The following is a 144,179-nucleotide window of genomic DNA, read 5'->3' on the forward strand; positions in this document are numbered from 1 at the left end:
GGGCCCTCTCTCTCTCTCTGTGCTCACGCTCCCAGTCACTCTTCTGCCACAGGATCATGTTATCCCTAAGCTTGGACTGGGTGTCTGACTCACTCACTGGGATGTCTCTCTCCTTACATAACCGTACCAACTCATGCACACTGTACTTAAACAGGCCACAAAGGTTAAAAGGAGATTCCATCTTGACAGGATGCTCACAGACACGTGCAACACAAGGGACCTTGCAATCTGAAGTAGGAGTACACAATTCCAAAACTTCCACACTCTCCTTAAAAAAGAACTCACTCATGCGTCCAGAAAAACACACCATTCATCCACACACACCCTCCCCTCGGATCGGTAAGGCAGTTTCTACCACCCCTGACTTCTCAACCTGACCAAAGTGACACAGGTACCAAACTCTGGAAGCAGGGCGGGGGACAAATGTACAGGACACAATTATAAAATGACACTCTTCAGGAGAAGAACAATGGAATTTCACCAAAAACAATAATCCCCAAAATGTGGTTATCTCAAAATGTAGAGCTTTGAAGTGTGGCAAGCCGCTACTGTGGTACAACGCAAACACAAATCCTTATCCTCACCGCTTGCCGCCAATGTTGGAAATGGGATCCCCGGCTGGCCAAGGCTTTCGCCAAAGTCAGTCAGAGACCACCACACCCAAGTCAGGGCAAGGGAGTTACACGCCAAGATAACCCCTACTCACCCTCTAGGTAACGTGGCGCGAGCAGCAAGGCTAAACTTGGAGGTGATGTAAGTTAAGTATTTGCGCACGCACCCCAGCAACAACAACCAAAGGCCCACCACAAAGGAAACTCCACACAAGGTTATGTAAAAATAGCCTTTGTATTATAATAAATATACATCAGATAAAACACACATCTTGTTACACTGTGCCAACAGGCACGGGCGGAATTTACAAGGGATATTGCACAGGACAGGGCCACTTGGACCACTGTCAGGGGTATCAGCACTTTTAGAACTTGTAGAAAGTAAAAATCACTGTAGCACACAATATAAAAATAGAGCACACAACCAGTAATCACTGGTAACAGGACCTCACTAGCACCACCTGTACTAGGGAGAAAAACAACCACCTACACATCTTAATTCCTGTAGGGGTGTAAAAACATAACACATGATGCATTAACATTCAGAGGTGTAGCAATAACATTGCGCAAAACTTAGATCAGTCACCACCTGTGACAGTCCCTGTGTCCCAATGTCAGGGGCCTAAACGTAGCAGTTGCCCACAAAGTGCTGGGCAACTGGTGCAGGGAAAGTTAGGGCAACGTTGGAGCCTCTCTGGGCTCAAGAACCACCACTGTGGCACTGCGGAGCCTCACTGGACTCTCAAAGCGAATGACCCTCTCAGAGCCTCTCTGGCTCGTAACAAGAATGGGCAATGAGCCTCTCTGGGCTCACAAAGCAATCTGCCACCTCGAGCCTCTCAGGGCTCACAAAACGAAAATGGGCACCAGAGCCTCTCTGGGCTCTACAACAACAAAGGCCGCCGTTGGAGTCCCCCTCCTGGGGACTCTAAGCACAATTAGGGCACCTGGAGCCTCTCTGGCTCTCAAACACGACTGTGCACTCGAGCCTCTCTGGGCTCGCAGAATGAAGGAAATGGCACCCCCAGAGCCTCGCAGGCTCGTAAATTAGCTGTGGGCGGGAGCCTCTCTGGGCTTGCAACATAAGCAAATGCCCTGAGCCTCTCTGGGCTCGTCACGGCGGTGGGCGTTGGTGGAGCCCCTCACGGGGGACTCAGAGCAGGGGCAACAGCCCCAAGAGCCTCAACCGGCTCTACACACGAAATGCTCTCTTGAAGCCCTCGTGGCTTCACTTCGCACTTTAGCGCTATCTCGCGCTACCAGAAAGGGAGGGGGGGCGGACACCGACAATGTGTCCCGGCGCCCCTCCCTCCAGCACTGCCACACTCACCGGCTTTAGCGCTGGGTCCCAGACGAGTCTGGGGCTCCTCTTGGGCGGCGGGGCTCTCCTCACGGCAATGGAGCCCCGCCTGCACCTTTTCGCCGCCTCTCCTCTCGTCCCGGGGCTCCCCTCTCCACTCGGGGAGCCTCGGGGACCCGGCTGGCAGCTTCTCTGCTGCGAGGGGCGGGACTTCCGGGTTGCCTGTCTCGGGCCGCGCTGCAATTGGTCAGCCGGCCCAGTGCTTCCGGGTCGCCGCGGGCAGCGCGGCGGCTCGCTTCTTAGGCAGGCAGGCGGGCTCCCAGGATCCGAGGAGTGGGCTCCCTCGTGAATCCAATAAATCACGGGCACAACAAAGCGGCAATGAGCGGGGTGGCACCCGCGCCGCCAAAGCAAATATAAAGCGAGGTAGGCACTCGCTAGGCACCGCAATTTCGGGCTGATGCCGGGTGGGCACCGGCTGGCTCTCAAAGCGCTAGCAGCGCTAGCCTCTAAGAAAAGGCGCTCCCAAGCGCCACCGGGCCAAATAAAGCGCTCTCAAGCGCTAAGCAAGGGATTCCAGCACTGAAGGGTAGAGAGCAGCGCTCTCAGTGCTGCAGGCACAGCACCAGCTCCTGCAGGGGCTGGAGGCAGGCAGGGGGGCAAGGCTGGGCCAGAGCCAGCACACTGGGTCTCCAGGCAGGGAGACACCCCAAGTGGCGGTCCTCCTGGCCCCAGCAGCAGCAACAGCCCCCTCTGGCAGGATCCAAAAGCAGAACATATTCCAAGGGGACACAGCCCCTTCTTATAGTAACAAATCCTTTGTTTCAAGGTGCAGGGTGGGGGGGAAAACCAGTTTCCGCTGGCTTTGGAGCACTCTTAATGGCCCAACCACCCATTTCATTCACTGGGGAGGCTAGGGTCGTTAGACACACCACAGGGGGGCGGAGCCAGCATTGTGTGGGGAAAACCCAGCCCATCCAGGACACAGGTACACTCCTCCCACACATCACTCATGCTAATCTCCCACTCACCACCGGGCAGACCCATCCAGACTTCCTGGAGCCTGGCATGCCAGCCAGCTCCAGCCAATCACGTTCCAGCACCCTCACTGCACACATATCTCCATGTCCAGAAGTAGCACTTCCCTTCTAGACACATACATGCCGCAGACACCATCTCGCAGCATTCACTCTCACGAGTTTACACATACTAAACTCGAGCCTGCACTCCCCACGCATCAGGAACGACCAGGGACACACACATTCCCCATGCATTCCTATGGGAGGGCAGGCCAGCCATGCTACACGCACGCACTTTCACTCTGGGACCCAGGGAAAAGTGCGCAGAGACCCAAAAATCACTGACACATGGTCACAAATAAGGCAAAAAGTTCAGGGGTGAACCAGCCCTGCGGGCCAAGTCCAACACCGCACACACAATGGTGGCCGCACAATTTATCTTATTTTTACTAACGTTTCCATGCGGGAAGAAATGATGTGCTTCACTCCCCTAGATCCGTAGCACGAGCAGGAGGCAGGGCACACGAGTACATGGAGGACACGGTTTCAGATTTATGTTTGATCTCGAGCAGTGGTGGGGGCAGGCAAACACGTAGCAAGACTTAAGGAGACGGATAGTAAACAGAACCGCAAGAGAGAGAGAGCAGGAAAGTGTCAAGAGAGCGAAGCGAACCTCGCTTGTGCAACTAATTAAATAAATGAACAAGCGCATCCAAAGAGGACCGCACTTGTGCAACTAATCAAATAAATAAATAAATAAACAAGCGCATCCGAAGCAGACCGTGCTTGTGCAATTTAGTAAATAAATAAATAAACAAGCACGAAACATATGCACTTTGAAAAAAAAAGAGCACAAGCCCCACGCGCCTCGAGCCACGGTAAACCTGAACAAAAGAAGGGAATGCATCCCACACGCAAGGTGCAGGCATGCAATAGTAACAAAAAAAAGTGCTGAAACTTAATATAAAACCCACTGTCTCACGCCGCCAGTAAAACATCCAGTACAGGTGGGTGTGGCCTAAAGTGGACAGGATGGCAACCAGGAGAGGCTAAAGAAACTGTGGTGCAATCAAAAAACTGGGATTAACATGAACATTGACGACAAACAATGCTCGCCAATCAAAATTACAGGCGGATTCCAAGAGGCCCGTGCATGGCGAGACCAGAGCAAGCGCGCTACTAACGCCAGGGGAGACCTAAACAGGGGTCCAAAAAAAAAAAAATGACCTTCAGCAGTCTGGTTTTCAAAATTTCTGCAGCTTGAAAAATTTAAATATAATCAACTGGAGCGAGCATGGAGACGTGCTTACAGCTTCGAAGACAAATTATAAAACAGTACTAAAATGTTTTCGGAAAAATATTAAGAGGACAAAGGCAGAGTATTTTACCAAACAAATTTCAGAAGCAGAAAACTCTTCTAGAGCCTTTTTTCAGATTGTTGAAATGTTTTTAAAGCCAAAAGCAACAAAGCAAAAGATTAGAGCGTCTCAAACTCTGGTGGACAATCTCTCTTTATTTTTCCATGAAAAGGTTGGAAAACGTTTACTCTAGTTTAAATGGACGAAGAAATAATATTCAACTAGCATCACCTTATGACTCCACCATGGAGCACACTAAATCTCAACTTACCGCCTTTGAACACATTTCTCTTGAAGGCTCAGAACAGACAGGGCTAAAACTTAAGTCAGTCTCCCCTTGTGATGTGTGCCCTCCCTACATCTTTAAATGGGCAGGAACCTCATTAAAGACCTTGCTTAATGTATTGTTTATTGTGTCACTCAGTCAAGCAAAATTCTCAGTTGTATGGAAAAAGGCTCTCATTTGATCAATGCGACAAAAGTTAAATGCAGACCCTTCAATTCTGAATAATTATAGACACAGATCACTACTTCCTGCAATAAGAAAAAAGTTATAGTCTCTGAGGAATGTCAAAATCACCAGGTATATAGAAAAGAACAGCATTCTTCATGTGTCCCAATCTGGTTTCCGGGCAGGATTTAGTACTGAATTAGCTCTTCTCTGTATAGAATACATCAAAAGTAACCTAAACGTGGACAAAAAAACAGTGGTTGTCCTTGATCTATCGGCCGCATTCGAAACTGTGTCCCACGACATCCTATTGCAAAGATTGGAGAAAGTGGGCATCGTGGAAAAAGCCGGACAGTGGATAAAATCGTTTTTAACAAATAGACAACAAGCGGTGTCCTTACCACCATACACTTTTTTTGTTTTAGAGAAATAACACATGAAGACCCACAGGGATCGGCCCTTAGTCCCACCTGTTTAATGTGTATATATGGCTCTCTTGGCCTTAGATGTGGTGCCGTGGGGTTTTAATATTGTCTCTTACGATACCAAGTAGATGCTAGCATTTTAACAGCTTCACAATACTACAATTGCAAACTTTCAGGGATGTCTTTCGGCAGGAGCAATTTGGATGGGAAATAGTTGCCTACAGAACTCAGGCAAATCAGAGATCATCATTTTTGACAACGTATCCCCACTGGACATACAGTGACTATGGCCAGTAGAGCTTGAATATTCACCAATTCCAGTCTACACGCAAAGATATTGTACATCCCTAATCACATCCAGGCTAGATTATGCAAATGTAGTAGATCTGGGGGCAACAAATAAACTGATGAACAGACTGCAAAGAGTGCAGAATAAGGCTCAAGACTGATTCTGAATATCCCTACGAGACAGTCGGTGCGAAATGGCCTGGCGTGCTTACATTGGCTATCCAGGCAAAGAATTGAATTCAACACCCTAATGGTTACCTACAGAGTGTTGCAGAAAAAGAGCCATTGTATTTCCATAAGAGAATAAATAAATATTTACCTCTCAGAACATTGCCCTCGGCTAGTCAGAATCTCCTTTGGGTCCCGAGGATACACAAGGCGAGAGTAGGTGAAAGGTGTTGTGTCTTTCAGGCGGCTACTCTTTGGGTCTCCCTGCCCGAGCATCTTCGAGGCATAGCTTCTGCATCTGTTTTCAAATCATTTCTAAAAATGTGTTTAATCAAAGAAGTGTAGAGATTGTTTTTGAAGAGAGAAATTGTGGTCATCCTTATATTGTTTGTCTGCTTTAGCGCCAGGACGCTTTCTTCGGAAGCAGATGTTCGCGGGCTTCAAACGTTTTAATTGAGGACTGTTTATGCTACAGTGTACAACATACATCCACTGTTTGAAAAGTTTTAAAGTATGTCTGAGCATGGTATTTTGTACTGGAAGGCTAGCTACCCTTCCGAAACCTATGCTAGACATCACTCACACACCTTTGCGCTATGGTGCAAAGATGTGTGCGCAGCGCTAGGCAGGCTTGAAGAGCACCAGCACTGGGAAAGAGAGCAGTTCTTTGTAAATATGGTGCTAAGATGCTTTCTCTCCCTAGCACATAGTTGTGCGCAGTGGTCAAAGTGGGCGGGATCTGATGGGCCAGACGTGTCCATACTTCTTTAATGTAAGAAAAACAGTTCCACTACTTATTGTGAAAACATAACCGTCCAGGGTGGTTAATGCAAACAGTTAAAATCCTTTAGCTGAAGCATAAGGCATGGAGACTCCCTTGCTACTAAACAGGCCTTATTGCCAGGGTGCCTGCTTGCCTGAAAGAAATGTAAATGTGCACAACTTGTTAATCTGCAAATGTAAAGGGTGCTTGGAAGCCAGTATTTGGTTTAATTGATGGAATTACTTGAAGCTTCTTGATAACAGATTTATTCGTTTTGAGAGGTGTTGCAAGGGAGTTACCAGCTGAGCTTCGAAGTGTGTGCTTTTAAAGGACAGTTATGAAAAGAAAACCCACTACATACTGTCTGGATATAACTAAAATCTACAGTTTAGAAGGTCTTTTTTTCATCTCAAACGATTGTTGCACATTTTGTTACAGCCTATTTTAGGCTGTGGGTAATGGAAGTTTAAAATAATTACTTACATATTCACAGTGCTTTCTATCACAGACTCGGTGCCTCATAGCACTAAACATACACAAGTCACAATTTTCCACGGCACCAGCCAGGATTCAACTCGTTGGCTCTCCAGTTGCAGACAAAGGCCTCTGCAGTGCATTAAATAATAGAGGTTTCATAATGCAAGATTAGTGCATTTCCCGCTGATTAGCCCCTTGTGCGCGGCTGCGATTCTGCGCGGCACATTCCGATCGCGGGTGCGGTCATGACGGCCGGGAGCCGTCATCAGCACACGAGCACTGTGTGCCATGACGGCTCCCGGCCGTCATCAGCATGGAAGGAGTTAACTTACCTTGCATTTATTTTTCATTTAGGGTGTGTGTTATTTTATATGTAGTTACAGAAAATATTTTTTAGTCATGCCTTGACCCCGCCCTCATGCTCACTCACTCCAACCCAATTGCACGCAGCATTACAGTTCCCATACTTTTTTTTAAACATACTTCGAATACTGATTGTGTGCCGTGTTGCACTATAAAATAGTACCTCTCCCCCATGGTGTTGTCGAAACTGACTGGACTTTCAAGTTCCCATAAATGCTCGCTGGCAGCTACAATTCCCCACAATGCTGAGTGGGATTATGTTACAGAATATCAATGGTTACCACATGTCATGCTTTGTAGAGAGTCCGGGTTGTCACATCTGGCCTACTAATTACGCAAGGCTTTTAAATGAATAAGCAAACAAGAGGAGACCATGTATGATTTTTTTTATACACAATATGCACATAAGGACCTCTGCTCCTATCTGAGCTGCCTAGCAGCAACACTGTGATATTAATTCATCTCTGCACTAGAGTTTCTACCATATGTCTGTCCCATATACATGTTTGCATTTTGTATTTCAGCCGGTGATTACAGATCACACCGAGTCCGATGGCGTGCCAGGCAGGGGCGTCAACAGGCGCGTGCCAGCACGCGCTGGTATGCTCACGTGATTATTGTGCAAGTTCAAAACATCCAGGCCTTGCATGCCGCGCCAAGTGCTTCTGGCCCGCTTCCATGCGCGAGGAGACGACGGCGGCTCGGCAGACTGAAGCGTTTCAGATCCATTGCTTCCAGCGCGATCCCGAGTTACCTCGAGCAGCGTCTGACGTCAGCATGGAAATAAACTGCTGAAAAGAGGCATTTAAAGGGAAAGAGAACGGGTTCTGTTCACACGGTTGAATAATGCGCAGTTTAGCAGGCTGCTGTGAGGTGAACGTATAACTGATAAGCACGGCCACTCAGTTGATTCTGCGCCAACGGAGTTTTCCGCATAATAGATTAATGAGATTGTCCAGACAGTTGCTGTGAAATGATCAAAAAGATGAGAAAAGGTTCCGAATGGTAACAGGCATCGTGAGCAGTACCCATGCACCGTTTTATTTTATTTTATTTATTTTTAGAGTTCACAGTAGCTAGAGCTTGTGGCGCCCGGGGCTACCCCTCAGATTGCCGCCCCTGGGCAGGGGAAAAAGGATGGTGAGCACTTAAAAGATGTCCGAGTCTCCGAGGAGAGACACGTAGTATTGCTGCTAACAGTTACCTCGATCATGCAAGTTACATTTATTTATTCATAAAGTTTTATATAGCGCGAAGTTGATCCCGAAGGATATCAGAGCGCTTTACAGTTTGAGGCAAAGGGAACAAATCAGAACATTAGTCTAACATGGGGAATCTAATGGGCATTGAGATGTTTACTCCTCTCAAAATCGGAATGGTTGTTTGTTAGAAATGGGGGTCTCTAGTTGGCAATGGCTGGCCACTGTCCAAGTGAGGACCCTTCTTCCTAAGTCAGAGTAAGGGGGCTACACCCTTTGATAACCCCTGCTCAACCCTGTGGTAACGTAGCACGAGCAGCTAGGCTTATCTCAGAGGCAGTGTGTAAAGCATTTATGATCATATACAGTAACACAGTGAAGAACACTACAAAGGGACACCACATAAGTAGTTATAAAAAATAGGCCACAATGTTACACCCCCAGGTCATGTACTGAGATGTTTAGCAGCCTGGTAATGTGGGGACTCCTTGACCAAATTTGCCTGGATCCTTCAGGAAAAGCCTGTCCGAGGTACCCTCTCAATTTATATCAACTAATACTAATGTTGTGTGCAGGGCCGGAGTAAACCCCCAGGGCTGATTGTGGGTAAATTATTTCCTGATGTAACCTAGGCCACAATTAGTTCAGCTTTTGCTTAAGCGTGAAGCCGAAGGCCTTAAACAGGATACACTCTTTATGACATAGATGTCCCTCTGTTTCTTCTGTGAGGAGTATTGCTGTGATAAAGACAGTGATTTTAGTATGCATGCATTGCTTTCAGCTTCCGAAGTCGCGGGATTGCTGTAGGTTATTTTAATACTTCCCATGCTTGGAACACGGAGCGCTGCACACAGCCACATGCTGGTACATTGAGGCTCGGACGTCACTATATAATTTTGATATGCATATCGGAATGGTTGTTTGTTAGAAATGGGGGTCTCTAGTTGGCAATGGCTGGCCACTGTCCAAGTGAGGACCCTTCTTCCTAAGTCAGAGTAAGGGGGCTACACCCTTTGATAACCCCTGCTCAACCCTGTGGTAACGTAGCACGAGCAGCTAGGCTTACCACGTGGAGTGGTGTGGCTCACTGGTTAGAGGCGGCAGACCCGGGAGCAGAAGTCGGCCCGGGACCAGGGTTCAATTCCCGACGCGGCTGGGTCGTGGACCAGGGTCAGCGGACTCGACAATTCTCGCCTCGGTGCCTACTCTAACCTGGGGACCCACTCGGCAACTCTGGGCATTAGCTTGCCTAATCTCCACAACGGCCCCACCAACGCCGGGGATGTCTGGCTCCACCTTGGGGATTCCCAGTAGGGACCATCCCACAGGGAAAGCCAGGACGGGTTCCCCAGCGGTATACAGCGCCGGGACGCCCCTTTGCTGGGGCAGCTGTGCGCTTTACAAGTATACAACATTTAACATAAGATCTGTTGTTACGAAGGCACACCTCACCCCACTTTTCCTTTCCCCCAGTGGCATAGCTGGGGGAGATGGGGGAAGGTCGAGCACTGCTTTTGGTGGTGGCGGAGGTGAGCAAGTCATGTCTGTCGACTACCACCAGCCCCCCCTGCCCACGGAATAAGTCGCCAATCGGCCGGCTCTCCCCTTACCTGCACCAGGCAGCAAACTTAGGGTATGCCCTGGGTGGCATTAGGTCTAGCTACGCCACTTGCACGAGTTGTACCCATTCTCTGAGGAAGGGAAGCTCACAATTTTTCTACCAGTGTTGTCCTTCCTCTATGTCGGTGATGGAATCGTGTGCAGCTGGGTCTGATGCTACTATTTGTACGGTATCATTTCTGTCTTTTAGGACAGTCTGAATAGCTACAGTCCATGTTGGGACTGTGTGGTGTGTTAGTGATGCAAGGCATACACTTTTCATATAAAATGATTCATGTTTTCGAAATGGACTAAATCACTTTGTAAAATCATAACTTCATCCATTTCAGATTTTTTAGCCCATGTTGAGATTGTGTTAAAAGCAAAACTGCAATCCCCATAAGGCAAGATCATATTGAGTGGAAAGTCAAGACTGGTCAATGGCATCACATGTCACTGAGACTCTTGACAGCCTTGTGCAAAACAATATTTGGTTTGGTTGGTGATTTTCCTTTTTTTCTTGAAGCAATTAAGAGTGAAAAGTACAGTGTGAGGGAGAGTGAAGAGGATATTCTGGTGCAGATGCAACAATTGCAGGGTCTATGGCCTAACTTTATTCCTGCTTAAAAGCAAAGGAAGTCGCTGAAGACTTTGGTGCAGTTACCCAGAACAGGGAGGTTACCCGGTGTTTGGGCACTCCAGCATAACAGGAGCTGCAGTTTCTTTTGACGGTAAAGCACACGCAGATTATTGTGCCTGAACAAGCATGAAAAAAAAACAATGTCTTGTCGCCTCGAGGACTGGTTCATCCACCCGTTTGAAGTCCCTCTATTAAACACTGCAGTCCTCTTAGCCTCCGGTGTGACAGTGACCTGGGCCCATCATAGCATCATGCAAGTTAGTCGAAAAGAGGCTAGTCAATCCTTATTTTTAACAATCGTCCTAGGACTGTATTTTACCTCTCTTCAAGCCATAGAATACTACGAGGCCCCTTTTATAATTGCAGACGGAGTCTACGGCTCGACTTTTTTTGTTGCAACAGGGTTTCACGGTCTGCACGTGATCATTGGCTCCCTTTTCCTATCTGTGTGTTTATCACGACAAATTGAATTTCACTTTACATCAAACCTTTAACCACCATTTCGGCTTTCGAAGCAGCAGCCTGATATTGACACTTCGTCGACCTAGTGTGATTATTCCTCTACGTCTCAATCTATAGATGAGGATCTTGTCTTTTTATTACAACCAGTATAAATGACTTCCAACTATTAGAGCTTAGTTAAAAATCTAAGAAAAGACAATGAACCTGATCACACTCATGATTTTTATGGCAGCCCTGTCTACAATTCTCATCACCATCGGGTTTTGATTACCACTAAACAACCCAGACACAGAGAAACGGTCACATTATGAGTGCGGATTCGACGCCCCCTTGGCTCAGCCCGACTACCATTTTCAATCAGATTTCGATTTTTTTTAATCACTATTCTATTCTTACTCTTTGACCTAGAAATTGCCCTTTTACTGCCTACCCCCTGAGCATCTCAGATATCCCCAACAGGTACACTACTTTGATGATGATCAGGCCAGAAATCATCCTAGTCAGTCTTACATTAGGCCTAGTGTATGCTGATCCAACGGAGATAGAATTGCTAACACCGGGGAGGGGAGATGGAGGGGGATATGGGGGAATATCATCAGAACTCAACGTGCACCTGCTGGTGTTAAAGGCCCTATTACTTTAAGCACAATGCTTCGGGAAAGAATAGCCATTCACAGCAGCTGCCGACACATTACTCTGGACCGCACCAGCAGTGCTATGAGCAGGTCTGGAAAGTGGGGACAACGCTGTGGTTACCGCAGACGGCTGTAGCCTGCGTTTTAACCTGTGTGTAGACCCCCCAAACGCACTAAGCATGCATGCTCCCCCATCGCCCAATGAGAATTTCCCCTGAAAGACGCCAGAGATAAACACCAGCAGATCAACAGCCGGGGGTGATTGTGGGGTGGAGGGGGCAGCCTTAGGATGACATACCAGGAGGAGTAATCCACCCAATGGTGATGCGACCGAGCTACCTCTGAGCAGTGCTGCTGCCAACATTTTCGTAAAGGCGACAAGCAGTGCTGGCGTTCCCCAAGGAAATAGAGCTTCACTGGGGCACCAATTCTCCATCATAACAGGGGGTGTGCGCAAGAAAACCGAAAGGCCGCGCATGACAGATTGACTGAATACAAGGAGGCCAGGCCTAGAATGAGATCTAACGCGGTCACGGGCCGCGGCCGGCAGAGTGCAAAACGAGTCTGGGTGCGTGCATGCTTGTTGTTGGAATTTATTTAGGAAATAAAGACTAAAAATGTAATTTGGTGCCGTCGTGCAATCATTGTAATTGGGCCACCACGGATGGATTCTTTCTTTCAGTCTGTCTCACCTTGAATTAAGCTCCACAGCAGGTCACAGAATGGTGGTCTCCACGCACTCCTGACTCCGGCGAGGGGCGAGCGAGCCGAGTGTAGGGGGCAGTGAGCGCGTAACGTGTCACACTGTTACGGTGCGGCGAGGGGGCTGGCCAAAAATGTCCTACAGTCAGGGCCGTCATTGGTTGCGCTCGCGCGCGCCGCGCACGCTACCACTGATTGACGGCCCTGGACTAGTGTGTGTGAGCGAGGCGCCTCAGGAAAGGTGCCGCCTCAATAAAGGGGCCGCCTGGGGCGGACCGCCCCCCCCCCGCACCCTCCTAGCTACGCGGGTGATCTGTATTCCTTTGGCCTCCTAGAAGCTACAGATATTATATTATGACAATCACATTATAAAACAACTAAAGCAGGAGAGCAGTGTTCATTCTAGAGGGTGGATGCGGAGTGCACTTCAGACATCAGTCTGTGTGCTATGATGCCCCGTTGCGGTCCCCGGCATCTCCCAGTGTCAGCTCTTGGCCTGAGTTGCCTCTCTGCCCATGCCTTCATCTGGCTCCCTGTATTTGTGTCTTCTCCTGCCGCCCCTTGCTTGTGGTTTCCCCATGTTAATTATGAAGGATACATTAACGAGGATAACACAAGGGGGGTTGGGGGGGTGCCGACCACCGGGAAGTCACCCCCCCCCGGGCTGTTTGGGAGGGCCTTGGGGCGGGGGGGGGGGGTCCATATTTCTTCCAGAACTCTCTGGTAGTTTCGTTTGGGCTGTTATTTAGTAGGATTTTGGTCGCCCTATCCCATAAGCCTCTTTGATTTCCCTCCTCCGCCACCATTTTGGGTTTGGTGACCTGGTGGCTGGAGGCTCAAAATTTTTTTGTCTCTGTGAGGAAACAATTTGTTAGTAGTCTCTTAAATTTATTATTACATTTAGTAATTTTGTCAGTTAATTTGTTAGTTATGGAGGATCATCGCGTGCTAGAAGCTCTTCGTCTTCTATCTGAGGCTGGCCGCATGGATCTGGTGATCGGGGGGCCCCCGGCGCGTCCTTCGCGCCAGGCCTCGGCTGGTGTGGCGGCGGTAGTGGCGGCCTGCTCGTCGCCAAAGAAGCGGCGTTCTTCTGGGGTAAGTGAGCAGGGCCGCTCCCGGACTCGGAAGACGGCCCCGGCGTCTAAGGCTGGGGAGGGGATTTCAGAATTGTCGGCGGTGTCGCGCGACCCCCCGGGTGCAGGAGCGGGGGTCGCGCCTGTATTTCAGGTGACCGGGAGCTCGTCTGGGAAAGCTGGGGGCCAGGCGGGCCCGGCCACGATGGAGGTTTTCCCGGCGGCGGTTGGCGGCCAGGGGGGGGGCGTAAGAGGAGCGCGAAGCGCTCTTCATCTGCGACGGTTGGGGATCGGCGGGAGGGACTGTTTGAAGAGGCTCCACTGCGCAGTGCGCGTAGGGGCTCTATGCAATTAGGTGAAGGGAGGAAGAATTTAGGTGTAGGCGGGGAGACTGTTTCTTCCAAGCATTTGGCACCTGGGGGCTTAATTTTGGATCAGGCTTTAGTGGACGCGGTGAATGTGGCAGTTTATGAGGTACCTAATGATGAGTCAGGCCAGGCTCTTGTTAATATTGATGTTCATCATGAGGAAGGGGCATTTGGGGGGGCGCGTTGGGTGCATAACCCCTTGTTGTTTTCTGGTCCCTCCTCGGAGCATGAGGAGGCAGTGTCTGTGTTGGGGAGCTCGAGAGGGGAGGGGGAGTGGGCTCAAGTTGGGGAGGGGAGTGGTAGTGTGGGGGAAGTTGTAGAGGTGGGGGTTGATAGGTCAGGGGCGGGTGGACAGGTTGTTGGTTTTTATGAGAATGTGGCATCACGTGAATTGGAAGGTGAGGTTGTGCAAGGGGCGTCTTGCGCCATTTTTCGGGTTGACTTTCCTGTGGGGCACAGTGAGGCTTTTCATGGGAGAGTTTTAAGTAGTGGTAGGGGTGTGAGGGAAGGCTTTCTAGTTGGAGACAGGGGATCTTCTAGGCCTGGGTTTTATCAGAGGGGTATGAGACAGGTGTCTAGTGGGGAATCTACAGCAGCAAATTTTTCTGAGGCTTGGCATACTGTTTCTCATGTTGGTGCTCGGAATGTGGTTCCCGATTCATTTTCACAGCATGGTAGTGGTTTTGGGTGGGGGGGTGGTTTTCCAGTTCGGGCGTCTTCAGAGGCTGTTGCTGGTGTTGCTGTTGGTATGGTGGGCTCCCAATTGGAGTGTCAGCCTGGTGGTGGAGAGCGTGTTGGAAGGGGGCACCTTATTGGGAGTGGGATGCAGAGAGAGAGTGGGGAACGGGGTTTGACTGGGAGTTATGCAGGTAGAGGGTTTTCGTTGGAGGTGGCGCTTACAGGAATGGTTTTGAGTGATGATGAGGATGTGGTGCGGGATTCCCCTGTGAAGAGGGCACCTTTGAGGAGTGTAGGTAGGGTTTTGTCTCTTGACAGGTCGCAGGCTAGGTCGGTTGATCCAATTTTGCAGCACACTAGGGCTGGCACGGGTTTTGTTATGAGGGGCCCCAGCACACCAGTCCAAACCTTTTCTTTTCAGGTAGTCGATCAATTCGGTGGTCCAGACTCGGTAGGGCGCGGTCCAGTCCAATTGCGCCGAGGTGAAGTGAGGAGGCAGCCTAGCGCGGCGATCTCTATTCCACCGAGGGAGCCAGTCACGATCAGCACACGAAGGGACTGCGCACCCTCGCTGGCCCCAACGAATAGCAGGTATAGGTGGTCGGCCTTGCCGTCTACTATGGAGCTGCAGAGTCAGCATGGGGGAAGGTACAGGCGTATACAGTCTGCTCCCCCTCCAGGAAGCCGTTCTAGTCATTCTGAGGTTAATGTTTCTAATGACGGGTTAGGTAAGACCCGAGGTGTTGTGGCACACGAAAATTTGGGGCTTCTGGAGATGGAGCCGGTGGTATTGGATTATGACGAGGATACTCCTGAGGAAGGAGAGCTTTGTGAAGGGGCGGAGGGGGAGTCCTCTCATGTGTCCCGCAGTGTTTTACAGGTGTCGTCATTTGCAGAAAAATCAAGGGAGAGACAAGACCATGGCACATCCAGTAGGGTTCCTCGAGGAAGAACCAGGGTAGAATTCTCTGCGCCACGGAAGGAGGTGTCGGCGGCGATCCATTTAGAGCCAGGTGAGAGAACACTTACACAGGCCAAACCAAATATGGTGTCTGTGGGGACGGGAGTGGAGAAGGTCGGGGGGGAGGGGAGATTGTTGAAAGGGAGATATGTAAAGGATGCAGGTGTGGGTACAGAGGCCAGTTTTGGTTCAGTTGAAGGTAAGACTGAAAGTGGTACCAATACGGATGTTATAGAGGGAGTTAAAGACCCTCTGCACAGTAAGGAGTTGAAAATTAAAAAACTGCCATATATGGGAGTGACGAAGCCATTGGGTGCTCACCTTATGTTGACAACGAAAGAGCGTATTTGGAAGGGTGAGTATGTGGAGATTCTGAAGCTCCTCCACAGGGAAGTTAGGTCTAAAGAGGGCTAAAAGGAGGAGGAATATGAGCTAGCAAAACGTCCCAAAGTACCCCAGACAATTTAGAATTGGACTGCGGCTTTTCTCATTTACGCAGGCGTTTATTGTGAGAAATTTCCTGAGCGCAGCATATCTATATTTAAATACATGGATGTGATTCGGAAAGCGCAGCTAACTGGTGGTGGATATGCTTGGGCCCAGTATGATGAGGAATTCAGGGCTAGGATGGCATGGGACTCGGAAGCAAAGTGGGGCGAACTGGATACTGATTTATGGCAACATACGATGGGGGCCACCTCTGTGGGCAAGACCATTTTCACGGCCAGTGGTCTTCCTTTAATTTATCAGCCCTTTCCAGGGAAGCCCACCCGGGGAGGGGTGGGGAGTGGTTCAGGCTCACACTCAGGAAATGGGGCTTGCTGGGATTTCAATAAAGGATTGTGCACTAGAGAGTATTGCAAATATAGGCATGAGTGCTCGGGCTGTGGAAGGCGACACCCTTTGTCTAAGTGCTGGGGGCCCAGGACGGGAGGGGTCCAACAGGGTAATCAAGCAGTTCCAGGTACAGCAGGGTCGTCCCAACAGTTTAGAGGGGGACGGGGAGGTAGGGGTGCGCAGGGTGCTGGGCCAAAGGGCTCATACACCAGTTAGGCTTCCTCAGTTACAACGGGCCCTTCAGGAGTATGAGAACGCAGCGGTTAAGCAGAAGTTATTGGAGGGCTTTCAATTTGGTTTTCGTTTAGGTTACTTAGGGCCAAGGGAGAAGCGATGGGCGGACAATTTAAAGTCAGCTTTCGAACATAAGGCAGTGGTGCGAGATAAATTGCTTGAAGAAGTGCGTGAAGGTCGGATGGCAGGCCCTTTTCATGATTGGCCGATCCAGAATTTGATTGTGTCACCAATTGGTGTGGTCCCTAAAAAGGAGCAGGGACAGTTCAGACTTATCCAGCATTTATCATGGCCGGAGGGCTCCTCTGTGAATGATTTCATTGATGAGGAAGCTGCTTCGCTGTCATATTCGTCAGTTGACTAGGCATGTCACTTGTTGTGACCGCGGGCGCAGCTGCAGAAATGGCTAAGTGTGATATTAAGTCTGCATTCCGGCTGCTTCCAGTCCATCCAGATGATTGGTGTCTTCTGGGTATCCATTTTGAAGGTAAATGGTACGTGGACAAAGCATTGCCGATGGGCTGTTCCATGTCCTGTGCGCTTTTTGAATGTTTCAGCACTTTTTTACAGTGGCATTTCACACACCATTCCGGTCACTCCTTGGTTACACACTACCTAGATGATTTCTTTTTTGTGGGTTCCCCGGGCTCCGCGGAGTGCCAGGCAGCTCTGGACACGTTTCATGGGCTCATGGAGGAACTAGGTGTGCCCTTGGCTCCTGAGAAGACTGTGGGCCCTGCCACAGTATTATCATTTCTAGGCATTGAAATCGATTCTGTCACAATGCAGGCTCGCCTGCCGGAAGATAAGAAGGCGAAAATGCTGGAACTGCTGAATGGTATGTTGTTGAAACAGAAGGTACAGGTGAAAGAGATTCAAGTGTTGTTGGGGCACCTTAATTTTGCATGCAGAGTGGTGAGAGCGGGACGGACTTTTTGTCGGAGGTTGGGCAGGGCTCTAGCTGGCAGACACTTGCCTCACCATCGTGTGCGGCTGTCGGCAGGGGTCAAAGAAGATCTGAGAATGTGGAAAGTTTTCCTTGATTCTTTTCATGGTGTGACTTTGGTTAGAGACATGGATTTTCAGTGGGATGTCCAGATGTTTTCTGATGCTGCGGGCAGTGAAGGTTTTGGCCTTTATTGGAATGGGAGATGGTGTGCAGAAAGATGGCCAGAAGAATGGTTGAATGGTGGCAGGAGTATAACATTTCTAGAGCTTTTCCCTCTGCTGGTGGCTTTGTCTTTGTGGGGTGCGGATTTGGCACACGAGAAAGTACTTTTCCGTGTGGACAACATGGCAGTAGTGGACATTGTCAACCGGCAGTCAGCCAGAGATGAACATGTTCTGAAGCTAATGCGGGTCTTTGTGTTGGGTTGTTTGAAACATGATATTGCATTTCGAGCCCTGCACATTCCTGGTGTGGACAATGACATAGCGGATGCTTTGTCTCGTTCACAGTGGGGGAGATTCCGTGGATTGGCCAGGGAGGCGGACAGATCACCGACCCCGATGCCGACTCATCTGTGGCAAGTAGGCAACAGCGGGTATTACAACTGGCTGTAGGTTCTTTGTCTCTGTTTACGCGTTCGGCTTATTCATTGGCCTGGAAGGAATTTTTGGAGTCAGGGGCGTCTAGGCTTGAGGAGTTGTGGCGCCGTTCAGAGGATGTGATCCAATTTATTTTACACCTTATGGATAAAGGCTTGTCTAGAGTAACCATTGCAGGCAAGCTAGCTGGGATATCCTTCATGGGTAAACTTTTTTGGGGATATTCCCCTTCAGCTGGTGAGATTGGCAAGAGAATGCTGGAGGGTTGGGTCAGAGAACGGGGAGGTTCCACAATGTCTAGAGCTGCTTTGTCCTGGCAGACATTGGCACGGGTATTAGCTGCCTTACCTTCTGTTTGTAGCGAGGATTTTGAATCTTGTTTGTTTTCCATGTTGATGGCATTCACGTTTTTTGGAGCTTTTCGTGTTTCAGAATTGTTGGGGTCTAAGGTTAAACGGGGCATCTGTTGGAGAGATGTTTTTTGCTCTGAAGAGGGTGTCCATGTGTGGCTTTCGTCTTCCAAGACTGATCAACGGAAGGTGGGCAAAGGGGTGTGGTTGGAAGCTCGTTATCCTAAGATTACATGTCCATTGCGATTGGCTCGGCGCTGGCGCACTTTATCAAGGGGTTCTGAAGGTGATCTGTTTTTTCAGCACATTAATAAAGCTCCGGTTACGGCATACCAACTGCGCATGGTTTTGCGTAAAGCGCTGAAGCATATTGGTTTGGATGGGGACAGCTTTGGAACTCACTCTTTTCGTATTGGTGCGGCAACAGAGGCGCATAATAGGGGATGGTCTGATGGGGACATCATGAAGTTGGGCCGTTGGTCATCTAAGTGCTTTCAGCCTTATGTGCGGGGATCTGCGGGGCAGGCGCATGCGTCATCCTCTTTTCCTTGAGCATTCACTTTTTTCTTTTTTGCAGGTTCTGTGGCGGGGCCTCGATCCCAAGCGATGACGGTGTGGATTGTGGGCCATTCTTTCGTCAAGTGGGCCCGCGTACAGGCTGCCCAAAGTTATTTCGGAGAAATGTTGGGATTTAACGATAAAATGTTTAATATTGTTTGGAAGGGAAAGGGGGGGATGCTGTGGAAGGAATTACTTCCGTGCCTGAATAGGAGTTTGGTTGGGAATTGTTGCCCGGATATTTTGGTGATCCACTTAGGCGAAAATGATCTTTGTGCAACGAAGGGGGTTGTGTTGTTGTGGGCCATGAAGAAGAATTTACTCGCCATTAAGGAACTTTGGGCTGGTTGCCATGTTTTTTGGACCGAATTGATACCCCGCAGAATTTGGCGTGGGGCGGTGAATCCGAGAGCAGTGGACAGGGCTAGAAAGAAGGTGAATTCCGAGGTCTCTCGTTTTTGACGACAGCTGGGTTTTGGGAGACTTTCCCACAGAGAGATTCACTTTGAGTCTGTGGAGTTTTTTAGGGGCGACGGAGTCCATCTTTCTAGAATAGGCATGGATTTGTATTTGTTAGAATTACGTGAGGTTTTGGCGAGGTCTTTGGCTATGCAGAGTTGAAGGTTTCTTGTATCCTTATTTTAATTTTTTCCTATTGGGGGGCAGAAAGGGGGGAAGGGGGGGCTGGTAGCACCCCTCCCCCTCCCCTCCTTCCTGGGTGGCGGGGTCTAGTTGTTTCTGGGCAGTTGGTGTCTGAATTTGGTTGATTGCTGTTTAGGTTTGTGTTAGCACTGGGAAAGGATAAGTTGGTCATTGATTGGATGATCATAGTTTTGAGGGTTTGACAGAGATGAAGGGGCAGGCAGGTGATTGGTTGAGGTTGGGTCTGGTATGGGTAAGTTCGGGATTGATATGATGACGTTATGTTTATTAATGATGATGTAATTTTGTATAATTTTGTTATAATGTTTTAAATGTTGTATTGCATGGGTGGGGGTGGGACAATAAAGATTTTAGGGGAGGGGGTGGCAGCGGGAGTCAGGTTTATTTATTTATTTAGCGAGGTTTAGTTTTGGAAGGCGTTGCCGAGGTTTATGATTTTGTAATGTGCACCTGTTCCTAATAAAGCGGCCTTTTCCACATCTCAGTTTCTGGTCTTCTTGACCCCCCCCCCGACCTCCCTCCCAAATATATCTTTTTCACGGACATCAGTTACACCATCTGAACAGCCGAAATCAGAGCGAACCATGTGTCAGGAGTTTAGATGGACGAAGGTAAATATTTTCTGTGCTAAGCCTGACTAAGGTGGAAAACATTGCATGGTGACGTTTACAACGTCAATGATGCATGATAGTAAATATCATCAAAGAGGGGATTGATGGAGCAAGGATTCGCATATTACGCGACTTGCTTGAATTCATGAACCTCGAATTATATGTAACAAAGTAATCCAACCTGTTTGTTTTACTAATTTCCCTGTTATTCTGACATTTTGGGTGTCCCAGTGAAGCTTGCCTATGTGTTTACTAACATTAATACGCTTGCCACTGAAAATGGCAGCTGCTTGGCGGGGTTTCTGTTGCGCATGCGTTAGTCACACTCACGTGACGTGACGTACTCGCAGTTCTGGTGGGAAATGTTTGCTCATGCGCAATACAGCTAAAATGGCCGCTTTGTCTCCTCATATGCTCCGTGCTTGCAAAGCTGCTTTTGCAAAGTTGCTTGTTCCGCATTTACCCATACGCTATAGATATTACAAAGTAAGGGGTATAGAGTAGCAATTCATGGTATACAGTGTATTCATTTATTTCTGTGTTTTAATTTGTTTACGCTTACTTTTCATGTACCGCGTTCTTGAGGGTCTGAGAGACACACGTGCATCCATATTGAAGTTACCGTACTGCGCATGACAGTCTTCTGCCGGTGGCATTGACAGTTTGCCAACTGAAGGTCCCTGCCAATATGTGCCTGGGAAGATGCACCCTCACCTAGCAGAAGAAGCTGAAATGTTCTGCAAATGTTACAAATGTATTTTATTCATTGTATTCGGTAGAGTAGGTCATGGGAACCCCAAATTCACTAGGCGGTCCCAGACCATGTAAATGTAGGCTTGTAGAAGTAAAATGTGATTGGTGTGTTGACCTATCCTACTTGAGGACCAATCGAAATTGGGGATTCTGACACTTACAACATTTGGGGGGTGGTATACTGACCCGAAAACAGTATAACTAGCCTAGGTTTAGCTAGAGAATTTGTCTGACTTGTCCGAATAGCTGACCTGTCACTGACCCAACGCACTCAATAGGTGACTTGATACAGAGGGCTGCGGAGCACTCTGTCCGAACTTTCCATAGACTCTAGAGGTTTTAAACCTTAAGTGCTGGCGGAGCACTTTGCTGGGAAAATCGATAACCCAATCAGGGTTCTGGCCGATAACTGCAGAGAGGGTGGAGCGCAGGCGTTGCTTCCAAACTGCGGGTGCTGGTCTTATCCTGGTGGTCCTGTCCTGATCCTAATCTGGGTTTCCTGTCCTGTCCTGGGGTGTCCATTCTGCACCTGCTGTCCTACTGATGACGGGTTTCCTTTGGGGTCCCTCCTGTTCTTAACTGACCTGTGGCCAGGGTTGGTCTTCACACCATTCTAGGTAAATATAGTGCTGAAACTCTATACTGCACCTTTCTATTTTTCTGTCTTTTGCTTCAATAAAGACATATCTTTGCATATAATGAATTTCCATGCTTTTTCCGCAAACCACTGAATGAAAGCTCGTATGTTATTATCGTTATTCTAGCATGTTCCATTTTTCTTACCCATCCTTAGTAAAATCCTTTTCAAGTTTATGATACATAGATGTTCTTTGTCTTTTCCATTATTTAGCCGATTCAAGTAATTGCACCAGTTTATTAGTATGGTCTGTTTGCATTTTATCTATAGTTCCTCTTTATGGGGAAAGATTTCACTGTGACCTTCTAGTATGCTCTTTATTCTTCCTCGTCTTTAGTCTCTCCAAACTAAGTTTAAATTCTGAAACTGCTGCCTAGCCTGTTCCTTGTTCTTACCTCCCTTTAGATTCATAAATGATCAGCTTAATATATTTCCTTTATGGATACGTGCTCTTTGTAATTTTGGTAATCGATTGTTTGCTTGTTGTGAATCTCATGTTTTCTGAGCTTGATGAAATTTAGATAAAGGTTTTCAAAACTTCTTGAGTTTGTGGTTACTATAGTACAAATAGAATATAGAAAAAACATAAGTATTGTTTTGGTATCTGCCTTTTCTTCACAGCTAGCTCTCTGATTCATCGTGGTCATTAGGTACCCGTGACGGTGGATTGGTAAGTCGGGTACAATAGAAATATATAGGAAGGAACTGGGTTACTGGTAGTAGAGTGTATGGTCATCCGATTAATAAAATGGTGAATTGAAATATATGGGGCCTGATACGTGTATGGTAAAACTGTTGGTTGGGTGACCTGCGCGGTCTATCAGTATATTTTCTGGTAGCCAGAGGATGGTTAGGGACTAGTTGAAGAAATGGTTAGGGACTAGTTAAAGTTGGGTAGGACTAGTTAAGATAGGTAGGTAGGTCGGATGCTGCTAAAAAGTTATTGCTGCTAATTGTAAAAATGTTGCTGCTAAAAACGTTCGAACGTATTTACAAATGTGTTATTGCTTTGAAAATTATGAAATGTTTTAAATTGTTTTTCTTGCTGTGGTATTGATAAATGTACTAATATTACTTGTTAAGTTGATGTTACATGTTGTCTAGAATCCCCGGGGAATTGAATAGCGAGTGGTGAAGAGAATCCACTTCGCTTTGAGGTCACTGGCTCAAGGAAAATTGGTGCAGGTTAGGCAGAACTGGAAGCACTAATTAGGGTTTTTTGTTTCTGAATGTATGTTTGAATAAATGATAGCAACGAGTCCGCTAATGAAACTTCAGATGTGATATAACCTAGTAAGGGTCACACTAGAAAGGAGTAGTAGGTTCATCGGAGCTTGAGTGACAGCAAAAGGGTTCGCTAGTGAAACTTTAGACTCAATATATATCCCGAAAAGAAGTGGATGAGTCGAAGAAGTAGCAGGTTCTCTAATGCTTGAGTGAAGGGTAGGCAGAAGAGATCTACTCATAGTATTTGAAAAGTAGACAGAAGGAGTTTACTTGCTGTGAAACAAATCTTTCTTGTCTAGACACTCGAGTACAGTGGCGAATGTGTTCACGTTGTTAAATAACTAAAGCACTTGCACTTTAAGAAAGAAATAAAAATTTTCCGTTACCTTGAGAGGGAGGGAGTCAGTTGCGGAGCTGCTCTGACGTCACTCTGTGCCGTGCTGGTATTGGTCGAAACCGCGGGTGTGTAGCGGAGCTGGAATTGTAAAGGAGGGGTGAGTGCCGAAGCGTGAGAACCTGTCTCGCGAAAAGGCCGCGCACCCATTGGTCGAAATATTTGAAATTGTGCATTTTACTGGTTGCACGAAAATAAAAGCCGCATTTGGATTGGGAGTGATTTTGTAAACAAAGTCGCTCACAGGAAAATTGTATGTGGCACACGTATATGCCAGAGACCAGACCTGATCCAAGATATCTAGGGTTTGGAAAGGATCATTGGAAAGGGTATAACACTAGCATTATGTAAGGAAATAAGAGAAAATTGTCCATTGTAAATAAAGTGAAGAATTATTTCAAAAGGGACAAACCTATCAAAACCAGAAAAGGTGTTGTCATACCGCCACCTAATACCCCCGCATCTTTCATGATGTTTGATAAAGGGTACCACTTGTGTGTATGGTTGGAAAATTGGGCGGAGTACACAAAGGATGACGGAATTTTGGCTTTTCCATTAGAAGGTACATTTAATGGAAGAATTATGTTTAATTGGAGAACACAAATGAATGATTTACATCCCGACCTAGATTAACGCAGTACGAAGCATTAGAAGAATGGGAGATCGAGGCTTTTGAGAGAGATAAGCCCCGAATGGATAAAGGGTTAACAAAATTTTACCCGAAATTAAAGCAAGAGACCCGAGATAAAAAGATGAAACAGTGGAGACAGAACATGATTGTGGAAGGACTATATCCAATGATGGCAATGGGTGGTCCTGCGGCAGAGAAAAAGACAGAAAAGACCAGGCATTGGGTGTCCAGTGGGGATTCAGATGATGATTTATTGGATGACATGTTTATGAAAAATCCGCCTCCTTATAATGAAGGACCCAGATCGTCTAGTGTAGAGGATACTTCCCAACGACCCCCATGCCAGGAAGGGAATAGATCTGTAAACGCAAGAGATAGCTGTCAAATACCTTCCTATAGCGAGGGCCTAGGACTCATAGGTGCTGGAGACACCTGTCTAAGACCACCATTTAGTGGAGAATCAAGATATTCAGGTGAAAGAGACTTTTGTCCAAGACCTCCTTATGAGGAAGGACCGAGATCCGTAAACACAGGAAGCTTGTTTCCAAAACTTAATTATGGTGAAGGTCCAAGTATGACGCATCCAACTGCCCCAACATTAAGTCCACAAATAGTACCTGAAATAAGCCTGGAAAGAATGCTGCAGGAAAAAGAGCGAGAGGCTCTAGCCAATCAAAGAACCAAAATAATTCAGAAACTCTCCCAGTTAAATACAAGCCCCGAAGCCCTGACAATCCCAGTAACTATTGGACCAGTTGTTCCTTTGTATGGGGATAGACAAGGGAGTCCAAGAGCCCCAATTATTACCCCAACTGTAGTGCAGCCAAGAAAAGAGCCCTTAATTGTAGATGATCAGACGAGTGAGTGTGAATCTGAAGCTTCTTTAATGGATTTGCCGATTAGGAACTCAGGAAGGAGTTTGCAGAAGAGATATAATCCTTTCAATACGAGAGAGATTCAAATGAGGTACCAAGAGTGTCACATTGGTGACTCCTGAAGAGATTGAGAGATGGAGTTGAGAACTAGAGAAACAAACTCCTCAGACCAAACCATTAGATATTTACAAATTAAGAATTGAAATGGAAGAACTGACGGCCGGAAATGTGGGGTTAGACAGATTAAATACCTATTCCGAGGAAGAGCTGCTGTTTATTGGCAAGAGTCTTACCTGTAATACCAGAGTGCTACGTGAGAAATTAACAGACACTGCAGCTAGTATGGGTTCAGATATTTCAAAATCAAAGCCATTACAAAAACCCTATAGAGATGACTTCTCAGACAAAGATCTGGAAAATATGAATGTGTCGGGGAAAAAAGGTGCAGATCAAAGAATTGTTGACCGTGTTGCAAAAATGGGGAGACGTAGAAAAGTGGAAAGCCAGGTGGGCAAAGAAGAAGGAAGAAGTTAGGTCCAAACAAACGACTTCTGAGTTTGCTTTAAGGGAAGTAGACAAGCCAGAACAGTTATACCCCATGCGAGAAGTACCTGGTGGGAAGTATGTGCACGTTCCATGGTCCCGACAGGATATTGTGTCCTTTACCAATGATTTCCCTAAATTGCGAGAGAAGCCTGTAGATTGGTATCGACAGGTTGAGAGGTTCGTGAAAGTACAAAAATGCCTGTGGAAAGATCTGGATGGGTTCTTTGACATAGTTGTTCCAGTAGATTTGTGGACAGATTGTAAAATTGACATTGGTTGGCCTAGTGAGGAATACCCGAGGGATCCTATTTCAGGAGCACCTTCCGATGAGGTAATGAAAAAATACCAGCAAGTAATGTTACACTTGAAGGGAAAGGTGCCTGCAAAGGAAACTGATTGGACCAGAATAGATAGAACTACACAGGAAAGAGATGAGACTGTGCATTCCTTTTATGAAAGACTGTTACAGGTGTTTAAAACATACAGCGGTATAGATAATATCAAGATGAAGGATATGACCCACTTAATTTACAGGTTTGTAAACGGTTTAAGACCTGAAATTTGCCAGTGGATCAAAGACAATAAAATTTGTTGGCAGTCGAAGAAGATTGATGAGGTCTTACGGTACGCAAAGTACTGTGAAGACGAGATGGCTGATAAGCGAAAGGCTCTGAAAGACAAGGTCATGTGGGCACAAGTGAAACTAGCGGAACAGCAGGAAAAGCAATTGGGTAAAATGAATAAGAATTTTCAAAATCAAGGTTCTGGGGGTGGAGGGAAGCCCAGAGTGAAAATGAATCGAGAAGAAGCCAAAAAGAAGTTCCCCTGTCACCAGTGCGGAGAAATAGGGCACTGGAGAGACAAGTGTCCATATGCACAAGATAATAACCCCCAAACCCCTGATTTAAATCCACAGACACAGAATGAAAAACCAAGAAAGACCCAGCAACAGGTAAAGGCAAGTCAGTTGCCTCGTGCACCTAAACCGAATTATAAGGGAAAGACACCGCAAGGTGAAGACATAGAAATCTGGGGAGGAAAGGAGGATAGAAATGCAGCAACTTCGCAATTTTTATTGAATGATACTTTCCTCTGTGATGACCAATACTGACGGGGCCTGAGGGGGGAGGACGAGGAGTGCGTACTTGGCGCCTCCGTGCCGTTAGACCAGTCAGGGCCATACATCGAAGGAAAGGTTGAAGGCAATGATGTCACCTTTCTGTTGGACACTGGTGCTACCCGTTCTACTGTGAGAACAGCAGACGTTCCAAACCTACCCCTCTCGGGAGAAGCAATCCAAGTAGTGGGTGTATCTAATCAATTGATTAGTACCCCAGTTACTGAGCCCATGGAGATTACGATAGGGAATTTCAAAGAAATGCATAGATTTGTAGTTTGTGACACCAGTCCTGTAAACTTACTGGGACGTGACTTGTTGTGCAAAATGAATTGTACCATCTTTTGCACACCAAAGGGCGTCGAAATACAAACCCCAGACGAAGATGGAATATACAAATTAATGTTAATCAGACCTGACTCAGAAATGAAACCACTGACTATACAGGACTTACCTGAAGAACTCCAACAGACAGTGAAGCCAGAAGTTTGGGACTTTACTGGAAAAGATGTAGGACTAATGGCAAATGTTGATCCAATTAAAATAGCAATGAAAGAAAATGCAGTTTACCCCAATACTAAGCCATACAAAATGAGTGCAGAAGTGAGAGCAGGAGTAGCCATTGAAATAAAAAGATTACTAGAAGCCAACATCATACAAGAAGTGATGAGTAGCCCATGTAACTCACCCATAATTGGAATCAAGAAGCCTAGCGGCAAATACCGGGTAGTACAGGACCTGAGAAAGGTAAACAAAACTGTTGTTCCCTGCTGCCCTATTGTTCTGAACCCAGCAGTGATTCTGTATCAGATTGCCTGGGATGCTGAGTGGTTCACTGTGATTGACCTATGCCATGCATTCTTCTCGATCCCATTGCATCCAGAGAGCAAATTTCTTTTCTCATTTGCCTTCGACAGTCACGTGTTCGTTTGGAATCGAGTCCCTCAGGGGTACACAGAAAGCCCCTCAATATTTAATCAGATTCTGAAAAAGTGCCTTGAATCTTTAGTCTTACGTGGAAACTCAGTTTTGGTGCAATATATAGACGACCTCTTGGTGGCGTCTAAAAGTCAGAAAGACTGTGTTGTTGACACCATTGCCTTACTGAACCATCTAGGTGAAGGAGGACATAAAGTATCACCTGACAAACTACAGTTCTGTACCAAATCAGTAAAATATCTGGGGCACCAGTTAGAGAAAGGTATCAGGAAAGTTACTTCAGAAAGAATTAGAATAATTCAAAACATGCAGTTACCCAATACTCAGAAAGAAGTCAGAATGTTCCTTGGAGTCATAGGTTATTGTAGGCAATGGATTGTGGGATTTGCAGTCCTAGCAAAACCATTAATCAAAATGACAAAAAAAGGAGCAAAGGATCCAGTGGAATGGGATGAGGAGAGCTTGACAGCCTTTACAAAATTACGAGAATGTCTGCACAGCACCTGCATTGGGAATGCCAGATTATTCAAAGGAGTTTGCACTGTTTTGTGATACACGAGATAATTGTGCACTGTCTGTCCTAACCCAAGAGCATGGTCTGACTAGACGTCCAGTAGCATATTTTTCTGCCACCTTGGATCCAGTAGCTGTTGGATTACCTGGATGTCTGAAAGCAGTAGCCGCAACTTGCATGAGTCTAGAACAGAGTGAATCCATCGTTATGGGACATCCTGTAACTGTGTATGTTCCACATGCAGTTGTAATTTTACTGACCAGAACTAAAACTCAGTATCTTACCCCTAGTCGGCTGACTAAATATGAAAGAATTCTTGTAGGTGCTGCGAATGTGGTCATTACTAGGTTTAACATATTCAATCCAGCTACCCTATTACCAGACTCACTGATTACAGAAGCAAAGGGAGAGGTCGAGCATGATTGCATTGACCTAACTGAGTTCAGTACTAAACCACGACCAGATATCAAGGAAATGCCCCTGCCTGTAGAAGATTATGAATTGTTTGTGGATGGCTCATGTCTGAGACATGAAACTGCAGGCCTAAGTGCTGCTTATGCTGTAGTCACGGTATCACGCACTATAGGAGCATCTTGTCTATTTGGAGTAAAGTCTGCACAAGTAGCCGAATTGGTTGCATTGGCAAGAGCACGTAAAATTGGGAAAAATAAAAGAGTAACCGTATATACTTTCAGTCAGTACGGTTATGGAGTTGTGCATGACTTCGGCCAATCGTGGCTGCAAAGGGAGTTTCTGACATCTTCAGGTACTCCTATCAGAAATGGAAAAGTTGTACAAGAATTGCTGGATGCAATCCAGTTACCAAAAGAATTGGCAGTGGTTAAGTGTGCTGCTCACAAATCTGGCAATGACCATGTGACAGTAGGTAACCGATACGCTGACGAAGTAGCCCAACATTGTGCCAGACATAGAATGTCTGTTAATATCAAATTGGGGGGATACGGAAACAGCTGCCAACTTATGGTGTTTGAGGATGTGCCTACTGCGACACCTAAGGAAAAGGGAAAATGGAGAAAGCTTGGTTGTTACCAAAGAAGCAAGGATGGTGTCATTGTTGGCCCTGATGGTATGCCTGTGTTGCCTAATCGCTTGCTTGCTTCTATGGCCAGACTCATACACGGAGATGCACACGTTGGTAGGGACGCCATGGTTCGTGTTTTCCAACAGACATGGTACAGCACGAAGTTCAGGAAGGTGGCGGAGTCACTCTGCCAGAGGTGCTTGACATGTCAGCAGTTCAACGCTGGGAAGAAGACAGTAGTTGAAATGGGTAAAATTGGGAAGTCAGGAGGTCCTTTTGTAAGATTGCAGATTGACTTAATTCAGTTGCCCCTTTGTAAAGGAATGAGATATGTCCTTGTTATTGTCTGCCTATTTTCCAAATGGGTAGAAGCTTACCCGGCTAAAAAGAATGATGCCATCACTGTAGCCAAGTTGTTACTGCGAGAACTAATACCTAGGTACGGGGTTCCGGTCACAATTGAATCAGATAGAGGTGGGCATTTCCAGAATGAAGTAATTGATCAGCTCTGTAAAGCTTTCAAAATTACACAAAAGCTGCACTGTGCATATCGTCCAGAGGCTTCTGGAGTGGTGGAACAGATGAATGGCTGTTGGACCCGTCTGCTTCTGAGAGTCCCCTCACCACTATAATTTCTTTCGTTCCCCTGTACCTCCCAAAATTTGTCGCTTTTTATTTGTCTACCAGGACCTTTTTGTGTGTTGTTTCATGGGGCTAGGTGTTCCTTGACACCCAGTTGCTCACAAGGTTTCTGGCACCTATGTACAAGGCGCCTGGCGAAACCTGTGGCCATTAAAACTGAGGTTGGCAACCTGTGTGTGTTTAACCTTAAAATGGTGGACACATATTTTCCTCATGAGAGTGACTCCCATTGGAGCCTCCTTGAACCCTGACCTTCTGAGGTTTTGGCGCCCTTTTTGGTTGGCGCGCTTTCCTGACAGGAATTCTTAAGATTTCTTCAGGTACACAAAATGGCCGCTCCAGAGCCCCAGTACGGTGGCTGTGAGTGACCATAAGACACCTCAGAATGTGTTAACCCATTGACACAGCCAGGGAAGGTTCTAGAACCTTCTGGCTGGTGCCAGTACCTCAGGGTTCTGGCTATATAAAGCCCAGACCCTGGCGGCCATTTTATTGAAGAGAGAGGGGAGTTGATTAGACTACTACACCTAGATGCTGATAGCTGCTGAAGAGGTGTGACCCCTATTCCTGACTTGACACCAGAGAAGACACCTGCCCTGCTTACCCTTGAGGTGGCTGAGAGTACAGGCAGTAGTGTGGCAAGGGTTAATATTGTGGATACTGACTGGCGTTCCAGTCAGGTGTAATTTTGAGCCCTTGCGCCTACAGCGCCTGCCCAGCTAGCGCCTCTGTGCCCCAGAAGACTGTGGCCGAGTTTGTGTGCCTCCCCGCCCCCCCCCCGGTGGCGTCAGACTGAGGAAGAAGTCGGGTCGCTAGGCGTGTGCCCGATCGCCGTGACCGCGACCTCATCCTGTGCCCCCTTCACGTGTAGCGCCAAGCGCGGGGGACTCGGACGTCTCCGAGCCCCACCGGCGTTGCGCGCTTCCTGGTTGGTGCCCAAAGTGAGAAGGTGAGGTGGTGCGCCGGGGCGGGGAGAGGCCGGCCTTTACGGGGCGGGATCTGCGTCCCTGCCCTTTCCGAGACCCGGGAAACTGTTGCCGTGGGCGGGACCAGCATTGAGCTAAGTGAGCGCTGAAGGCAAGAACCCCTGTGTGCGGCCGTTCGTCCGTCCAGCGACGTCGAACTGAGCCGCCTAGGAGCCCGCAGTAGCACTGCAGGCTCGAGTCAACCCCCACCGGCAGCAGACATCCTTCCCCGGTGGCCGCATAGGGCCGAATGAAGGACTTACTGGGTTTCCTTGTCTTTCCAGTCATACGCGCATAGTTCCCGAGTGAACTAAAAGGAGTCCCCGCTCACCGTGTGACCGCAGGCAGTCCTCAGAACTCCACAAGTACTGTAAACAACCATTTACTAAAAGTGTGTTACTTACCAGAGTCAACTGCATGACTTTCTCTAATTGGTGGCAGCGTTATTAAAATGGAAATGTGGTTTTGAAGACTAAATGAACTAGAAAGTAATGCGCTATGTACAAGTGGTATTTAATTCATGTAATGGTGACAGTTGAGCCTGCTATTTAATCTAATTATTGAACAGAGCTATTCTCAATATTTATGCAATACCAGTATTCCTGAATTCCTATGTATTGTATTTAATCCCTGTATTTATTCTTAACCTGAATCCCAGAGTTTTGTGAAAAGTTAAATGTAACTGTGCTTTCCAATTGATCCCTATTCACAAGCAGAGAACTTTTACATAAAGGAATCGTATTTTTCTACAGCAGTGGTGTGGTGTCCTTCTTTTTAGTGTGACTGTGCAGGGGGTTATTATTGGGTCAGAGCCGGCTTAGCACTACAGCCTTCACTGCCTTGACACTTGAGCCAAGCTACCCCCCTTTGTGCTGGGCTTGCCCATCGCAGGTCCAACATAAAATTGGTGGCAGCGGTGGGATTGCGAGCCGTGCTTGTTCTGTACCCCATAATAATTCAGTGTGCGTCACATGTACACACCCAGAGTTTTCTCCCAGCGGCCCTCTGATTTAACATTTTGTTTTTTTCAAATTCTCTTCTGGAGGTGGGTGGAGGTGACCCTCAGAGTCTCATATCCTTATAACCTACTTCGGGGTGGTTGTCCACACTTTTCACTGACAAGATGGAATTCGAAATGTCAGAGCTGGAGACCTATACTGTGGCACAGCTCAAGGATTTCTGTCAGGAAAGGGGAGTGTTCGTTAGGCGAGGGGCCAAAAGAGAGGAGCTCCGTACTATTCTGTGAGCCTGGGTGGAAGCACATCCGGAGGGAACGGTAGAGGAGGAGGAGTCAGACAGAGGTACTGTCATTGAGGTAACTGCAGAATGTCCCCTGGGGATGGGTGAGATGTCAATCAGCCCCAAGGTAGCCTCACGGGAGGGCAGCAGTGTATCCTCAAGAGGGTTGTCAGAGACCGAGTTAGCCGACAGGAGAGAGGAGAGACAGTTCAGATGGGAGTTGGCCAAGCTGGAGATGGAGGATAGGAGAGAGAGAGAAGGGAGGAGGATGGAACATGAGCTCAAGCTACGAGATCACGACCTCCAAGCCCGTAACATCACTCCGCGGGGTGTCGAGTCAAAGGAATTTGTCAGGGAGCCCAGGCCTCATTTACCCAAGGACGTGGTCGCCAGTTATACCGCTGGAGACGACATAGCCAAGTGGCTGACAGCCTATGAGGTCTCCTTAAGAGCCCATGGGATCCATTAGAAGCATTGGGGTGGTGGATTGTACCGCTACATGCCTCCAACAGGTAGGGATGCCCTATTGGCCCTAGACCGGGAGGAGCAGGTAGATTACCCCTCCATGAAGGTGGCGCTCATCAGGAAGTTTGGGTTGACCCCAGAGAAATACCGGCAGAGGTTTAGGGGCAGCCACAAACTGAGCTCACAGAATTGGGTTGACTTCCTGGATTATGCCAAGAAAGCCCTAGATGGGTGGGTCCAAGGTAGTGAGGTGAAAGACTATCGAGGGTTGTATGACCTAATACTCAAGGAACATCTACTCGAGAAATGTCTTCCCGAGCTGAGGCAACACCTGGTAGACAGCAAACTTACTTGCCCCCGTAAGCTTGCTGAGGAGGCAGACATTTGGACAAGTACCCGAGTGTCCACCAGGGGGACGGGAGGAGATTCTCAGAAGTCCGGACAGGGCGCTCCCCAGAAGAAAGAGGGGGGAGATAATAAGAAAAAGGCCCCCAAAATAACTTTAAGGGGAAAAGTTCCTTCTCCAACTTTAAGGCTAACCCGCAGAAGCACCCTAATCCTGGCCAGAGTCAGCAGCCAAGGGTTGTCCATTGCTTTGAGTGCGGTGGTGTTGGACATTATAAGGGAGACGTGAAATGCCCAAAGAGACCACCCCCTCCCACTGGAGGAAAGGCCCCGGGAGTTGCTAGTGTAGTGCTCGGGGAGGAGATGCCCTTAGTTAAGGGGAGGGAGTGGGCGGGAGTCACCTTAGTGTCCCTGGGTGATCGGGAGATGGTTCCAAAGATCCAGGTGCCCTCAAATACTACCAAGTATGGGCAGTGGGTCACCATCAATGGCCATAGAGGGGAAGCTCTGAGAGATACAGGAGCCAGTATGACTATGGTAAGGAGTCATCTGGTGTCCTCAGAGCAGGTAATTCCAGGCGTACTTCATCCAGCCGCGATGGCTGACGGCAGAATGGGCCACTATCCTGTGGCCGAGGTTCCCTTTGAGTGGGGAGGGGTTGCAGGTTCACTTCGAGTTGCCGTAAGCCCCGCCGTGCCAGTTGATTGTCTGCTGGGCAATGATATGGAGCACAATGCTTGGAAGGAGGTGGAATACCAGACTCATTCTGAGATGCTGGGTACACCTGATTGGGCCTGTGTGAGTACCAGGTCTGCGGCTGCTCGGGAGGAGAAGTCGCATGGGTTGGAGCCTGGAACAATGGCCCGCCCAGCTGCTGATGAGGGAGCATCTCGAGGACAGGAGGAGCCTGCCTCGATGTCCGTGCCCCGTGAGACGGATAGGCCACCTGTGGAGGTGGACCTGGAGTCCGCGGAGGAGGACATGGTTCTGATGGAGGACCTACCTATCCCCGCTGAGTGGCGAGTGGAGGGAGGACCGTCCAGGGAGGAACTAAGCAGGGGACAGAGGAAATGTCCCACCCTCGAGGGTCTAAGGCAACAGGCTGAAGCCCAGGCAGCAGGTAACGAGTCTGGGAACTATCGTGTTTACTGGGAGGAAGGTCTCCTCTACAGTGAACCCAGGGCGCCAGTGCACGGACTGTCACGGGCCCTGGTAGTCCCACAGTGTTACCGAGCCTTCCTATTAGAGTTGGCTCATGAGATTCCCTCGGCAGGACACTTGGGTCAGGACAAGACCTTTGCCCGGCTTGTCCCCCACTTTTATTGGCCTCGAATGAGGGTGGCATCCGACACATACTGTCGGTCGTGCGTGTCATGCCAAGCCAGTGGGAAAACAGGGATGAAGCTGAAGGCTTCCCTGGAACCACTTCCCGTCGTTGGCACCCCATTTGAAAGGGTGGGCATCGACATTGCTGGGCCCCTAGATCCACCAACATCATCCGGTCACAGGTTTATCCTGGTACTGGTGGATCACGCCACAAGGTATCCAGAGGCAGTTCCTCTGAGAACCATTACTGCACCGGTAGTGGCGAAGGCCCTGATGGGGATCTTTACCCGAGTGGGATTCCCCAAAGAAGTTGTGTCTGACAGGGGGACCAACTTCATGTCAGCGTATATGTGGGCAATGTGGAAGAAGTGTGGAGTGACCTACCGGTTCACCACTCCTTATCACCCACAGGCCAATGGCATCGTGGAGAGGTTCAACCAAACCTTAAAGGGTATGATCAGAAGTCTACCCGAAAGCCTGCGGAGGAAATGGGACGTCCTCCTACCCTGTTTGCTCTTTTCCTACAGGGAAGTGCCACAGAAGGGAGTGGGCTTCAGCCCCTTTGAGCTTTTGTACGGGCACCCTGTACGTGGACCTCTCAGCCTGGTGAGGGACTCCTGGGAAAAGTCTCCCCGGAAAGTTCCCCAGGATGTGGTGAGCTACATGCTGCCCTTCCGGAGCCAAATGGCTAAGTTGTGGAAGCAAGCTTCTGACAACTTGGAAGCCAGTCAAGCAGTCATGAAAGCGTGGTATGACCGCAATGCTCACCCAGTGGAGTTGGAGCCTGGACAGAAGGTGTGGGGGATGGAGCCGGGGGAGCTGAGTGCTCTCCAGGACCGTTGGACAGGCCCCTATTAGGTATTGGAGAAGATGGGCAAGTCTACCTATCTGGTGGACGTAAGGACCCCTCGGCATCCGCATCGGGTGTTACATGCCAATCGCCTCAAGCCCCACTATGAGAGGCCCGAAGTCATGTTGGTGATGGTGACTGACGGATCGGAGGAAGAGGACACTGAGCCTCTCCCCGACCTATTTGCGTCTCAAGAAAAGGATGGGTCAGTGGAGGGAGTAAAACTCTCACCATCCCTGACTCCTGAGCATCAGGGGGAATGTCGCCAGGTCCTGGGGACATTCGCTCCGCTGTTCTCCCTTGTCCCGGGTAAGACCCATCTGTGTACCCATGATGTGGACACAGGAGACAGCCCACCTGTGAAGTCAAAGTCTTAGTGGCTGTCTGATAAGGTGAAGGCCAGTATCCGAAGCGAGGTAGCTAAGATGCTGGAGCTAGGAGTCATTGAACCTTCAAGCAGCCCTTGGTCCAGCCCGGTGGTTTTGGTACCCAAAGCTGCCCCACCTGGCACCACACCAGAATTACGATTCTGTGTGGATTACCGAGGACTCAATTCGGTAACGAAAATCGATGCTCATCCGATCCCTCGGGCGGATGAATTGATTGACCGGTTGGGAGCTGCCCAATATCTCAGTACCATTGACCTCACTGCAGGGTACTGGCAGATTCCCATGACTGATGGAGCCAAGGAAAGGTCAGCCTTCTCCACATCTGATGGACACTTCCAGTTCTGTGTTATGCCTTTCGGGCTCAAGAACGCTCCTGCCACTTTCCAGCGGCTGGTGAACACGATCCTCACCGGGATGGAGTCATTCTCTGCTGCTTACTTGGATGACATAGCTGTCTTCAGTAGCAGTTGGGAGGATCACTTGCAGCACTTGCAAGCCGTTCTCCAGGCCCTGGAACGGGCTGGCTTGACAATCAAGGCCAGCAAATGTCAGATTGGACAGGGGTCGGTAGTGTACTTAGGTCACTTGGTGGGCCGGGGAACGGTGCAGCCCCTTCAGGCGAAGATTGAGGCAATCATGGCCTGGAAACCCCCCAAGACCCAGACTGAGGTCCGAGCCTTCCTGGGCCTCACAGGTTACTACAGAGGGTTTGTGAAGGGGTATGGCACTATCGTGGCACCCCTTACAGAACTCACGGCCAAAAAGCAACCCAGGAGAGTCATCTGGACGGAGGCTTGCCAGCGAGCCTTCGACACTCTGAAACAAGCATTGTGTAAAGCTCCAGTCCTGAAGGCTCCAGATTTTTCGAAAGAGTTCATTGTCCAGACAGATGCATCCGATATTGGCATTGGGGCGGTGCTATCGCAACTCAATGAAGAGGGTCTGGATCAACCCGTGGTCTTTCTGTCACGGAGACTGCTTCCCCGGGAACAGAGGTGGAGTACCATTGAGCGGGAAGCCTTTGCGGTGGTCTGGGCACTGAAGAAGCTGCGACCATACCTGTTTGGTTCACACTTCCTTGTTCAGACGGACCACCGACCCCTTCGCTGGCTCATGCAGATGAAGGGGGAAAACCCCAAACTGTTGAGGTGGTCTATCTCCCTACAGGGAATGGACTTTCGGGTGGAACATCGGCCCAGAGTTGACCACGCCAATGCAGACGGTCTCTCCAGGTATTTCCGCCTTAGTGTTGAGAACTCCCAAGGGGTTGGGTAGCTCTCCCTACTTTCAGCTGGGGGGGACGCGTGTTGGACCCGTCTGCTTCTGAGAGTCCCCTCACCACTATAATTTCTTTTGTTCCCCTGTACCTCCCAAAATTTGTTGCTTTTTATTTGTCTACCAGGACCTTTTTGTGTGTTGTTTCATGGGGCTAGGTGTTCCTTGACACCCAGTTGCTCACAAGGTTTCTGGCACCTATGTACAAGGCGCCTGGCGAAACCTGTGGCCATTAAAATTGAGGTTGGCAACCTGTGTGTGTTTAACCTTAAAATGGTGGACACATATTTTCCGCATGAGAGTGACTCCCATTGGAGCCTCCTTGAACCCTGACCTTCTGAGGTTTTGGCGCCCTTTTTGGTTGGCGCGCTTTCCTGACAGGAATTCTTAAGATTTCTTCAGGTATACAAAATGGCCGCTCCAGAGCCCCAGTACGGTGGCTGTGAGTGACCATAAGACACCTCAGAATGTGTCAACCCATTGACACAGCCAGGGAAGGTTCTAGAACCTTCTGGCTGGTGCCAGTACCTCAGGGCTCTGGCTAAATAAAGCCCAGACCCTGGCGGCCATTTTATTGAAGAGAGAGGGGAGTTGATTAGACTACTACACCTAGATGCTGATAGCTGCTGAAGAGGTGTGACCCCTATTCCTGACTTGACACCAGAGAAGACACCTGCCCTGCTTACCCTTGAGGTGGCTGAGAGTACAGGCAGTAGTGTGGCAAGGGTTAATATTGTGGATACTGACTGGCGTTCCAGTCAGGCGTAATTTTGAACCCTTGCGCCTACAGCGCCTGCCCAGCTAGCGCCTCTGTGCCCCAGAAGACTGTGGCCGAGTTTGTGTGCCTCCCCGCCCCCCCCGGTGGCGTCAGACTGAGGAAGAAGTCGGGTCGCTAGGCGTGTGCCCGATCGCCGTGACCTCATCCTGTGCCCCCTTCACGTGTAGCGCCAAGCGCGGGGGACTCGGACGTCTCCGAGCCCCACCGGCGTTGCGCGCTTCCTGGTTGGTGCCCAAAGTGAGAAGGTGAGGTGGTGCGCCGGGGCGGGGAGAGGCCGGCCTTTACTGGGCGGGATCTGCGTCCCTGCCCTTTCCGAGACCCGGGAAACTGTTGCCGTGGGCGGGACCAGCCCCCGTGTGAGGAAGTTGGAGGGAGGTCCCGGGAGCCCGTGAGTTCCCTGATGCTGGCGTAGGAGAATACTGTGCCCGACTGAATCGCTAATCGATCCAGCCGTTGTGAGGAAGTCTGATTCCCCTGTTGGTGCGCCGCGGTAAAGTGGAACTGTGCCCGACATTGAGTTAAGTGAGCGCTGAAGGTAAGAACCCCTGTGTGCGGCCGTTTGTCCGTCCAGCGACGTCGAACTGAGCCGCCTAGGAGCCCGCAGTAGCACTGCAGGCTCGAGTCAACCCCCACCGGCAGCGGACATCCTTCCCCGGTGGCCGCGTAGGGCCGAATGAAGGACTTACTGGGTTTCCTTGTCTTTCCAGTCATACGCGCATAGTTCCCGAGTGAACTAAAAGGAGTCCCCGCTCACCGTGTGACCGCAGGCAGTCCTCAGAACTCCACAAGTACTGTAAACAACCATTTACTAAAAGTGTGTTACTTACCAGAGTCAACTGCATGACTTTCTCTAATTGGTGGCAGCGTTATTAAAATGGAAATGTGGTTTTGAAGACTAAATGAACTAGAAAGTAATGCGCTATGTACAAGTGGTATTTAATTCATGTAATGGTGACAGTTGAGCCTGCTATTTAATCTATTTATTGAACAGAGCTATTCTCAATATTTATGCAATACCAGTATTCCTGAATTCCTATGTATTGTATTTATTCCCTGTATTTATTCTTAACCTGAATCCCAGAGTTTTGTGAAAAGTGAAATGTAACTGTGCTTTCCAATTGATCCCTATTCACAAGCAGAGAACTTTTACATAAAGGAATCGTATTTTTCTACAGCAGTGGTGTGGTGTCCTTCTTTTTAGTGTGACTGTGCAGGGGGTTATTATTGGGTCAGAGCCGGCTTAGCACTACAGCCTTCACTGCCTTGACACTTGAGCCAAGCTACCCCCCTTTGTGCTGGGCTTGCCCATCGCAGGTACAACAATGGCACTATCAAGTCGAGACTAGGAAAGATGTGTGAGTCTACTAACATGAATTGGATAGAGGCTTTACCTCTTGTTCTGATGGGAATCCGAAGTATTCCAGACCGAAATACAGGCCTGAGTCCCCTTGAGATCCTGATGGGAAGAGTGATGAGACAAGCATGGGTACCAGGACATAAACTGATAAGCATTTCTGATGATTTGGTACTTGAGTACTGCAAGCAACTGGGTGACCAAGTGCGTTCTATCTCTCGCCAGATTGTGGAAGACGCCGTCGCCAGTCCAGCAACTCCAGTCCATAAATTGATTCCAGGTGACTGGGTGGTACTCAAGAAGCACACCCGTTCGAATTGCCTTGCACCGAAGTGGGGAAAGCCAAGACAGGTGATCCTGGTGACCACGACAGCGGTGAAGTGTGCCGGTGTGCCGAAGTGGATCCATGCCAGCCACACCAAGAGAGTGACAGAAGACGAAAAGAAGACTGACACTGAAGGTTGCCCAGCTGAGGGGTCTCCAGACGTGAATCCCGAAGTAGCTGATGACGAACAACCGAGCACCAGTCAAGATGAGTGGATACCCATAATCGACCTGACTGATGACCCAAACAGAACAAGAAGTCAGACCTACACAGACAGAGAGTGGAATAGTGAGGATGAGACAGGAATAGAAGACAATCAGATTATCGAAATCCAAGTAAAATCTGAAGAAGAAGAAGATCAGATAGGGACAGAACAGGTGATTGACACACCTCCAAGAACACCTGAAATCGAAAAGGGACAGACAGATATTAGGGCGAAAGTTCAAGCGGAAGAAAATCAAAAGTTCGAAGTGCTTGAACAGGATCAGATAGAAATAGACGAATGTGTTCAGGATACTGAAAGTGAAACACCCAAAAGTCAAACTCCGTTTACACCTGAACAAGGCCCGCTTAGTGACCAGGCAGAAGAAAAAGAAGTAAGACCTGGGACTAGTCAGACAGGAAGGGAAGAAGCAGAAGCAGAAGTGCCGCAACTGAACAAAAATAAAAGAGAATTAGACGAAAGCCCAATCACAGTGCCAGTTAAAGACTCAAGAAGAAAAATACAGAACCAAGGTACATTAAGAGACTGAGACTGAGACTGAAAGCAGTAGAAGAAAAGCTTGAGCAAAGGAAACAAGCTTTAAGTAAAACAGAGCCAACTGGAGAAAACACTAAGCGAAAAAGTGCCCGAGTAAAAAGGCAGAACGAAAAGTACCAGGATCCTGAATGGACTTTCCTGGTGTTGGAGGAATTTGAGGATCTTGATATAACTGACGAAAGTGACGAAGAACAGACAACTGACCAGTCTGCCGAAGAAGGTGAGCCCACCTGAAATTGCTCAGTGTAAGCTACCTGTGCAAAGTTGCAAAGAGGGGTTGAGAAAAGCTTCTTGTTAAGCAGAAATGTCTGATTCAAATGTGAATGGAAGACCTAGACGTAATTGCTGTAAAACATGCTGTAAAGTATGTATGTGTAGTGTAGCCTTAGTGTTAATATTATGGATAGGACTAACAATTACTATTCCTTATATGATGAGCAAAAGTACTATTACTGACACCACAGAGACTGTGACGAAAAATGCAAGAGAAACGACATCACAAAACGTATAAGGACATGAGAAAGCGCTTAGCATTAGACAAACTAAACAAGACTTAGAAGCATCAGATGAGGAAGGACTGCATTATCATGGAGTAAAGAACCAGACTCATTTAAATGTATTCGCTAACCTTTTCGTGCATTATGTAGAGACCATGGAAATAGAGGACTGTTATGTGTGCATGAAGCTACCTACTTCTGTAGCTGAGGGAGTGACATACCATCACTTGCCACTAACATATGGAATTTCCTGTAGTATTTTAGCTAGTTTATTTTACAAAAGAGAACCGTTACAGTACTATTACTTTAACTCTGACGTGATATTTTCTGAACTTCCTATACGTGGAAATCTGAACCCTGTACATACAAAAAGTGACGTGACACGTTATATGGGAGAATACTTCCTGACTATAGGTACTATAGATTTAGGTGAAGCACATAGAGATAACTTAACTTGTTCATTACATGAACAAGAGAAAATGTTTCTAAACATGGCAGAGAAAAGAAGAGAAAGTTTCCAAAGAAAGGCGAATGCAAAAAGCAGAGAATTCCTAAGTGGGCTGAAAACATGGGAAGCACCTCAAATGGTGGGGTTAGTCCTGCTTTGTTGCTGGATTTCGAGAGAAAAGGGAAGCTTTGTCTTCACCGAGAAAAGACTTGTTATTATAATAACATTTTCATTGGTTCCAGTCAATGTGAACACAATTACAAGGTAATTGGAGGTTGGGGTTTCATAAATGGGTCAGAACCTGTGTTTCCCGGAATTTATTACATATGTGGAAACAAGGCTTATTTCAAATTGCCGCATCACTGGTATGGAAGCTGCTATATTGGCATTGTCTTCCCGAAAATATACCATGTGAATGAAATTGCTGGAAGCAATGAAAACACTAACAGTTTAATGCGTAGTAAAAGGGAAAGTGTAGGTGAAATAATGGGTAGTATTTTTAGTGCATTGATATCTGCAGTGGGAGTGGTTCTGAACACACATAGAATTTGCAAATTGTCCACTATAGTGGATCGGTTGTCTACTGACACGGCAAGTGGATTTCTGATGGTCAATACCGAAATGGTTGCGATCAGATCTATGGTTTTGCAGTACAGACTTGCTCTTGATACCTTATTAGCAAAGGAGGGCGGAGTCTGCCGGATGTTGAAAGCGCAACATTGTTGCACTTACATACCGGATAAAAGTGTACAAATCAAAAAGTATGTGAGGAACATCACAAATTTGGAAAAGGAACTCAAACCACTGGAGGTTGATAGTGCCTGGAAGAGACTCACTGATGGTCTCTCCTCTGTAGGTCATTGGTTTTCTAATTTAAGTAAAGGTTTGTTGTACAAGGTACTGATGCCAATTGCAGTAGTAGGTTTTATCATATTCCTTATATTTGTCTGTTGCAAATGTCGCAAACACCAAAAGAAGTATACTGTGAATAAAAGAGGTGTGAAACGAAGTGTGGATGAACTTGAATTGGAGGAACTGAATAATCAGATTTATAAAAGGGTGAAGAATTCTCACCCTAACAAAGAAGTTAAAGAAAAGTTGAATCGAATGTTAGAAGAAATTGAAATGAACAAAGTGTGAGAAAAAAGTTGGCATCTGATTCCATTGGTTTTGTGATGATAGTAAATATCATCAAAGAGGGGATTGATGGAGCAAGGATTCGCATATTACGCGACTTGCTTGAATTCATGAACCTCGAATTATATGTAACAAAGTAATCCAACCTGTTTGTCTTACTAATTTCCCTGTTATTCTGACATTTTGGGTGTCCCAGTGAAGCTTGCCTATGTGTTTACTAACATTAATATGCTTGCCACTGAAAATGGTCGCTGCTTGGCGGGGTTTCTGTTGCGCATGCGTTAGTCACACTCACGTGACGTGACGTACTCGCAGTTCTGGTGGGAAATGTTTGCTCATGCGCAATACAGCTAAAATGGCCGCTTTGTCTCCTCATATGCTCCGTGCTTGCAAAGCTGCTTTTGCAAAGTTGCTTGTTCCGCATTTACCCTAACGCTATAGATATTACAAAGTAAGGGGTATAGAGTAGCAATTCATGGTATACAGTGTATTCATTTATTTCTGTGTTTTAATTTGTTTACGCTTACTTTTCATGTACCGCGTTCTTGAGGGTCTGAGAGACACACGTGCATCCATATTGAAGTTACCGTACTGCGCATGACAGTCTTCTGCCGGTGGCATTGACAGTTTGCCAACTGAAGGTCCCTGCCAAGATGTGCCTGGGAAGATGCACCCTCACCTAGCAGAAGAAGCTGAAATGTTCTGCAAATGTTACAAATGTATTTTATTCATTGTATTCGGTAGAGTAGGTCATGGGAACCCCAAATTCACTAGGCGGTCCCAGACCATGTAAATGTAGGCTTGTAGAAGTAAAATGTGATTGGTGTGTTGACCTATCCTACTTGAGGACCAATCGAAATTGGGGATTCTGACACTTGCAACATTTGGGGGGTGGTACACTGACCCGAAAACAGTATAACTAGCCTAGGTTTAGCTAGAGAATTTGTCCGACTTGTCCGAATAGCTGACCTGTCACTGACCCAACGCACTCAATAGGTGACTTGATACAGAGGGCTGCGGAGCACTCTGTCCGAACTTTCCATAGACTCTAGAGGTTTTAAACCTTAAGTGCTGGCGGAGCACTTTGCTGGGAAAATCGATAACCCAATCGGGGTTCTGGCCGATAACTGCAGAGAGGGTGGAGCTCAGGCGTTGCTTCCAAACTGCGGGTGCTGGTCTTATCCTGGTGGTCCTGTCCTGATCCTAATCTGGGTTTCCTGTCCTGTCCTGGGGTGTCCATTCTGCACCTGCTGTCCTACTGATGACGGGTTTCCTTTGGGGTTCCTCCTGTTCTTAACTGACCTGTGGCCAGGGTTAGTCTTCACACCATTCTAGGTAAATATAGTGCTGAAACTCTATACGGCACCTTTCTATTTTTCTGTCTTTTGCTTCAATAAAGACATATCTTTGCATATATTGAATTTCCATGCTTTTTCCGCAAACCACTGAATGAAAGCTCATATGTTATTATCGTTATTCTAGCATGTTCCATTTTTCTTACCCATCCTTAGTAAAATCCTTTTCAAGTTTATGATACATAGATGTTCTTTGTCTTTTCCATTATTTAGCCGATTCAAGTAATTGCACCAGTTTATTAGTATGGTCTGTTTGCATTTTATCTATAGTTCCTCTTTATGGGGAAAGGTTTCACTGTGACCTTCTAGTATGCTCTTTATTCTTCCTCGTCTTTAGTCTCTCCAAACTAAGTTTAAATTCTGAAACTGCTGCCTAGCCTGTTCCTTGTTCTTACCTCCCTTTAGATTCATAAATGATCAGCTTAATATATTTCCTTTATGGATACGTGCTCTTTGTAATTCTGGTAATCGATTGTTTGCTTGTTGTGAATCTCATGTTTTCTGAGCTTGATGAAATTTAGATAAAGGTTTTCAAAACTTCTTGAGTTTGTGGTTATTATAGTACAAATAGAATATAGAAAAAGCATAAGTATTGTTTTGGTATCTGCCTTTTCTTCACAGCTAGCTCCCTGATTCATCGTGGTCATTAGGTACCTGTGACGGTGGATTGGTAAGTCGGGTACAATAGAAATATATAGGAAAGAACTGGGTTACTGGTAGTAGAGTGTATGGTCATCCGATTAATAAAATGGTGAATTGAAATATATGGGGCCCGATACGTGTATGGTAAAACTGTTGGTTGGGTGACCTGCGCGCTCTATCACTACCAGCTGCACGGTGACTCACCCAACACCAGAGAGACATCTTGTGGTGGAGAAACCGCTCTAAGGATATTCCTTGGAAGGTGGGGATGTGGAAGGAGATGGGGTGTAGGGAGGTGAGGGGTGTCTGAAGCCTTGAGACACTGTGCAGGGGAGAAAGTGGAAAAGGCACCAGGCCTGGGATGCGCTGGTGGTGTAGGCACTAACTGGGCACTGCCACCTAGTGAATGGTTTCCAAACGGCTGCTAAGGATTCCCCTCTTTCATTGTAAATTTACACTTTGAGAAACTAGAATTGTTTTTTTTTTTCTTCAATTGTCACTCCTAGTCACTGATCATGAGTGATGTATTACCTAAACTGTTTTTTTCAGACTTTTATTGCCGGCATCACCAACACCATCAGGTGGTATGTCACAATATCAATAACAAAAATATTGTCATATTGTCTGGCTGCTGGCATAATTATTGTTTCCTAGGTTTCGCTTGCAAAAATTCCATTCAAATTGAAGTAATTTACAATTATTTGGTCTGATGGCGCAATATTTTGTTCACGATTTTTTGGACACTATATTTTTGTCAGACAATATTAGGTTGCTATTTCCTGGTACCATACCCATTATTGTGACACACTTTTTGCAACTACCAGGGCACTGGCATTAGTGGTATGCTTTTCTGCGAGTGTTCTGATTGGTTGAAACTGATGGTGAGCTCTGTGGCCGTGCTAAACTTTGCACTAAAACATAATGCAACAGTGTTGTGGGATTGCCACATATTAAACTACTTATTGTGCTGCACTGTTTAAAATTGTTCCAGTCTTTAGAGCCATTATCACGTGTAATGGTTTGCATTTCAGTACTTCTATTTTTTTCTACAGAAATAGCGACGTTATCTTCTGAACAGATCTAGGCTAGTGGTATTTGAATATGGTGATGGTGCAATCATGAAATGGTTATTATATTCTGTCGAGCAAAACTTTAGTGTATTGAAAACTAGTAACAAAAATTGCAATTAATTCACATGGTGCAAGATGGGGTAAGATCAGCACTGCACAAGTTAGTGCTTAGAAATTTAAATATTGCACACAACTTTTACAGCTTAAAGTTTAAAATACCGCAAACTAATCAAATCAATTATTACCGAGCTATGTTTGGATAAATATATTATATAACGTTGGAATGTTCATTGTGGTTCTTGTAATCTAAATGTACAATTGTACGGGTAAAACTTGCTTGCTGGAGAAATTAAAGTAAAACCACTTTAAAAAGGCATCTCAGGGCCTAGAAGTCATGAAACCAGGATGCCAGGAATATGCCCCAGAGAAATGGGTTCCATTTAGTTGAAACATAAATCTAGTGAGTTAAACGACTCGGCCATATTATTGCGGCTGACGTTCACCAATCCTTTTTTATGTAGAACCCAAACACACGCCTTGTGGCTTTGCAAATCTATACGCGGAGGTGAAAATGATATTTTACGACAACCCTTGGAATGTCACACAGTCACCTCTTTCCCCCAAACTGTTACTCATTCTATTTAAACTCATCACCATGCTGTTCTGGGAACGAGTTGTGTTACAACTACAGTTCCCTACTGTTTGGAGAAGCAAGGAATAAAATGCAACAATTAATACTCTCTTCCAACTTTTCATGACAGCTGGTTTGGTGTCAAATTCACCATCTGGGCAACTGGACCTGAAGAAATGTCCAGTAAAAACTGTTAATTCCGAAAAGGTACAATTCGGTAGGTAGAACGTGTCACAGAAGTATCCAATAATATTATTTAAAAGTCGTTAATTTGTGGGAAAACATCCACAAAACGTATAGATATGTTATAGTCTGAGACCAGAAGATCGATCACAGACAATGGTACAGGAGAACACTGTCACAAGGGGAGAATGGAACCCTAAAACAAGGTTACACAAAGGAAACCAACAAAACGACCCATTGACATGGAAGGTCGGTGACTGGCCTGGTGCAGTGTCTCACATTTCACCCACCATCTGTGGCATCCCAGGAGGATGATCCAGGGCATTCCCTCACTCTAGAAGGAGCCCAAAGGTTGCAGTCAAGCTCATGTATAATAATAGCTGTGCAACCCACAGTAGCAAGAGGGCATCAAATGGAAAGTCCAATCACTTAAACAGAATAACGCCAAGTGAAAGGGGCATGGCTTTGGACGAGCTATCCAGAGGCACGTTGAAGATGATAATTTGAGACACTGGCTCTCGTTTGGAGGCATATTTTCAAGTGAATGGTGAAGCGTGGAGTTGAGCAAAAATTGCTAACGCCACGCTCAGCCGTTCTGAAAATGCAGAGTTGCACCGATTTACAATGGAACGGCACATCCCTGCATTTTCCCTAGCGCTGGTGCTAAACTCAGCTGCCTAGCTCCAACGCAGGCACACATGCACCATAGTGCAAGGGTGCTTTCGTTGCAGAGAATGATTGTTCCTGTGCAGAAAAGTGTCCCTTCCTGCACATAAACAATCACTAATTGTGATTTGTAACTCCTTTTGTTTTTAATTTTGTTTTTATAATTATGTATAATTTTGTTTTTATTAAATCTATGTATTGTAATTGAACAATGTATTGATCCACTGTGAAATTCATGATTACAATCTGATTAGGTAGGCATATGTATATATGTTTTTAATTTGTTTATGCATTTATTATGAACAATTATTTTAATAAAAACTACTGAGACAAATACTATTTTAAGCTGTTATTGCCAAAAATTCATCTTTTTGTTACATAAGAGGGATGTGGTTAGTTTTAACAAATGTTAGCAATATAAGTTCATGTGATAATATCTGAATACACAGAAAGGAATTTCTTTGTTTATTTGTGATACTTCCCGGTCCTTTCTGGGTTGATTTGGGAAAACTCTCTCTTTTTAGAGTTGTAACTCCTATGCACACATAGAAGCTGCATACCGTCATTTTGTTAATGGTAGTTTAGGTGCAGGAAGGTGTACCTTGGCGATTTGCTGTTTCTATGTGTGCTGTAAAATGCAGCACATATAGAAACAGCAAAAACAAGGAGAAATTAAAATTTTCTCCTCGTTTCGCCTTGTTAAGACCAGTTTTCCCTGATCTTAATTTTGGTGCTGCCCCATATTTACACCACCCTTATAAGTAGGGGGCAGTGTCAAAATTAAAAGTGTAGCATGAAAGGGCACCTTATTTTCAAGGCGGCGTTAAGCCATGTTAAGTGACTTAACGTCGCCTTGTAATAAAACAAAGGGATTATCACCACAGGAACGTCACAAACAGTGACGTTCCTGTGGCGATAAGTCCTTGTAAATATGGCTTATAAACATGCCCCTTAGACGCCATCTGCCAGAGTGCCAGAGGTCATTATCTACACCACCCTGGCAGACTACTGCCTGCCATATTTAGAGATCCGAGCAGGCCTAGAGGAGTTCTGTGTGCCTTCGAAGGAGCGACCGCCATGGCGGTTCTTCTGAAAGGACAAAACTTTTTTGTTTTACATAAACTCCCAAAACAGGAGTTTGTTTTTTGGGCAAATAGAAAATTCTAATGACCATGACACCTTGGAAGTTTTCTCCCGGGACATGGGGGTAATTTTTCTTTTTTTCTACTTGGACCCACCAGGCTTTTCCCTAGTGGTCCCGAGCAGAAAAGAAAGTACAAACGATCATCAGCATTAAATAGGTACAATTTCCATCAAACTGATGTGTATGGTTTCTGCTGGCAAAACCATGGTAATCCGCTTCACTGTAATATAGAGTGGACAGACCATCAGTTTGGTGGACAGGGTACACCACCACATACGAATGTACCCTGTCCACCAAACTCTAAGTAACCCCCTTTGTTTTGAACCAGATGAGAGTAAAGGAGAAGAAGTGCATATCATTTCATTGCCCACGGATGGGGCTGAACTGCAGTGGTCACAGCCAAAGGGTGACTTGAAAATACAAGGCCAGACATCACTCTCTCATCGACACTGTGTGACGGTGAACAGGATGTGCAATGAGCAATATTGACAGCCTTATCTGGGGTCACGTGTAGTTGAAATAAGGTAAAAAATCTCTGTATATGTGGACACCACTCCCATGCTACTGAAATGCTACCTGAGGAGTTTACTACAATATGGCCACCAACTAGCATGCCCCCGAACGTTTGTGGTGGAAATGGGGATGGCCACACTACAATTTGCTGCACGGCAGAGGAGTCCACATTGATACCATAACTGTTTATAAGTGCAAAATCTGAAGTATCCTCACAGCATTTGAGTCACTGTTTATAAGCATGTGATACCCCTGAAATCAAACTGTACATTGATCTCACTGTTCTGGCACCAGTGCAAACCATTCCTCATGCTCAAACAAGTAGAAAAAAATCATGCTTGGCCTCTGCTATAAACCACGTGCAAGCGCCTGCAAGAGTGTTGCCCATACTGCATAAACACAAATACGAGTTTCTCAGAATCAAAATGTAATTCCTTGGATATGTCCTTAGTAATGTTTTATCCTCACCCAGGCATAATTCAGAGCTCTGGGAGATACAGGTCGTGATGACAGTACACTTTCTAACACCCTTTATTCCAACCTACCACAGTGACTGAACCTCCCTGGAAACACTTTAAAAGTAACGCACAGTAAATTTGGAACCTGCTACGAAGGGAATTTTTCAAGTCACTAATAACTAAGGGCCCCATTAGGATGGCGGGCGGACTTTGCCCGCCCGCCATCCTCGCGGTACTAGGGACCGGCCGCCATGAGGGCGGGGGTCCCGTTGGCAGCATTAGGATGCGCCCGCCACAGTGGCGGGCGCATCCTGTATTCCCATCATTGTGGCGGGCGGTGCACTCTACACCGCCCGCCACAATGCTGAAAATGCTTTGCAGCATTTGCATGACGAAAGCGGCAGGCACCGCGCGGTGCCTGCCGCTTTCATTATGCAAATGCAGGGGGGTACCATAGGTACCCCCCTGTGTGCACCCCCCTACTGTGCTGCACTCTGGGGGCCCGCAGGGGGCCCCCAGAGTGAAGTCCGCCTGCCTTTCCGTGGCGGCATTGCCGCCACGGAAAGGCATTGTCAGATGCCTATTCTAATATGGCTGGCGGTGTCTGATAGACACCGCCACCATGTTATCACTTATCCGCCCCGGCCGCCAGGCGACCGGGGCGGAAAACAGGCGGGCGGTGTTTCCCACCGCTGCGGTCCCCTCCGCCATCGTAATATGGCGGGGGGGAATGCAGGGAAGGATGTCGGGCGGATTGCCTCCGCCAGGGTGGCGGTGGCCACCGCCACCCTGGTGGAGGCAATCCGCCCGACATCCTAATGGGGCCCTAAATCTTTGAAAAGACAGTAATGGCTTACTTTGATCCCACCTGAAAACCGAGCAAATGGTTGATTACAGTTTGAGAATTGCATGTCATCCTGATAAAATGAGACTCTGGATTAATGCCAACTATGAATTTAGGAAGGGCAGACAAATCTCTTATAGCTACCCAGTTATTAAATCCGATGTAGCCAGCATTGTTTATCCTGTATCGACTAGCGCGGTGATAGATTGCATATTATACTGTGCAGGCATTCTCTCCATCACCACCTCAGAATAATTCCTGCCCACCTTCAGGTTAGGAAATAATTAGTAAATCTTTTAAGACCTTTTTGTTCTCAGCCTATACTTCAAGTGGATCAAACACAGAGGTAACTCATTCGTGGCTTTCTAGATGATGTGGGTATTGAAGAAAATGTATCTGAGTAATTTGGCATTTTAAGCAAGTGGCAGAATGAAGTTGTCTAATCTCATGTTGCCAAGCCATGTGTGTATTTGGACTTTCTTGGTGCCATAGGCAATGAGAAGGAATTTTGTTTTAATTGACTTTGATATCAAGCATGAGTCTGGCATCCATGCTTGGAAGAGTGAAAGTGAATATTTTGAATTAGTGAATATCACTCATAGTGGACACTTTAAGACATCTTGGTATAAATTGATCTCTTGATCGAAGATTAGGCCACAGTGTGTCTTCATGGAGAGGCTGAAGAAGACACAGGAAAAGCTGGAACATTGAAAAACACCACATTTGGCTCAGTTCGGATCTGGGTGGTATGGCAGTGGCCAAGAGCAACCTTTGAAGAACTGTCATGCTGATTTGGTTTTTCCGGTAGAATTTCCGTCTGTAATTGTGACGGCTATATGTCCGTCCCCCCACCACTGCTTGTGTTAGAGATTCAACCACATTTGCGCTTCCCCGCAGCAGTGGAAGAGGTTTCTCTCTCAAAGCGTCTGCCTCTGCCACTGGATGAGCCGGTTTGGTGGTAATCTCTGGGTTAAGATCCACCAACATTCATTTAACGTAGTGAACTAACATTTTAAGTGAAATTTTCAGACAACGCCTTAATTCTGCTGTGTCTACATTTAGTGCTTCCTCAAGACATTGTGGGATTTTCATTTATCCCTAAATTCTAAATGAGCTTGAGTGGAATGCCTCTCTGCCTGGTCACACCTTCGTTACACTCAAATGTACATATATATTTTTTTTTTCTCTGAAACCAAAGGTTATTGTGATGTTATAGTTAGGTATGATAATAGGATCTTATCTTATGTCTAAAAAAACAGAAACTCACTGAAACAGGAATAGCTTGATGTGATGATATAGTTAAGTGTTGAAATACCTAATGTTCAGAACTTACATTCAACAAGGTGCTTTGTACCCCCAAAATCGGAGTATGCAGGTTGTGCCATTGCAGCAGTCTCACTAATATGCTGGTGATGATTTCCTATGTGTTAGGAACACAATGCCCACCTTTCCAAGAGAGACCACTGCATTATTTATGAGGCTACTTTGGTCCAGTAAAGAAACCGTTACATGTGCCTCTCTTTTACGTGGAATGGGTCAGATAAGAGCCCAAGGGGAAGTCAGTGAATGCTTAGAGTTGACTCTAGGCTGTTGAAGTTGAAAAACATTAACAGAAGTTACAACGAGGAAAAATAAAATGACTGAATAAATCTGGGATTTTGTACTGTGTGCCATTGAATGCCACAAGCAAGGTGGTGTCTGATAATTTCACTTAAAATACAATGAAAAAGGCAAAAGCAAATTATAAAAGAAGTAAATATGAAAGAATGTAGGATTCTTAGATCCTTTAATAGCAGAGACCCATATTGTAGCACCATATCCAGTACTTTAGTCGAGATTAGGGCCATTATTGGTGAAGGCAGGCTTGAGGGAGGCAATAGCAAATGTTTAGAAACATTTGTAGTGACTTGGGTTTGAAATAAATCTTTCCCCATTAAAATGCTGCAAATTGTGAAAATTGTGAAAGAGGGGGTTGTTAAACTTGGGGTGGGAGTTTCTGTTTTTCATTGCTGTTTGCAGTTTTTTCTCATTGGCATCAACTGGTCTGCAGTGTCCACTGGGTATCTGTAAAACTCTCAAAAATGGTTGTAGGAAGGTAGGATTCTTCTAGCATGGTTACCCCCACTTTTTGCCTGCTGTCAGTGTGTTTGTGACTATTCTGACTGGGATCCTGCTAATCAGGACCCCAGTCATTGTGTTTCCTCCCTAAATTGACCATGGTGAGTACTATGTACATCCACAAATGGCTCCTGGTGTACCTTTGTTAGTCCCTAGTATAAGGTGCTGGGGTACCCAGGGCTCAGGTACCCCAGGGATCTCCCATGGACTACAGCATGTATTGTGCCACCCATGAAAGACCACTCAAACTGTGACTACAGGCCTGCCATTGCATCCTGTGTTAGTTGGCGTGTGCACCTTTCATGACAGATACATGTTTCCTTATAGCTGTGGTCACTACATTTAAAACCTACAAGTCCCCCCAATGGCAGGCCTTGCAGTCCTGAAGGCAGTGTGCTTGGTTGCAAGTGTGAGGGTGCCCCTGCATGAGCAGGATACCCCTACAAACCCCGGAGCTGATTCCCCAGATTTTTTAAGTGTGGCCAACAATTTTGATACATACAGTGGCCCTCCCTCATAACACGATGGCTAACTATGTAGTGGCTGTACCGAACCAGGGCATGTTTGGTATCAAACATGTTAGAATCATACCTCAACACCATTACCGGTGTTGGAGGTATGATTCCATGCACTGCGGGGCTCCTCCAGAAATCTCCCAGTACTCCCGGTAATAGCCTTTCTGGGTCTGCCAGCAACCCAGTGCTGCTGCCGACCACTGACACAATTCTGCTCTCCTGCTGCTGCGCTGAGTTTGAGCAGGGAAATGTAGAACAATAGGTTTCCTGTCACAGGACTTAGTGTATTAGGCTGGGGGTGCTTGCCAGCGCCACCAGACTGCTTTGAAGGCAGATTTGGTGCCCTCCTTGCATACTCCAGTTTGAACTAGTACAGAGGAGCCTTTGGCTCCCGCTCTGGCACAAAACTCAACAAAGGACATTGGAGTATTCTCCCCTCGGTCCAGCCCCTCATCTGTGTTGGACCCTGGAGTTCCAACTCTTCCCTTAGGGTACTTAAGGACTTACTTGTGGGTGGGTCCTTAGATACGTTGTGGGACAAGACTCAAGACTGAAACCATGTCACTTTTGGAATTCATTTGGAACCGAGACTGCATCACGGAAGACTTCTGCTGCTCCTAGTCTGGCTGTTCTGCAAGTCTTCTTTGTCGTCTGCGTGTGTGCTTAATCCACGATCTTCAACAGACCCGTGGGCATCATGGACATGTGAAGTAATCTCCCTTGGAGTGCTGGAGTCACTCCCCTGCATCTGCAGGCACCGCAACAAAGCTGACTGGTCTGCTGCTCCTGACGTCCCATGGACTTCGAAAGGCTCAGCAATACAGGTGGTGGTCTTGCAATACCCTCGAGGTTGACCTGTCCTCTCTACAATTTTGAGGCCAGTATCCCTCATCAGAACCTCTGGGACCAAACCCGTGTGCACTGCATCGACTTGCTGTTGCCAAGGCTTGTTGTCTCTGCACTCCAGCAATCATCGGGCTACAAGAAGCTCCAGCATCCAGCATCTCTTCCTACCAAGTACAGCCTCCTCACCACATCCTCTGCACCATGGGTAATCCTTGTTGGTGAGCTGCTCGAGGTCATCTTGCGACTCCTGTACCTTCGACCTGTGGTTCCTTTTGAGGATCTTATTCTGCTTCAGTGGGCGCCCACACTTGCTCAGGGTCTGCTCAGACTTTCCTGCTTGTGGTGACTCCCTCGGACCTTGCTGGTCCCAACATTGCTCCTTCTTCACTTTCCACGCCTTTTCCAGCTGCCAAGGCTTGTTGGTGCTCCTCCTCGACACCGACTCCCTGGTTCTCAACTCCCGACTTGGGACAGCTTGTGCACACCTCCTGGTCTTCCTCAGTTTTGCCTGGTCCTCCCAGCTTCAGCGACAAGGTCACCGCCAACACTTCTGAACCGTCTGACATCAGTGGGCATTGGCTTCTGTGCCTCCTGGTCACTCTCCAACGACATATTTTCTGAAGTCCTCCATTGCGGTCTCCGGCTGTTTCCAATGTCACTTCGCACTTATGCACCCGGCTTCCCTGGTGTAGCTATCCTAGTGCCTGGGGTGTCCACGGGTGGGGTGACTCTCGAGCCTTCTGTCTACCACGGAGGTATTCAAGGTCTACTGGGAAGGTCCTGAAAACTGCAACTGCGACTTCTATTGACCACGCGGCTGGGTTTCCACTCTGCACACATCCTTCGTGGGATTTCTGGGTACTTACCTTGGGTAGTTCCTTGTGTCCCCAGCTCCTCTGAGTCTCCTGGTCCAAGTCCCGACTTAGGCCACAGTTCGCACACCACTTGCTTAATATATGATTTGGTCTCCCCCTGGAGACCACTGTATGCTTACTTACCTGTTTACAATTGAAGTATTATTGTGTATTTGTGTTGATATCTCTAAGTAGGAGATATACCAATGTGCTAGTGAGTGCTGTGTAATAAATAGACATCTTTTTATATATACACTTTTTTTTGTTTAACCCACATTAAATGATTAGAGCTATTAAAACAAGCTGCTTAACACTCCTTCAAGATAAGTCTGAACGCTGCTCTCCACAGCTACCACTATAAGAGCTTTCTATGGTTATCAAAGACCACTAAAAGCACTATAATGGTTGCCTGGATTAGTGCTAGGTGCTTCACTTAACCGCATGCGTGCGGCGGCTTTTTTCGCGCTGTGCGGCGTTTTAAAAAAAAACGCATTACATGACGAGCTGAGCTCATCATGAGCATGCGAGCGGCGCAACTCATGACGAGCTCAGCTCGTCATGAGCATGGAAGGGGTTAAATAAGTGTTCACCATATACTATGCCAGCGCCCTACAGTGTTCAAGTCACATGAGCTGAGAATAGTTTGTCCCTTCAACTGTATCCCAGAATTAACTTGGGTGTAAATATTGTAGTGTGCATGAAACATTGGTTAATCGACTAGCGATAAACATTAAGGAATGTACGTGCTATCAGAATCAGATAGTTTGTGGCAGTAGTGTTTAAAAAGACCAGTCAGTCACCATTTCCTTTGCCCAATATAGAACGCAGATAATTCAGACCCCCTGGGAAAGTACAATTGCATTGTACAGGAAGCAAGTTGGTCGGTTAGTCACAGCCGCTTTATTGTATTTTTCAGCTAGTACAGAACACTCACAAGTACTCCAATCAGAATACATGTGCATGAGTAAAAATAGCTATGTAAAAATGCACGACGTGCATAACAAAACTATGAGAAGTTAATACAACTAAAGTGCTCTTCGATTGGTAGCTTGCCCTTTTCCCTAACTGCACCCTTTCTTTTGATGCCAAGAGCAGATACATGGTCACTTATGTCACTTATTGCACAAGGCAAATATTAGATACCTTCCAACAGGAAGGGGAGCTAACTAGGTTGACCTTTGGGTAAGAGGGAGGGCAATTATTACAAGGATAAATAAATCCTGCATTCCTGAACATTCCAGAATATTTCAACACTGTCCTTCGTTTAGAGTTTCAAGCGAACTTAAAATCCTCCCTCTTCTGTAGGAAAATCTAAATGTTAAGTATGATCCACGGCTTAATGTTCGCCACCATTTTTGTGGAGGAAATTCCGCGGTGTATTCATCTCTACATTTAGAACTTCCTCCAGACATTGCGGGATTTTCATTTTCCCCCCAAATTCTAAATGAGACTCATTGCCTGTGCTTAAGTGGAATGCCCATCTGCCTAGTCACACTTTCTCTACACTCAAATGTACATATATATATATATATATATATATTTTTTTATTGAAACCAAAGGTGAATGTGATGTTAAAGTTAGGTATGGAAATAAGATCATATCTTACGCCTAAAAAAACACACTCACTGAAACAACCAAAGTTTAATGTGATAGTTAGGTATTGAAATACCTAATGTTCAGAACCCCAAAAAATAGTAACATTCACCAGCAATAATTTAATGAGCCAACTATAATGCATACCCTCACCATGCACTGCTTAAGACCTCACCTATAGCACAACCAACAAAATGTAAATAACATAATTGTTGACATCACAAACAGCCTCCAGACCTGGCCTAAGCCCCAACTCCCGGAAGGTGCCCAACCCTCTCCCCCTCAGGCAGCCAACTTGCATGTTCTTATTTTATTTTTCAGGTCCTGCTGTACTGCTGTTGTATCCCTCACACAAGACTAGCACCTATGGTACAGCAACAAAGCACAAGGGGCCTCATTTATGAGGCCTTGCGTGAGTTTTGCGCTTCCGATGCGTCACATTTTGTGACGCATCGGCGGCGTACAACTTGCCTCCTGATGCGCACTATTTACAAAGTGACGCATCTAAGCAGATGCGTCACTTTGTAAACCCCTGCGCTACATTATACCTGCGTCAGGTATAATGTATGCAGAGGGGGCGTTCACCCGCAAAAAGCCTCGTAATAGTGACGCAGTGAAATCTATGAGATTTCACTGCGTCACTTTTAGGACGCTGTTGCGTCAAAATCTTGCGCCTGCCTCACAGCAGGCGTAAGACTGACGCAAGCCCTTTCACATGGGGCTTTCCCCATGTGAAAGGAAGCATTGCTGGAGTTGCGTCACTTTTGTGACACACTACAGCAATGCGTCACTTTTGCGCCTAGAGATACGTCAGAAATACTGACGTATCTGTAACTCCTTGCGACATGATGCGTCATATTATAAATATGACGCATCAATCATGTCGCAGGGAGAGCGCAGTGAAAAGTGACGCATCGCTGTTTTCACGCAGCGATGCGTCACTTTTCATAAATGAGGCCCAAGCTTCCTCTGGGAAGCTTGCGCAGTACCGTGGTACAGTCGGAGTGAAGCTTGAGTGGCTGCTCCTGAAAGCATGCTTCGTGGGAAGGCCGCGCTGGGTCCTGCAAGAGTACTGTGATATTCAGAGTACAATTTTTTACGTTTTATTTTGGCCCTAGAGGAAATCCTGCTAGGTCCTCCCCCAAAAAAGTCAGGGGGTGAGGGTGTCTCTACCCAGCCCCCTTATACTATATTTTTTTTAACGTTTCAAGACATAAGAGTTAATCTGCTGAATCTGAGAAATTGATGAGCTGAGTACAGGAAATGGTTTCTGTTGTATGATTGTTTGAAAGTCAACCTCCTGAATCCTTCGGGCCATCACACTTAGAAATTTTAATGTTGCCTTTTCTCCAGTACTTGCTGGTGTGTTCTCCATCCTCAGACACCAAAATAATTCGAAGTGGACAGTTTTTCATCCAATAAGCTGGACATATGTGCTTTATCGAATCTCATCAATTCTTCGTAGTTCAGGTAAAGCAAGAAAGTGAACATCTTTTAAATTAGTTTAATTAGTTTAATACATTACTGCAAAAGAGACACTAAGAAAATTATTCACGCCGACCAAGCCAAGGTGTGGCAAACTACAGGGTTCACAATTTACCAATGAGAAGCTATAATTTCTGCTTTCGAAGCCTCCTTCTGCATGCTGTGGTAAATAAATAAATAATACCTCTATTTTTGACTAGATATACAATAACAGATAGCTCAATAAATAAGAGTCAAGATTCGAGGTAGCTGGAGTTTGCAGGTTTTAATACAGGCATAAAGGACAGCAACAGGACAACCTGCACGGGAATAGGATGGCAGGGCCTGGCAGGGGGGCCCCGACAGCTGTCGGGCAGGATCTGGAATGAGCGCGCTAACTTTTAATAACAGAACACAAGTATATATAGTTAAAACAATTGCATTACAGTACATACAGTAGGCGTAGCAGTGGGTGGGGTTTGTAGCAGTCGCGAAAGATAAGGCAGAAAGTAGGTGTAACAAGAGGCGTGAACAGGGCGTATACATAGACATGTGATGTAAACGTAACAGAATATGTCATAAATGGGGCGGAAACATGGAGGGGGCTACCTAAGGAGCCGGGACCTCTGACCTAGTGGTGCGCGCAAGCTGGCAATGACGTGTTACTAGGAGAAGCTGGGGGCTATGACTTCTGCGCTAGAAGAAGAGACGAAAGTCTGGAGTGTCAGAGCGACATGTACCTAAACACTATCTAGTATCTGATGTTTAGAGAACATGTTGATAGAATCCAAAAGTTATCAGGGCAAAGGCTAACAGACGCTAAAGACTGGTGCATGCATTATTCTACATGTAGTGCGTGTTGAGGAATATTAAATGACCATTAATACAGTATTTCTCTTACATGGAGACGTAAAGGCTAGACGATGACTGAAACTATTGATGCGATTCAGTAGCTTAGGAATGCAGAGAAGGAGAGCGGGACTGATAACTAGAATCATAACATACTCTTGGCAGACTGGCAGGCAGAGCCAGGCCGAGCCGGGCACTGTGAGGCAGGAAGTAAGTGAAGGGTCAGGGATACAGGTGGGGGCTGTATCGCTCCTCAGCGAGGGTTCAGGAGACAGGAGCTGAATCTGGTGTCCGGGCCCTTTTGAGGCCTAGAAACGGGGACTTTTACTGAATTAACGTGCACACTGTGAAATGTGGCAACATAGCTTTACATAGGCCTAATACTCGTAGCCTTCACGAGAACTGGAAACTAGCATACTAGAGTTGGACACAACTAGAATTGCGTCTTTAATCGGTCATAAGGGAATACATATGCATATTAATCATGCACATATAACATAAGATGGGGAACACGTAGGGACACAGAACATGGCAAAATTTACTTTTCCACATTCCCTCCTTGTCACTACGTTTCCATCAGGAAACATCAATATTCATGATACCATCTATCATTTCATACAGTATCATTTGCTCGTCTCGAATTGTCTTGGAATGGGACTTAGGACTAGGACTAAGACTAGGAATACAGGATGTAGCACAAATGCCGCAAATCGCAGGGCCACATTGTAAACAGAGGCAGCAACTGAAAATGATCATTACTGCTATACCTAGGAATGACAATACTTTCCATCCCCAGGCAGAAATTATACTCCAGAGCCAACCGGACCATGTCCAGGTGCCTGGATTCTGGTGTAACTGATGGGCAATTTTATGAAGTCTGGTTATAGCTGAATAAACAGACGGCGCGTTATTAGGAATGAAAATGCAGCAACTAGATCCGATGACTCTACATGCTCCTCCTCTATCGGCCAGTATGACGTCAAGAACGAGACGATTTTGGAGCACGACAAATCTCATAGCAGATTGCTCTTCGGTTAAGTTACCTAGAGCAGAAGTAGTCTCATTCACTACTGCTTCAAGGGTTCTGGTTAACCTACGGATTAGCTTACTATTCTGGACAGGGCCTATAAAGAAGAAGAATCCTTTATTAAAATCTTGATACTGTTCTAGAGTAGTTTCAGTTTGATCGACAATCGGGGACTCGATCTCCCTTCTATGTCTAATGTGTACTAGATGTGTGTTTCTATGATAATCAGATGGGGCTAGGAAAACTGGTGGCAGTAGGAAGGCAATGTAACATGTTCCATCCCAATCGAGGGGCAGACGAACATATGCGGTCTGACCACAAACAAAATATGAATGACGTGAGGCTTTGAAAATAGATTTCCCACTGTCACTATACTTGACAGTAGTAGTACAATCACTATGTCCTACATGTGCGGAACCATTCTTTCGGACACATAATTGGCCTTTGACTGTTAGTACTGAAATAGCAGGCAAATCTGGAGTAGTATCAGACTGAACATTCAGGAGGTATACACCCGTTACGACGCAACTTTTACTCCGCACTACCATTACAACGCGGGCATTACAACGCATGGCATTACAACGCATTGCGCTGGGGGGCGCTCTAGGATAAGAGGTAAGTTTAATTTACTATCCAACACCTTCCCTAGGGTCCACGGGGACTGGAGTTAGAATAGTAAATTATACTTACCACTATCCAGCACCCCAAAGCGCTATGCGTTGTAACGGTATTCGTTGTAAATACCGCGTTGTAATGGTACGCGGAGTAAAAGTATGCGTTGTAACGTCATACATCCCATTCAGGACCATGAAATTCGAAGAATAATTACCTAAATTATAAACTTCATTTTCTAGATCTAACCCGGTTCTATGGGATAAACCTTGCCTGTCTGGAAAACATGTACTGTTCAGAAGGGACATATCAGTTGAGGATGACGTTAACGTGGACCATGCTCCACACAAACCATTATGTGAAAACGGATAAGGAAAGAGTGGCAGAACTCCCTTCGGTGTCTGGAAAGGGGGGAGTCGACCACACACCCAACAATTAGTGGCATTGCTGGTCTGGTGTGAATAGTGTAGCATTCTGATAAATGTATTATTGCGCATAGCAAGACGATAGGATAGCTCGTGAGGAGGCAGATCACTAAATGTGTGCTCTACTGTAGCATTAGAAAACTTATTTACATGAGAAATACACCTTACGATCACACGAAGGTCCTAGGTAGTCTTTGATTATTAACTAATTATTCTCTGGCGCTCAGAAACATATGTGTTTAATATTCATGCAATGCTAGTTCTCCTATTATAATAAATAATTCCAAGAGTTTTGTGACGTGAGTCTTGCATTAAATATGAGCCAACATTTTGATCCAAGTAGTCAAAAGACTTCAACATTTCCAGTTGCACCTGGTCAATTGTGTACTTATGTTTACACACAACACATCATAGACTTAACTATTTGACTCAACTATAATTACAGTAGTGCACTATAGATGGAAAGTCACAGCAAGGACATTCAAGCAGTAATCAGTCAAGATCTCAAGTAGGAAGCATTCACTGCTCCTCAGCTGATACATTTGGAGTCAACCTCTTTACTTTTAAGCAGATAGGAAGCCATCAGGTACTCTAGCTTATCCATGTACACCAGCTTATCCATTGGCAAAATGGAAAACTTTTTAGTTTACAGCTTTTCTTTGCTGGATCTCGTTTTTGCAAAACGAGCTTGTGTGAAAAGTGGGTGCTCAGCTGAATCATGATCCCTCTCAACCAACTGCAGGAAACAAGTCAAGCAGAATTGTACATCATCATCTCTAGATTTTGACTGCTTACTTTTATGTCCAACGCTGGGATTAAGGTGTAATGTCGAGGAAAGAAAGAATATGCTTATATATTTACGTAGTTATATATGTATTTATCTATTGATTGATGGTATTTAAATTCTGCAGGGTAAATCCAATGCCTAGCAGGAGGCTTAATGTGCCTACCCATAAAACAACAGGCCACACTCTAAAACAATAGCGCAATCAACAAAAAGGGAAGGAGGCAAGTTGCAGCACCAAGGAGAGAAAGGGGAAAACAACAAGATATATATTTATTCATTAAAGTAATACCTGAGCAAGACAGTTTTGCGTTTTTCCTGAAGAAGAGGGTCAGACCCAGGCAGATGTCAATCTGAAGTCTGTATGCCTGAGCAGGTGTTTGATTTTCTGGAGCATATGCAATTAGAAGGTTGGAGTTTGAGAGATGCTAGATCAGTGGTCTTCAAACATTTTAATGCCACGCCCCCGTGCAAAAAAAAAAAGCATTGGACACCCCTCAGAAATGTTCCCAATTCTATTAAATTGGCAATGTTTAAATATGTTTATACATATTTAAACATCGCTGAAACGTTCTGATTTAAAAATGAAATCATATACATGATTGCCAAACATACTATTCTGGTCAGGCAGGCCTTACTAACACATAAAAGCATCCACTGTGTGAATATTAGACGTGGGGGTTGGGGTCTGAAGAATATTTGGACACTTTCTCCTAGCTAGTATATAGATAGCAAAAGATGTTAGTGATGGCCCATTACAGAGACTCTATGCGGCGTATATTTTTTTCAGCTTAATACAAAGCACTGTTATCAGCACAATGCTTTTTGGTCAGAAACTCACGCCCCCCCCCCCACCCCCCACCCCCCTCCACCCCCTAAACCCCCCTCCACCCCCTAAACCCCCCCACCCGGGATCACTTGAGGCCCCCCAGTTTGAAGACCCCTGTGTTATATATATACACCTGCAGCAGGACGGCTAGGTATTTTGTGTATCCTACTGATTTCTGTGTGTACAGTCAACACTGAGGGAGATCCTGTATGAGGAAGACAGTTCTCAATATTCTTTGGGAATTATTTTGGGACCATTAGAGGAGGAAATCTATTTTTAAGGCTTCAGTTGTTCTGACAAACACAATATGATGTCAGCTTTCTAAGTCCACCAACCCGTTAGTCTTGATGCTTGCAGGAGCGATGAGGGACTCCACCAACCCTCTGCTGAACAACAACTACCCCCGGAGTTCAACCTGAGAGCCATTGTTGCCAAACAGAGATAAGGGCTTGATATGAGAGAGAAGAGAAACACGGAGACTGTTGAGGCTTCGGTTTCTTCTAGAGTATCAGAACGGGAATGCGCTCGCTGGTTTAGAGATGTTTTCTATGGTTGGTCATTCAAGGCCCTCAATGAAAGAATGGCACAATATTAGTTACAACACTGCCTTTGTAGACTTATGTAATTTATATACTCCATTTAATCATCCCTTTGTGCCACGCTTCTTTACTGGCCTTTTTCAATGTGGCAACTGTCTCTCTGCACTTTAAGGCATTAGAACTTGATTTAATTTCGCTGTGATTAATTAAATAATAACTTAATAATAAATTGAGATTAGACTTAGAAGATAGAGCCACCAGTTTGCCTGGTTACTTTGGGTCAAGCACGTCCAGTAGGCAGATCAAGGTGCCAAAAACGAGGTAAGCGAGTGAAACGTAATAAAGATTGTTCAATGCAGAAGAAGACCAGCAGCCAACAACTAATACTGAACAGAAGGACAAAATAAGGTCCAGGGTTAGACCTGCCTGGTTTGTGGGGCCTCCCACTAGCTGATAAGACCTAATGTCGAAAAGTAAATCTATAAATCTAGGAACGAGTTGACTTTCAGACAGATATGGTCGTCAGCCAACAGATTGAAGTATCCAAGGAGCAGGAACTTTGACGCCTGAAGAACCTCAACCACCCACATTTTAGTAAGAACGGAAGCCACACCTGTTGAAGATCACATTGAACAGTACAGTGGCCACCATGTAATGGTCTGTGAGCCATTAACAGAAAGCTTCACTGAAAGGAATTCTGAAATGTGAAAAGCTGGAACTGGAAGTAATCCGACATCCTTGTCATTTTTAGGTCTCGCCTGTCAATGCGCTTGCGCATTGAGCTTGCGAGAGATATTGGGGCTTAACCAGAGCTTAACCATCGGGCGATTCCATGCAGTGCCCGGGAAACGCGCGTGCACATCAAAGCCATCTGCCTCCCTGCCACAGGCATCCCCCAGCGTGCGCTCTGCCTCAGGCATTTCTCCTCCCCTAGTTATTCACTGCCCACGGCCAGCCGGCCGTACTTTCACTTTCACGGCCGCCAGGTCGTGCGACAAAGACGCTCTTATCAAAATGTAACTTAAGTTCGGCATCCTGCTGCTACTGAGCTCCTTCATTCCTGCAGCACTCCAGGCTTGTTTAATAGGAGTCCTTTTGTTTCTAACCATCCCCAGTTTTTCACCGGAGTTTAATTAGACATTGTTCGGCTTTTTATAGTACGTTGTTCCTGGTTTCCGTGGAGCCATGAGGCATCTCAGCCCCTCCCACTCCCCCTTGTGCCCAGTGCTCCTTCCCTGTTCCTCACCCCTCCCGCCTCATTACTTGCTTGGTGGGAGCCCCCCGAGCTGGATTCAGGAGTGTGCAGCCACTCACATGCGTACAATAAACATAAAGCAAACATGTTTGCTCATTTTTACAGCGTGCAGCACAGTAGTACTTCTGCTAGTGAACAGACACACAAAGCAAACTCTTTCACTTTCATGGCCGCCAGGCCGTGCGACAGAGACGCTCTTATCAAAATGTAACTTAAGTTCGGCATCCTGCTGCTACTGCGCTCCTTCAATCCCGCAGCACTCCAGGCTTGTTTAATAGGATTCCTTTTGTTTCTAACCATCCCCATTTTTTCACCGGAGTTTAATTAGACATTGTTTGGATTTTTATAGTACGTTGTTCCTGGTTTCCATGGAGCCATGAGGCATCTCAGCCCCTCCCACTCCCCCTTGTGCCCGGTGCTTCTGCCCTGTTCCTCGCCTTCCCGCCACATTACTTGCTTGGTGGGAGCCCCCCGAGCTGGATTCAGGAGTGTGCAGCCACTCACATGTGAACAATAAACATTTTTACACATTTTTACATTTTTACAGCGTCCAGCACAGTAGTACTTCTGCTAGTGAACAGACACACAAAGCAAACTCGTGCTGTCTTGGCGCCTTACACAATTCCCCACGGCAGCGCTTGCAGCCATGTCTGCTTCATGGGTTACAACCAGCGGCCTGCGGGTTTACTACAGATCTCTGCAGTAATGCCCGCTTCCTGTGACCGCTGTAACAGAGCGTCCCATGCAGCTTCAGTGCAGCCAAGTAGTTTATTCCTGTGTGCCTTTGTGCCTCTGTGTTTTGCATGTGTTGAGACTGTGAGCCTGCCGCTTTTGTCCCCAAGTACTTGGAGAAGGTCTTCAGAAATGCACACTCCTTCACCTGGTATTTGCCCTATGCTTACGTGACTATCTGTGAAAACTCACTAGAACTTTTCGCTATACAAACGCCAGGCTTGTACATCTTCCTCCCGGGTGATGATCTGACATGTCAGCAGCATAGATGTCTAATCCTTAATGGAGTTTCCTAACGGAAGAGGTGAGAGTTCCTGCGGCCAGTTCCTGTGGTGAAGCCAGCGCAAGAGCCTGCTACAACAGCAGTGATGGGTTTTCTGGGCTTCGGTTTAAGCTATCTTGGTGACGTCTTAGGATTTGATGACGCTGAAGCTACACTAATTATAGGTCACTTAGATATTTCAGGATAGAGGTCAATCGAGACTACATCTGTCATGTTAGTTGAAGGCACATTTTGTGGTTTGGTCTGATGGTTGAGTTTTTTTTAAATCAAAGACTCGTTTTTTGTGCCTTTGTGCCCTCTGTTGGACTCGGTTTTTGTGCCTTTCTGCCCTCTGTTAGACTCGTTTTTTGTGCCTTTCTGCCCTCTGTTAGACTCGTTTTTTGTGCCTTTCTGCCCCCTGTTAGACTCGTTTTTTGTGCCCTTCTGCCCTCTGTTAGACTCGTTTTTCGCTTGTTTTTCTGCCCTTCTGCCCTCTGTTAGACTCGTTTTTTGTGCCTTTCTGCCCTCTGCATCACCACATCATCACTCAGCACTACCCCAGCATCACTCAGCACCACCACATTATCACTCAGCACCACCACATTATCACTCAGCACCACCACATTATCACTCAGCACCACCACATTATCACTCAGCACTACCAGAGCACCACCCAGCGCCACCACAGCACCACCCAGCGCCACCACAGCACCACCCAGCACCACCCAGCGCCACCCCAGCATCACCCAGCGCCACCCCAGCATCACCCAGCGCCACCCCAGCATCACCCCGCGCCACCCCAGCATCACTCAGCGCCACCACAGCATCACTCAGCAACACCACAGCATCACTCAGCAACACCACAGCATCACTCAGCACCACCACAGCATCACTCATCACCACCACATTATCACTCAGCACCACCACAGCACCACTCAGCACCACCACAGCACCACTCAGCACCACCACATCACCACTCAGCACCACCTCAGCATCACTCGGCACCACCACAGCACCACTCAGCGCTACCCCAGCATCACTCAGCACCAGCACATTATCACTCAGCACCACCACATTATCACTCAGCACCACCACATTATCACTCAGCACCACTACAGCACCACTCAGCACCACCACAGCACCACTGAGCACCAACACAGCACCACTCAGCACCACCACAGCACCACTCAGCACCACCACATTATCACTCAGCACCACCACATTATCACTCAGCACCACCAGAGCACCACTCAGCACCACCACAGCATCACTCGGCGCAACCCCAGGTTATAGGTGTCACATTTGCAAAAGTTATAACTATCGGCATTGTAAATGACAAAGCTATTAATTTAGCTATTTTCAAAACCAACACATAAATGAAAAAATTGTCATTTACAAGAAAAGCACAAACCTTCCTAATGCAAGACCTATTGCATTGCAAATGCTTGTTTTTTTCTCCCACTAATGCCCGACTTTCACCCGGCTGTGGTGGGTAATTTGATGTTCCAACAGGATCACTAAGTTTACATTTGGGAGTGAAGAGACACTAAAGCCTTGTTCAATTGAGGACCAGAAGTCCTAATCTTCTTCTAAAATGAAGTTTTGAACAGGAATCTTGTTTTTTTACAAGTGATCGAATATTAAATAGTATTAATCTAACAGAGGATTAAGCTTTAGTTATCCCATGGATAAAAGAGCTAGACTTCCAGAACCTACTTAGGATGCGAAGAATGGGTGAATGACTGGAGAGTGCATTCTGGCTTCGACAGTACACTCTTCAAAAATAAGTCCCTCCCTACTTATTAAGCGGGGTAACAATGCAGGGCCCCATGCTCCCGGCTGGAGCACGGGTGGGCACAGACGGGCTTTACTCAATGGTTCACACACCCCGGTGTGCACGTGGTTAGGAGAGGCAGGGCTCTATCCAGAAGCACTGGTACACGCCGTGCATTGACTATTCACTGGCTAAAATTAAATAAGCCAATCCCGAATGGTCTAGATGGGCTAATTTTAAGCGTCCGCAGAGTAGGGTGGATAGGCCAAGGAAAAAAAATACAGGAGGGGGATTGTGTAATTATAAACTTCCAAGATCCCAGAGTGGTGAGTTCCATCTGTGGCCCTATAAAAAATATGGACGAGGTAGGGGTTAAACTAGTGGATCTAACCTTTTTCTATCCCAGGACAATTGTAATACCATCCCGGGAGGGCCCTAGTATAATTGGCTCTGGCCAAAACTGGGACCCATGTGTGGTTGGGGGTCCTGGATATAACGGGTTGAATCCTCTGTGGGGGCCAAGGAGATGCTGACTGGAGGAGGGTGACACGAGGGTGATTGTAGTGTCTGATATGGTAACTACCAATAGAATGGGCTTAATGACAGTACTACCACCCCGAATATTCTCTCCTATAAGTACAGGCGACAGTGGCTTGGTAGACTCTCTGCCCATTCCCTTGGACAGTAATTTGCTTGTTCCCCCTGTGAGGCCTATGGACAGGAGTGTTCTCGCGGTCTGTGACGCACCTGCTGTGACGGACCGTATTCTTAAGGTTTTCAGTTGGAATGTCGCAGGGATCGCAAGAAAACTGGCCCTTCCAGACTGGAATGCTTTGGTTGATGACCACGCCATATGCATTTTCCAGGAGACCTGGAGTTTGGACCCACTACACAGGGTGGGATTTTCCTCCTACTATGTGCCCGCACAAATTTCAGAATCGGGGAGAGGACGCCCCTCGGGAGGTTTGCTTATATGGGTGGCAGCTTCCCTAGACTGTAGAATAGAGGACCTTCAGACAGGATGTCCAGATATCCAAAATATTATTTTAAGAGACTCTAGGGGTCGCACAATATTGAACATCTATAATGTATATGCCAGAGGGACTAAGGGCGGGAGGAAGTCGACTGTATTATCTCTCCTGGAAAGCCACCTTAGTACAACTTCACACAAGTCGTGTACCCTGGTAGAGGGCGACATGAACTGTACGTTCGAGCCCTTGGGCTCGGATGTTGCCTTAGAGCAAGATGAGGAGGACGCGAAAATAGGGATCCCAACCTTGGAGATTCCTCCCATTAGGAGATGGTCACAGGTGGCATTACAGTTATACACCCTGAGCACTGAATTTAATTTAAGGGCAGTGAATGGGAGGACGATTTCAGATAGGGGGGGGGCACATACTTATAACAGACCAGGACATACTTCTAGAATTTATTATATTCTATTAGATATATGTCTGTGGAGCCAGGTGAGGGATATGGTTGTGGTACCCACGGTCGAAAGCGATCACAACCCGCTTTCCTTGACCATGGTTCAGTGGTGGTGTCATTCTATGAAGGGTTATAATATCCCCATATTAACTCCCCCAGATGAGTCGTTAGTCTCACTATGTGGAAGGCGCCTAAAATGGGCCAAATTGGTCATGTCGGAGGAAAAAGTTGGAGAAATATCAACCCTTTTAGATCATGCACTGACAAACTTGGGGACCATCCCGGAAGGGGTGGGTAGGGCTTGCGAGGTCTTTGCCTCCCTAACAGAGGCGCTGACTAATGTGCTTTCTATCCCCTCGAGTAAGCTAGGGAGGAAAGGATGTGTAAAGAAAGCTAGCGGCTGGTACACACAACTGTGCAGGCTAAACAAATCAAGACTTGTAGAGGCAGTGAAATCCAAATCCCTGACATATTGGAAGCAAGGAAGGCATATAACAGATCCCTTAAATTTGCTAAAAAGGAGTGGGAAGAGAAATTTTGGGAGGACCTACTTGTCGCTAGTAAAAGCAAAGACCCAAGGGGTTTTTGGAACCTTGTAGGCTCCCGGAATAGGCCTGATGAAGTTATGAGACCCTGTAATATCCCCCCACAAAGCTGGGTCAAACACTTTGGGGCTTTATACCTTCCGGCGGATGGGGCACTAAATGTTAGGATGCTCCCCCCACTAGTATCTGAACCCCATGGCTACAATCTCTTTTCAGCTCTAGAGATTGAAAAGGTGATTGGGTGTGTAGCCCCCCGGAAGGCAGCAGGCCCAGATGGCTTACCGGGGGACCTTATGCGGGCATATCCAGTGGCCTGGGGAGGGGTTATTGCGGCACTCCTTAATGATATTATGAAGGGGGGGCCAGTGCCCGATTCCTGGAAAGGGGCGGTGGTGGTCCCAATCTATAAAAAAGGTTCTAGAGAAATCCCAGGGAACTACCGCCCCATAAGCCTCATTGACTCCACCCAAAAGATAGCAGGTAAAGCTATCCTTGGTAGGATTCTTCATTGGGTGGAGGAAAACAAAATACTAACAGACTTCCAGGCAGGGTTCCGGGCAGGTACAGGGACGATTGAGCAGGTGTTTAGGTTGGCACTCCTTGGTTGGAAGGTGGTGGAACTAGGCAAGGGCAGTCTATACTTGGCATTTATAGATCTAAGGACTGCTTTTGATCTAGTTCCTCGGGAGGAGCTATGGAGGGTGCTCTATGGGTTGGGGTTACCTCCCTACATTTTGTCCCTCCTTATTAGTCTACACGAACATACCTTTGCTCAGGTTCGTTGGGGGAGAAATGGAGAGATAACTGAGAAGATCCCAGTGTCTCGGGGTGTGAGACAGGGATGCGTCCTAGCGCCCACCCTCTTTTCGTTATATGTCAATGGGGTGGTGGATTATCTCCAGCAAGATCCAGCCGATGCTCCTTGTCTAGGGGGAGTGCGGATCCCAACTTTACTTTTTGCGGACGATACGCTTCTGATTTCTAAGACTCCGCAAGGCCTCCAGAAGTTGCTCGCCCGCTTCCAGAACTTTTGTGCTTTAAGGGGCTTGGTAATCAACGTAGATAAAACCAAGTTCCTTATTCTAAACCCTCCAAGGAAACTGGGCCGCCCACCCACTCTTAACTCTGTTCCTTTGGAAAAAGAATCCGAATTCGACTATCTCGGAATACGGATTTCGGACACCATGAATTGGTCACCCCATATTGCTAAGATGGTCTTGAATCACAAGAGAGTGGGAGGGGCCCTCCTGAGGGAATTTCGGGCTTCACCAAGGAGGTCGCTTGCCCCAGCAATTGACATCTACAAGGCCAAGGGAGTAACATCAGCCCTATATGGGGCAGAGCTGTGGGGGCATTGCTGCCTGGATTCCTTGGTAACATCAGAGAGCAAGCTCTTGAAATCTCTAATCGCCCTGCCTCCAAGCACCCCTACAGTGCCTGTGCTGCTGGACACTGGGTGTAAGAATATCAAAGATCAAGCCCGGCTTCGTCCACTTCTTCTATGGGCACGTATTTGGAGGGGTGAAGAGTTAAAATCATATGCTGAAGGGCTGGCAGAGATAATGAGCTTGGGCGGTTGGGCAAAGATCAAGTGGTTGAGAGACACAAAAAAACTTTTGGAGGATATTGGGCTAGGGGACTGCTGGTCATCAAGAACGGCTCCACCAAAAGATGTTTTGAAAAGACTCTACTGGAAATGGGTTGCAGACCAGCTAGTGACAAATTCTAGACATTGTAAATCTACAGCTGCCTTTTTAACAATCAAAGATGCTGTAGTCTACGAACAATATCTGGACCTAATTACCCTGGCAGCTGATCGAGCATTGTATTTTAAATTCAGAGTGGGCTCCCTTCCAATTGGTGCCCTGGTGTCAAAGTGGAAATCGGGTGTCCACACGTCCCCCTTTTGCGCCCGTTGCACCATGAGGACAGAGTCTATATCGCACATATTGTTTGAATGCCCGGACTATGCTAAACCCAGGGGCTTTTGGCTCAAACCCCTTTGTCGCAATATGGGCACGCGTAGTCATCTGGTAGCTCTTCGCATCCTTATGACGGACACTTCCCCTCCTATTGTTTGTGGTGTAGCCAAATTTTTAAAACATTTTTGGTTGATTCGCTGCAAGAGATTATCAATAGCGGTTTAACCTCTAGGCTGCGGGCGGAATTCAGCTGGCACGCTGAGAATTTGTAAATCCCTTTATTCATGACGAGCTGGGCTCGTCATGAGCGTGCGAGGAGGCTACCTCATGACGAGCCCAGCTCGTCATGAGCGTCGAAGGGGTTAATTCGTTTTTTAGTTAATTTATTCTGACATCACATGTCTTTTTATCTGTTTTAAAATGTACATTCAATACTGCTCTTAACATGTCTTTTTTAAGTTTTTGCTAAATGCTGTATTTGTGTACGCTTTCAAGATATCTTGCATATCGAATAAAAGCTTCAACCACAACCATTGACTATGATAGAGGTAGGTGAGTTAGAGACATCAACCAGTGCTACTACATTGAGAGCGACTGAGGTTTTCAATTTTGTACAGGAGTTTGGGTCTTAACAGAATACTGCGGTAGACTGTGGCTGGGTGGTGGATTGAGAACAGCACTTAAATTGTAAATAAGAATAAGTGCAGGGACCCAAGGGCTTCCTTAGGAGACCATCGCCGGAGCTGCCAATTGGCAGAGTTGCTGAATAGCAAGACTGTCCTCTTTTGATTCCATCTTGTATCTCTTTCTTCTACCATCTTCCACTTCCAGTCTCTTTATGCCACTCATGCAGGTTCTTTTCATCCCTGCTTTCCCCTTTGTCCATGTCTTTCCAGCTTTCTCTTCCACCTTATTTCTCCCTATTTTGCCTTTTACTCTCTTGCCGTTGTTCAAATTCTGATGATGAAAAATAAGTCCCGGTCCCCAAAAAAGGGTGTCAGTGCCCGCCACTTACAACTGCTGGCACAACTGGAGCACTGATTGAGAGGGACACTGATATTTTCTGGAGATGTAAAGATAACTTGAAAGTGCTTATTTTGTATTGAAACAATTTGGAGAAGTGCTGCAATTAGTTCGGGAGAAGGTTGCATAGGTGCAGCGGCAGTTTTATTCACACAGTGTCTGATGGCAGTGAAGAGAGTTCTTGGATGAGAAAGACATACATTCATCCTGTCTTTAAAATAAGAGGTGTTGAATTTAACATTCGTGTTTTGTGTGTTCCTCGTGGCCTTTATAGTGTGTAGGCCTTAAAGTGATTGGGAGTGGCACCTGCGCTCCCCAGCATGTGTACTGATTGTCTTCATTTATTTCTTGTGATGACCAGCAACTGGTTTTTTGTTAGTTTTCATTTAAAGAGAGACGCCGTATCAATGAAAAATGGGTGTTTTTTTATATGAAGAAAACTTTAGTATTGCATATAACTGGTGGGGAGATCATATCCCACTTTATAGAGATTTTGTTGTTCTTTAAATCTTAAATTCACACAGGCATCAGTAGCTTGCATGTCTCTATCCAGTTATCGTGTTGTGCTCCCCCATTTTCGAGAGTCAAATGGCCAGACTTGTGACGGTTCAATAGTAGGCCTATTCAAAGGGGCATTGAGTTCACAAGCGCAGTGACGTCTGGCACTAGTGCGCACGCACGTCTACATGACGCATCACGCTCTCTGGCTCCTATCTCGAGACTCATGTCCCAGTCACAATTGAAGACAATGGTGTTTACCTCTCAATGCTGGTGTTAAACCGACGCAAATGGAGGAGATGGAATCCCTTATTTTAGAATGTATTTGTTCTCTGTGTCGATTCATATCTTCTAAAAACAAGCCTCCTTGGTCGTTTCCTGAGGAATGTGCCACTATTTTGAAACATGGCAGCAATAGTGAATGTACTCTCGGCGACCCAATTTGCACGGAAACAATGAGAACCACGAAGAGGGGAAATCCTGGGAGGATGTGAGAAACCATTTCTAAGAATGTGCAGCAACTCTAGGCGGCTTGCGTAAGCAGAACGAACCCTTTGATGAGCGGTACAGACAGCGAGGAAGTAGTTCATTCATAACAAAGGTTTTTGCGGCTCTTTCTGAGTCCTTTCGAAAAGCTTGACTATTCATCGCATACTGTTACTGACGTGAGCGGGTGAAATGCTTCCTGGTGACATCTAGAGCAACTCGCACTTAAATCCCTCTTGCACGCATCTACTTTGTGCTTTACGTCAGTCTGAGCAGCTCAGGCACCCTCTGGTTCATCTAGAGATCCAGTATATTGTTAGGGGCCTAGTAAGGCAGTGTGGGCAGCTGGCCACCGAATGAATTGTTTTGTATTGTAATTGCATTTATATAGCGCCTACTACCCCATACGAGGCTTTGAAGAGCTTTTTCGCCGAGGAGCACGATCCTCCGGAACCCATAAAGGATTAGTAGTGAATTAGTATAGTGAAATATGAAAGCAATTAAAGTGGTGGATAGGTTAGTCAGTTATAGGAAAGCAGAGGGATAGAAGAGGGAAAAGGTTTGCATTTATATAGTGCTTGCTACCCTTGATGAGGTGTTGAATCGCTTTTTCAGCTAGTAGCACGCTACTCCAGACCCATAAAGGGTTAGCGGTGAACTAGTGTAGTGAAATATGCAATTAATTTGAGTGGTGGGTATGTTAGTCAGTTATTTCGATTGAATAGGATAGTGGAGGGATGTTTTAGATCTCATATCGGTAGGAGGAGGCTTGGGATGAGTGAAAGGGAGGTGGAGGGGGAAGAGTCAGAGGGAAGGGAAGGGTTTAGAAAAGCTTGTTTTGGGGGATCTGAATATGTGGAAGCCTAGTGTGGGATGAGCTGTGGTTCCAGAATACCATTAGCAGAATACCGCCTGACATAAATATTGTGTCCTAAACATAGTCTCCTAAAATGTCACCATTGGAGTTGATAATAGGAAGTCTACACCCAATGGGGCTATCGTTTTACAAATTATATTTAGGACATGGAATTAATGTCAAGTGACATTTCTGGTTGTCACATTCTCCCATTTGTGCACATCTACACAGTTGTTGGCTACTTCGGCAACTCAAGGGGGCCTGCTCGTTTCCTTACAGGGAGATTCCTCAGGACATTAATGGCTGCCAGCAACTTATTTCTAAATATTTATGTTGGAATTCTTGGAATTCTACAAAGTACTCCAGCCAGACAGGGGTGTACAAATAAAAACTGTGCAACAGCGAACATCTGCTGCCTGATGAATGCATGCTGCACTGAGGGGCACAGGCAAGGGGAGGCCAGAATAGACACTTGTGTATGTGCTTTCTAATTTCACTTCGGGCAGGTCTTATTCATTGACAATAGTAATAAATGGATGTAGATTACCTCACAGACTCTCCCACACATGTGCTGAGAATAGGTACGAATGTGGAGCTTCTGTACAAGTACGGAGGCACTTTGTGAATCGACCCCACACTGTTTTGGGAGATACAAAGATCCTGTTCACTGTGGCTATGAGAAAGCATTTTTGATACTGTGCCTGAGGTTAAGCTGGTAATTATTTTTGCCTGCATATATTAGCGATGAATTTATGAAATTAGATGTTTTTAAATATGAGTTGTGTTTTATTATATGTGTGTATGATCATTCTATTGCTCGAATAAAATAAAATAAAATCAAAAGATTTAATGTTGCCTTAAAGTGACCATTATTGCATTTTATTGAATTTTGGACCCTTGTTTTGCTGAAAATGTGGCGAAGTGCAGCTCTTCATTGCCGTTAGTTCTTTACTGAGCCTACAAATATAGTATGTATCGAAATATTGCATCTTTGACGTCTTAGCCTTTGAAAATTCCTCTGAGTAACATTCAATTCCATCATTTTATGCCTCTTTGTGCCAGTAGAGAAATTGAAGTATTGTGTACCAAACAGGCTTGTCCCCATCCAAAAAGGAGCCAACCATATCGAGTCACTGGCCCATGTGCCCTCTGTAGGAACACCACTGATGCTTTTTAACCTCATTGACCCTGCTTTGTGGACCGAGGCACTAGTTGCTACAAGCTCAGGATGCACCCTGGGCATGCTCCTGCTACCAAGAGAGACACATTGAGGTAAAAAAATGTGATGGGATGAAATGTACCTGCCAACATTTCTTACCAGTTGTTATCTCCTCAGATGGCACTCCATTCCATCATTTGTAGCTTCTCGGTGTTACCAGCGAAGGCACTGAAACTCGTTTTTTTTGTTAGCTTAGAAACACAAGATTTTGCTATTGCAGAATATTGCTGCAAGTGCCTTATTCATCTCACTTCAAGGTAGATAATCACAGGCTCTTCCTGCAACAACAAATACATCTCTTTATTCAAAGTACACATTGGAAGCATTTGAGTTTGCATTATAACTGAACTCCATGATCTTTCACTTTCACTCTGAATGAAAAGTTTATTCATGCTTGTGCTTAGGAGGGAATTCCTGCACTATTCCCAATATGGGGTGCCAGCAAGTCCATCATTGTGTGGGTACCCTTTGCAGAAGAAAATACACATTGCTGCTTTTGTAGACATCAAGTAAAATATTCTCTGTTGGCAATGTAACTCCGGTAAAATGAGTACTAAGTACGAGTTATAAACATAGATGTGCTGCCTATAGATCTGGCGTTGGCCACCAGCTGTTTTTAACTTTATCAATGCTTGTTTTATCTTCGTTTTGCAAACCTTTACTGTTGGGGAAGCTGCCCGGCCATCAGCAATCCAAAATAAATCGTTGGCTAGCAGGAAAAAGATATTTTTTAAGACTAAGCCATAGTATTCCCTGGCACTTGAGGGAATTACATTCGATGTGGCTGTGGTCTTGTGAAGTTAGCTAGTGTTTATCGCTTCTCGGCCTTTTGGCTAAGATCAAGTGTAGTCAACATAGCCAGTGTTTGAAGTGGGCTGACCCCCTGCCCCATGCTGTATGTTGTACAGGCCGTAAGAAAACGTGAATGACACAATGAGAGAACAGTTGATAACGAAAGCCTATATCAGTAAGTATTTTTAACATTTTATCCTAGTATAATCAAACGTGTCTGGCTAAGGTCAGACCTAACGAGAATCTTTAATGTATTTTTAATTTAGAAAAAGGAACCGAAATGTAGAATATGTGGTAGTGTGATGGAAAAACAAATCGCAGATGGAAATCAGCAGTTAAGCAAATTTATCACTGAAAAAGGAGGAAGTAACCCAAAAGTGCAATGGTTTCACAGAATCCACCATGCATAAACAAAAAGTGAAACTCTTGCATGTCATGATATTATTGTGGCCAAAGAAACCAAGCAACAGTGTAAACTAAAGACTATGCCTACGTGCAGGCACGTCCAGTGCTTAATTTGAGTCGGTCATTTCCGGTGCTTGGCACTGGCACTTATGATAGTTTACACATGGTGGCACTGTCAGTCGAATTTAGAGATAATGACAACAGCTGTTTATTAATTAATACACAACAAACAAGCATTTACAATGCAATGGTCTCGGCATTATTAAAGCTAGAGCTATTGGCATTGCTCATGACTTTTTTTTTTTTTAAATCGTAAATAAATGGCATTGTCATTTACATTGCCGGGGCCGGGGATAAACATTAAAAATGAGCAAGCGCACGGACCTGTGTATTATACTTGGCTGTAAAAGAAAAATATGAGCGGACCCGTGACAGGAGGTAAGACAGGGTGATAAATAATATTTGCGCATGGAGCATTCCGCACACATGTGTACTTGAGCAGGAGCGACGCGTTTACATTAAAGCGCAGTTGAATGAAACAAGTTTTATAGGAGGAAATGAAAGTGCAAAATAGAGAAAGCTGTTAATAAGGAGAGGTTTAAGGGGCCTAGGAACCACGCGAACGAACCGAGCACGAGTGGGTGCAGTTCACGTCGTGTGATTTAGCAAACCACGTTTTGCTTCCAAAATGGACCCTGGACGGATTTCACGGGGAAAAAAAATAGTTTTAAATGCCAATTTGGTATTTTGCAGAATTACCGGAAGGGAATGACAGACATTTTGCACAGACTTAATGTGCGCGTACGTACGTATGTATGTCTAAGTGTTTTCTTTCCATACACACCTAGCTGACAGCCACAGGGGTGCAAGGGCTAGGGGGGTGCAAGGGCTAGGGGGGTGGCCCTCAGGTGGGCTAGGGGGGTGGCCCTCAGGTGTCCTAGGGGCGAGGCTGGTGGGTATTATTAGCTGAGTAGAATAGATGCTTCTGAACTGCAGGAGTGATAAACCGCACCCTTGCAGCAGCAGAGTGGTAAGTGTGTGGTATAAGCCGAGGGTGCATTTTAGAGCATACATTTGCACATATATCACTTGGGCATGGCGTGGAAGCGCACTGAATTTACAAACAGCACAATTGCTTTGAAATGCCCAATAACTTTGCACAACATACAGCTTTACTGAAATATCTATACGTTTATCAACTTTCAGGGAATATTTCTCATTTTCGCACCTATCAGAAACGTTGTTTCCGTCACACTTTAGAATTAAAAACGTGCCTCCTGTGCGCTTTCCTTCATACGGACATATTTTTAATTATGTGTACAGTTTATTTCCAGGTGTTCAAATGTTGCTATGTGTTAGAAAACAAAGCCCAACCTACTACCCTTTCTTTCACACTCCCTGACCCCACATAGGTCACTTTACAAAATCCTCTCTTTGCAGTCACAGAACGAAAAGTTAACAGCAATATCTCTTTGCCAGAAGCCGTTTGACCCCTGACCTTGAATGCCTTGCAAACGCACAAGATCACATCAAACTGTAAAGCCCTCTTGCCTGCTCATTCTTGTCCTGAACTGCAGCTTGGCAATCCTGGGGGTCGGCGGCAGTCTTCGCACCCCTACTGCCAGCGCCTATACTGTCCCATGCAGGTCAGTGGGGCTGGGGCGGAGTCCGTCACACTCGGTCCGAGTTGGCCAAACAATGAGAGAATAAACGGCCCTTGTCCTATCTGTGAAGGGTCAGTGGAACCGGTCTTTCTAAGTACAAATGACTCTGCACCAGCCCCGCCATACTTGTATCCATCCCCCCGCCACATACCGATTATGCATTCTGTAGGAGCTCGGCTTTTCATCAAAGCACCCTTTAACCCTTTCACGCCCACTTTTAACACCCCTGCTACAAAGCTGCGCTCTCATTGGCTGAGGGCGAGTTGGTTCAATAAAATAAAATATGCCGATAATGAGCCGGCTGAACGGCTACAAGCATTCACCAAAAGAACAGAACAGCTAGCTGTATATAATCTAACACTGATAAGACATGTTACCTCTTCATTCGCAAATAGAAACACGCATTGTGTAATAAGATTCTTCTACAAACGAAATCACCAAAGTTGGTCATTTCTGGTACTAAATTGTGACATTTCGGGGTAGTATGGGGGGACGAGGGCATCTCGGGTAGTATGTGGGGGCGAGGGCATCTCAGGGTAGTATGGGGGGCGAGGGCATCTCGGGGTAGTATGGGGGCGAGGGCATCTCGAGGTAGTATGGGAGGGCGAGGGCATCTCGGGGTAGTATGGGGGCGAGGGCATCTCGGGGTAGTATGGGGGGCGAGGGCATCTCAGGGCAGTATGGTGGGGAGGGGGGCAGTAGAAAAGGTTCATTGTGCCATTTGTTCGGATTGACTGCTAGGAGCTGCCCCTTGAATAACACGAGCAAATGTACATTTTGGGCCTTTTGTCGCCTCTGGTGGAGAGCGAGCTGCTTTGCAATTAAGCGCGGTTTTATGGAAGCAGAAACGCTCCTTTAATTAAGCAGACCGGGATTCCATTACACCCTTCGAGAAGATGGCGTTTCTTGTTTGCCATTTCAAGGGAGGCCCATTGGAATGAACAAGTAACAGGGCAAAGAGTAGCGCCTCCGCCTCTAGGGATACTTGTGCGTGCTAGGGGACACCACCACCCACTAGAGCACACCTGGACTCGGAAGTCCTCCGAGGTGCATGCCACAACCTGGACCTTTTCTCCCCATTTAGTGTCCACAACTGAAGCTGCCTATTGTCTTTCAGGAACATACTACTGTGTTTTTAATATGTACAGACTCCTCTCGCATAGCGCCTTGTTTTTTTCCAACAGCTGGTGCGTGCGTGGGAGCAGCGAATGAAAATAATAATAGAAGGTGCCAACATATTTCTTAAACCCAAACATTGAGGAAATGCTCTTATGGCGAGAAGCATTTTATTTGCAGGCAAAATATAAAACACCTTGATACACTGAAACCCAAGAGTGAACCAGCTCACCGCCTGCGGAGTATCAACCTAGGACTGTAAACTCAGCCACCCTACTACACAATACCTGTGACACTCCACCTTACACTCACCCAGCCTACACCGCCTACCCTGCCCCCCAGCTGGAGGCAGAGCAGAACGAAGGAGAGCTGCGGGCGGAGGGAAGGGGGGGCCAGAGCAGGACTAAGCAGAGCTGCGGGCGGAGGGAAGGGGGGGCCAGAGCGGGACGAAGGAGAGCTCCGGGTGGAGGGAAGGGGGGACGAGCAGAGCAGCTCTGGAAACCACCACCGTCTTTCTCCGAGGCAAAGCAGAAATGCCTCGGAGAAAGCATGGTAATTTTCGCATTCGGGGCGTGTGTCTTTAGGTTTGAGTGACGGATGACGTCACAGGTAGAAAGAACCTAAAAAAACACGCCCCCAAATCAGAAAAAGACTGGGCTTAAGGGGAGTGACGCCCGTCTCCTCCAATGGCTGGCCAGCATTTACGAGGCCAGCCAATGGAGAAGAGGGGCGGGTTCCAAGCCCCCTAACTCCAAAACATAAAATCTTCAGGACTCCGCCCACACTGCTTCGCAGTGCGACGGTCCCTCGACCTAACAAGCATTGAAAATGCAATAGGTCTCGCAATAGAAGAGTTTGACCTTTTTTGTTTTGCAAATGGATGAGTGGCGTTGCGTGGGTGAGTGGCGTTGCGTGGGTGAGTGGCATTGCGTGGGTGAGTGGCGTTGCGTGGGTGAGTGGCGTTGCGTGGGTGAGTGGCGTTGCGTGGGTGAGTGGCGTTGCGTGTGTGTGAGTGGCGTTGCGTGTGTGTGAGTGGCATTGCGTGTGTGTGAGTGGCGTTGCGTGTGTGAGTGGCGTTGCGTGTGTGAGTGGCGTTGCGTGTGTGAGTGGCGTTGCGTGTGTGAGTGGCGTTGCGTGTGTGAGTGGCGTTGCGTGTGTGGCATTGCGTGAGTGGCATTGCGTGAGTGAGTGGCGTTGCGTGTGTGAGTGGCGTTGCGTGTGTGAGTGGCGTTGCGTGTGTGAGTGGCGTTGCGTGTGTGAGTGGCGTACAGTGCATAGAGTGGTGGATAGGGTGGTGGCACATAGAGTGGTGGCGGATAGAGTGGTAGAGTGATGGTGGAGAGAGTGGTAGAGTGGTGGCGGTAGAAGGCTGTACTGTGTGTGAGAGAGAGTGTGTGTGTGTGTGAGAGAGAGTGTGTGTGTATGTGAGAGTGTGTGAGAGAGAGAGTGTGTGTGTGAGAGAGAGAGTGTGTGTGAGAGAGAGAGTGTGTGTGAGAGAGAGAGTGTGTGTGTGAGAGAGTGTGTGTGTGAGAGAGAGTGGGTGTGTGAGAGAGTGTGTGTGTGTGTGAGAGAGAGTGTGTGTGTGTGAGAGAGAGAGAGAGTGTGTGTGTGAGAGAGAGTGTGTGTGAGAGAGAGTGTGTGTGACATAGAGTGTGTGTGAGAGAGTGTGTGTGAGAGAGAGATAGAAAGAGAGAGAGTGAGGTAGTGAGAGAGAGAGAGAGAGAGAGATAGTGAGGTAGTGAGGGAGAGTGAGGTTGTGAGAGAGAGTGAGTTAGTGAGGTAGATAGAGAGAGTGAGGTAGTGCGATGGCAGTTAATGCCCATTGCTCGTAGGACCTCAGCTTTGTGCGGATACAGTGAGTTACTTAGACATGGAGAACCGCACTGGATAATTAATGTTTCTGCTGACAGAAGGCAAAGTGTTGTCGAATATATTCCGTTTCTTGTTTGGATTGTTTCTTGAATCTGCAGCTATAAACTGGAAAAGCTTTATGATGAGTCCTGTGTTAACAGTGGAAGAAGGAGAAGTGAGGCCACTGCATCTTTGTTATATTCATAAGATCAGTTCAAAAAAGATTTATTGTTTTCTCTGTATGTAACACACCTGCGCATGGATGTCAGTTTTCAGGACCTGGTCTTACTCAATATTCACGCATATGTTTGAAGTAAACTGTTTAGCCTCCTTTTGCCAAGATTTGCAGAAATTACACAAAGTGGGGCATATTTAAAACTGTTTTCACATAATCCAATGTAGCATTTCAGTTGTCTGGCATTACATGTTATATGGCCATTGACACAAATCGTGGAAAATTTGCTGGTGACATGCAACACCAGAGAATTCCATGGACACCAGCTGAAGCCGATACAACAAGGACATTAATATGGGATTTTCCTATTTAGGGTCAACAATAGGGTTATAAAGACCCAGATTTAAAAGTAGCGCAATAGAAAACCGACACAGACTGCGTGTCACTTTTTCTGTAACCATTTTGTAGCAAGTAATGCTCCATTTCTCAGTGAAAACTCTCCAAGCTCTAAGGATAAACGTTTAAAAATTAGCGAGGGGGACGACAAAGGCTGCTATAATTAAGCAGGTGAACTGACCGCCAGTATTGATTAAATTACTCAATTGAACTCATGAGATAATGCAAATATGGGTGCTGTGTAAAGATAAATTGCCTGAAAGTAATTATATATTAGAAAATGTATCTGGCCCCAAACTTAACGATTCTTTGGACGGACTGTTTCTCTGTTTGCGTTTTTGCAATGTGAAACGCTGTTTATCTTAGAGTGTTTAAATTTACATTTACCGTACTCAAATAACATTTAGAAATAATTATTGCAGCCTGCAAGAGGGAAAAAAAATCAAACCTTAGGAAAGGGTCCCAGGAAGCACGGCGTGTCTGTCTGACTGTAGAGCAGGGAGGAAGTGTTTTTAAAAGAGGAAATATCTACAGATGCTGGAAACAAGAAACACGAGGGAGGAATGTTGGGGTAATTAAAGCAAGACAAAAAGTGGAGTGGTGTGCCAGGGGGTGGTAAAGCAATCAGAAACAGCTGGGAGGAGGCAGGGGAGGAATGAAACCAACACGAGAAGGAGCAGCAATGGCAGGGGTGAATTAGGAACTGCTGTGTTTGGTTGCCGATAGAGTAAACCAGGCTAGAGGGGCTGGGGGGAGGGCCGAGGATAGGCTGAAAACAAGCTGCAAGCGGTTGGGATTTCAGATGATCCTCATTAGTTTAAAGCAGTTAACGCCGATCCGCTGAGAACACAAGCGCTAATTAAGCAAACACACACGTTTTAAAGCCTTCTACAGTTATTAAAATAGGGACTGATTTCCTCACCCGAGCCACAGGGATGTTAACAGTGACGGATCCTTCCTTTCCCTCCTCATGGCCGGGGTACTATGTGAAAGAGGCGAAAGCAGCTGCCGGGAGCAGCTGATGGATGCTTCCGCTTTGATATGGCGCACTCGCACATTTCTTTTGTTGTGTACTCGGCACGCAAACTTTGACGGCGCCTGTGTTGTCAATTTCAATAAGAAAACATGTTTGTGCGCCGAGTAGGTGAAGGAAGAGGCACAGAACAAAAGAAAAGACAATGTGAACTAGAAGGGATATAAAATGTGAGACGGGTCACAGGCATAAAGAAGGGCACAGTAACAAAGACGGGCGTTGAGAAAAAAAAACAAGAAATCTTTAAGTCCTGTGGTTGAAAGAAAACCGCCAAATAAAAGCGTGGCTGGTGCATCCAGTTCAGAAGCTTACAAGAGCACAAGCCTCACTCGTTGCAGACTGGCAGTCTGGGCCAAAGCGCGCACTCTGCAAGTTCAACCCTTCTGAACTCTACGGTCCAAACAGCTCAACAAGAAGCCCATGCCCCCTTTCGGGTTATGTGGTAAACAAAGGCTAAACGATTTAAACGAAGCCTGCAGAACAGGCAACTGAGGAAGGGCTTCAAGGCTGTGGTGAGAGCCTCAGAAACATAAATTAATGAGACGACCCGCAAGCAAAGGAAAGCGGCCCGAATCAATACCAAGCAGCAGGGAGGAGCTGCAATGTTGCACTACAGGGACAATGCTTATCAACAAGCAGCAGCCACAATGTAAAGGACCCAGCAAATTCAAAACCGACGGCAAGCTCTTGAAAGGTTGCAATAGAGGGAGCCTCTTAGCTGCTCATGTCCCCGAAGAGACTGCTGCGTGCAGGATCTTTATAATGGTAGTCGATAAACACTACATATGCGAGGCTTGTAATGGACGGGGATTAGGACCCGAGAGAGAAAAGGAAACAAGCAGAAACACAAGAGACGGCCTGCGGCCGTCAAAGTGAAGCGGACACGGCGGGCAGGGGAGGGGGCGGAGCGGGGAGAGCGGCATGAGGGTGTGAAGAAGCCGGGGCCTTTGAAGTGAAGCTAAGCTTCACTTCAAAAGGTGTCGGAGGAATGCGGCTGAGGGAACAGACGGCGATTGCGGCTGAGGGAACTGATGTGCACGCGCTTTTAAGCTCAATGCACATGCGCATTGAGCTTAAAAGTCACGGGCACTGCAAGGAATCGCCACGATTCCTTGCAACTTGGTTAAAGACTGTTTAAGCCGCAATAGGCTCGCAAGCTCGATGCGCATGCGCATCGACAGGCGAGACCTAAAAATGACTAATACGTACGACACAGGACATTTTTATAGTGTTGGGTGCCTGCAATTGTCACACTTTTAAGAGTGTGATGATTAGTAGTGTGTTGATGCTGTGATTGCCAGCTCTGGCAAATTAAGCACTGTCCACGTCATCACATCCTCTCAGCTGAATGTATAGGAACAGTAGCTTGCATGTGTTTAATGATATTTCTATAGCATAGGGGATCTGAACTGGGAAGAGAGCAGTGTCAAACCTAATGAATATCCCCATAGAGTTTACCAGCAAAAAGGGCAAGAGATAGCCTCAGGAGGGCCTCATGCATTGACAAGCCTGTAGATTTGTTAATTGTCTGCCATGCTTATGCAAAGAAAGAAGAAAAATAAGGCAGCAATGCACCCCAGTGTAGTACAGGGCATCCCTGTGAGCCGTACGCTATCGTGCAAATGATGGATTCTGTGAATAAAGCGGAGACACCTTATGGAGCTTTTGTGACTGTGTGCTACACCTGTGGGACTTCATGTTGACAGTCATAGTCATTCCTTTTTTAGAAACTACTGTAATTTTGTGATTTAATCCAATTAAAGAGGCCTTTCTGTGAGTGATGCCACGTTACACTTCAAAGGACAGGCAGACCTCATCAAGCAAAGCGGCATTCCAGAAGGACTAATTGTTACAGATGCGGGACTGGATAAAGACAGCTGGTTTTTCTCTACTCAGGATTGCCCTTTTGAAGTAAACTAAAGTACAACTCCCAGAAAGCATTAGTTTGTTAAATGAAGGCCTAACTGGAAACATGCTGTCCTTGCGACAAGGAGTCATGAGTGATCTAACTTATGACCTGACATACACTGCATATGTCTCGATAGCTCAGTGAGATGTATGGTTATTGATGACATATGAAGCAAGGGCAGAGCATCCATTTTAGGACATCCTCATTACTCACTCTCATCCCTGCTTCCCATAGCTATTTCCCCCTGCTTCTCATCCCTACTTCCCTCCCATCACCCCTGCTTCTCACCCCTTCTTTTCATCCATCATCACTACTTATCATCCATCATCCCTACTTCTCACCTCTCGCCCCTGCTTCTCATCCCTACTTTTCATCCGTCATCCCTACTTCTCATCCCTGCTTTTCATCCATCATTCCAACTTCTCATCCATCATCCTTACTTCTCAACCCTCACACCTGATTCTCATCCCTACTTTTCATACATAATCCCTATTTGTCATCCATCATCCCTACTTCTCATCCCTCATCCCTGCTTCTCATCCTTATTTTTCATCCATCATCCCTATGGCTCATCCATCACCTACTTCACATTCCTACTTCTCATCCATCATCCCTACTTCTCATCCCTTATCCCTGCTTCTCATACTAACTTCTCGGCCATCATCATTCTCATCCCTCATCCTTACTTCTCATCCCTCATCCTTACTTCTCATCCCTCATCCTTGGTTCTCATCCTTACTTCTCATCCCTCATCCCTGCTTTTCATCCTTACTTCTCATTCCTGCTTCTGATCTATCCCTCCTTCTCATCCATTTCTCATCCATCATCTTTCCTTCTCATCCATCACATCTATTACTCATGCATCATTCCTACTTCTGATCCATATCATTTCAGTTTATTTGAGTGTTTTTATATTTACACAGGCCTCTACAGAAAGCTCTGATGGTGCACCACCCTCCTCATTAGACCCAACATCAAATTAGGAGAGTAGCTAGGACCACTCAATAACTCAGTTCTAGACAAGAGAAAAGTTAAAGGGTTTTATGACAAAATCTCAAAAATGAGGTGCAACAGAAATAAAGTTAAATGCTATGAAGACATAAATGCAGAGTACATAGTCAAAAATCAGAATAATTCAAAGACCCAGATGGACCGCAAATCATAAGAGGTTCTTACAATAGGAAAAGTCTCTAATAAATAAAAACTGTCTGGATCACAAAGGAAACCAACAGCATATCTCTAGTGGAAAAGGAAAAGTGTCTTGCTCACCCCTAAAACTAGGAGTTTTAAAACATGTTTGAAGCATACAAATTAACAAAAACGACTGACTCAGCGTGACATGATCACAAAAAGTACATTAACCAATTACAAATTAACATGTTACAAATTCTAAGACAATACCTCTAACCCCATTCTACATAAAACCAGAGTAGTTTCTGTGTTGTTGGTGTCCAGAGATGCCGAACGTTATGAGAGATTGTTAAAACAATTGATACATACGCCTGTGAATTCTGTTAAGCATACAGCGGAACTACATCGAATAGAAACATTAAGAACATGATCGCTCTATTAGAACATTTGAACGCGTGGAAGCTCCATTATTATTATTATTATTATAATTGCATTTATCAAGCGCACAGCTACCCGGAGGTTTCCCGGCGCTAAGCAAACTGAGCAAAATGAGCAGAATAAGAGAACGGGAAAAGTCAGACCAGGAGGGTTAAAGATTAAAAAGCCAAGTTTTAATTCCTTTCCGGAATTTCAAAAAACAAAGTTCAGAGCGCAGAGATTGGGGTAGGGAGTTCCACAGCGAGGGTGCCAACAGGGAAAACGAGCGTCCTCCCATTTTGGCTCTGGTGACACGAGGAATCCTACATTTGTTCTGAGTAGAGGACCTAAGTGTACGGGGGGGGATGTATTGCTGAACTAGAGCAGAAAGATAATGGGGAGCTCTACCTGTCATGATCTTGTGCATATAGCAGAGTGCTTTAAATTTAATTCTACTCTCGACGCATAACCAGTGCAGTTTACGCCTATGCTGTGAGACCGAGGATCTTGCAGGGAGGTGACAGATGAGGCGAACTGCCATATTCTGTACCACCTGAAACCTCCTGGTCACCTCCCTGCAGGCACCGAGGAGTAGGAAAACAATAATGGCTGGCATAAGCCTGGAGCTCCAACATTCCAATACTTCTTTGTGGCTGTGAACAAAGGCTTCAGGGAGCCTTAGGGGATTTCAATCCCCTCGCGCTCCCTGAAGCCTTTGTTTAATTTGTTAGAACATTCTGCCCTCTAGTGGCAGAATGTTCGAACAGCCTTAGAGCCCTTCGTAGCAGGGCTATAACGGCTATTAAAGTTCCGCTGCGTGGTTAAAGTCCCTCGCCTTCGGCTCAGGCCTTTAACGCTGCAGCGGGCTTTTAATAGCCAGTATTGCCCGCTACGGCAGGCTATAAGGCTATATTCATAAATGCACAAACACTAAGGAAAATAACCGGCTAACCAGCTATGTCACAGTGTCCATAGTTCCGCAGAAACTTACAGAGACTGTAGGGAGAGATGACATTGAAGGGAACATTGATTGGGAGGGGGAATGAGCAGGAGCAGGATTAATAGTACATCTGAAAAGCAACCATATTAATTTAAATGAAGAGTCTAAGAAAATGCCTCACATCTATAATACATTAGTAAACACACTTCTAATTGTCTAACAAATGTTGTTTCAAGTGCAATATTGTCAGCTCAGCATTTGCAACTAAAATTCATCATAAAAGTCATCATTACTAAGAATTATTTGTCGCCCAAAATTGTTCAGTCCAAAAAACTTTTACAATAATGACTTCTTTTGAGAGCTTCAAAATGGCAAAAGAATACAATGAAACTAGGATAAACAGAGAAAGGGGGGATCAAGGGCAAATTATGGTCCAGCACACATGCCCTAACACTCGAACTAGTCAATACCAAGGTGTGCTGTTCTTAGCTGAAGGAATGGGATCACTACAGAAGGGGGAGGAAGAAAAATGCTCCAGTAAGGAACAAGGGCACTCACATACCCCGGAAGGTGTCATGCTTCATCTTAGGTCAGCTCCTTGTTGGGTCCAACAGGCCCAAGTGGGGGCTCTTTGCCGGAGATCTTTTAACCTGCCGGTTCTGCCGTTTGATGAAGTGGGGGTGTGTGGGATCTCTAGTGTATATACAAGGGTAAGTAGAGTGTAAGGTGAATAAAGTTAAAAATACCTATAGGAACTCACCAAGGTTGCTTTATTTTGCGAGTTCCCTGTTATAATTAAAAACCTGTGATGCTTGTTACTGGAGATATGTCAATGGTCTCTACAAGCGTTGTGAATCAGGGTAGTGGTCAACATTTTTCATGCCTATTTCGTCATGTCAATTGTGGCATTTCGTCAGGACCTAAATACCTTCTACTCAATGAGGGGTGGTGAGTATAGATGTGTATAAACTTAAATCCATACCCTCACCAACAGAATGTTCTTCATAAGTAAGACTCTGGACTCTTGGAGGGTAGGCCCACGGAGCTGCACGATCTCCATTACTGAGTTACCAGTGACGCCAGTGAGCGTCGCTTGACTCCGGAGCGCCGGCCCCCTCTGGCTTCTACTGTGGTCCCCAGTGTAGAAAGGTAGATCCCTGACTATGGTTGCCCCCAACTTTTTGCCTGGTGTTTTGCTGGTTTTCTGACTTAGTTGACCTGGGGCCCTGCTATTCAGGACCCCAGGCCTACTGCTCTCTCTGTAAAATGGATTCCATGTACCTTAGGTACATATCTAATTGGATACTGAGTCACCTTATCAGTCCCTGTACAGTGTACCTTAGGTACCCAGGGCATAGGTGTACCCAGGGACTACCAGGGGCTGCAGCATGTATTATGCCACCCCTGGCTGGCCATCCAAATCTGACACAACTGGCTGCTTGACAGCTGGGGCAGAGTGGTGTACTCACCCTCTGCTGTAGATATAGTATTCCTATATCTAAACCTAAATGGACACACAGATCTCCTATCAGTCACTCCTATGGCAGGCCTTGACAATCCTGAAGGCAGAGTGCTTGGAATCGTGTGAGATGGTGCTCTGGCATGAGCTGAGCCTGTCTGCGGCTTTCGGGATCCACCCCTTAGCCGTTTCCATGATATCGCATACCATATACTCTTAAGTGCATTATAATCCTCGCGGTTATATGCCAACTCTGGTATCGCTTTATCAAAACATGTCGAGTAAGGTGTCATACGAATTGGAATACTAACCCCTCGCCAATTCTGGCGACGGGGTTAGCATTCCACCCTTCTAGAGGGACACGACATGTATGTAACCTGTAACCCCGGTTAAAGTCAGACAGAGCCTTAGCTCCACAAAATGGATGCTGCCACCGAGACACAAGTCTGCCCTCCTGCTGCTGGGAGTCCTCCCAGCCCAGGAGGCAAGGACAAAGGGTTTCCTGCCAGGGGCGGTGCCAGCACCGTCCCAGACAGGATTTTGTGTATCCTAGGTAGGCAGGGCTTTAGAGGAAGGTGACTGCAAGTGGGACCCCGGTGCTCACTGTGCATAGGTGGGCTGAAACCAGTTCCAGGGGCACTCCAGCCCCTGGCCTGGGGAAAGCCCGCCAAAGGAGAGGGGTGTAACCACCCCCCTCCTGGTTCCACCCATAGGGCAGGACTTAGTCGCGTGCCAGCCCCTTTTTGCAGGATAAAGGTAGGACCTGGCCCCCTTCCAAATCAGATCATCTTTGAATCCTGAAACTACTTTCTGCAAGAAGGAACTCAAGACTCTTCTCAAGATTTCTCCCTTGTGACTAAGGAGTAGTCACCCTGCAGCAGCAGGCACCAACCAAGTATCGCGGTTTGTTGCCAGTCTCTCCTTCGGATCAAGACTGCTCCAGCACGACGAGAACCGGCTTCCCTGGCACCTCTGACCTCAACCTACATCATCAGCCCAGCTGTGATCCGTGGGTGCGACGAGACCTCGAGGGACCGGCCATCTTCAGAACTGCACGACGCTTGTCCAGCACGACTCCCGAGTGACCCTCGACTGAGTGCTTTGGGGTAAGAGAAGCCCCGATCCTGAGCAGCTCCAGCACCGAAGTTCAGCCCCCCTGCATCCACGAGATCTGCGTGGGGCCCTTCTGCTCTTTGCTGCTCACCGCGTTGTCCAGGTCACTTGCCCGTTGGCTAGTGACCCCCTCACGACGCTCCACGACAACTAACACTGCTGGTCTGGTTGCTCCAGACTAGCCCATGCTCCCCTCCAACAGAGGAGCACCCTGGACCCTCCTGGTCCACTCAAGACGCCATTTTAGGTCCACCGCGTGGGCCTTGCATTTTCCAAGACTTGTTGCCCAATCCTGGGTCCAGCGACGTCGACAGCAGAGACCTTCGTGGGACAGCTCGCACCTCCATCCTGGTCGCCGACAACGCCTCCTGGTCCGAGAGACTGCAGAGCCCAGCAGCGCCCACTCACCTGGTCGAGGTGACTTCGCCCGGTGCCACTCTGGTGCCCATCTAATCACTGGCTAGTGATTCAGAACTTGGTCCCCTCTGCTTTCAGGTCTTCTTCTTCCCTGATCCAGGCTTGGATCACCACTAACTTTTCTTCACTGGCCGCCTGCCAGCAACTCTTTCTTCAGGCTCCTGGTTCTTCAACGTGGGTTTCCGACGCAACTTCAACCCTATGCAGCCGCAGCCCCTGGGCTAGGTAAACCAAGTACTCCGGTGCTTCAGCATAGTCCAACACCTTAAGTGTTCGGATCCACCCCTGTTTTCGACCCACCTAGTCGGGTTCGCCCGAGAACAGTAACTTTGCAACTGCTAGCCTCCATAGACTTTTTCCCGCCTTACGCGTGAGAGTTCCCACTCTGCACACGACGTCCACAGGCCTCCTGCATCTAATCCCAGTGTTTAGAATTGTAGGCCTAGCGATTCCTGAGTCTAGAAAAGTATTACTTACCTGCTAGCAAGTTCGCATTCCACTTACTGTGTATATGGTTTTTCGTGCCCCTAGGGCATCTGTGTAAATTGTGCAACTTAAAGTATTTTCTTAAGAGTTTTGTTATGTGCTTAGCTCCCTGACTCATAAAGAATTCAGGGTAGTCTTGTTATAAATAAATATCTGTTTATTTTCATAACAACTTGTGTGGTGTCCTTTCACTTGGTGATCAAGGGGTAATGTGGTGGTAAAACAGCTGGCTTAACACGCCCTCTAGAGTCTTAGCCTTAAACTGCTCGTATCCATGCTACTAGGATAGCTGGTCTATAAGGTTGACTTACAACCAATCATCAATAAGGGTTGTTTGGACTGATACATAGTGATCACTAGAATAGTGAGCACTGCATATCAGGCCAACTTCTCACATTGGTGAGCAGCGGTTGGGATTTGAGCTTGCTGTTGTTTTACCACACATATCCTAAGAATATCATTTGAAAGATCACATAAGTACTAAAGGTACATATAACTTAGCTTAGAATACTCTGAGTTCTACTGAACCAGCTGTTGTAGCTCCTAGGGCCTAGCACACCCTAAACTACAACTCTAGCAAGGGATCAGTAGGCAAACAAATAGTGTAGGTAAGTGCACCACTTACACCTCACTAGAAAAGCATGTCTACCCAGGGAGAGTCTTCAGAGACTCCCCTTGTGGTTATTGACCCTCCACAGGTCACTTCAAGATATGCAGCTCTCAGTTTCCAGGAGATGAGACAAGTGTGTACCTCCAGGAAACTGAAACAGGGGTCTAACCCCACCATTCCCTTTCTGATAGGTCTCTTAGAGACATATGATGCGAGAAAGATTTCTCAGCTAGATGGGAATATGCCAGCCTTAGAGGGTACCACTGGGGATCCAGACCTCCACAACACTGTAAATGCAGTTGAGGAGGAGAATCCTGAGGAACTCTCTGGGGATGAGGCAGACAAAGGTCTCGAGGTAGTCAGAAGGCTAACTAGGGCCAACATAGACTTGCTTGGGCTAGGATCTGGGGGACCCCCAGTACTGACCCTAAGTAGGCCTAACCTTGGAGTTAGGAGAGATAGATCTCTTTCTAGGGACTCAAATAGATCTCTGCACTCTAATGCCTCTTCTCAGAGGAGAAGGAACTCTCCCCAGAGGAGATTGACTTCCCCTCAGAGAATAGAGCATGAAGCCAGAATGAGACAGGCTGCTCTGAGGATTGAAAGGGAAGAACTTGCCCTGGCCAAAGAAAAGCTTGCATTTGCTAGAGAGCAGCAGATGAGTGGGTTAGCTCCCACTGGTGGCAGCAATCTCCCAAGAGAAAAAGAGAAGGGTTTAGATACTAAACACCTGACAAAGATAGTGCCCCCCTTTAAACAAGGAGATGACATCCAGAAATGGATGGCTGCTTTGGAGAGGGCCTGCACTGTACAGTGCATCCCCCAAAGTCAGTGGGCAGCTATACTGTGGCTCTCCTTTGATGGCAAAGGTAGAGATAAGCTCCTCACTACTAGAGTTGAGGATGCTAACAATTACCAGGTCCTGAAAAATGCACTGGTTGATGGGTTTGGCTTAACCACTGAGCAGTACAGGTTGCTGTTCAGAGACACCCAGAAAACTCAGTCTCAGGACTGGTCTGACTTTGTTGATTGTGCCACTAAGGCTTTGGAAGGCTGGCTACTGGGTAGCAAGGTTACTGACTTCACAGGATTATATAATCTTATTATGAGAGAGCAAGTCTTAAATAATTGTCAGAACCAGTTATTACACCAGCACCTGGTAGACTCTGATCTGACCTCTCCACAAGAATTGGGTAAGAGGGCAGACAAATGGGTCAGAACCAGGATTAGGCCCAAGAACCAAGGTGGTGACCAGAAAAAGGAATCAACCAAGCCTCAAGAGAAGGGTGGGAATAAATCTCCAGATCAAACCACATCAGGGCCCCAAAAATCCTCTGAGGGGGGTGGGTCCCAGAATCCTTCTAATAACCAGAAGAAACCTTATTGTTATCCCTGTAAACAGGTGGGTCATTTGAAAACTGACAGCAGTTGCCCAAAGAATAACAATAAGGAGAACATACCCCCAAGTAACATTCCCAAACCTCCTGTTACTACTAGTAGTAATCCCCCAGGTGGTGGGAGTGCCCCCAAGAATTTGGGTGCATTTACTTTGGGAGTTCCTGGGGACTCTGGCCTAACCAGGTCCCCAAACTTAGATACTCTTGTCTGTGAGACTGGCATGGGGTTTGCCAACTTCACAACTTGTCCCAACACTTTGGGCAAGTACAGACAGGAGCCCCTCATCAATGGTATAAAAGTTGAGGCCTATAGAGACACAGGGGCTAGCATCACTATGGTGACTGAGAGTCTAGTCCCCTCAAGGCAACTTTTACCTGGTGCCACATACCAGGTGACCAATATTGATGGAGTACAGAGAGATCATCCCATGGCAGTGGTCAATCTCAGCTGGGGAGGTGTCACTGGCCACAAGAGAGTGGCAGTGTCACCAAACTTGCCTGTAGATTGCCTACTGGGGAATGATTTAGAGCTCTCAGCCTGGGCTGAAGTAGAGCAAGAAACCCATTCTAAAATGGTAAACTTCCATGGTAAGGTTAGTGGGGCAGTGGTAGCCACAGCCCAAGTCCAAGATGTCCTCCCTGAACAGATCAGGAGGGCTGTGCCAGTCACAGCCCAAACTCAGACAACTTCCTTCCCAGAACAGGTTGTAAAGGCTGTGATGGTCACAGCCCACACCCAAACTGAGCCCCCTCCTGAAAAGGTTGGGAGAGTTGTGATGGCCACAGCTCAAACTCAGACAGATGATAGTGTTGTGAAGCCTGAAACTATGGATCACTCCACTCAGACAGAGAGCATTGAGGAGGAAGAGAAATCTCCCTCCCACCAGACTTTAGAAAAGGGTCAGCCTCCCCAGGGAACTGATCTGACCCCTTGTGAAGAAACTGCCACAGAGGTAGTCAGGCCTAGCCTGGCAGAACCCCTGATGTCAGTGGACCCTTCCAAGGTGGGACCCAGTCTGGAGCAGGTAACCTGCCCCTCTCTACCCTGCCTCAGTCAGCCCAGGGCTGTAGAGGTCAAGGAGGCCAGTGTTGGACCCCAAAGGGCCCCCTGTCCAAAAGAATCCCCCAATCAGCAGATTAAGGGCACTGAAGCTAGAAGTCCTAGCCAAGTGAAAATAAAACAAACTCCTGAGGGATCCCCCTTAAATTTAGTTAGGGACCTCCCACAGATGGACACTGTTGGGCACAGCCAGACCTGGGACCTAAGGGCCCCAAACCTGACCTGTCCCTCCAGTAAGCCAAACAGAGGGACCCAACCTCCAGCTGTAGGTAGCCAGAGGTTGACCCTGAGAGCCCAAAACAACTCAGTCTTGGAAAGAAAGGCCTCTATGGTGGAAAATGATTGGAGGAAGCTGAGCCCAAAATTAGTGGAGCCTCACTTCAGTACTCCATTTCAGCACCAGCCTTTTCCTTTGCCAAAACACACCACAGGTAGAGATTCCCTATGGTGGAGACCCTCAGATACCCTTAGGGTGAGGGATTGCTTAGTGGACCATGAGATAGGGGGTAACCATGCCAGCGCTGGTACTTCCTTATATGGCCACTCAGGCAATATAGGCTTACCTGGCAAGGATAGCCTTATCTCCTTTCGTTTGGGGGGGGTTATGTAGGAAGGTAGATCCCTGACTATGGTTGCCCCCAACTTTTTGCCTGGTGTTTTGCTGGTTTTCTGACTTAGTTGACCTGGGGCCCTGCTATTCAGGACCCCAGGCCTACTGCTCTCTCTGTAAAATGGATTCCATGTACCTTAGGTACATATCTAATTGGATACTGAGTCACCTTATCAGTCCCTGTACAGTGTACCTTAGGTACCCAGGGCATAGGTGTACCCAGGGCCTACCAGGGACTGCAGCATGTATTATGCCACCCCTGGCTGGCCATCCAAATCTGACACAACTGGCTGCTTGACAGCTGGGGCAGAGTGGTGTACTCACCCTCTGCTGTAGATATAGTATTCCTATATCTAAACCTAAATGGACACACAGATCTCCTATCAGTCACTCCTATGGCAGGCCTTGACAATCCTGAAGGCAGAGTGCTTGGAATCGTGTGAGATGGTGCTCTGGCATGAGCTGAGCATGTCTGCGGCTTTCGGGATCCGTCCCTTAGCCGTTTCCATGATATCGCATACCATATACTCTTAAGTGCATTATAATCCTCGCGGTTATATGCCAACTCTGGTATCGCTTTATCAAAACATGTCGAGGAAGGTGTCATACGAATTGGAATACTAACTCCTCGCCAATTCTGGCGACGGGGTTAGCATTCCACCCTTCTAGAGGGACACGACATGTATGTAACCTGTAACCCCGGTTAAAGTCAGACAGAGCCTTAGCTCCACAAAATGGATGCTGCCACCGAGACACAAGTCTGCCCTCCTGCTGCTGGGAGTCCTCCCAGCCCAGGAGGCAAGGACAAAGGGTTTCCTGCCAGGAGCGGTGCCAGCACCGTCCCAGACAGGATTTTGTGTATCCTAGGTAGGCAGGGCTTTAGAGGAAGGTGACTGCAAGTGGCATAGGCCGGCTGAAACCAGTTCCAGGGGCACTCCAGCCCCTGGCCTGGGGAAAGCCCGCCAAAGGAGAGGGGTGTAACCACCCCCCTCCTGGTTCCACCCATAGGGCAGGACTTAGTCGCGTGCCAGCCCCTTTTTGCAGGATAAAGGTAGGACCTAGCCCCCTTCCAAATCAGATCATCTTTGAATCCTGAAACTACTTTCTGCAAGAAGGAACTCAAGACTCTTCTCAAGATTTCTCCCTTGTGACTAAGAAGTAGTCACCCTGCAGCAGCAGGCACCAACCAAGTATCGCGGTTTGTTGCCAGCCTCTCCTTCGGATCAAGACTGCTCCAGCATGACGAGAACCGGCTTCCCTGGCACCTCTGACCTCAACCTACATCATCAGCCCAGCTGTGATCCGTGGGTGCGACGAGACCTCGAGGGACCGGCCATCTTCAGAACTGCACGACGCTTGTCCAGCACGACTCCCGAGTGACCCTCGACTGAGTGCTTTGGGGTAAGAGAAGCCCCGACCCTGAGCAGCTCCAGCACCGAAGTTCAGCCCCCCTGCATCCACGAGATCTGCGTGGGGCCCTTCTGCTCTTTGCTGCTCACCGCGTTGTCCAGGTCACTTGCCCGTTGGCTAGTGACCCCCTCACGACGCTCCACGACAACTAACACTGCTGGTCTGGTTGCTCCAGACTAGCCCGTGCTCCCCTCCAACAGAGGAGCACCCTGGACCCTCCTGGTCCACTCAAGACGCCATTTTAGGTCCACCGCGTGGGCCTTGCATTTGCCAAGACTTGTTGCCCAATCCTGGGTCCAGCGATGTCGACAGCAGAGACCTTCGTGGGACAGCTCGCACCTCCATCCTGGTCGCCGACAACGCCTCCTGGTCCGAGAGACTGCAGAGCCCAGCAGCGCCCACTCACCTGGTCGAGGTGACTTCGCCCGGTGCCACTCTGGTGCCCATCTAATCATTGGCTAGTGATTCAGAACTTGGTCCCCTCTGCTTTCAGGTCTTCTTCTTCCCTGATCCAGGCTTGGATCACCACTAACTTTTCTTCACTGGCCGCCTGCCAGCAACTCTTTCTTCAGGCTCCTGGTTCTTCAACGTGGGTTTCCGACGCAACTTCAACCCTATGCAGCCGCAGCCCCTGGGCTAGGTAAACCAAGTACTCCGGTGCTTCAGCATAGTCCAACACCCTAAGTGTTCGGATCCACCCCTGTTTTCGACCCACCTAGTCGGGTTCGCCCGAGAACAGTAACTTTGCAACTGCTAGCCTCCATAGACTTTTTCCCGCCTTACGCGTGAGAGTTCCCACTCTGCACACGACGTCCACAGGCCTCCTGCATCTAATCCCAGTGTTTAGAATTGTAGGCCTAGCGATTCCTGAGTCTAGAAAAGTATTACTTACCTGCTAGCAAGTTCGCATTCCACTTACTGTGTATATGGTTTTTCGTGCCCCTAGGGCATCTGTGTAAATTGTGCGACTTAAAGTATTTTCTTAAGAGTTTTGTTATGTGCTTAGCTCCCTGACTCATAAAGAATTCAGGGTAGTCTTGTTATAAATAAATATCTGTTTATTTTCATAACAACTTGTGTGGTGTCCTTTCACTTGGTGATCAAGGGGTAATGTGGTGGTAAAACAGCTGGCTTAACACGCCCTCTAGAGTCTTAGCCTTAGACTGCTCGTATCCATGCTACTAGGATAGCTGGTCTATAAGGTTGACTTACAACCAATCATCAATAAGGGTTGTTTGGACTGATACATAGTGATCACTAGAATAGTGAGCACTGCATATCAGGCCAACTTCTCACACCCAGCTCCACTGACCTCACTGCAGCATCTTCCTCCTTTTGTCTTCCTACAGCTAGACCTCGCACTGCCTTAACCACCCATATGTGTGGTTAAGGCATATGCGTGGTTAAGGCAAGTGTGGTAGAGATTGCAAAGTCGGAACACGTGTGGTTCAGACCGCGGTGTTCCGACTGTTTCCCTATCAAGTTATAGAGCGATGCCATTCCTTTTGTGTCAAAGAATAGATCTATACTTTTGACTGTAAGAGATCTGGTGAAAAATGAACTTGATAAAATGTGTGCCAAGGAGAGGGTTGAGCATGTAGACAGTATGAAATGTTTGGCACCTATAATTGTGGCACCTAAGGCGACGGGCAATGTGGAACTTCACATAGATCTACACAGTTTGAATAAGAACATCACTGTGGACAAGTTTCTATTGTCTGACATTTTCTGTGTTATTTCTTAGGTCTGGCTGCCAGCTGATAAGACTGCATAAATATTATTGTGATTTGACTTCTTTTGTCACTCTTTCTGTGATTTAGAGGTGCATGAGGATGCCTTTTGGGCTTACTTCTGCAGCCTCAATTTTCGAATGTGTCATGACTGATATGTTTGAAGGGCTTGACGGTTTTAAATTCTTCCAAGATGACATTTTAATTTTTGGAGGTAATGTAGAAGAACATGATAATAAAGTGAGGCAAATGTTCCGTATCATAGAGGATAAAGGAAGGACACTTAATTAAAATAAATGCAGGTTTGGCCTTTCTAATATAGAATTTCTCTGACACTGTATTTCCGACAAAGGAGTCAGCCCAGAGGAGGATTTGGTTTAAAAAATCACAGATCTCGAATCATCCATGAAGATCTTACTCTAGGCACTGTAGAATACTATGCTAAATTCATTAATGAAGTAGATAACAAAACATTTAACATGAGAAGGCTACTTAAAACTGGGAAATATTCCTCAATAGATGAAGCGTGTGAGACAGAGAGCCTGATTTAGATTTTGGAGGACAGGTTACTCGGTCACAACGGTGACGGACATCCTTTCCCCCGAAATATAAATCCCATAGGGCGTAACCATCTGCCGAAATCTAAATCAGGCACATAATTTGTCACTGTTAAGCAAAACTTGCATGAAACCAGCATTTTACAGTAGTTCAAAGTTCAAAAGACCTTTATTCGAATTTCATAAAATTCATAAAAGTACCGCAGTTGAAAACAACAATAATTACAATATACATTCATACAGAGAATTTTATATAATTTAAAAATATCATGGCTTAAAATTCCATACAATTTAGCTCCAGTAAAACTAATTTCTAATTTCAGGGATTTTCCATCATTTTGCGCACTCGTGTAATCAGTCTCAAAAAAGTGCTGGTGCGGAAAATTAATTCATCAGAATCCAGGGAAACCAACATTCTGTAGGACTCATTAAGTAAGAGTGGTCTATGTTTCTTAAAATAGGGAGTTAAAAACCATTTAATATATCTAAGATAAAATTTACAAAAGAATAGGAAGTGCAAATCATCCTGTGAACTGACACCATCACAGGGGCACGGATTAAAATCAGTACTGTGTCGATGCCCCAATGGAAAAGACAACAAAAATTTCACTGTACCCGCTCTTAGACGAAACAAAAGTGATCTCTCCCAACTAGTCATAGGTAGGGAGAGATAGGGCGGGAGAGGTTGTCTACACAGTTCATTCCCTAGATATTTTACAACAGTTGATTTCTGGGATTCTCTTCCTATCCGTTCAGTATTATAAAGTACATACAGTGCATTTTTAACCTCAGCATTGTCCTTAGGTTCAATTATAGAAGGATCAGTAAATAAATTGCCTCTATCGACTGCACTCAGTGTTTTGCGAACTTCTGAGAGCCATGGAATCGCCATCCCATGATCACAGTTTAAACAGTCTTTTATAATGTTTTGTGTAAGGACGGCAGCGTTATTCCTCCAGACTCTAATCCAGAAGAGTGCTGGTCTGGCTCTAATGAAGTCACTTATATATGGAAGATTTAATTCGCTATGGCAAATATAATCAGAGGATGAGATCGGAGCGCCCAATATTTTCCTACAGAAACGGCTTTTCTCCCGTTGAATGCAGTGGCTGCTTCTCGACCCCCAAACCTCCGCTCCATATGAGGCAACAGGTGAGCACTGTAATCTAAAAAAATTTAAAATTGTTTTAGTGGCACCAATTTTCTTTGGGCGGGGAAGACTCAAAACAGAATTGGTGGCTTTCGAGAACTTGCTCGTGGCGTGGGCCAAATGCCCACTCCACGAGCCGTTCGCAGCGAAAACCAACCCTAAGTAAGGAAATATGGGAACAGATTCAAGTTTGTCTGTACCTATCTGTATGGTGTTGAGCTTCCTTTTGCCGGGACCGCAAGACATAATAAAAGATTTTTTTAAATTGACCCGCAAATCTAGACCCTCCATGAAATGACCAAAGCTATGTACAAGTAGACGAAGAGCATTTGGTGTGCGGGCCATAAGCACCGCATCGTCTGCATATAAAAGCACTGGTAATGGTTTCCCTAAGATTATCGGAACATCCGTAGTGACTTTTTTCAGGCAATTGGATAGGCCGTTGATATAAATAATGAACAACAGGGGTGCTAAAACGCACCCCTGTCTCACCCCCCTGCCTATGTCAATGGCTCCTGAGACTTCGCCACCCATCCCGATTCTGACCCGTGCTTTCAGGTCAGTGTGGAGATAGGCAAGGAACCTGACAAGAGTTTCGTCTAAACCATTATTTAATAGGATTGTCCAGAGTTTGGATCTGTTCACTAAATCAAAGGCGGATGAAAGATCCATAAAAGCAAGGTAGGTAGGGGATAATCGAGCAATGCTATACTTATCAATTGTTAGTTTCAAATTCAAGCATTGCTCCACTGTTCCTACCCCACTCCGGAACCCCATCTGACATGGATCCAAGAAGTCTGTGTCTTCAGTCCATTCAAGTACTCTATTATAAATTATACGTCCCAAAATCTTTAGGGTATTATCCAAAAGGGAGATCGGACGGTAGTTAGCTGGTTCTGTCCTATCTCCCTTTTTAAAAATTGGGACGATAATACTGGTTGCCCATGTGGCCGGCATAGCCGCTGTTGGCAAGCTATTAAAAACATTAAGGAGAATTGGCGCCCATAAATCAGAATTATATTTAATGATGTCTATGGGCAGACCATCAGGACCAGGGGCCTTGTTTCCAGTGCTCTCTTTTATAGCTAATTCAACTTCATGGGCTTTGATCTGTAGGCCGCCCAATGATCCTAAATTAGAAGTGAACGGCTCCTCTGGTGGGGCTGCGTAAATTTTAGAGAAGTGGGTTTCCCATACACTGCTGGTTATATTGCAGCTAATTGAAGTAAGCTTCTTACCCATTTCTCTTGTTTTCCTAACAGCGGCCCAAAAAGGACCGCTGCCGCCCAAATTTGCGCTAATCACCAGGGATTCCCACTGTTCAGAGAGCAGTATTGCCTTTCTTTCTGCTATTTTAGTTTTATATTGTTTCCTGGCTATTTGGATGGTCATTTTGCACCTAGGTTTAGTGTTGAGTGCCTGTCTTAGTTCCTTATTAGCCAATGAACAGGCTGAGTCGAACCACCGTGGATCTTTACCTTCCTTAGGTAGTGGAACTGACAAAAGAGTTTTAATAGTAGAACACAGTACTTCAAAATGTATGATTAACTTATCATGGTTACCATCCATAAACAAGCAAGACTTAATCAAGTGCGGGTGTGAAGTTTGTACACTATCCAGGATTACCCCACAGTCAACCCCCCTCCATTTTAATCGTAAACCATCAATTGAGGGTGTGATGTCCCTTGCACCATTCAGATTCATAAAAACAGGGCTAGGTGCAAGGTTCAAGGTTACTATCAAGGGATTATGATCACTAAGTGATGACACCGTCACTGTGGTCTTTACTATACAATCTATTAAATGGGGTGACATGAATATATAGTCGATAGTGGAGCTGCTATCCCTACTTATAAACGTGGGGGCATGGGGGGCACTAGGACTATGACCTATTCTCATAGCGTCGTCAAGGGCAAAATCAGTTAATATATTAGCTAGTTCAGTGCCCCTGCGTTCCGCTTGATCTTGGTAAGTCCTATCCTCAGTCCCATGACTCTTTGTTAGTTTGGCATTGAAATCACCCCCAATTAAAATTCCAGACTCTGTATCAAATGATAAACTACATTCCAATTTACTTAGAACCTTTGATAGTGCCAAAAAATTCTTATTCGGTACATGATAAAAATCATTGTTATAAAAATTAATTAAATAAATACTGGTCTTTGATTTTAACTTATATTCAAGGATTTGAATATTCGGATTATCACTGGACAAGTCTCTAATTGAACCACCGGCCAAGATCTTAATCCCAATGAACAAGCCACCCACAGCTCGACCAAAACTAGGTTTGGATGATGTTAAACTAATACAGTGGTAACCCTCTATATATAAATTCCCAACAGCCCATGTCTCCTGGAACATAAGAATATCCATGCCGTCAATTATCTCAGCCCATGCGGGGTCTGAAAGCCTATATTCCAGCCCCTCCACATTCCAGCTGAGGATTGATAACCCATGGATACTACGGTGATTAATGGGCTTACTCCCAACACTTCTCGGTGTATCCTTATTAGTATTAACAACTACTAGTGGGGCGCTATTGACATTCATATAATTCGCTGGATTATTCTGATTTATACATTCATCAGCTGATGATAAGTGTCTCTCGTATCTATTATTTGTAACTTGACTACTTGTAACTTGACTACTGGTATTACTATCAGCCGTTTTATCCAGTCAGTCCTGCTCATCTAAATTAGAAAAGTAATCAAACCGATTATGAGTGGGAATGTTAAATAGTGGCCTAGCTTCATTCATCGGTGTGTATTGATTAGGGGTAAATACTGGATATGACCTTTCCCTGTGGTCATAATGAGGCATAGTTGGGAATTGCGGATAATACAGAGGATGTGTTGGCATAAGGGCTTGGTTACGCCAGGTAGGGCCATTCAGATGGTTAAAGTCTTGGTTCTGCGAAAAAAGTGGTGATTTAATCCTAGCTCCAAAATTCAAATCCTGATGCGGAATGGCGAAATTATTCGCCATAGTTTGTTTAGGGGAAATCAGATGTCTATAAAAATAGCCCAATGGAAGGAGGGTAGTATTAAATTTCCTTGGTGAGGGTAATGGGGCACTAGCCAATGTTTTTTCCGCCCATTGGGGGTTTTTAAAGTTAATTGTTATGCAATCCCCCTCAAACTTTTTTCTCAGTGAGCCTATCCAGCCTACTCTCTGGGTGTGGATGATCTCCCTTGCTTCTTCTATAGGAAAATTGCAATTTGCAATTAGCCAATGTAAAGTTTTGTTTTTAAGGGATATAGGGGTTTCTTCTTGATCCTTCCTTAGTTTTGAAACATTGACTAGAACCAGCACGTATGCCCCACACTCAGGTGGTAAGTTAATGCGTGATGGAATCTGCCTAATAATTTTTTGGGGAGGCTGAACCATAAGGGAATCATTTGATGGGTTATGGGATTGACTCAATGAGATCCCCATCAGTTGTGCAGTATTTTTGTCCTTCCTTGGCTCTGATGCTACGTTGGTAGTGCTGGGGTTAGCTGCTGACTGATTGACAGTAGTCCCTTTATCTAAGGCCTGCGGGGGTTTAGGTATTATATTTATAGTTGACACTTGGGGGTTTTTAGATTTGGTGCATACAGATTTTAAGGAACTTGATTTAGCTCCTACACCACTGGGGGCACCTTCTCCGGAGATATTCTTGATAGGGATACTTAATTCAGCTATTTGTTTTTCTATACGAGTAAGCCTGCTTTCTATAGGTGACAAATAGATGCTAAAAATTTCGCCCATTCTTTCCAGCAAGCGGTCGTTTGCAGTGTTGGTATCAAGTTTGCCATCAGTGCCTATCATCCCCCCATGGTGCTTCTCACTGTCTACCTCAATAGTCTCCTTTGTCCTGCTCGTGCTTGAGTAGGGGTTAGGAATAACGCCTTTCCTAGTCTTTTGCTTAAGCAAACTAGGTTTCCTAACCTTAGACGTACAGGGCTTTGATGCATGTTGTACTTGTTTTTGAATAGCACCCTCCCGCCTACCTCTTAATTGCCTCGTGCTGTCTACAGATATTACTTCTGGGGTAGGATTGATAGATAAGTTGGGAGTTTTCTCCAAATCCGTGCTTATATCTGTCTCAGAATCTATCAATGGAATTGATGCTGATAGATTTACCTCATTTGGTATAGTGTGGATATCAGCACGTACATCAATTAAGGGTCTAATATTACTAGGTCTAGCCTGGGTGGGTGTAGTTGCCGAAGCAATAAGACCAAGAGATGATCTTTTAGCTTGGGCTAGATCTTGCGAGACCCTGCGTTCCAAGAGTAAAATGCCCTGGTCTATGGCATCGTTAGCTCTAGTTATAAAATTGTCTATAGGGCCAATCACTGGGGCTCCTCCGGCTGCGATTTTACTGCGACTGCCCATTGAAGACATAGTAAAGGAATACTAAGATACTAATCAATGCACAAAGTAGGTTCCAATAACAGTTCTATTCAGGCAGGACAGGTGACAACTGAGGCAGAGTAATGGGCGGTGCACCATATAGTCCAATGAAGGTCAAGAAAAACAAGTCAATTGGATAATAGTCAAAGGGGGTATAAATATGCCTCAGTGCATCCACAGATGTCAAACAGTCAAAGGAAAATAAAGTACCTTAATTAATGATGTTAGAGGGGTGCCCCCGCCCCGACCTCCGAGGGCCACAGAGGGCCCGCCCTTTGCGTGGGCTTAGCCCGGTGTCCCGCCCGCGTCCCGCGAAACGGGGACTCCGTCGTCTTTATGCGCCTCCTGGCACTCCAATTAGGTCGCTGGTAGCGCGCCGCCGCAGAGGCTGCCGGGATTAGCAGTCCTGGGGCGGCAGCGCCGATGGCGATGGTGTGGCTGTGCTCCTTTTGCTCCTTTTGCACTCCGGCGCACTTATCCCGCTCGACGTGACTCTCGGCGGTGGACTCGGCAAGCAGAGTGTCCCCCAGCAGTCCAGGTGAGTTTTACAGTATTTTGATCTACATCTAGAAACCTTCAAAACATGTGAGGCCTGCAATAAACATTGAGTGTGTAGCTCTAGCTGTATTTTGGGCACCAATCAAAATCAGGACATGTGTCAGTGCAAGATTTCAAGTGTTTTCTGATCACAAAACCCTTTAGAAAGTGGTTAATATCAAAGAATTGGAAAATATATCTAATCACATTAGTAGATGGATTATGGGGCTACAGGATTTCAATTTTGAAGTATAATACTCACTTGAGGTTTGCAAGAAAGCTGCAAATTGTCCAAATTAATTCTGTTAAGTGGTAAAGGTATTGCAGAAAAACCAGAAGGAGAGGGGATGCGCTGCAGCGGAAGACTGGGTGTGTGCATGGTGTTTGGAGTAATTTCAAGGAAAGTTGGTTAGAAGAGATCAGCAAAGATGAGGTGTTGCAAAAGTAAAAGTATAGGTTAAAGAAGGTTTAAAAAAAATGTAGATAAGTCTAAAGGATTTTAGATGGTGACAGATGAATTTGCTAAGGAGTAAGGTTTGTTATTTTGTAGATTTAAATGATAACACTTTTTTACTTAGCCCGTGTGGGTCATCATGTTATCAGCAAAATCAAAAGTTGCATTTGGCAAGATTATTGGTGGCCTTGTTTAGATTTGTCTGTAGAAAAGAAGCTGTTTGACTATGCAGATTGTTAAAATAGTGCAAAAGCAAAGTAGTGAGCTACATGATCTGACTAATTTACTAGCACAATCCATCTATATGGCAGTCACTTACTCAAACCCTTAAGCCATAAGCCATAGTGACACTGGACGCCGCCAAGGCATTTGACAGGGTTAACTGGTTTTACTTATGGGATGTCCTGGTACCATTCGTTCATAATTAATTAATGCCTTAAAACTATGAAACTCTCCCTGTGCTCAGATTGTGGCAACTGTTGACATAACATGAACGCTCAACATCATCAAAGGGATAAGGCAGGCATGCCCATTTTCCCCGTTACTATTTGACCTTTATGTTAAACCCCTGTCTCAGCTCATCGGATCCAACCAGAACATTATTGTCTGTGACTCTAAGGGCTACACATACACTATCATCTAATATTCTGATGATACAGTGCTGTATACTGTAGACTTGTAGATTCTAGCATGATAATTTCATACATAGACAAGTTAGTGGAGAAATTGGGAACATTTTCATGATAACAGATCAACAAAACTAAAACCGAGATAATGTTTTGGATCTAAAATATGCTGAAAAGAAAGCCTGTTACTGCCATCCCCAGGTCCACCGGGAGCTTCCCAAATGCCACTTCACCTCACAGACACATTTGATCACACCTCCAGAGTTCCAGAAAATCCTTCATCAAGGAAACCTTAGACCTCATCGCCACTTCAACAATATCTTCCCTTGAGATCTCAACACTCTCAACATTGTCTTTACCTTGTCAGACGCTCTTCTGCTGCTGTCCTCATTGCCACTGAACTAACGTGACTAGATGTACAGTGATATGAGTGCCTTCTCACTATCATCTTCAAGCTTTTCGTGTGGACTTTCTGACAACTTTTGTCAAACCATATATTAAAAATCCACCATTTACATGTGTGATGCACAGCCCTGTTTGACATTCTCTTAAAGACTAACACACACTCAAGCAAAACTGGATATACAGTTCCGAACCAAACACTCACCACCAAGGCAGAGCTCATACTCATTTCCTACTGTTCCAACCAGGTCCAAACCCTGGAAGGGCTCATGGATTTGAACCTGAGTGGAAGGATTCATGCCACACCATCAACAGCAACTTGTGTTTTAGAAACCACATTAGTAAGGGAACATAGAAACTTGGTACCAGCTAAACAAAATGAAATCCATTTTCCCAAAGTGCATCTCAGTTACACTGCTCAAGCTTTGAATTTTTCCACCTAGTGGCAATGCACTGCTTGCCTGCAAGACAGACTCCAGCTTGGTTCACTCAAACCACCTCTAGACTCAAAGGCACGAAGAAAAGATCTGATTCATCTTTAATATCTTCTGCACCACTGCGCCTTTATCGGCCTGGTCGCCCCCACGCTGTTCGTGTCTCCCGCTCCTGTGCCTCACCTGCTGCCTGTGCCTGCCTGATCGCCGATGCTGCCTGCTCCCTCTTCCAGCGCCCCAGCCGCCGCAGGGCCGCCCGCCAAGCCCGCAATCGTTTTTTTTTCCCGCCGCTGCCTGCCTGCGGCCCACCCCCCGCCAGCCGATAGGCTACCACGCTCCCGCCTCCCAGCAGACCCTCCCTCCCGGCTCCCTTCTTATGACTCCCCCAGAGCGACCGCGCAGTGGACACGCGCAGCGGGAGCGCCGACTGAGCGCCGAAGGTGCGCCAAAGGCAAGCCCGTCTGCGCCCGTCCGCGCCTGGACCGCGCCCAGTGCCAGGACCCCTGGCCCCCACCGACGGAAGACCCGACTGTACTACGACGCCACCGAACTCATCGCACTCAACGCCGGTAGAATCCCGGGCTGCTATCGAGCCGCCCCGAGACGCACCCACGGACCCTTCTGCTGCCACTCCTGCAAGTTCACCTGCATTCGGACCTGCACCACACCAGCACCGACCAAGCTGAACTCCAGCAGCAACCACCTCAAGTGCATCCTGCTCAACACCCGCTCCGTCCACAGACACGCCGTCGAGCTCTGGAACCTGCTCGACACCACAGCCCCAGACGTCGCCTTCCTCACGGAAACCTGGATGAACGCCTCCTCAGCGCCCGACATCGCCATCACCATCCCGGACGGCTACAAGATCATCCGGAGGGACCGCGTCAACCAGACAGGAGGAGGCATCGCCATCATCCACAGGAACTCCATCCGCATCACGACCAACACCGACGACACCCTCGCACCCGCCGAACACCTGCACTTCCAGATCCACATCAACCCCAAGACCACCCTCAGAGGCACCCTCATCTACAGACCCCCGGGACCACGCACACAATTCAGCGAAGACATCGCCGACTTCATCAGCCTGCACGCCCTCCCCTCCGCTGACTACATCCTCCTCGGGGACCTCAACTTCCACCTGGAAAACAACAAAGACCGCAACACCACCACCCTGATGGACAACCTCGCCAACCTCGGCCTCAAGCAGCTGGTAACCAACCCCACCCACTACGCCGGACACACACTCGACCCCGTCTTCTCATCCAGCAAGGACATCGCCTTCAGCCACGCCACCGGACTCCACTGGACGGACCACAGCTGCGTCTACTTCAACTTCAGAAGGACCACGATCCACCACCACCAGCAACAGGTTGCACGCAGAAGCTGGAACAAGATCACAGCCGACCAGCTCGCGACTTCCCTAAGCATGAACCCTCCCACCAGCGCAACGAACCCAAGCCAGGCGGCCACCAACCTCGCGAAGTGGATCAGCAACTGCGCAGACGACCTCGCCCCTCTGAAGACCGCGCCTAGCAGACCCGGCAGCAAGAAAGCCCCATGGTTCACCGACGAACTCAAGAGCTCCAAGAAGAACTGCCGAGCCCTCGAGAAAGCCTGGCGCAGAGACCCAACACCGAGCAACATGACTGCCCTCAAGCTCGCCACCCGAAAACACCACCAACTGATCCACGCCACCAAGAAAACTGCATTCAAGGAACGACTGGACAACAACGCCCACAACAGCAAGGAACTCTTCAACATCGTTAAAGAGCTCTCCAACCCCAACGCCGGAAACAACAACATCACCCCTTCGCAAGACCTCTGCAACTCCCTCGCCTCCTACTTCCACAACAAGATCGCGGACATACACAACAGCTTCAGCTCCCAACCAACGCATGCCACGACCGAACCACCGCCCCCCACCACCACCCTCCGCGCCTGGACCCCGATCAGCACCGAAGACACCATCCGCACGATGAACTCCATCCACTCCGGATCTCCGACCGACCCCTGCCCTCACCACGTCTTCAACAAGGCCGACGCCGTCATCGCACCCCACCTGCGGGACATCATCAACACCTCCTTCGACACCGCTACCTTCCCGGAGAGCTGGATGCACGCCGAACTCAGCGCTCTACTAAAGAAGCCATCAGCCGACCCCACCGACCTCAAGAACTACCGCCCCATTTCGCTGCTCCCGTTTCCTGCAAAAGTCATCGAGAAGACCGTCAACAAGCAGCTGGCCGCCTTCCTCGAGACGAACGGATCCCTCGACCTCTCGCAGTCTGGCTTCCGGGCCAACCACAGCACCGAGACCGGCCTGATCGCAGCTACCGATGACATCCGAGCCCTGCTCGACAACGGAGAAACAGTGGCCCTCATCCTCCTAGACCTCTCCGCGGCCTTTGACACTGTCTGCCACCATACCCTAGTGCAGCGCCTCAGCAACGTCGGAATCCAGGAGAAGGCACTGGAATGGATCACCTCGTTCCTCGCCGGAAGGACACAGAGAGTCCGCCTCCCCCCGTTCAGATCAGAAGCCACCGAAGTCATCTGCGGCGTTCCTCAAGGCTCCTCGCTCAGCCCAACCCTCTTCAACGTCTACATGAGCCCCCTCGCAGCCATCGCACGCCAACACAACCTCAACATCATCTCCTACGCCGACGACACCCAGCTGATCCTCTCCCTCACCAACGACCCCGCCACCGCCAGAGCCAACCTACACGAAGGGATGACAGACGTAGCCAAGTGGATGATGAGCAGCCGCCTGAAACTGAACTCGGACAAGACGGAAGTCCTCATCCTGGGATCCTCACCCTCCGCCTGGGACGACTCCTGGTGGCCCCCCGCCCTGGGCAGCGCACCCAAACCTACAGACCACGCACGCAACCTGGGCTTCATCCTGGACTCCTCCCTCTCCATGACCAGACAAGTCAACGCCGTCTCCTCGTCATGCTTCAACATCCTGCGCATGCTACGTAAGATCTTCCGGTGGATCCCCACCGAGACCAGGAAGACGGTCACCCAGGCCCTCGTCACCAGCCGCCTACGGCAACTCCCTCTACGCCGGAACCACCGCCAAACTCCAGAAGAGACTCCAGCGGATCCAGAAAGCCTCAGCACGACTCATCCTGGACATCTCCCGTGTCAGCCACATCTCCGGACACCTGAGAGATCTGCACTGGCTACCGGTCACCAAGAGAATCACCTTCCGTCTCCTCACCCACGCACACAAGGCCCTACACAACCAAGGCCCAGGATACCTCAACAGCCGCCTCAACTTCTACGCTCCCACACACCAACTTCGATCGACCGGCCACGCCCTCGCCGCCGTCCCCCGCATCCGAAGAGCCACCACAGGAGGAAGGTCCTTCTCCTACCTGGCCGCCAAGACTTGGAACTCCCTCCCGAACCACCTCCGCCTGACCCAGGACCACCTCGCCTTCAGGAAACAGCTCAAGACCTGGCTGTTCGAACAGTAGCGGACCCCCCCTCCCCTAGCGCCTTGAGACCCTCCGGGTGAGTAGTGCGCTATATAAATGCTGTGATTGATTGATTGATTGATTGATTGATTGATTGATTGATTGATCATCTACAAGGCAGCAAAAATCAACATTGCACCTACCGGTCCGAATGAAAACAAGCATTTACAATGCAATGGTCTCGGCATTGTTAAAGTTAGAGCTATTGGCATTGCTCATGACAAGGACGGGTCAATAGATACTTCTATAGATACAGCAAGGCCCACATTTACTAAAGGTTTGTACAAGAGATCTTGTGACACAAGTAGCAGAGTAAATCAATTTTTGCATGAAAAACGCCAATGCAGTCAGGCACAGGCAATCGGTATTATGGTATATTGCCTGAAGTACCTATTTGTACTGGGGGTTTTTCCCTGAATCACGCATCTTCCATGTCTGATGTCTGTGCTGCTGTCCAAAAATAGGAATGTGTACTGGAGGATGTACAGCGAGTATACGCTAGGCATGGCTGGCTCACTTAGTGTGTGTGCAAAATGGAGTGAGGAATAGGAAGCGGCGTCACCGAGGCTGCTTACTTTCACTCTGTATAACCTGTCATTTTTAGTTGTTCCTTGTTTTAGGTTGCCTTAAAATGCGAGACTTGCCAAGATAATTTCACTCTTGCACAATCCAAGAAGTGATCCACCTTCCCACGAGGATTTCAAATGTGAAAAGCCAACAAACACAAAAAGACTTGGCCGGCCACTGTCGTGCCGTTTTCCTCTTGTTTTTTCGGAGCATGCGTCCAGGGTGCAGCGTTTCCACGGAGTTTACATCTTTAAGGATGCTGTGTGATGCTAAATACAGCACCGCTCTCTACTAACCTGAGAGTTAAATGTAGGCCGCAGCCAGCTGGTCGGAATGTTTTTCTTGCATCTGCTACTGTTATTCACAAAGGAGCCTGGAAGGAAGACTTTCAGGTTTTAAAAGCACAGTTGTGAATATTTCCCTTGGCACACTTGGTTCCCCGTTATCAGCTGCTTGGTGCCAGAAGGCTGCACTACTTTATTCAGGAACGTCTGTCAAAGTAAAATGGCGCATATCGTTCTGTCTGGAATTTAATTTGAGAACTTCTGCACGCGCTAGAAAACAAACGACTTTATCAAATCTCGATAGTTTGCTCGTGTACCCCCATTTAATGAGGGGAACACTCGATGCGCGTCATCTAAAAATAGCTAGCACATGGCGGAATTTCAGTTGGAGGTTGTCATCCCAGGAAGTGCTCCCCTCGTTCCATGGCGGGAGCGGAGAGGGTTGCTTGTTAGTTATCTGATGCGGCTGATAATCTCGGTATTTATGTTGGCAGTTGCGCTGGGACAAGGCTGCAGTGAGACAGTTTGATAGATTGTGTCTGGCGTCCTATTTTTGTCGATTAAACCTTTTAGCCAGCAATTTTATGGAAAATATCTACACTTGATCTAAAACTTAAGCTTGTCAGAAAAACTTCATTTTTAAGTACAGACAGTGGAAATATACTGATAGTTATTGTGCTTATCAACTCCTGTCACACATTTATTCCTGTTAACTAAAGCGAAAGGGTTGTTCAAAATTCTGTGATGTACTCCGTGCGTCTGTAAGCCTGCCTCCGCCTCTCCCGCACTCAGTCTCCTCTTTAGCAGCGCCGCGCGCTGGTATGCAGACTCCCCCTGCATTCCAGCAGGCGCGCGTCGCGATCCGGCCTGCATTAGCACTGTGGAGACAAGACCTGGCCGCGCGCACAACGTTATCCTATGGGTGAAAAGCTGCGCTCGGCCAGGTCTTGTCTCACTTCGGTGTTCTCAGACTGCTGAGACGCCGACAATAGTTCTCTGGCGAGAACACGCTTTCAGCGCGTAATAGCCAAGACCTAAAAATCACCATATCTGAAGGCGAATACAAAATAGTTGAGTTAGTTACAAAAGATTTTTAAGATAGAGGTACTTTCAAGCCAGACCTAAAAATGAAAGAGAGGGGTGTTGCTCCCTAAGGGTAATGTCAACTTTGACCTCTAATCTTAAAACAGAGTGCTGCAGAGGGGTAAATACAATTTTAAAGGTCAGGTGAAGAGTGTAATGCAGTTATTTCAAAATTATTTGGTCTGCATGTTCATTGCTTTGAAATATGAGTAAGTAACCACATCGTTGTAGAGATTATTAGCTCCTTATAATAGTGAAGGTGGAATCTGCCACTTACTTTCTGAGGAGGCCCAGTATCGGTTTAAATTACTGTTAAAAAACTTTGTATGAGTTTAGCTTAGGCCAGTGATAGTGCATATGGATGGAAAAGTGTAACTAGGTGGCTAGATAGGTGGATGAGTGCATGGATAGCTAAACGTACATGGGAAATTCGTAGGGGCCATGGTAGAGAAGTCAGGATGAGACAAACAGGGGATATGGGTCAGTGTATAGAATAGAGCTACTGAATGGGTGAGCAAGTGCCTGAATGGCTGGGTGAATGGGCGAGTGTAGACATTGGATCAAGCCAAGTTAGTTTCAATAAAAGCATTGGATCAGAGATAAGCTGGGACTGGCCCATTATAAGCAAGGAGATTATTTTTATCAACATCCATCAAACCCCACTTCCAGCCCTGGTGTGTCACCAAAACTAGCAGGGGCAATGTGCAGTAAGGACAGGTATGGCAGTCAAGTATCTGCTACCTACAGAAAAGTATAAATAAACAAAAAAGCTGCACATCATCTTAGAGCGTTAGCCTTGTTAAAACAAACTTTGTTTAGTATTCAACATCATAGCTTATATTGTAAGAAAGAAAATGTGTAGTTCTTTATCTTCATGGAAAATTCATAGATATATGAAATATACATTTCATAATATAAAGTGTGTGTTTCATTCATTCGCCTACCCCATATTTGTTTCTACAGATACACATCTGTAATCACCTTCAATCGTACATGGTCGTTTCCCTGTCTGAGCATGGTTGCATCAGATCTTCATTGATTCTTTTCTTACAATCCGATGACATTGGTACTGTTCATTGTGCAGTTATTGCCCACATACTGTTTTGGCTGTCCAGGATTTCCTATAGCCTCCATCAGGACAAACACTCTTCTTGCATTTACATATGCTTGGTCAGGAAGTTCCCAAAGTACACTACCACATAAAAATGATTTTACAGTTCAAAACACAATTGTTATAGATGCCATGTAATCACTTTTTTAAGTTTTCAATTGAAAGGTCGATATCTCCATACATTGACATCATTAGGCCTTTGACACACTAACATTACTAATACGCTTATCATATGTTGGAAGAAAAAGGAGGTTTCAGAAAATGTATATATAGAATAGTATAAGTATGCCTGAATTGTAAATTATCAAACCAATATTATTAAACATGCAATGCTCATAATTAGGCTACTCTCCCCAAAGGTGAAGAGTTTGCCATATTTGAGCTATATGAACCTTACTATGGGGCTGATTACGACTTTGGCGCAGTTGCACCGGCTCCCAAACGGTTCGGCTGCGCCAAAGCTGCACAAGGACCGCCCGCCATATTACTCATGTAAGCTAGATGGTCCTTTCCCTTTCCTATGGTGGTGCCAGAAAAACAAGCACCGCAATGGGAGCAGCAAAAATGTTCCAGCATGGCATGAACTGTGACGTCCATGACATGCTGGAACTTGGGGTGCAAGCATAGAGGGGGCACATGTTGTGCACCTCTGAATGCATCCACATGGGGGCCCTATAGGGCCCCCTTTGTACCTGCACCGCCAGCCTTTTATTGGAGGGGCTCCCGAGTTTGTGACAAAGTGTTCCCCTCTGCCGACTTCTAAATCAGCTTTTTTGCTGTGCTACCCTGCTGCCTGCTACCCTCTGCCCCTGCTGGGGAAGAACTGGACACTTGCTTCAACCCAGGGTGATCTCCAAGGTCATGCTGGCTTGTCTCCTGTTTTGCGACTCAGGGATATCAAAGTCTGACCTCCGGCTCCTGTGCATGGTCCATTGGAAGTGGATTCAATTGCTTGCCACATTGGTACCAACGCATTCTCTGTTGCAGGAACTGACCCAGTGCATCACATTCAGAACCAGTGCATCGCCTCAAGAACCAACACTACGGAACCGCCAAATTGCTGCTGCTGCATTGTGAGAAGATCAACGCGTCCAGTTGACTGCATGGAGAAGCGCTTCGGAACCAATGCATCTTGGATCTTTATCTTCGGAGCCATAGGCGCTTATTGCTTCTAAGCGCTATTTTCACTTTTATTCTTCCAATATTCATATCTCGACTTCTACTTTTTGGGTTTTTATTATTTTTGTCTTGTTTTATTTATAAAATCATAAACTATTCTTCTAAACTGGAGTGGAGTCTTTTTGGGGTGTTTTCTGATTATTACTGTTTGAAGTGTTGCATAAATACTTTACACATTGCCTCTTAAGCAATGCCTGCCTGCTCTGTTCCAAGCTACCAAACGGTGAGCACAGGTTAATTTATTGTATGTATCAGACTTACCCTGACTAGCATTTTGGTTCCTGCTTGGACAGGGTACTTACCTCTGCCCACCAGATACCCAATTTCTAACAGGAGGCTAAGGAGTGGTATACAGAATGTAACAACACTCCAAAGGAGAGGTGGGGCAGCCAGGATGGCTGGGGGTGGAGCTGTACCATGTTCCACTTACCCTTCAAATGGCTTTGCCTACAGCACACACAAATTAACTTGACAGCAGCCTTTTGTCACCCCACCTGTGTAGAGCCTTGGCAGGGGAAGAGTTTTCCAGAACCAGATGTGGAGGTAGGACCAGAGTGTCCCGGCACACGCAAAGGCTGGCACCAGTTATGAATATTGCTCCCCCCACCACTCTTCAGATTACTTTTGGACCTGTGGAAGACTCAGAGGAAGGACTGCTCTGCTGCTGGAGGGACTGCACTGTTGTCTGAGGAATGAAGTCTAGACCGGCTTCTTGAACCCAGGACTCCCAGAGTGATCCAAGAACTAACGGGCTGGCCTCCTATGTGAGCTACATGGATACCAGTTCCAGAAACCTTGCAACTTACCTGCTTGCTGATGCTGGTCCCTGCTGGAGTGAGTGCGGCAGGTGTTGTCCCCCAAGCCCTGGTCTACTGGTGTGGTGTTAAAGTGGCCTCCTCCAACAATAATCCAAAACCTGGGACATAGAAAGTTTTTCAGAAAAACCTTTCTGAGAACTGACAGGAGACTCTGACGTACCTGCAAGCCAATCCAGCAAAGGGATTGATTTAGCTGCAGCACCCACCACATTCTTCTCTGCAGCAGAAAATCCTCTTCAGCTGGACCTCCTCGCAATGGTATCCGGCCTAGTGGAGCCCTCATCGACAACAGCCTGCAGCATCATTCCACTGGGAGAATCGGCGCTCCAGAAAAACTTCTAAGTCCGAAGGTAGAAATCTTCACTGGGCTTGTCAACGACCAGCACCCCATCAATGACGACAACCTCCTCTGCCTGAAAATCATCTAACTTTTCCCACTCTGAGCTTTTACTGCCTTCGTCAGCAGCTTCACGAGACCTCATCCAGTGGATCTGCATTGTCTATGACTTGTCCTCAGATGCATCCTTCTGCCTTGCCCTACAGAGACTCTACCTACTCAAGAACATTTTCAAGAATTGTTCTAAGTTCAAAGGTTAACCGAGACCTGGCCCCAATCGACCCCTTTTATCCGACCTGTGGTCCACTGTGATCAGCACTCATTTTTTACTCTGACCCGCTCTCGGGCAACCATATATCTACCGTTAGTGCTTTGATCACTCAGCCTCTAGATTTCACTAAAACGTTACAAATTCATACCTCTGGTTCTACTGATTGGTTTTAATTTTGGGGTCATTTTATTTATTAAAATATACTCTATTTGTCTAAATTGCTGTGGGATTTTTCTGTGTTATGTTTTCATCTTATTACTGTTTATGATGCACAAATACTTTACACATTGCCTCTATGTTAAGTTTGACTGCTTTTGTGTCAAGTTACCAGTAGGATAACCACACGTTAATTTAGTGAGTTTTTTTAATAAACAAATTGTTACGGGGGAATGAAAGAGCAGGATTACACAAGTTGGATCCGGGGAGGTGTAGCTCCACTGAGGCACCAGATTGGTGCTCCCACAGGGGAGAGCCGTTTCAGTTCTCGGGCCACTTGCCCAGATATCTAGGGGGCAACATGAGCAGCCGAGGTACAAGTCCGCCAGCAATGAGGGGGCCGCCAATTGGGCTTCAGTATCAGAGCCGTAGGCATGGGAGATAATGCCTCAGGTGCCACCACCCCCCTCCAGTGTTTGTTATCTGCAAAGCTTAAGGGGAGCATCCAAAGGACCTGCAGGAGTGGTCATCCAACTCGCTTACCTCAGAGTCCCAAGGGAGGCAGCAAAAGCAGCCTGGTGGGGGGGCAGTACCATACAGCAATCTCCTGAGATGGCAGGCCAGGGCACCAGCTAGGACCCTGAAGGCAAGGACCTTGTCTGAGGGCCACAAGTGTCAGTTAGTGAGGTCCAGGGGCCGCGCTAGGCCCAAGTGTTACCCGGCACGATAAATGAGGCATCCACGAGCCGCTTGCAGGCCCAAAAACAAAAATGAGGCCCAGGGGGAAATCATCCAGTCAGTGGGAAACAAGGCCTGCGGGAAACACGTCATCTCGCCGTCTCCCTCACTCAATTGCCATAGCCCGCCCCAGGCGTAGGCTCCTTCTGGGGAACAGGGTAAGAAGACTACAGTTGCCACCTCACGTTTGGCATGCGGGTTCCTCAGCTGTGCTGGGTGAGGCCAGAACAGTATGGGGCCCAGAAGGAAGGTGTCCATCCCGCTAAAGCGCCATGGGCTCCAGTGCCCCCTACCTTGTAGGATGATCACACCCCCAGCTGAAGAGTCTATGGCAGTCCAGGGAGGCAGGTGCCTTCTTTTGAGTGTCGGCTCGCTCCGCTTCCATCAGGCAACCACAATACTGGGGCGGTGTGCCCCCAGCAGCCAGGCAGGGCCATTAGGAGTCAGGGAGCAGCTCACGGTAGGATTCAAGAGCCCGGGTCATCGGATGAAGTTGGATGGTGAAGGAGGTCCAAGAAGCAAGGATTGTGTTGATAATTTGAGTGGGGCTTCCCCCATCTCAACTAATAACCTAAGTTCTTACAGCGACAAGTTGGCTAACAGTCTCAAAGCAAAACAACAATTGCTTGCTGTTTCCTAGTCTGTGGAATCCCTCTGGTCCAATCCCCGCCTGCCAGACATTCAAGAAAATGGAAGTGGCCTTGCATGCCAGCAAGAAGGGACAGCAAGGATCAATGAGCATGCGGACAGCAAGGATCAATGAGCATGCAAAGACTTTTGCAGGATATTTTGCTGTGAGTTCAGGTTTTATATAATTTAAATTTGTATTTCGGTGGGTCCTCACACCTTTGTGAGTATCGCTGCTGACTCACATTACCCACATGCCTGCTCACATTAACATTACCCCTCGATCACACAAATGGTAAGAGTGGAAAGAATATATTTCTAATTACATTTCTACACTTGAAGATGAAAATCGGGAAGCATTCACTCCTATACTAAGACCTGAAGGGTTACATATACAATCACATAGAAAAAAATCTGAACAATTGAAGAATCTGATGTACTAAAAATGCTCTTGATGATATATATATACTTCATTAAAATAAATATATATATATTTCACAACCACATTATGGAGCCGATTCCGATGTGGTTAGGAATGGCTCCGGCCATTGGTTGGAGCAATCCTAACTGCATCAGACGTGCCATTTTGGATTCTTTTCCGACCTAGCCATTCCAATGGGCTCAGTCGGGAAGGAATCCGACTCGGTTTTCGGGATGGCTTCTGAAGGGCTCGGAGAGCCCGTCCACCATCCCGAAACCCTTCAGTACTCTCCGAGCCGGCTCTTTCCTCCTGGAGGAGTATGATAGAAGTCTCCTACTGCCTTTCTATGCCGGCCTTTCTGACACAGAAAGACAGTGGGAAACTGTCTTTCGGGGCCCCCAGCAGGGTCCCATGGGTGCGAGGCCACCTGCACCTATGGTGCCCCCCTGTTGATCCTTGCACTAAGTGACAGGCACCTGGCCTGCCACGGGATGCAGGGATGAACTGTACCTCTACTCTTTGCTATGTGAGCAGAGCAGGCATTCTGTTCGGAATGCATGCTCTCATAGCAAAATGTAGGATTGTTACCGAAGAGGGTTTGGTCGTATCCTCCTTGCAGGTCTGGAACCGAAGACAGGAGGTTGTTCGGTTCCAATTCCTGACGATTTTGGACGGACTCCGGTCCGTCTGACATTGGAATCGGCCCCTATGTGTTTTTATAAATAGATACAACTTCTTCCAAAGGAAACAAAATAAAAATAAAAAATTAATCGGTTGAGGATTATCCATCTTTGTATCGGAAGTTGCCTATAACAGGCAAATTTGGCAGTCTGCATGACAAGTTAATTAGAGACCAAGTCATCATGCATATGAGCAATGCCTGCATGCAAGAACGTCTTTGGCTATGTAGTAATTTGTCACTTACGGGTGTAGTTATATGTCAAAACAGCAGAACTTTCCAGAAGATGGTTTCATGCTGCCACTGCAAGTAGGAAAGCCAAGAACCATGTATGCACTGTTTCCTACAAAAAGCAATCTCTGAATGGTTGAAAGGAAGAGAAATGCACTAACAAAAAATAAAATCTTATAATAAAGACAAGGTTAAAAATCCTAAATCTAACTTCAACAAGAAAGAATGATTCGATTCTGCGAGTAAGTAACATCATTGTGCACGATCAATGTTGTCCTACAATAAGACTGCTTTTTTCAAATTGAAGCATTATTGATCATTTTGCAAAGTAAGTAAAGAAAATAAATTTTTATCCAAGATGAAATGCAGAGCAGATGACTCAGGATCTGAATCTTCTGAAGGTGATAGTAAGACTGTTCACAAGTGGATTGTGAGTGTTGAATCCAACATTTTAGAACGTAGTCCCCAATGTAGGAGCAAACCTGTGTGTGAAATTATCTTTGGGGGGTTATTATCGTCCTAGTTGCAGACTCTGGTTCACTGTACACTTTTGTTAACAAACAAGTTTGGAAAAAAACATTTTAAGGAACTTTTGGTAAAGATTTAATTTCAACAGACATTCACCCTGTTTGTTTTACTGAAGAGACTATTTCAGTGGTGGGTTAAAAACCTTTGACATTTGAGTTCAAAGGTAGGAACATTTCTGGGAAACTTTACATAGCTGAGAAGCGACCATCAGTCTTGGGATGGATTGATCATAGAGCTTTAGACATAACACTTTACCGAAAGAGCGCTGTGCAAATTTTGGTTATTAAGCAGGAAAATTAATTCATTAATATTTTAAAAACTGAATTTCCTATAGTGTTTTCTGGTTTTCTGACTTTGTTAGTAAACTTAAAGGATTTTCATACCAAATAAGTCTTTAACCCCTTCGATGCTTGTGACGCAAACGTTCCGTCATCAGTCACGGCTGAGCTGTGCTGATGACGGAACGGTTCCGTCACGACCACACCCTGTTCTGGAATGTCCAGCACAGGGGCGGAATCGGCGCCGCACGGAAGCGGTTAAAATATGCAGCAGCAGTATCACATAACACTGGAAGAAGTCCTGTGGGTGTATAAAAAAGAAGTAGAAGCTGAACTGAATAAATTGGAGAAAGCTATGATAATTGAGACTATTGAAGTTTCTAAGTGGATGGCACTCTTGGTCGTAGCGAGATGTCCGAATTTAAAAATCAACTTATGCATTGATATTCGTGATTTAATTCACAACATATTAGCTGAGAAATTTCCATTGCCCATAATTTGTGAACTTCTGGTCCCAACCAAAGATGTTTCAGTAATTTACTAGTTTGGATTTAACATCGCCCTATCATCAGATGTTGTTTTTTCCGGAGAATAGAAGCTGGAGGTTACCAGTTTCACCACATGCTGTTTGGCTTAGCCTCACCTGAGTCGGTGTTATAGCAAGTGATGTGCAATATTTTCAGAGGTATGAAAGTAATTGCCATCTTCCAAGATGACATATCAGTCATGAGCATTTAGTTGGAATGAACATGGCACGAGACCGAGTTTGAGAACAGTGTTCAGAGTGTTAGAGGAGACGAGTCCTCCTCTTGTAAATTCGCTGTAAAATTGATTACATACTTAGGACATCTTGTGTGTGACAAAGACATTTTAGCCGAAACTGACCTTGTAGCAGGTATCATCAGTGCTCCTGCACCTTCTAATAAGGATGAGGCTAGGTCATTTCTAGCTCTAGCAGATGTTTTATGCAAAATGTATCGAAATTTCACTGACAAGATGTATGATCGTTGGTAGCTTCTGAAGAAAGATACAGTGGTTGCTTGGATTCAGAGAGTGCAGTAGAATTTAGATGTCCTAAAAGGGGAAATATGTAATGGTATGCCTTAATGTGGGTTTGATCCCACTATTAAAACAGCTATTAAAACAGCTACCAACCCTGATCCCAGCAAGGGTCTGAGTGCTGTTCTTACTCTAATCACTAATGAAGTGAAGGAGGTTACTATTACCTTTGCTTCCAGATCCCTTACAGACTCAGAAGAATGTTACTCTGTAATACATGAAGAATTGATAGCATGCATGAGGGTAATGAACTACTTTTGACAATTTGTTTGGGAAGCCAAATTCAGACTAAGGACTGATCATAAATCTTTAAGGATGACCAATTGTGTGAAGCGAGAAGCAACATGTTGTTGATATGATATGGGAAGTTAAAAATACTTTGGGTAATGGTTCCAGGGTGTTTTTGGAACTGAGAGATGAGCTATCAGTTGACAACACCGGATTTTGGTTGATAGGCTGTAGAATTATTTCTCCAATATTTTGGGAAATAATTCATGAAGGTGTCCAGTACAGACCAAACTGTCAAGCCAGGTCATCCCTGGACCGGAAACAAGGGTCCTGGGATCAGTTTTGGGGTATGTCACCCTTCATCAGCCAGGCTAGCTTGAATCCAGTGGCACAGTGAGCAAGGGACCCACGTCTGGGCATACCCATCCCACTTAGGGCAAAAAGTGTAACTGCAACAAATGATGGACGGAATGCTGAATGATTGAAACATTCTCCCTCAGTCAAGAGAGCTGGGTTAAATCCATTGAATGTTTGAAGAATTCACCATTCCGTCCATCATTTGTTGCAGTCGCATTTTTCACCCTAGGTGGGATGGGTATTTCCGGACATTGGTCCCTTGCTCACTGTGTCACTGGATTCAAGCTTGCCTGGCTGATGAAGGGTGCTAAAATCTTTGACCACAATGAACCTTGTTAGTGTATTTGGCCTGTGCTTCATCACAGTCAGCATCAAATTATGTCTAGGTCCTTCTCTACAGTGTCCACTGAGTACCATTGGGTTATTGTGGTTCTTGGCAACATTTTCACTTATAGCTTTCAAAACTCATATCTTCGGTTTCCCGTATTGGATTTTTATCATTTTGTTGTAATATTGTTTATTACATTTTAGTATATTTTCTCATTTGTTTTATGGTTTTAAAATTTCATATTTATCGTTGTAGCATTGTATAATTACTTTACACATTGTGTTTAAGTTGATGTTGTCTGCTGTAAGTCGTAGAACCTGCGGGTTGAGTTCAGGTTTACTTAGTGACTACAATGGTTTACCCTTACAAGGACTGTGATTATTATATGAGGTGGGTACTTACCTCTCTTAACTAATAGCCCCATTTCTTACATCTATCATCTATAAGAAAATGCAGTTTGTTTGCGACCATTTAAGTAAATCTCAGAATTTTTACTATTACATTAACCCTAGTTGCAAATTTATTTGGGGGTTGTATTTGTCATACATAACGCATAGAATGGCTCTTGTTGGCTCTTATGACACAGCCCTTCTTGACTCCACCCTCTTTCTGTGGCAACAGCTTTAAGGGATCCCAGAGGAAACCTTTTCCGTTTCCTGCACTGAACAGGAGCACAGGATTCGTTCACAAAGTGTGGGTTTTTCAGGGACGCTCTCCCAAGGTGAGTTTCTTAAATGCTTCGTTGTATCTGAGTTTCTCATCTCTGAAGCGTGCTGTCTGCAAGATGACAGAAATGGAGGCTGGACGCACCCACCTGCCTACCAGCATCATTTCACACATTTTAAATAGAACACGGTGTTCCCAGATCTGTCTGACTTTACACAAATGGAAAACATTTTTGCAATGTGAATATTTCACAGTACTTCCTAAAAAGTATAAAAGCGACAATGACCTCTGCAGAGCCACATTCCTGGCCGGCTTCTGTCTACTAACCACATTGCGAAGTTCACATACCACAAGCAGGGCTGAATTGGGAGTTAAAAGCAGCCTTCAAACACATTTGAATGCTCCTCTCATTTTGTAAAGTGTCACCCCTGTGGCATCATTGAGGTCTGTAGGTGGGAGAAGGTTTTTTATGTATACAATGAGCTAAGCGGGTCATTTATAGCACAGTAGTCAAATACATTTGAAAACAGTCCCAGGAATTGCAGGCAGTTGTGAAGAAAAATGAAACATTCCAATATTTCCATGTCAGGTATTATACTGAGCAGCATTACTGCTCCGCAACAGAAAATCTTCTATGTATGACCAACAGAATATTCTGTTCTGCTCCCTAAGGGCTGGGTTGAAGAGATGGTTAGGCTCTATTCCATAGGTAATCCAGTTCTTAAAGCAGCCTAAACCCCTACACCCTCCAGAGATGCTTATTGTGTCCCATCGGAAAATTCCATCTCAATTTTTGTGTACCGGCACAATCAGTGGCCAGCACAAACCTGTTGTGAACACAATCCTGGTAGTTTGCACAAAGTACCATCCTCATGTCTTGAAATCTAAAATGGCAACCATTCTAACACAGGATTTACTTTTGAGAGCTAGCACACCTCTTTGGCCAGAGAGTTGGGGGTTTTCCTTCACTATATCACTTTCGATAAACTAAATATATACCTACGTTGACAATGCAGGTGTAAACAATATAGTGGATGCCATATATCTTGAGGGGATATTGTCTGTTGCCACATGGTAACAACCGAGTTGGGTTTTCTGACCAATGACATTACAGAAAGTCAACAGTGAGATTGAAGCAATGGTACACACCGCACATTCTGTGGCTTACACCTGCTTTAGGGCAAAGAGCACAGAAGGTTACTCCCGGTGCATTTTCACCCCTAGTGTCTGCGAGAGCTTGGGTGTGAGTGGAACATGTAGTTGGAGAAGGAGTGGAATATTCTTCTCAAAAGAAGAGGTGGTGTGCCTTCAAAATCTTCTCACGAACCCTTGCACCACAGTGGGCTTCCCTTTTGTCTCTTTAGCCGCATGGTTCAACACTGAGCTTTACCAGATAAAAACTAAGGACTCATTCAGCGACTAAACTACGTTTTGCCTCTGGAGATCTGCATTAAGTGCTGGTTTGGCAGAAATAAACGATTTACAATTTGGAGAGCTGAGCACAAGAATACATTGTCTTGATTTGGCTGATGACTCAAAAATGAAAGAATAGTCTGGAAAAATAATATGATATTACAGTTGTGTACCTCAAAACGTACTTTGTCAAAAGCAGTTAAATTCATATTAATAAATACTTTTAAAAACTACTCCACTGTTGAATTGGAAAATAACAAACCCATGCATGCAGTTACCAGTCCAAGAGGGTCAAGTCCTTGCCAAATTATCAGGATTTCCACATAATACGGGTGTGCGAAATATGCATAATTTGCATTCATGTAATTATTCAAAATACAAATCCATCAGCTAGCGCTATATTTTAGTGTGAAAAGGATTGTCATGTCTTTGTTTGACGTGAGGGCACACTTTGGGCTCAAAAACAGCCCGAAAAACTCAAGTGCTGCGTACAAAAGACACAAGAATATTCTGATTGTTTACACTCTCCCCACGCTCCAGTAGTATCATTTTGCAACAGAGTCGTAATTACACAACGTGGCATAATGGCACAGTATTGGAAATTTTGTTTACCATGGGTGAGGGGAAATTCCGCAAATTACACCTGTGCAATTTTAATTTTGCCTGGGCCTACATGAGATACATTTGCATGCAAAGCATCTAAATGGAAGTTATGTACATAGTCAGTGGGGATCCGAAAAGTCTGGCATGAATTTGGCCTACCAGGATCGGCTTTCTAAACACCTGGTTTAGAAGAGCTCCCAATCTCCATCTGTCTGCTTGCTGAGTATCACACCAGGGCACTATTACACACAGGGCGCACTTTCCCTGTTTGCTCCACCGCGCACCTTCAAATAGGTGCGCGGGAGCAAACAGAAAATGCACCCTAGGGCAGCCGTGCAGCCGTGAAGTCGTGCTGCCCTGGGGGCAGCATATTCCAGTGAAAAATGGAGCAACTTTGAAGCAGCTACTCTGTGTTTCACTGTGCAGGCAGCAACCCACCTGCACTTTTAAGAGGGGAGACAGATCTCCTTGAAAGGACATGTCTGGCCCCCCTCCAGAGGGCTGCCATCAGGGGGCGCACTAACGGTGCACCAGCTTTTAGGTGGCGCCCTGTCAGTGCGCCTCTTGACAGCTTCTTTGTCTTTATGCCCGAGTCTATAATACGGCACAGACGCTGAGGCAAAGGGATTCCCTCATTGCTTGGGGCCACGTCCCCATCCAATGAGAGAACACCATCTGGTTATGGTGCGGGTGCTATATGTGCGCCAGCGCCATCTGTATTACAGAAAAGGCTGCACACATGTCTACGGCCCTTTCTGTAATACCAAAGCTCCCAGAGGTGCGCCAAGCGGGCGCCCATGCCAGTTGTGCACCAGGGGCACTTTCCATAATACGGCCCCAGGTGACTGTCTCTTCCACTGCGGGAGGACATACACAGCAGCAACTGGCATGAGACTGAGGTAACTGGAATAAAAGGAGGTAAACCGAATAAAGGCTGCTTAAAGGACTCCAACTCACCCGAGAACAACTCTTCAAATGAAGGCCATGGTCAATAATAAGAAAATGTATTCTTTCATTTCTGAGTATATGATTAAGCAATTAATTCCATTGGCTAGTGTATAATCATTAGAGTTTTTTACTCATGATATAATGTTTCACATTTGTGGACAAGTTCACCATCGCGTTAGAAAGAAGCAAACCAAATATTTTATTTAGTGGTTTGAACAACTACTGATCAAGTTCTCGTTCTGCCTGTTTATGTGGTTGGCTTCCTCTTTTTCTTTCTCCGTTTCTCTCTCCCCTCTTTCTTTCTTTTTCTTTTTTCCTTTTTCCTTTTCTCTCCCTATTTTACTCTCCACCTTGATCTGTCTCACTTTTCCTTTTTCTCTCTCTCTCTTTCCTTCTGGGTCTCTCTGCCCCTAGTTCTCCCTCCTTTTTGCCATCTCCCGACGCCCCTCCTTTGATTCCGTGCCAGGGGTTTACTACACAAGAGTCACAAGAGGAATTTGGTCCCACTTTTAAAGGTCGCTTGGGATGTAACCGAGGTTTTGAAAAGGCAGCTGAAATTCTCAACAGATAACTCATGGGGGAATCCCACAATGCACAGGGGAACCATTCTGGTTCCACGTCATTACCAAGAGGCCTAAGCCTGGAGGGCAGGCAGACCAGAGCAATCAAATGCACTTCAAGTCAGATTATTCAGCTGGTGCCAGTCAACAGTATAAATGGCGGCTTGAAAACCTATTCCAAGAAATCCTACTGAATGAATCCTGGAATGCTCCAAGATGTGGAAGTCCCGGTTCAGTGAAACATAACCCTTTGGCCTCAGTGTGAGGAGCGCGGGAGCTCTCTCTCACACACACACACACACACACTTTCTCTCTCTCTCTCCCTCCCATTAGTATTTTCTAGCGCTGAGAACAGGGGGATTGCATGTGCGAACAGCTGGATGAATGTGTGCCCGATGCTGAATGAGTAGGTGGATGGATGGCGTCATTAGTTCATCTACGACAGTGTACGTGTTGACTTCTATAGGGATTAATGCAACAGTGTGGGTGCAGTGGTGGGTGAATGAATGTCTGTCTGGTTGTGGGTTGGTGGATGAATGAATGTTTGGGTGGATGAATAGAAGAATTGGAGTTGGTGCATAGAGAAATGCATGGGAATGGGTGGAAGACGAAGTTTGGGTGTGTGAGTTTAATTTTAATTAATTAAGCTCTGCTGAAAAGACTTGTTTGCAGTTTCAGTTAACTGGACACCCGTTAGCTTTTCATTTGCATAGAAGTAGATCCTTTTACCTACTTAATTTTGCACGTCATTTGCAAGAAGCTATAATTTATCCTTTTAGCTGCCATTTTTTTTATGGCCACTAATACCATTATACACGACTAAACTCCGCTCCAGGCAATCGGCATCAACTATTTATATGTGACCTGTTGCGCGTGTCCACAAATAGATTCACACACCATAAGCGTTTGTTGTCAGTTGCTTCCTCTCAATTTTATTGATGCTTTGCTGACAGTCCTTTGGTAGTCAGTTACACTCATCACAAATTATTTCACAGAGACAGGACAGTTTGTCTTTTCATTATTCAACATTAGGTTTGGAGCCTTTTACTTCACTTTGGAGCAGATTTATCCTGACTTTGCACCAGTGCGCTGGGAAGTAGGCCTGAAAGTAAAGCAAAAAGCACTTTGCCCTACTTGCATCTATTTGGCATCAAGAGGCTGTCCCATGGGTAGTACATTCCATGGTACCACACTACCACCCGTTTTTGACACAAAGCCCTTTCAACTGAAAATTGCTTGTGCCATTTTGAAGGTGTGCATGTGTGGTCAGAGACTTTTTAAGGCATGAGCAGAGGCCCCCTACTTTGCAAGGGGTGCCCCTGGGAAAGTAAACTTTATCTCTCTCTAGCTCACCTCTGTCTATTTCTATATCTTAACCTCTCTTCTTCTCTCTGGCCACCTCTTTTTTGTCTCTCTTTGTGCAGTGACATCCTAGGGATATGTGGGGTCCTGGGAAAGACATGTTTCAACTGGATTTTGCGCTACAGTTTTCACAAAAGTGGGTAATAAATATCAAATTTGTTATGAACCTCAAACATCCTTAAAACGTCACTCTGAGTGGTGTGCCTACATTGCATGCCTAAAAAATAATGCAATAGCAGTGTCATAGCACTTTTTTTTGGTTTGTTTTCTTTAGCCATGGTTTACAGCATCAATGATGCCATACAACATTCTAAAAAGGCCAATGGTAAACCTATTGGCTTTACCAGTGCTTGTTTTATTTTGATTGCTGATTATGCCCCTTATTATTGCTATCTTCAGCTGCATGGATAAAACATTGGTTACTGAAACGTGCACCGGAGAACAGGCACATGCAGATCGCATGGCGCAAGAGCACACATCCACACCAGGGCATGCCAGGAACCACGCACTCTAGAAGCATGTCCTACCAAGGCTTGCTTGTGCCAGTCCACCAAACGATGACATTTGCTTTACTCCAGCGCTAATCCCATGAGAACAACTTCACCTGATTCATAAAACATTTTTTCCACCAGCAGGCATTCCTTTTTCCTGGAAATTCATGAATAAGTCTCACAAAAGTCTGCAGTAAGATACAGATTTGGAAATAGACCTCTGGAGAGAAAACACTTAAAAAACGTTTTGGTTTAAACATTAATCTAACCTTGGTAAAAGGAATTCCGAGACTCTGCCCTCCCAAAACACACTGCAAAATAGTCAGGTTTCCACTCCATGTGACATATTCACTGGTAGGTCTTACTTTAAAAACTGAGGATCGCTTTGGGGGTCTCCCTGAGGGGTATCTGGGTAGCTGGGGCTGGTGGCTTAGTGGACTAATGCTCCCATTCTAGGGGCCTCTGTTCCACCTTATGGTCACAGGTTTTAATCCTGGCAGGTCCACTCAGCCTTTCATCCTTCTGAGGTCGCTAAAATGTGTACCGTTGAGTAACAATAAACAATCTGTTATTCAGTGCCTTGAAACCCTTGGGTTATATGTGCACTTTACAAATACACGTTATGTTACCCCCGGCAGATCTAGTGGGTTGACTCCCAATGATTCGATTGTGCTCTCAGTGAAGGCCTCTAAAATGTCAGTTTTTTTGCAGATTTCCTTGGGACTATTTCTTTGGGCGGCCACTCAAGCAGTAAAACCAGGTGCCAACCACAATTTCATGTAGGTTAGACCTTCGTCCAACTTGCACGACCACAGCTAACTCCACAGCACAATAGTTTCCTCAAACTAATTGGGCATGAAGAAGGTGTCACCAAAGGTTTTCAATTAGGCACTCAGGATTAACTACCACAGAGCCTAAAGAATTGCCGGGTGGGCCATCCGACATGTCACAAAATTGACCTCAACTCATCCAAACCTGCTTCCAAGTTCAGTAGCATAGCAATAAGGAGGCTCCGACACACCATGATGTCCGCAGTTTTCTCCAAGTGGGTTTTCTAGCAACAAAGAAAGCCTAGTTCCTAGCCTGGAGAACTGCAGGATTCCTCTGGATGTACCATCACAGCCAGTTTAGGGCAAATCCAACTCCTTTTAGAAGAAACCTAGCAAAGGTGCGTTGGAAAGATGTCTAACTCTCACATGAACTGTTTATTCTTGTGAAAGGATGGGTTTCCGGGATGGATCAGTCAGCAGAAGTAGTTTGTCTCCCATCAACCAGCGTATGATATTAACAAGCATTTACAATGCAATGGTTTCGCCTTTGGAAAAGTTAGAGTTATTGGCATTGTAAATGACAAAATTTGTATTTATGTGTTGGTTTTGAAAACAGATAAATAAATGGCATTGTCATTTACATTGCCATTAGCTTAATCTCTGCAGTCACTCTGCACTCTCTAGCACTCTCCACTCCCTCTGCACTCTCCACTCCCTCTGCACTCTCCACTCTCCACTCCCTCTGCACTCTCCACTCCCTCTGCACTCTCCACTCCCTCTGCACTCTCCACTCCCTCTGCACTCTCCACTCCCTATGCACTCCCTCTCCACTCTGCACTCTGCACTCCCTATGCACTCTGCACTCACTACTCTGCTCACTCACTACTCTGCTCACTCACTACTCTGCTCACTCACTACTCTGCACACTCACTATGCACTCTGCACACTCACTTTGCACTCTGCACACTCACTTTGCACTCTGCACACTCACTTTGCACTCTGCACACTCACTTTGCACTCTGCACACTCACTTTGCACTCTGCACTCACACTCTGCACTCAATTTTATCAAATACCGAGGAGAGGGGACTGCCTGGAGTGTGCTTATGTGGAGAGAGAGGCCGCCTGTGAGTTAAAACACCCCGTCATTTCTGCTCCACGTAGCCTGGGTGCATTCTCCAGGGCTCCCGTGACTGACATAGGGGAACTAGGTATGAAGCATCCACTCAGTACACAGGGCAGGCTGCATCTGAAGCGGATGATTAAAGTCCGTGAAAAAAAGATGTAAGTAAATGAGGAAGTGAATTTACACAGGGCACCAGTGCACTGCACACGAACGGTTGATGTACTCACCTCATTTTTAAGCTCTATCAATTCACTTTGTGGTCTGTGGTTACGGTTCAAAATAATGCACAAACAGGATGTCAGGGAAGCCCTTTGTCTGATGATACCCTACGAACGGCGGTCTCGGAGCAGGGATAGTCACAGCTGGGCAGAGCAGAATTCAACCAGTAACTCGTAAGTCTTACTCAGCCCCCTGCTTGGCCTGCAACGTTCAGTATAATAATTGGAAATGTACTTCCTAGTACTTCACTTCACACATTCTCTCTCTGCAGGTACAAGTCTTATTGGACAGAGCCGAGCCCGTATCTTCTCCACTGTTTAAGGACTCCCGGTCGTCAAAGAATGTTTCACTTAATATTTCGAAAGGGGCTCTTCTCTTTACTCTCACTTACTTCTTCCTCATCTCTCTTCTAAACTCCACACCCAAAACACACAATGCTCTGCTCTCCGAACTTCCTCACAGCGACAACACTCTTTCTTAAAAGGGCAACGGCAGTCCTGCTCTTTTAAAGCGGCGATAGGAGTTAGAGGAAGGAGGATTGTTTGGAGAGAGAGAACGTTCCAGGATGTCACTCAAAATCCAATGATAATTAAATAACAGTGGAGGTGGGCGAGCCAACGAATTAACTGTGAGAGCTGAGCATAGGTTCTTTTATATTAACTGTTGTATGCGTAGCTGCTAATTCCTTCACTGGCCGGGCCGTGGTTCTATTCACTCTTGGGATGAAGCAAGACCCTGGATTTACTCGGATTGCCTTGTGCAGCCCTGTCAAGTGTCACGCTTTCCAGGTTAAACTACCACCTTTTTATAATATTTCTGCATCCCCGACAGGGACTACAAATTACCACGCAATTTCGTTGCACTTACCAGAGTCGGCAAAGTTGTCTGAGAAAATACAATAAAGCAGATGGTCGCGCACATTCCGCCCTATAGTTTATAGGAGAGAGGGTCCGTCTGCCCATAAAAAAAGCCTATATATAGGCTCTGTTGAATTCAAAGTGAAAGTTACTTTCTAAACGAGTGAGATCTTTGCAAAAAAAGAATTAAATAAATAGAAATATTCACATATTTTAAGATCATTTGTTCTGAGGATGGGGAACATATGTCTGTGTGAATAACTTAATTAATGATGTGGGTGAAGAGTTCCGATCTCAACCCTACGAAATGGACGCCAGGAGGCTCGCACGCTCTTATGAATGTGACTAATGCCTTTGGCCACCTCTGCTTTACAGGAGGACAATTTGCATTCTGCCCATTGACGCATCTCTTATCTTTTTAATTTACCAAGAACGGACTCCAAAGTCCCGGAATGTTCGGGTCAGTGAAAGGACATTGTTAACTGACCTTGCATATGTACTGCAGAAGCATCATGACTGTTTAAGGCAGAAATAACGAGGCAGTTCACGCATCTCCCCGTCTCTCGGCTGGTGCAGCGCCCAGAATCTCTGCACTAGTAGTAAGGCACTCTTACCCGCTGTACTTTGCAACTGGAACGATGGTCCGCAGCGGCTGGACAACTCCCCCTTCAGCGCCACGGGAGAAGTTGGCCAGGGCTCTCTCCAGCTGCTGGATGAGTTCAGGAAATCTTAAAAACTCCTCGACGACTTCTGCCGCTATGAAAGCCGGGCGCGCGCTCATGGTGGCAGGGTTCACAGCTGAAGAGGGCTCGTGCTGCAGGTCCTGCTGCAGTACAGGCGAGCGGTCAGCGAGGTTCGGCCACGCCTCCTCCTGTGCTCGGGCAAAACGAATCATCCAATCGGGACCCCAGTTCTGGTGGGTAGAAGCCTTTCCAGGCAAAAGGGTGCCTTGCAACTCACAACACGATACAGCCCAGGCTTGTGGCATGTGTGTGCTCTGCCTCTGCCAAAAGTGCATTTAAAGGTTGGCGGATGTCACCGCCTGATGCGTGACAGGGCAAATTTACAATGAACTGAGCTTAGAGGTCGCCTCCTGGAATTTTTTAGGCCTTAGTTACTTAAAGTGAAACTACAAGACAACAAGCACCTACGAGGACAGGGGGGGGGGGGCGGGAGAGGACACGAACGGCGGGAGAGGACACGGACGGCGGGAGGGAGACGGGAAACGTGCACAGGACAGCGAGGGAAGGGGGGACGGCGGGAGGAGGGACACGGAGGAAGGCAGGACAGCAGCAAGCACGCCCGGCCGGACCAGATTCGGGGGCGTTCCCGGCTTTTGGCTGACGTAGCATGATGTAGCCAAAAGCCAAAGATTCTCGGGAACGCCCCCGAATCTGGTCCGGCCATGACGGACGCCTCTCTGTTCCAATGGCTAGCCTCCATTTATGGAGCTAGCCAATGAAATAGAGGGGCGTATTCAAGGCACCCTTACTAGAAACTACAGATTTCTCTGGAGGCGGAGCTTACGCTCCGTTCCCCAGCGAAACCTAAAAAGGAGCCTTGAAATTGATGCACTAATTACACTTCCAGTGGGAACACTTACTCAATGCCTGTGACACTCAAAATAGGAAACATAATGACAGAAGCCACCGAAACGCCTGATCCTCTATCTTTTTGCTTACATCCCTTGTGTGTTGTTTTTGTCGTGTCAACTGTCCCACCACTAAGAATGTCTTACGTCATCCAGGCGACTAGCAAAATTTAAGGCCCAAACCCGTCAACTGACATCACTGATTTGTAGAAAGCCTATTTATAAAAGGACTCAGTCCCTGACACAATTAAACATGTTATGTTAGCATCCATTTATAACGCGCACTGCTACTCAGAAGTGTCGCGGCGCGAATGGCAAATGGTAGAAAAGGAAAAGGGTTGGCCAGACATATGATTACTTAAATAGCAGGGTTTTAAGCTGTTTCTTAACCGCATGCGCGCTAGCGGTTTTCCCGCTGTGCGCTGAAAATTTAAAAAACCCGCGTTACGTGACAAAGCCAGCTCGTCATGCGCGTAGCTCAGGTAACGCCCATGACGAGCTGGCTTTGTCATCAGCACTGAAGGGGTTAAACAGCCTAAGGCTCTCAATATTACGAAGTTCAGAGGGCAGGGCATTCCAAACCATAGCCGCTTTAACCGACAGGGAACTGCCGTCTAATCTAATCCGGCGGTACCTAGGAACAATAGCAAGGCATTGGCCTGTAGATCGAAGCTGACAAGGCGGCCCGTAGAATGAAAAATGTCTCCTAAGATATTGAGGCCCTGTCTTTTGGAGGGCACCATGAACAAGTGTGAGAGCCTTAAGCAGAACCCGAAGCTCGACCGGAAGCCAATGTAGATCACGAAGGTTCTGACTGGCACTGGATCTACCAGGCATACTCAACAAAGCTCTCGCCGCCGCGTTCTGAACAATCTGCAGCTTTCTTAGCTGATACCCCGGGAGACCAATGTACAAAGCATTAGCGTAATCTAGCCTTGACAGAATAAGTGCACGTGTCACCATCTCCTTAGCCATATTGGGCAAAAGGGGCAGGAACTTCTTCAAACGTTTCAGTGTGCCAAAACATACACCTGCCAACTTGTTAATCTGGCGGAGAAATTTCAGATCCTCACCGAACCAAACCCCCAGATTTTTTGCCGGTCATCCTGAGGAACTGGGCATAGGGTAGCCCTCAGGCCAGATGTCCTCCCCGAAATGTGGGGGGAAGGAACTGTAAATGAGCACCTCCAACCTCTCCTCCGACATTAGTCACCAAGTTTGATGGAATTAGGGACGATCACACATTGCATTCCACCTGACACAGGTGACTAATCTCATGCTTAATTGACCACAGCCATCTCTTGCCTTCTGGCTTTCGGTTTGGACAAAGGAGGAGTTAGGTCTCAATAGACTGATCATGCAAGATTGCATGAATCTGGACAACTCTTCCTTGATACCTGGTTAGCTTATATTTCCTCCAACATGAAAACCTTAGGGAGACCCGAATTTTATACTGATCCAAGTTGTATATCTAAAGCTGATCATAGATGGGTTAAAGAAGTGTTTAGAGACAAGGCGGCAGCAGACCGTGAGGCTATAGCATTAAATAAACACTTACTGCGCCACTGGTGAAAACTGTTGAAGGACTAGAGCCTTATCTTACTTGGAATATGTCTCGCCACCAGCGACGTTTATTGACATTCTTCAGGTTTAATCATGGCTGCTTTAAAGATTCAATGCTGTCTTTGTGCGATTGTGATGTCTCTGTTAATGATACGCTACATATAGTTTTGACCTATCCAAAATACAACTATCTGCGTTTTGAATTCACACCTCCACTTCTGAGCCCAAGTGAGACCTGCGTTATTGTTTTTACAGTTTTTTAACTACACCCACAGTATGCTATTTTTCATCATGTTATCTTTCTGGGATCTTAAAGCAATCCAAATGTAACTCGTGCTAATGTCGACATTTATGATTTGTTTTTTTACTGTGTCTGATTTTTATGATTTTTTTTTAATCGAATAAAGAATACTGATTGATTGATTGATAGTCATCCATGGTTCCTCTGCCTTATCGTCACCAATTGAAACTTGACCCTAGAATCTATTAAGAATACAGCAGGCATAAGGCTACGCGCAACAACCCCTTTTAAACCCCCTGGTGGGACATATTCAATACAAACTTAACCGCAGCTTGTGAAACTTTGACACATCAAAAAAAGTTTATCTGGATACCATAGAGAGAGTACATCATCTATATCAGGATGCCAAAAATAGGAAATCATGCTACTCAAATTTTTTCACTGGTAATACAGAATTCCTGAGGAAGGCAGTGGCCGAAACGCGTTGATGAGTGGTTCTGTACATTACTACCAGGGATATTCTGATTGTAATTGTTTTACTGATATAGATATTATCATCAATCGTCGTGATCAGCCAACACATTGTAATGAGTTATTGTGATTAATTGTCTCCTGTAGAATCATGGGTATATAATGAAATCAATGTAGATTATGTACCATATACATTGAAAATGACTATTTGAAGCAAGAAAGTGTCAAATATGAATTGTATGTACTATCATGTGTACTAAATATATATATTTTTTGATGAAAACATTATAAGAAATGCCCAAAAAAATAGAAGTATGTAAATAAACAGAATATCTAGCCATAGCTTGAAGTCATGGGTCGCACTCCGACTCCACCCACCAGCGGGTGAACCCCAGGTGCATCACGGTAGATGCAGTTTTGTAGCGAGTGCGCTATTTCGAAAGTTCGTGTGTTTAAGCAAGTTTGCAGCACCAACTCTGGACACCGGTGTTTCGGAATTGTTGTTCCTCGTCAGCAGAGTGTAGGTAGGTCAGGGGTTTGCTGTGCAGGCTGCCAAGTGTTCTCAGGTTGATACCTCTCAAGGCGCGTGGGTGCGGGATCCGAGCTCGTCAGCTCTTAGCTCGAGGGAGCCATTTAACTGGAAGTCATGGGTCGCACTCCGACTCCACCCACCAGCGGGTGAACCCCAGGAGCATCACGGTAGATGCAGTTTTGTAGCGAGTGCGCTATTTTGAAAGTTTGTGTGTTTAAGCAAGTTTGCAGCACCAACTCTGGACACCGGTGTTTCGGAATTGTTGTTCCTCATCAGCAGAGTGTAGGTCGGTCATGGGTTTGCTGTGCAGGCTGCCAAGTGTTCTCAGGTTGATACCTCTCAAGGCGCGTGGGTGCGGGATCCGAGCTCGTCAGCTCTTAGCTCGAGGGAGCCATTTAACTGGAAGTCATGGGTCGCACTCCGACTCCACCCACCAGCGGGTGAACCCCAGGAGCATCACGGTAGATGCAGTTTTGTAGCGAGTGCGCTATTTCGAAAGTTCGTGTGTTTAAGCAAGTTTGCAGCACCAACTCTGGACACCGGTGTTTCGGAATTGTTGTTCCTCGTCAGCAGAGTGTAGGTCGGTCAGGGGTTTGCTGTGCAGGCTGCCAAGTGTTCTCAGGTTGATACCTCTCAAGGCGCGTGGGTGCGGGATCCGAGCTCTTCAGCTCTTAGCTCGAGGGAGCCATTTAACTGGAAGTCATGGGTCGCACTCCGACTCCACCCACAAGCGGGTGAACCCCAGGAGCATCACGTCTCGGGCGATATCCCAAAACCCGGGACATGTATCGGGTCTAGAGATCATCAGTTCAACAAGTACCTACTTGCACCCACTGGGGTGAACCACTCAAGAACTCCATGTACCAGAGTCCCTAGGGGCGATCCGGAGGAGGGGCTAGCGGTTGGCGGTCCATTGCGATGGTTTCTACAAATTGGCTCCCTTGAGCTTTGAGCCGACGGGCTCCTGGACGACGCACCTGCGTGCCGGTTCGGGCATCGAGGCCATTGACGGTTGTTTGGCGGCCTTCTCTTCCACCCATAACTATTTTCTCTACTGATGAGGGAAGTTATCCCGAAACCCGAGCCATGTCTCGGGCGATATCCCAAAACCCGGGACATGTATCGGGTCTAGAGATCATCAGTTCAACAAGTACCTACTTGCACCCACTGGGGTGAACCACTCAAGAACTCCATGTACCAGAGTCCCTAGGGGCGATCCGGAGGAGGGGCTAGCGGTGTGCGGTCCATTGCGATGGTTTCTACTATCTAGCCATAGCTTGTTTTATCACTTTGTGTTCTGAAGTGTTCAAAGTATGCATTTCTTAAAGCATCCATGCACGAAACCAGGTGCCCCTTGTTTGCTTTTCTAAGCTCCTCTGCCTACCATCCCATATCTGATCTGCCTTATAGTAACAAAAATCTGGTGCATGAGGTCACCTATCAGCTGAACCTGAATATAATGCTTCAGTGTTGCATGAGCACAGCCGTAGCTGACATGACAGAAGAGGTTCTCAGTTCTTTGGACAAGCCTTGCTTTGAAGCATCGATCCTTTTCCCACAGTATACGACACAGCCAATTGCAATTTACAACTGCGCCACCATTTGATCACACATGAAGTGTCTGACACTGAGTTAAATTCATGACTGACTGTGTTGATTTGTGTCAAGAAATAAGACAATGTTTAGTATGTTCTACTTGCATATGAAGCATCTACTTTGTTCCCAAAGGAATCATCCACTCCAGACGTCTTTCCAAAACCAAGAGGCAAGCCCTAGCTACACCAGATGACTGGTTCACCCACCATTTAGATGCAGGCAATTGGAACCAATCAGGCTTTCAGTGAAACAGCAAATGGTGCCTGGGTCATGTATATGTTTGGTTGAAGAGCTGAAAACATCTTATCATGCAAGACTTCAGGCAGGTGTGTAACAGTCAATGCAGGAACATCTCTCACTTCTGCTTTTTTGAGGGGCCAGGAACCACCTGACATGCAACCATGACCACTGTCTGAGTAACATGCAAGCATGACCACTGTCTGAACAACTGACTACATGATGCTGCCTCTCCCAGTGCACCTCTTGACCCAAGTGGTAGTAAGTTGTTGGTGCTGAGTACAACTTCTTAATAAATATACTATTACATTCTTACATAGATCCAATCAGATGTACTGTTTACAGCTGTTTCAGCTTTGAATCCACGTTAATACACTGACTTTCGAAAATTACTTGCTCTGCGCTGAGAATTTAGCGCAGATCCATACAGGTGTAAAATAATGTGCAAGGTTGCACTTGCGGCTATGCTCTCCGTTAGGCTGTGCTTTCGTCATCTATTTGATGCCAATCACAACCGGTTGGTAAAAGACATCCTCATAATTCACTGGTACCCATCTATAATTCTATATGTTATGTATGTCACACATAGAGAGCCTCTATTGCAACAGATTCCATCTCTGGTAACTCATTGCTATGACCTAGCAACAGTTGATAACAAAACAGGTTGCCTACTGCATCATAAAAGCCTTTCAGGCCAGGTTGACATTGCCCTCTGAGAGCCTGTCAGCACAGCTCTGCTTGCCTGCTTTGACTGAAAGCAGAAAGCACAGTTGCAGAAGGGCTAAAGATAGCATGTCAAGTATTTATTTTTCACATTTGTATCAGAAAGAAGTGGTCATGTAATGTATGGCTCGCCTTGTACTCCTCTGCCAAAGCGTAGCAGTTGAAAGCAGGGGCAGCTGATTTTCGGTGCCACAACATAAAATGAGAGATGAGTAAAAAGTGATTTATGTTAATGTTTTTCTCCTCTGGGTTCTGGGTGACATCATAGACAACTTAGGCTTCACTCTTGTTGTCTATTTGATGTAACTGAGAACCCCTTGCTGTAAAACGTCCCTGTAATTTACCGTTACCCATCTATATTTCTATATTTTATGCATTGCTCTCCCTGATCTGATATAGCAACAGTGGGTAACAGCATTTGTTAACACAGCTGTTATGTCATAAAAGAGCATCTGGTTGCTCTCTCTGAGAGCCTGTTAGAGCAACACTGTAAAGCAGGGAGTACAGCTTCAGGAGGAGAGGGAAGGGGAGTGTTATGTTGATAAATGACACTCCAATCAAGTAGAAAGCGAGTTTAATACAGAATAGAGCAGGTACACAGCCAGACAGGTTAGCAGTCAGCAGCAACTGAATACATTAGAATACATAAGCAAGAACTCTCAGAGTAGAATGTGGAATGAACATAGTTAAAGTGAAACTACATGAATTACACAACATAACACATCCCCCTTGGAACATAATAGAAAAAACTAATAACTTGTAACCGACACCACCCCCCACCTTTGCAAAACAAAAACGAGAAAGAGAGAAAGGAAAAAAAAACAAGTGAATGGCGTTGCAGAAATGTAAAAAAATTTTTTTTTAAAACTTCACAAGGGAAAACTTTCAGAAATGTAATCAGCCAACCATACAGGAGGCCTTTTTTCACGTCTAGGGTTCCTAAAAACATTCACCTCTTTACTACTGACCAAACCAGAAGAAGTAGAAGCGCCCAAATCAGAAGATTCACCACCATTATGCAGGCCTGAAACATCAGAGACAGGACAAGTGGGAGCGTCGTAGACCACAATGGCATCAGGTGAATTAGCACATAACAAATCCTCTAAATCAAACAAATCAGACGACTTCTTTGATGAAACCTGAAAGGAAGAATCTACTTGAGGAGGAGAACATTTAGCGACCCTTTTGAGGTTCCAAACCCGTCCATCAGATAGGCGAACAGAATTATTTAAAACTTCTACAACTTGCATAGGTTCATAAAAACAACTTTCCTCCTTGGGAGATTTACCAGGTTTTTTGACTCTCACCCACTGACCAACAACCAAATTAACATCCTTCATCTTATGCTTTGAATCATACCACATCTTGCTCTTGAGATGCGAAGCTTGGCTTCTTTCCTTCACAAAATTCTCAGACCAATTCACCACATTAGACTTGAACAACCACCCTGGTGTAAACTTTGTTCGTGGATTTCTACCACGCATAAGTACAAAAGGAGGAAAACCTGTAGCCTCACAAATCGAAGTTCTGTAAGACCAAACCATCTTCAAAACTTGAGCTTCCCAATCCTTATTCTTTCCTGACATTTGGATGGTACTTTTGATAACACGGTTAAAACGCTCAACCATTCCATTGCTGTTTGGGTTGTATAGGGCTGTGGTCTTATGCTTGATTCCCAATCTATTGAAGTACTCTTTTGCCTTAATAGAAGTAAACTGGACACCATTGTCACTTAACAAAATAGAAGGAATGCCTTCCAAAGTGAAAGATTTATCCAACAATTTTAAAACAGTCTCTGTATCAGCCTTACTTACAATTTTTACAAAAGGCCACCTTGAAAACAAATCCATTAACACCAAAATATATTTTTGCTCACTACCAATGGGACCCATAATGTCTATAGCTGTGTGTTCCCAGGGAGAAGTAGGCACAGTCATGTTACTCATAGAAGGCTTACACACAACCAAAGATTTATCAGCTGTTTGACAAGATTCACAACTCCTTACAAACTTATCAATATCTACATCCATACCGGGCCACCAAAATGAAGTTTTGACTGTGCGTTTAGAACGGACAATGCCGAAATGACCCTCATGGCATAAAGCCATGATTGGCAAATGCAAAGTCTTTGGAGGTATGACTCTTTCACCAAACCAAATGTTACCATCTCGGACACTTAAATCTAATCTAACCTCCCAAAAAGACTTCAAAGGATGCCTGCCATCTACTTTCTTTGGCCAAGACCCAGCTAGATGAGATTTCACTAAAGATAACTCTTCATCCTTTAGATACTCATTATCCCACTTCTCCTTCAGAATGCCTGCACCTTCCATGTCTTGAACATAGGCTACTTGGTAAGAATTCCACAATTCATCCTCATATTCCTCAAGTTGTTTTGGCATTCTAGAAAGGAAATCAGCTATACAATTTTCCTTGCCTGGCACATATTCCATTTTATAACAAAAATCCTGCAGTTTGATAGCAAGTCTGGCAACTCTCGCAGAAGTGTTTACAGTACCTTCAGTGGTTAGGACTCTGAGTAATGGCTTGTGATCACAGCGCAACATAAACTTTGTACCCCATTCAAAAGCTCTAAAGTGATTAACCGCCCATACACATGCCAAAGTTTCCTTTTCAATGGTAGAATATTTTTCTTCTGTAGGCGAGAGTGACCTGGAAGCATATGCAACAATTTGTTCCTTACCATTCAAACCAACCTGAGATAAAACTGAACCCAAACCTTTAATGCTGGCATCTGTGGTGATGATAGTTTGAGCTTCAGGATTAAAACTTTTCAAAGATGCAATATTAGTGATGCAGCTTTTTATGTCTTCAAAATCCTGTTCACATTCTACAGACCAAACAAACTTTGTTTTGTTTTTCAACAGCTGTCTAATGTTATATGTTCTGGTTGCAAAATTTGGAATGTATTTCGAACAAAATTCAGCTAGACCAATAAAGGATCTAACATCATCTTTCCCTTTGGGAGAAGGAGCACATTTGATAGCATCAATTAAATTAGGTTTTGGTCTAATACCTTCACAATCTATGACATGGCCTAAGTAAGTGACATGATCACTAGCAAAGGTACATTTGGTATATTCAACAGTCAAACCTTTCTCATTTAGTATGCTTAAAACTTCGTTCAAAGTACTATCATGATCTGCCTTTTCCTTACCAAAAATGAGAATGTCATCCTGAAAAAACTTTGTGTTCTTAACTGTGGAAAACAACCTGTGCATTAAACGCTGGAAAACAGCTGCAGCCGAAGCCAAGCCAAAAGGCATCTCTTAAATTGAAAACATCCTTGGGGGGTTATGAAGGCAGTGTATTGTTTGCTGTCTTTAAACAAAGGAATCTGGTGGTAAGCGGAAGATAGATCAATTGTGGTGAACCACTTAGCACCATCAAGTAAGGCTAACATTTCATTAATTTTTGGCAGAGGGAATTGATCTACTACTATATTATCATTTAAATGGCGTAGATCAACACATAATCTCAATTTACCGTTGGAACGTTTTACGACCACCAAGGGAGAAACCCAAGCAGATGCCTCAATTGGCTCAATTATGTCAGAGGAGACCAATCTATCAAGTTCAGATGCAACATCCTTTCTTAAAGCGATTGGCACACCTCTAACCTTGTGGATTTTTGGTACTGCAGAATCCTTTAAAATTATTTTATGTTCAAAATCCTTTAATTTGCCAATTGTTTTTTGAAATACAGCAGGGAATTTTTTTTAAAGTTCTCCACCAGTCTTAGTGCCTTCATCCATCACTAACACCTTTTCTACTGAATTGGGATCAAGAATTATATGCAAATCCCCTTGGTCTTTCCATCCCAACACTGATGGACCTTTTTTAGATACGTACAACTTGCCATAAGATTTGCAATTCTTAAACTCAAATTTCAGCCAGCGAAAACCAACAATATCAATCTTCCCGCCATTATAACCCTCTGGGTCAATATCCGGAGAAGACAGTTTTGGACCAACCCTGTCAACAAAAGTATTACGCCATACGTCTTCATTTACAATTGTATAGGGCGAACCAGAATCAGCATATACCCTAACACGCACACCTCCTATGTGTATCCAACATTCAGGTTTGTTGTCAACAAGTAAACAACCATCCCTGATGTTGAGAAGAAGTTTTTTCTTCAAGACTACAGCACATTCTGAAGCTTGGTCATCACCACTAGAAGTGTTCTCATCAGAGGCAACCTCCTCTTGAATACATTTAACAGTCTTTGTCCTTCTTCTGCATGCTTTAGTATAATGACCGTACAGTCCACAAGCACCACATTTACTCTTTTTAGCAGGACATGAGTTGGCAAAAGCCAAATGTTCCGAACTCCCACACCTATAACATTTGGGAGATTTGCCGCTATACCTTGGCTTTGCCCATGTTTCATTCTTTTGTTTAAAACTACTGTTCTTCCTTGAACTGGAATTTATTTTAGCTACTACATCTTTGTTAACACTCTCATTTTTCAAAGCACTAGCGCATCTGCTAGATGACTCAGCTTTACGGACCAATGCTAGAATGTCTTCCAAGCAAGCATCGCCATTCATCCAAAGACGTTCTTGAATGGCAGGATTGTTGGCATGCATTACAACCTGATCACGAACTAAATCTTCCAGCAACCCACCAAAAGCGCAATCATTACCCATTTTTTTAATTCCCCAACGTAGTCGTCAACTGATTCATTTTTAGACTGTTTTCTTTGGAAGAATTTGTATCGCGTAATGCCCATACATACCTTTGGGGAGAAGTACTTATCTAAATTGGATAGAGCTACGGTGAAAACATTGCTATCCCCTCCCCCAACAATAGGTTTGTTCATCTGGTTATAAAATTTAAGATCTTGCGGACCCAAAGAGTGTAAAAGAATACGTTTCTTTTGATCAGCAGACATTTTACCATCTGAATCTACAGTCTCGATGTAATTTAAAAAATAGTCTTTCCACTCCAACCATTTCAAATTTGGTTCGGAACCTTTACACCAGAATTCTTGAGGGTTACTTAATGAAAATGTTTGTTGACTCATGTTGAGGTATAAAATTAAAAAAAATTAAAATAGAAATTAATAATGATGCTTGTTGAGGTAACTACAGTCGACAGTAAAGCTGTTTGTGGTGGAATTGTTCAGTGAGCCAGTAAGAAGAACATAACAAGCTTTCTTTTTTTTTTTGTTTACACTGTCCAGTCTTCACCACCAATTTCCATAAAAATGTTGAAATTCTTCAAAGTGTTAATTTTATTAATCCAGTAGCATAGTTCAAAGCGTTCAAGAAAATTACCTGCAACCGCTGTGAAAAACCGACCTGTGGGTGTCAAAATCGGTATAAAAACGTCCTTCGTGTTGTTTTAATAACTACGAATAGGCCTGCCCAATCCAAAATGGCTGCCACGCATCACGTGATGCACCACGTTCACAACGAACGTCTGACGTCAGTGGAGTAGTAACGAGGCTTCAGTAAAGAACTTTCAAGCTTGAGGACATCACGTCACAAGAAGACGCGCGCATTCGATCTTCACTTCGAATAATGCAACGGTAAGCGCTCGAGCGCAAAGGTCTCCAGCGTAGAAATATACCGAGATATTATCCCAAATAAATATTTCCCTTGAGGCAAAGCGTCGCTCACCAGAGTAGGTCGCACGTCCTAGATGCAGTCCTCAGCGCGCTGTCCAAACACCACTAACGTCGTCTCTGCTCCATGTCATTTCGTTCAGAAAAGCCAAAAATCAAGTAAAGTAGTTCACAGGTTTCTCAAAAAAAAAAATATCCGATCGTCGCCAGTTGTTATGTTGATAAATGACACTCCAATCAAGTAGAAAGCGAGTTTAATACAGAATAGAGCAGGTACACAGCCAGACAGGTTAGCAGTCAGCAGCAACTGAATACATTAGAATACATAAGCAAGAACTCTCAGAGTAGAATGTGGAATGAACATAGTTAAAGTGAAACTACATGAATTACACAACATAACAGGGAGGCACAAACAGTGGTGGGGGTGGGTGGCAGGAGGCCATGTACTTTTGTTTTAGTTTGAGACATGGAAGAGAGGTCATGTTGCGTATTATTTTCAGATTCAGATTTAGAAATACGCTTATTTAGACCGTAGGCCTTTAAAAGGCAAAGACAATACAATAAATAATTATAACTCATTAAAATATACAACATCAACAACACCATTAAAATAGCCTCAATCTCCCAGAACCTTTACACTTCCATCATGCATCATATATAAAGGGTACCCATGATGTTATAAAATGAATAAGAAAAAAAAAACTGTTCTGAAAAACTAATTCTTAAAACCAATAGCATAAAAGATTATTTTAAGATCACAACCAACTTGACTTTAGGCCTAACTTTTAACCATCCGTTTCTTTACTCAAGAAGGACCTTTTCATTGCCTTTATACACTTTGCGATTGATATTGCTATATCAAGATTTGGCATGTCCGTAAGGAGTTCTATTGCTAAGGATCGCGAGGCAGAAACATATTTTAAGAAAATGAAGCGTAAAAACTATTTACGCAGATGTACAAAATGTTGACAGTCCAATATGATATGCAGATTATCACATTTTGTGCCCAAAATACATGAGCAACTACCATCAGATTGTAACATTACTGATGTTATACTCCCGATTGATACACAATGGTTACAGCCTATTCTCCATCTTAGCACTTCAGCTCTGAAATATTGATTGGGTAATGTATCCAGGTAGGGGTACCAGGTTTCTTTCTCCCAACTATTCATCATAAACTTCACAGAAACTTTCTTTCTCAGGTACCCCATGTCTTCTAAACTTGATGCTTGCTTCTCTAATGTTCTGAGTTCGCTCTTTGTTACTTCTAATAGGAGAGTCTGCGGGTTAGTACTCACATTTAGATTTCTACATACAAAAAGGATTTTCTTTCTCACCACTTTGGCCCATTTTAGGTTGCTATGCAGAGATTCCTTCCTACACCATTGTGATACTTTCGTATCTTCTCCTGAACCCAATCTTTTCCAGAACCTTAAGAGGGCCACTTGCGCCATCACATTCCATGAAGTCAAGCCCAACTCCAGCCGGATTGCCTGAATCATAGAGGATGCCGGTAGTGACATTAAGGGTTTTAAACATTTCCCTTCCTCAATATCCCAGCTAGATTTCCCACTTAAGCACAGTACTTCTACTCCATATAGAAATTGCGGGGGAATCATTGCATCAAATGCTTTCAACAATGGTCTGTGGGACATTTCCCCATAAATTCGGTTAAACTTTCTCAGCCTATGCACTGATGTAAGAGCGTTAGCTTTCTGGTCCTCCAATTGCATGTCCCATTTTAACGACTTGTTGAACCAGACCCCAAGATATTTATATTCAATCACCTTTGATAATTTTGTTGGGCCCAGGTACCAGTTAAACCTCTGAACTCTCTTTCCAAAGCACAGGATTTTGGTTTTATCCATATTTACGGTCAGTTGCTTTGCCACACAAAAATCATTAAAGGCAGACAACTTCCTATGGAGGCCCATCTCTGTCTGGTCGAGGATCACCAAGTCGTAGGCATACAATGGGCAGGAAAGTTGTCTCCCATTCATTTTTGGGCTGGCACCTCTACCCACCACCAGAACAGATGGCAAATCTGCCAAATAAATCGCGATGAGCAGAGGGGCCTAAACACAGCCCTGTCTTAGAACATTATTAATCATTAATTTTAGAGTCAGTGCCCTGGCTGTATCCTTGATGACTTGGGCCCAATTATAACTATGCAATTCCTGGATTACAGCTGAAGGCCCTCCGGGATATCATATTTCCTAATCCCTTGTGTGCTCGTGACGGAACCACTCGGTCACGAGCCACGGACGTGCTGTGCTAATGACGGAGTGGTTCCGTCACAGCGCGGCCGCCCCGCCCACGCTGATAGAATTCCACGCCTGCGCGGCTCATTCTATTGAGCGGGCGGGGCCGGATGGAACCACTCCCTCATTAGCACAGCACGCCCGTGGCTCGTGATGGAGTGGTTTGGTCACGAGCATGGCGGCGCTGCGCAGCCCCCCTACCCCTACCGCCGCGGCCAAGGGATTAAAGTCTCCCAGAGGCATGTACTTTTGTTTTAGTTTGAGACATGAAAGAGAGGCCATTTTGCTTATGGCTCCCCTCTTACTACCCTGCTGCTGCGTAGAAAGCAGGGGCAGACGATTTGGGGGGCAATATATAACATAAAATTATATATTGATAAAAAGTGAACTACAGGGATGTTTTTCAGCTCAGGGACCTGAGACCTTGTAGACAAGGCTTCACTCTTTTTCTCTATTTGATGTCACTCACAACCCCTCGGTCAGAAACATCTGTATAATTCAGTGTTACCCATCTATAAGTCTATTTTTTTAAAGTTTGTTTTATTATTTGCGTGTGTGCTGTTCACTGTGTGACCACTGTGGCCTCTGATGGCCTGGTGAAAGTTATAATTTAAATGTAAAAGTTAATTTTTAACAAAAAAACATCATCCTTTGTGGACTTTGTTATCGTGACTGCAATAAGTTTAACGCTGTCTGCCGATTGCTACAGTATGTGCATAGGTGACGCGACTAAAGATATGTGTTATAAGGTAGATAGCAACAAAGCACACCTGTTCTCGTGAACAGAAAGACACCAGTATTTGCGCAACTCTCACATTTAGTGCACCTGCCTTGCAACTGTATCTTGGCAACTTCTTTGGCTCTGAATCCATGGTGGCTATTTAGAGGTGGGCCCTGGCTTTCCATGTGCTCAGGGCCTTCGGGGGTGATAAAGGTAGTGTCACGAATATAAGGTAAACAATGCCTTGATGAGCACGGTTTACTTTCTGCAGATCCCACTGGCACATCACACTTTCTGTTTGGTAAAATTAATTCCTTTGAAATGCTCTTTGGAATACATCATAAAATGATTACAAATGTAATCATTTTTTTAACGTTGTTGACACATTACTGGGCCTCTTATTGGCAAAGCCAATAAA

The sequence above is a fragment of the Lissotriton helveticus genome, chromosome 8 (assembly GCF_964261635.1).
Source record: "Lissotriton helveticus chromosome 8, aLisHel1.1, whole genome shotgun sequence".
NCBI lineage: Eukaryota > Metazoa > Chordata > Amphibia > Caudata > Salamandridae > Lissotriton > Lissotriton helveticus.